General features: G+C 45.6%; 5 protein-coding genes, 1 long non-coding RNA gene, 1 other non-coding gene and 1 pseudogene across 30 annotated transcripts; 5 read left to right on the forward strand and 3 right to left on the reverse strand.

Annotated features, from left to right (window-relative positions):
- Positions 1-5,105: 5,105 nt before the first annotated feature.
- Positions 5,106-17,243, reverse strand: Tmem176b (transmembrane protein 176B). Of its 19 annotated transcripts, none has more exons than NM_001286651.1 (8): positions 12,291-12,432; positions 11,656-11,748; positions 9,467-9,657; positions 7,522-7,632; positions 7,201-7,257; positions 6,740-6,970; positions 5,802-5,921; positions 5,106-5,434 (listed from the first exon to the last, which is right to left on the reverse strand). In NM_001286651.1, exons 3-8 carry the CDS (start codon positions 9,650-9,652, stop codon positions 5,348-5,350), a joined length of 792 nt encoding a protein of 263 aa, NP_001273580.1. In that variant the 5' UTR covers positions 9,653-9,657; positions 11,656-11,748; positions 12,291-12,432; the 3' UTR covers positions 5,106-5,347. The 19 variants fall into 19 exon arrangements, 18 of the variants coding, with proteins under 18 accessions (NP_001273580.1, NP_001157681.1, NP_001157680.1 ...); NM_001164209.2 differs by having other exon boundaries at positions 9,467-9,660; XM_030255532.1 differs by lacking the exon at positions 12,291-12,432 and adding an exon at positions 12,643-12,709 and having other exon boundaries at positions 5,112-5,434; positions 9,467-9,660.
- Tmem176a (transmembrane protein 176A) lies at positions 12,778-16,659 on the forward strand. Of its 2 annotated transcripts, none has more exons than NM_025326.4 (7): positions 12,778-12,884; positions 13,499-13,696; positions 13,884-13,994; positions 15,080-15,136; positions 15,256-15,474; positions 15,963-16,073; positions 16,399-16,659. In NM_025326.4, the coding sequence occupies exons 2-7, from the start codon at positions 13,502-13,504 to the stop codon at positions 16,438-16,440; spliced, it is 735 nt and encodes a 244-aa protein (NP_079602.4). In that variant the 5' UTR covers positions 12,778-12,884; positions 13,499-13,501; the 3' UTR covers positions 16,441-16,659. The 2 variants fall into 2 exon arrangements, with proteins under 2 accessions (NP_079602.4, NP_001091741.1); NM_001098271.1 differs by lacking the exon at positions 12,778-12,884 and adding an exon at positions 12,951-13,005.
- A 14,380-nt stretch (positions 17,244-31,623) lies between the features above and the next one.
- On the forward strand, positions 31,624-37,378 carry Gm7932 (predicted gene 7932). The gene is made up of 3 exons (NM_001358003.1): positions 31,624-31,902; positions 34,118-34,206; positions 35,553-37,378. The coding sequence occupies exons 1-3, from the start codon at positions 31,651-31,653 to the stop codon at positions 35,590-35,592; spliced, it is 381 nt and encodes a 126-aa protein (NP_001344932.1). The 5' UTR covers positions 31,624-31,650; the 3' UTR covers positions 35,593-37,378.
- On the reverse strand, positions 32,752-74,358 carry Gm44764. Of its 2 annotated transcripts, none has more exons than XR_001785236.2 (3): positions 74,130-74,358; positions 34,129-34,404; positions 32,752-33,963 (listed from the first exon to the last, which is right to left on the reverse strand). It is a non-coding gene; the product is annotated as a predicted gene 44764 (long non-coding RNA). The 2 variants fall into 2 exon arrangements; XR_003956302.1 differs by lacking the exon at positions 74,130-74,358 and adding an exon at positions 50,088-50,248.
- Positions 66,550-80,483, forward strand: Aoc1 (amine oxidase, copper-containing 1). 4 transcript variants are annotated; one of them, NM_029638.2, is made up of 5 exons: positions 66,550-66,593; positions 76,483-78,071; positions 78,905-79,190; positions 79,499-79,631; positions 79,862-80,482. In NM_029638.2, exons 2-5 carry the CDS (start codon positions 76,487-76,489, stop codon positions 80,126-80,128), a joined length of 2,271 nt encoding a protein of 756 aa, NP_083914.2. In that variant the 5' UTR covers positions 66,550-66,593; positions 76,483-76,486; the 3' UTR covers positions 80,129-80,482. The 4 variants fall into 4 exon arrangements, with proteins under 4 accessions (NP_083914.2, XP_030111522.1, NP_001155094.1 ...); XM_030255662.1 differs by lacking the exon at positions 66,550-66,593 and adding an exon at positions 66,683-66,757 and having other exon boundaries at positions 79,862-80,483; NM_001161622.1 differs by lacking the exon at positions 66,550-66,593 and adding an exon at positions 76,281-76,385.
- Positions 80,484-101,190: 20,707 nt separating this feature from the next.
- Doxl1 (diamine oxidase-like protein 1) lies at positions 101,191-104,982 on the forward strand. Its single transcript, NM_001081273.2, has 4 exons — positions 101,191-102,950; positions 103,706-103,994; positions 104,303-104,435; positions 104,681-104,982. The coding sequence occupies exons 1-4, from the start codon at positions 101,363-101,365 to the stop codon at positions 104,804-104,806; spliced, it is 2,136 nt and encodes a 711-aa protein (NP_001074742.2). The 5' UTR covers positions 101,191-101,362; the 3' UTR covers positions 104,807-104,982.
- Positions 104,983-106,090: 1,108 nt separating this feature from the next.
- Gm24348 lies at positions 106,091-106,218 on the forward strand. The gene has a single exon (XR_003956634.1). It is a non-coding gene; the product is annotated as a small nucleolar RNA SNORA17 (small nucleolar RNA).
- A 4,825-nt stretch (positions 106,219-111,043) lies between these two features.
- Positions 111,044-115,346, reverse strand: Gm10242 (annotated as a pseudogene).
- Positions 115,347-124,698: the final 9,352 nt, after the last annotated feature.

The following is a 124,698-nucleotide window of genomic DNA, read 5'->3' on the forward strand; positions in this document are numbered from 1 at the left end:
CAGTGGGAAGTGAGGAGTAGAGAGAGATGAATTGAATGGTAAATCACGAAGATGTTCCAAGTGAAAACAAGGGGTTTTAGTGTCTTATTCCAGTTATGGAAGAAATGCAATGGCTTCATCTCTTAGTGACAGCAGAGCTGATGAACATAAGAAGACATAAGAGCAGAGAGCAGTTTATTTTGTGCAGCAAGTAAGGGCAGCCCCAGAAGTAATTCTCAATGCAGTGTTTTTTCCTAACAAACAAAGCAAGATGCTTTGACTGGGGAACTCACAGGTGTTTGGATAGGAAAGCCTCATTTACCATGGGGGTGGGGATGGGGGGTGGGGCACACACTCCATTCTCAGTTCAAGTTTATATGTCACACACTTGACAAATAAGCAAACAAATGGTGTGGTTGCAAACACATCTGGGTGAGTTTCGCATTATGAGTGAGGACTATTCTGGATCACCTCAAAGAAATATGTAAGTGACTCAGAGCTTTGGAATGGTCCTTGGACATTTCTCTGAAAGGCTGCAGGTTCAAGGCAAATCAGAACAGAGCACATTCCTAAAGGCATTTTGAGAGACATTTAAAGGGGCAGCAGACTTTGCCTAGTATAGCAAGTTGCTCTTAAAGTGGTTACCTAGAGACTATCTTCTTACTTCAGAAGGGAATTGTGTTTGTTAAGTTTTTCTAAAGCTTTGTTACTCTTTTGTTTTGTTTTCAGTCTCTTTTTCAGATATGAAAGTCTGTAATCTTCTCTGCAGAGTTGGAGGCAAAGAGTTATATCAGAAATACCCAAAGAGACATGCCATGAAAAGGTAATAAAGATATAGATATAAATGATAGAGATAGAGATGATATAGATATAGATAGAGATAGAGATAGAGATGATAGAGATAGAGATAGAGATGATATAGATAGAGATAGAGAGCTAGAGATAGAGACAGAGATAGAGATGATAGAGATAGAGATAGATGATATAGATATATCTTGCCACAAGGGAGTGACTTCCTGCCTTCAGCTCAGATTTCTCTCCTTTAAATATAGCTTTCCAGGTGGTTAGAAAAACCCAGATAGCAAATGCAGTGGAAAGCAGGGAAATTCCAAGGGACTTCCCAGATTGAGCAATAATAGTACATAGTACATGTGCCCATCACCCACTGCTTATAAACCAAAGCCAAAAATGTCTGTTGGATGAAGGCAAATTGCAGCAGGAACCCACAGAAGAGGCAGGAAATGAACAGAGGTCACACAGGGGTACTGCTTACTGGTTTGCTCCTTATAGCTTGCTCAGTCTGCTATCATATAAAACCAGGGCCACCTGCCCATGGGTAGCACTGACCAGAGTAGGCTTCACCCTCCCACAAAAATCATTAATCAAGAAAATGTCCCATAGATTTGCCTACAGGCCCCTCTGATGGAGGCATTTTCTTAATTGAGCTTCTCTTTTGCCAAATGACCCTGGTTTGTGTCAAGTTAACAAAAACACCAACAAGTACACCCTTTAATAGCCAATTTGTAAAAGCTGGAATCTGATCCTGAGGTTAGAGGACCCAAGAGCAGGTGGAATACACAGAAGGAAAAATGGGGAGGGGAAGAGAGGAGGACAAGGGGGGGGGGGAAGAGGAACCCTTTCCTGTTTATGCCCTGTAGATCTAGAAATGCCATTAAAGCATTATATACAAACAGGCTGGAGACAATTTGAGGACTCCACCAGGGACCCTGAGTCATCTGTGTACACAATTTTACTGCCAAGGCAAAGCTTGCTGAAGAGAGATGGATGCTGGCTTTTCCAACTAAACAAAAGTAGGAGGGGAAGTGACATATCTAGAGAGAAGAAAACCTATCCAAAGAAGTTTCTACGTTATTCACTGGGTGGAGGTGGAGGCCCACAGTAAGATAGGCATAGAGAACATGGGGGAAGAGAAACCAGTTAGGCAGGAAGCCAGCCTCTCCCAAAGTGGGAAAAAGGGTTGCTAAACTCTGAGACAGACCATTTCGTGCAAAAACCACCAAAACAAAAGGCAAACAAACTGATGTTTGTTTTCTAGAATGGAAGAGTCAAGAGCATTTCTCCGATCTCGGCTGTATAAGACTGGGGCAGAAATAGTGAAACAGAAATTGATACCACGGAGCAAAGGAGGGAAATGATGCCTTCTTTGATTTTTGACGTTGATTCAGCTTTGCCTGTTTCTTTGGACGAAGACTATTCCAAAATCTCTTGCTGAATGACAAAAAATTGGCTGGGGAGATGGCTCAGTGGTTAAGAGTGCTTACTGCTTTTTCAGAGGACCGGAGTTTGGCTCCCAACACCTACAAGGTGGGTCACAGCTACCCATAATCCAGCTTCCAGGGAATGCCATGCCCTTTTCTGACCTCTCTCTGCAGGCACCGGCACTCACACATGCATGCCTACACAAAGGAATAATTTTAAAAACAACAGCAGCAGCAGCAGCAACAACAAAACCAAGTGACCCTGTCGCATATGTGAATTCCTCCCATGAGACCATCTATGTGACATCTACAGACTGTTAGTTTGCATGTCCTCTAGCCAAAATCCTCACTGGAATCAACCCCCAACCCTTGCCAGCTACCGAGAGCTGCCATGGCCTTGGCATTCCCCCGAAGAGTTGAGTCTTCTCCCTCCCTGGTGTTGCCAAGAGCCATCCCAGCTACCCATGATGCCCAGGCCTAAGACAATCTTGAGTTACATGTACAGCCTTCCTTTTGGCCTGGAGGCTAGGTCACATGGTATGACACTAAATCGCCACCCCTGAAAGCCTCTAAGTGCATGAAACTCCCTTTGTCCTATGGAACAGAAATGTTTGTCTTTTCCTTCCGGTCCTCTTCATGCAATTATGAGATAATGTTATAAGCCTCCTAATGGCTGGAACTAAAAGGAGTTGGAGGTTATTTTCCTTCCAACTCCCCATCATTCTATATATGGCAGCTATCTCTCCTAATGCCCTTCCACTTGAAGGTCTCACCATGGCTGTCTAAGGCTATAATGCTATGACTCTCCTAATCGAGATCCTTTGAACGGTAATTTGCCTCACCTTCCTTTCTATGAACCTACAGATTTCTTCATATCTTTAACAGATGCTAGCATCAAAATATCCTGGGGTATAAACTCACATTACACCACATCTCCTGCCCCTAACAACTTCATGATTTCAAAGAGCAAGGTGTGGTTTCTACTAAGTTTTTTCTCTCCCTGACTGGAGTTTCTCCCTCCTCTTCCTCAACATGTACAGAGTCACCCCAGGTAGCACATATACAAAACTGAAGACTGGGGCACTCTTATGGGGCTGTCCTGTGGTGCACTAGAGTTGCCTACTGTAAGTGGAAACAGAAATGACAGTGTCTCAAGTGGGAGAGGCAAGGTCCTGCTTCAGAGGAGAGAGGATGCTCAGGTGGATGGGAAACCCAACAGTCCCTTCAGTGTGACAGTGTCATGACAGTTACAAAGAAAATTCCTCTGAATAGGAACATTTCATTCTGGAGGGTAGCTCATTAAGACCAAAAACGCCCTAAAGGAAGGCTTGCTAAGAATAGAAAAATAAACAACTCAAAAGTCTCAGGGAGTTCCAGAAACTTACAAGGCCCCACTCTCCCTAAAACTATATGAGCAGGGAAGATTACAGAGGAGGCTTAGGTCAGCCAAACTGCCTAGAGAAAATTCTCCACTCATCAAACTGCCTGAAAGTTATGTAGATAATTCCATGATCCCAGGTCTTACAAAGTGTCACTTATGTTAGGGTTTTAGATGATGGTGGTGCCTTTGAGCCCTCTATGTTCCTGTAAGTATCCCCTAACACACACTCCTATAAGTAACCTCAGTAAAGTCACTGGGCCATGGAAGTTGGACTTTGGTGGTATTCTTATTTTGGTCTGTTGTTACTTCCCTATCTGTGCTGAGAAGATATACATTTATGTCTCCTCAGGAATAGTACCAGGACAGATAGGCTTGCTGACTGAGACATTATCAGTTCCTTTTTCTAACATACTCCCTTCCTCTTTTTGACTTAATAAAAATATGCCTGGGATTGAGGCACTAACAATTTTCACTTGGGGCTTTTTGGCTCAAAAATGGCTGTCTTTCCCCTGAATCTCCAAACATGGTTGCATTCCGAGCCACTGGGGATTTCACATTCAACATAGATTTTGAGGGGAACATAGTTATCTTAACACATAACACCTATGACCTTCAACTCCACCACAGAGGTTGATGAAACTGTGCCCTCTCTTGGCCTCTGAGGCATCCAGGACTGCCCCTGCTATACTATGGGCTGGAATCTTCACAGGTGGAACTCTGGGCATCTATGAATGAAAACTAAGAAGTACTCCTGCCTAAGTAAGCCATAGTTTCTTGAGATTTAGCTATTGACCAGGCAACAATGCCAGTGCACACTGAGGCAGGGGAATGCTCATCACTTTGCACTGCGCCAACTAGTTAAGCACCAATAGCAATCGGAGCCCCTCCCCCAGTGTCATCTTTATAACTTCCTTGTGTTCCTTACCTCTGACAGAAACTCGACAAACACTTCACACTACTTTCTTGCCTGGCACTTCACACTCTTTGATGTCTCACCTTCTAAACAAATTATATGTCTTTAATTCCATGAGACCCAAACCTACAGGCCTGTCTATAGCAACTGACCCTTGAACATGTAGTGGGATGGGTTCTGGGAGAATCAACTTAAAAGTATGTAAGATCACCTGAAAGAAGGGCTTCTCAGTAAACATGTATATGTGGTGGGAGTGGGAGTAATTTGATTATGTTAATTGGGGGGTAAAGACCCATCCACCACTGGAGCCACCATTCCCTAGGCATGGAATCCTGAACTAAGAGAAGAGAAAGAGAGCCAAGCACTAGTATGTACACATTTACCATTCTCTGCTTCTGATTGTGGGTGTGATATGACCAGCTTCTCCAGGCTCCTGCTGCTTTTGATGCTCCCCCCGCCAACTGATGGACAGGATAATAAGATAAACCCTTTCTCCCACAAGTTGTTTTTGCCAGAGTATTTATCAGGCTCCACCACCACTCTTCTGCCCACATGACAACTCAAGAAATGGCCTTTCCTGGCTCATTGTCTGTCTCAATGCAGAGCCCACACCTTTCTGTGAGAGGGTATTATTTTCAAGTTGTTTCTCCTTTATCGGCATTGGATAAAATGACATAATATCTGTTCGTGGAAGAAAGGACATTGGCGTGAGGACAGTGGGGAGAGAGGGAGAGAAAGAGGGCTGAATAGTGGCTACATCAGAAGTAGGTGTGTGCTGCGGGGCCAGAAGAGGCCCTGGGAACAGTCGCGTCCTCCCTGGATTACTATGGACAGGGACACGTGGGTGTGGGCGGATCACAGGATAGCAGGGATCTTCTCTTTGGCCGGGGACGCAGGTGCTGGATGCCCATCAAGAAGCTTCCTCTCTGACTCTTCTTCATTCTGAAAAGACAAGAGGAGGAAGAGATTCATGAATGGAAGGTGAAGACGCCCGAGGAGGTTTCCGCACTTGAAAGCAGCAGAAGAAGGGACCGACAGGGAATGACAGCAAGGAGGAGCTCTCCGGCAGGAAAGGTGAGGGGCAGAGTAGGAGAAGTGAGGAACAGACTTCGACAAAGTGGGGAATGAGCGTGAAGGCAGCCACAGAAAGGCACAAGGTAGCAGAAGCCAGCTGGGACACAAGATGGGTTCACACTCCACAGACAGTGAGGGATGAAGGAAGATCAGGGACTTCTGAACCCATGTGTTCCTCTCCCCTCTTCACTGCGGAGACCCACATTGCCCAGCAAGCCCCTTCCCGAACACTCACCAGGGCCTGGGAGCTCCGGCCATACATACTTCGGAGACTTAGTCCCAGGGAAGCCACAGACACAACAATCTCCAGGATACAGACCACTGTGAGCATGATGCAGAACGCTAGGAACAAGTTCTAGAGGCAAGGGAAGAACAGACTCAGTCAATTGTTGGCTCCCCTGATTCACATCGCCACCTTTCCAAAGCCACACTCAGTCCAGACACTTTCCAGGAAAGCAGGTGGCATCCTCTAGTGACAAGGTGGCCACCATTTCTAATCCACTTGCTTGGCTGGTGGAAATGACACCATGCCATCGATGGACAGCCCTTCACTAGTCTGGCAGCTTCAATTCCTGCCTCTTGACAAGCTCCCAGGACATGACTGCTATACTGGGAAGCCAGAGGCACATGAAGAAGCTGCTGCAGGTTCTCAGGATGACAGCTCAGCTGAGCTCGTCATCTGCCTGCCACATGAGTGCCTCAGTGTGAGTGCCCAGCCCCAGTGAGCTCTTAGATGACCACACCCACTACCTCTCTAGGAAAACCCAGGTGTGAACTGTCTCGACTCAGCTACCCCAGAGAACTGTGAAAACTATGAACAAAGAGGCATTTAAATCTATCTTATCTGCTGTGTGTGTGTGTGTGTGTGTGTGTGTGTGTGTGTGTGTGTGAGCGTGTGCGCGCACGCATGTGTGATACCTTATGCATCCATAAGTAGATAAGCAGAATAGCCATTCAATAAAAAGGACAGAGTGGTGGCTTACAGTGGGGGCTTACAACCCCACCTTTAATTTAGGGATCGTCATGTACAAAAGTCTGAGAAATGCCCCAGCTTCAATGATAGCTTTCTAACCAAAGGCCTTGGGGTGAAGGCCAAGTTCACTGAGCTTGTTCATTCCTGCCCTCCAGGGCTCCAGTCCCTGAGAGTGAGGGTAGTGTGGGTTCTGTTCTCACCATCATCATGTTCAGGTACTCTCTGCACCTCTCTGTCTTCCAGTCTGAATCATCACTGTATCGCACTGTCCCATACCCAGGGTCCATGCTTGATTGCAAGGGGTTGCATGTGGAAAAGATCTCGACGTAGTAGGGAACACTGGTTTGCCTGATTAAGCTGTTCACACCCAGAACGGTAGCAGCTGCAGCTGTGGCAATGCAAGCCAGGAGGAGGAGACATGATACCTGGCCCTGGAAGAGAGAGGTCCAGATGCCACTCTGCTCATCAGTGGCAGAGTCACAGAATCACGGCCTCAAACCCACCCAACTCCCCCCGCCACTGTGTCAGGAAGCCCCTGCTAACCCTCCAGGAAAGACCCATTGTATCGCTAACTAAAGGATAAAAGGTAGAGAAGAGCAGGAAGAGTGGCCATTTTGGAGAGTAGAGATGGATAGGGTTGATAGAGGAAGCTGAGACTCACGGACAGTTTTCCCTGCCTCTTCTCATGGACAATAGTACCAACTCCAGCTAGAATTGCCTGGAAAGAGAAGACACCAGAAAAATAAATGGCCTCCAGTTTCCTTTTTTGGCTAGGTTTCCCATCACACTTCCACCAACAGCTCCGGGAACAGCCCAACTAAAGCAGGGTTCCAAAGGCAAGCAGCATACAAGCCGACACTTGTCACTGTGGCCTGCCCTTTCTAACCTTGCCCAGGGGAAAAAAAAGTGCTTCAGAAGGGTTCTCTCCAGCCCCCAGGCAACCACTTAGCTCCACTTAGCTCCTTGCTAGTTTCTTACTCACCACAGACCCCGACCAGAAAGCACAGCCAAAGGCGCACAGCTCAGTCCAAGGCCCGAAGTAGAGACATACTCCAAGAGCACAGCTCACAAGCCCCAGCAATATCTGGGTCACCTGCAAGACAGGAGGGGAAAAAAATCAACCCCCTTCACATCCCAGGGATAACTGCACAGCTCCAACCCAGGGGCTGGGCTTAGCTTTCCCTCTGCTTTGGCCTCCTCACAGCTCTGACTCTGGAAGGATCTGTCCTAACAGCTGCTGAGTCGCACTGGTCTGCGTTGCTCTCCACCTATCTGCCTTTCTTTACCTTTCCCTAATGTCATCGATTTCTGCCAGTTCTTACCGTTCCCATCTCCTTCTCCCTCCAGAATATCATCCTGTTAAGTTCAGCACCTCCTTCAGCATCCAATCCCAACCTAACTCCTCATATCCAAACACAATGGCAAGGGCTCTGTGTAGACAGGACATAGTGCTGAGGGGTGGGGGGCTGGGGGGTGAACATGCAGAGACATACATGAGCCCTTGGATTCCATCTAGATAAGCCTTGATGAGGTTATCCGTGCCTGTAAACCCAGCATTGGGGAAGAGGAGGTGGGGAACTCAGAAGTCCAAGGCCGTCCTTGATACATGGCTAATTTGAGGCCAGCATAGCCTATTTAAGGTCTTATGTGATGGGGAAAAAAGATGTGCCAGAGAGACCCCTTTTAGAAAAAGGTGTGGCTGCAGATAACCTACCATGAGGGACATGCCTCAGTCTTTCAAGCTTAAGGCAGGCTCTTTAAGGAATCGTCCAGTCAGTGATTAAGCAAGGTGGCACTTAAAGCCATTTCCTTGAACCATGGTGTTTCCCAACAGGCTATCCTACCATGTGATGCTCCCCACTGCTCAAGCCCATCCCGATCTTCTCATCTCAACGGTGGTGCAGCCCCAATAAACCACAGACAGCCCTAACTATGATGAGTATTCTCCTAGGAAGCCCAATTGTCACTGACACCTGTGCCCCATCTGCATGTCCTTCCGGCACCTCGGGTTCATCCATTAGATTGTACCAAACCCTACACCCCAAGGATAGCCTCTGCCTTCCAGGGCTCTCACCATCTCTAAAACTTTTGCATGTTTCTGGCCTTATTTCTTCCTTACACCCTAAACCCATCCCATCCCAAGTTGCGGGGAGGGCACTCAAAAATCTAGATTCCTGTTTCCCCTCATTGCATCTGCTCTGACACACAAGCACCGAGCCTGGATCTTCCTACCTGGGTTCCTCCTGGCTTTGAGGCAACCTGAGCCCAGTTTGTGCTCAAAACTCATGCACAGAAGCTGGTTCCGAGCTCCTCCCCCTGTCACTCACGGTTTCTGGCAAAATCAGCAGTGAGCCTCTTTCCCTCTGGTCTTTACTTTCACAGCACCAGCACTGGCATCAGCTGCGGCTGCCCTGTTCCTGGCACTCCTTTACCTTGGTGTTCTTTCCTTTCCGCATCCTGTTGCTCCCTGGCTAAGCCTGTTCCCATTAGCTCAGAGTCTTGCTCACACCCCGGATCCTCAGGTGAGATGTCCCGTGTTTATGTCACTGGATCTACTTTTAACTCTAGTCATGCTGAGAACTTCCAGGCTCAGGGGTCCTCTCCGCCTCTCCTTGAAGGGTTTGGTTAGTGTTGTCTTGCATCTGCAGCCTTTGGCCCCCATGAACTAACTCAGGGGAAGACCTGATCTCACAGCCCTGAAACTCTTCTCCTGTCACCCACTCTCTGTCGGACACAGCCCTCTCTGCGCCAAAGAGAGATAGTTATGTCTTTCCATCCGAATCCCTGCAGAGAAAATCCCAAATCCTTGCCCCAAATGCAAGGGGAGCCATGAGCTTGTGTGCTTCCCTGAGGATTCAGAACACATTCCTCTGCATCCTATCCAAGATGGGAGTCTCCACCCTCTGTGCCACCTCAGGAACTCTCACCCCTAGAGACAGCTGCCCATAGTGGATTCTGGCCTGAGGCCAGGAGAGAAACTTCTTCAGGGAGCCCACAGCTCCCAGCAGCTGCTCCAAAGCAGATTTTTGGTGGATGTGGATGCTGATGTGAGCGGACTGGGGATGTGTGGAGGCCACTTTGACTCCATTCACAGTCACTGTGCTCTGGACCATCTTTCCTGCTGGGGAAAGCAACAGAGACAGATGAAGTGCACAGTTAGGGAAGGTAAAGTGGAGTAAGGAGTGGCCAGGGGCTCAGGGTGAAGAGGATCTTCCGAGCAGTGCAGATACCTTGTCACAGTGGCCCTGATTGAAGATCCAAACCACTTGTAGAGCCTTTCACCAGGCACAGCCCTGGGCCCCCTCCCCAAAGGATTAATGGGATGCTATCGTTTGAATGTTCGGTGCTCCTAGGTGGTGCTCCCCACAGGCTCACACAGCTTGCTTGACTGCAGGTGCTTTTGGTGGGGGTGGATTGTGGAGACTTAGGAAGTGGGGACTGGCTGGAAGATGTAAGTCAATACGGTATGCCTTTGAAGAGCATCTACCCCCCATAGTCATTCCTCCCTCCTCTCTCTCCCCTCTTCCCTCTGTCTTTCTTTCCTTACCACCTTGAGGCAAGCAGCCTCTAGGACACAGTCCCTCTTCCTTTGTGTTTGCCTTGCCTGCGGCCCAGAGCAATGGCCTTATCTCAGCTCAAAACATCAAAAACAGCAATCCATGCCAACAAACCTATAAATCAACCCTCCTTCAAGTTGCTTTATTCACAGTAACATAAGGCTGCCTAACATAGCTTGGCTTGGTCTCACTCAGTGGGACGAAAAGGAACCTGAGTTTACACACACACACAGAGACACACAAAACACCAGTCTATCCAAAGCTTCCATTTGTATGACTGCATAGTACCCCTATGTGTGTGTGTGTGTCATAATATTGAAAGAGTATCCTATTGACAGGCACGCAGGTTATTTCCAACCCCTTTGTATGACAACCAGGGTGGAAAGAATAATGCATTTTAGTGGCTGTTGTCAGTGACACCCCCCCCCCCGCCCCCAGCAGATGTGGTAGCAATGACCACATAGGCGTTTCATCCAAGAATGGAGCGGCTTTCCCCCAACCTCCATGGAGTGTGCCAGCTACTTCTGCTTTCTTACCTAAGAGATATCACATTCTATTGTAGGTTTTCATTTAATGCAAACACTTGCTCCATTTTCAATGCTTATCTTGAAGTCTGACAAATGTCTATCTTCATCCAAACACAGCTACAATCAAGGCATAGGAATGTGTGTATTGTAAAAAGTTCCCTCCATGTGTGGTGGCACACACCTTTAAACACAACACCCTGGAGGCAGAGGCAGGTAGATTTCTGTGAGTTGGAGGATAGCCTGGACTACATAGCAAGTTCTGGGTCAGCCAGGTATACACAATGAGATCCTGTCTGAAAAATAAAAATAACGATTCCCCAGGACTCTCCCCACATAAAGCCTCTTCCCTGGCTCTCCAGCTTGGTTCTCTCACCGTTTCAGTGGCTGGCTGGCTATTTGTTTTGAAAGGCATTTTTTAGTTTATGCTTTTGTGAGTTCCTCCTCCTCACATGTCCTGATTTTTTTCATAGAAGTTCTTTTATATCTGAAAATTACGACCGGCAATATGCACCCCTAGTCACACACCCACATGAACAGGCATGTTTAAATTACAAACATGCAGTAATTTTAAAAAAGATGTTGATCTTTGGACTGTATATCATAATTTGGTAGATACAGAGGCAAGGACCTATGGTGCTGGTCCAGGTATTAATTTCTGAAAAACAGTTTCTACTGTGGTCTGTGGTATATATTACTTTTCTCCCACTGAATAAAACCACTGTTCCGAGTTTCCATAGGGCCTCAGGCAGGCCCATGAGGTCTTCATATTCTGCCTGATTACTTCCTCAGCGTGGCCTCCATTCTAATCAGCACAGAGCTTAACACAGCTTCCCACTGTCTCCTGTTATGGGCTTATAACAACCATTTAGCCCCTCTGATGGCTTGCCTCTGTCCAAAAGAAGTTCTGCCCAGTGGCTCTCCTGGGCAGTCTGGTTAAGCATCAGTTCTGACTGGATATTGACGGCCACTCCAGTCACTTCCCTTTGCATCCCTTCATGTTCTCCCCCACGCCACGGAGCACCTTCCACTCACCCGTGCACCTCAGAGCCGAAAGCACAGGAGTCTGACAACTTTTCAGGAGGGACGAAGAGAAACACAAATGAAGGCCTCAGGTTCACACCTTCCCTTGAGGTTCCAGGAATAAAGTCTCAGTTGTCTGGGTGCTGGCCCCCTCTAGACCCCCAGTGCTATCCCTGCCCTGGCCACCCAGAATCCCTCTGCTTCCTCTGCAGAGCAGGAACTAAAGCCCTAGGCACCAAGAAGCCTCTCACCACTTCTGGCACCGCTCCAGATAGTGGCTCTCTGATATCCCTCCTCCCAGTGTTCAGAAACAAAGAAAAAGAACACCCCGTGTCCCCACAGCTGTCCCACCTCTGCGTGGTCTCAAAGGCCCTGCTCTTAGAACGCAGGCGTGAGGCACTGATAACTATGGAAGGTAAAGCCAGACTCTGACCTCCCCAGCCTCAGCCCTGTTTCCAGAGTCACATCCTCTGTCCAACACATCCCTCCCTCCCCAGAGTCCTACAGGAAAGCAGAGATAGAAGGAAGGAGAAGCATCCTGAGCCAAGATGGAGCTTGAGGAGTAGACTTGGAGACTCTTCCAGAGAAGAAGGAACCCTATGCTTCAAAAGGGGGCTACCAAGGGGCCGTGAAGGGTCCTGTCTCACCTGCTGTCCTCTGCGATGGGTGGGGCTGGAACTGAGAGGTCTGGGAGGAGCTGGCTTAAAGCTGACCCCAGAGAGAGGAGAGCAAGAAGGGGGTGGAGGGATGGGGCCTGACATGGAGTCTCTCAGTTTGCCAGCAAGTAGCTGACAGGAAAGGGCCCCACTTGAGGGGGGTCCATCAGGAGTAGATGATCAGGCCTGCTGGAGCAGGGATACAGGTGACACAGATACACTCATACACCCAAGGTGGCACAGGCCAGCACCTGCTCAGAAAGCTCTATCCCTGACTGGGAGAGAGAGCACTGTGCAATCAAAGGATTCCACAGGAACAATCAGTGCCAACCCCAGCTCTTACCTCGCCCACCTTCTCCAGCTCTCCAGTGCCCAGTGAGGAGCTGCCTGCTGGAAAACCCCTAAAGGGGCCCTCAGTCCCAGCTGCCTGCCAGGAAGTGTTGAGGTCTGCCCATTCCCCCTCCCCTTCTGGCTCCCACCCAGGTTCTTCCTCCTGCCAGGGCTGAAGTTCTCAACTACTGCCAGCGCCTCTGTGTGAGCTCTGGCCTTCCCTGCTGCACACTTCCCCGGTCCCAGAGGAATCAGGTAAGACAGCCCACCATCACTTTAGCATAGCTCGTTTCCCAGTCCATCCAGATCCATCCAGTCTGACGCCCTGCGAGCTTGCTAGGGGAGTGGACACACTGGGGTGTGCCTCCAGGGACAGGTATGGCCTCCATCTCTACCACTCAATTCTGTGGGGACAGGGTCAGTCAGTGCTTGTCGTTCATCCAAGGAGATGGTGGCGTCTGGGTGAGGTGGTCCCTGGGACCCTGGTAGGGAAGAGATAATTGCAACAGAAGCTTATGGGGCAGTTAGAGGGGGACACTGTTTAAGGGGCTTGGCCTCTGACCTGGATTCAGAAAATGCTGGGGAGAAGAGATCCAATCAGAGGTTGGGTGAAGAGATAGGTTGTGTGCGTTCTGCTTGATCCAAACATCAGGCTCCTGAAGACCATGGCAGTGGGGCACAAAGCAAATGTGGGGTGAAGCGGGTACTCCAGCATCAGGCTTCCCTGACAGACAACCCTCCAAAAGAGCTGAAGATACAGCTCCACAGCCAGGGGCAGCCATTCTGTGTCTCTGTTAGCCCCCAACTCCAAGCCGCCTCTGAAACATCTGCCAAATATTTCTTCCTGCTTTTCCTTTTCTCCCTCACAGACGATGTCCACAGACATGGAGACTGCAGTCGTCGGCAAGGTGGACCCTGAGGCTCCACAACCCACCCACATTGATGTGCACATCCACCAGGAGTCTGCTCTGGCCAAACTTCTGCTGGCCGGATGCTCATTGCTAAGGATTCCAGCATCCGCTTCCACCCAGAGCCAGGGCAGCAGCAGAGTGCTGGTGGCCTCCTGGGTGAGAGTAGCTACGTGCTTGATGGGCCCAGGGAGGGACCCTCATTTGGGCCATATTTTCCTCTGGCCTCCTCTATACATCTGTCCTCCTAAGACATTGAGTTGATTTTGTCTGTGTGTACAGACAGTTGCAGCTAACAGGTAGCCCTGCTGCTGGAGAGCTGTGTTTCAAGTCCTCTCTCTTCCAGGTGGTGCAGACTGTGCTGGGGGCTCTGAGTGTGGTTCTGGGTGGAACCCTCTACATAGGCCATTATTTAGCCATGTATTCCGAAGGCGCCCCCTTCTGGACTGGGATCGTGGTGAGTGTGGCATCATGAAGGTCCAGGGCTGTCTGAGAGCACAGGGATGGCGGTCCCTTTGCTTCCCTTCCACCACCACCATTGATGTGGCACCCCAGAGTATGTAGCCAAACAAGACCTGAATTAAGTAAGCCAGTCTGGTGCTTGTGTACATGACAAATGATGAAATGGTCGCCTGTGCAGCTGCAGGTCAGCTTTGTCTCTTGTCCCATGCTTCTCCCAGCAGGCTGACAGAAGCTCCTTGCCATCAGTAGTCATCAACAGTTAAGGCTCTCAGGGCTTATCTACCTCTAATGCCTGCCTCAAGACAGGGAAAGCGGAGTGCATCAGGCAGGAAGCATTGTCTTCTGGCTCTCTTACTTCCTTATGCTCATCCTATGGGGATCCAGGGATGAATTTTGTCAGAAGAGTGCTATTGTATTTAACGACAGCTGGTTAGGTTGAGCTGGTTATGTCATAGGTACAAAGGACTTTCTGATAGACCCACACTTTCAGAACAGCAAAACATATGTATTGAGAGGAGAGATTAAAGTAACCATGCTAATCCATCCAATGGCAGGATTATATGGACTGGTTATAGAATAATCAAATAGGATCAGGACCCATCTGCCCACCGAACTGCGTCAGACTCCCCGTTCTTCTATCCTAGTTAGATGGACCCAACGGCTGCTAAGACAAGTGTCTGGACCCAAGGCTGCCTAAAGTCACATTCTGCATCCCCAGCTTTTCCAACAGTATGGGACTCTGACCTACAAGATCTCTGGTCCCTGGAACGTTCTTGAAGAATTTAGTGTGACTTTAAAAGAAGGTGGTTGGGATGGATAGGAAGGTTCCCACCTGACTCAACCGTGTACACTTAGGTGTCAATAAAACAGTGCCCTACAGCCTCACAACTGTGCTCCAAGCTCATTGTCCCACACAGTTACTCCACCATAGACAACAGAACATAGCAGAACATCTGAGATGCAGAGGAAATGCTCTAGGCCATGTGGCTGGCACTACAGATGGCAAACACAGAGGAAATGAGGCGGGGGATTAACAGACACTTGTCCTATACTGATTCTTTTGGTTCAATCACTCCTTAGGCTATGCTGGCTGGAGCTGTTGCCTTCCTTCACAAGAAACGGGGTGGTACCTGCTGGGTAAGTTTAGGACCAGGCAGGACCCAGGCTCTGCCTCAAGGCTATGCTAGACCTCCTGCCCCATCACACACAGGCTGGCTAAAACTGAATCTTTGAGGTCTCTCTTCTGCTCTACCTAGGCCCTGATGAGGACCCTTCTTGTGCTGGCAAGTTTCTGCACCGCTGTGGCTGCCATCGTTATTGGGTCTCGTGAGTTGAATTTTTACTGGTATTTTCTCGGAGATGATGTCTGTCAAAGAGACTCTTCATATGGATGGTCCACCATGCCTAGAACCACTCCAGTTCCCGAAGAAGCTGATAGGATTGCCTTGTGCATATACTACACAAGCATGCTAAAGGTAAGCGGCCATGGAGAAGAACAAGTACAGATAGTGGCAGGGAGACTAAGATGGCCAGTGGGAGAAGGCACTCCATCAGCAGTAGGTCCCTCTCCTCCTAGTCTTGGTGATTGTTTCTAAAGATACAGGAGTGAGTAAACAAATCAGAAACTGTTCCCACTGCTGTGGGAATCACATACTGTTGGGAAAGAAACACTATGAGCCACAAACCATGGGTGGCCCAGGGTTGCAAACATGGCAAGGGTTACCAACATGGTAAATGTGTGTCCATTCTGGAGCAATCTCTCACGTCACAGCTCAGGCTGCTGAGGAGAGTGGGAAAGGTTTCTGGTGAGTTCTACCCTCTATATCCATGACCCCTCCCCATTCCAGAAGCTGTAGACTTGGAGGTGATGGTTAGAAAGTGACCCAGATCAGGAGACAGAATGGAGAGGGGTGGGAGTGTGGCCGTCACTCCAGCACGCTTGTCTTTTGCCCTGTGTTCTCAGACCCTGCTCATGAGCCTCCAAGCTATGCTCTTGGGTATCTGGGTGCTGCTGCTCCTGGCTTCTCTCACCCCTGTATGTGTCTACATCTGGAAAAGATTTTTCACAAAGGCGGTGAGTCCCTCTGTTGGTATGTTTGGGGCAGTGGCGCTGTATAGATGAGACATGATGCTTAGGGAAGAAGGGAGTTCATTATGTGAGTCCCAGAAAGAATCATGTCTTTCTGTCCTATCCAATACAGTCTCTGTTTCCAACCAATGTTCCTATCCAAAGAAGCCAGGGAAGGCCACATCCATCCTAGACCTGTGGCGCTTTTAGTCACAGGTCCTATGTTGCTGAGACTGGTTCTAGCTGGCTCCAGAATTACCTGGCCTAGAGCACAGAACCTGTTTCCCTTTCTCTTCCTGTCACTAACATCTCACCTTGGCTTCTTCCTTAGGAAACAGAGGAGAAGAAACTGCTGGGTGCAGCTGTGATCTAGCCTTTCCTCTTGCTCCGGGCGTCCCTCCTACTGAAGCCTGAAAGAAGAATCAGGCAGGACTAAGAAGACCCTCCCCCACTAGCAGGGCCATGGCCACTGCCTGGTTCTGCCCAGCACCACAGCAGCTCTCAGCAGCACTTGCTTGTCTCTCCATCCTTCACCGTCCTATATCCCTCCTCAGGCAGCAACTTGATAATAAACTCTCCTGTTATTGCTGGCAGGTCCTTGCTTTGTCACACCAGGGAATTCACACTGTCTGGGAGGCAGAGCAGCGTGAGGACAGCAAGCCTCTGATGCTTCCCATAGCTCCTACATCCTACCCAGCTCTAGAATCTTGCAACCTGCAAACAGATGACCGGGTGTTCAGGGTGAGGGGGAAAGGGACTGTCCCCTGAATTCTGGTTTAAGAAGATGGATGTCTGGTAGTTGGATAAATAGGTTTTTAGTTTCACGTTGAGCAAAAATCAAGACATGACACCAAGATACAATCATTTCAGAAGTCTCATTGATTTATGTTGAGGATGGAGACTTGCTATGTAGCACCATCTAAACCTGAACTCATGATCCTTCTGTCTCAGCCTTCTGAGTATTGGGATTACAAATGTGTTTCACCGTCCTGGTTCTGAAAACCTATTTTTTTCCCCAAGTTAGTTAGCCAATATATTGTGAGAAAACCCCCAGATTAATTGTCTTATAAAAATATATAAAACTTTAGGACAACTTATGATTTGTATATTTTTAAATCTCCAATATTTATGCTGTCAAGAATGTAAGAACAACCTTGAAGGCCATAATGGGAGCAGGAGGATGACTCCAGAGAGCTGAGTCTGGCGGCAGCCTATATCAGGGTTCCATGAGCACCTGCACAATAGCATTCCTCCTGAAGGATCCAGAGGGCTCAGCATGTGTCTGTATTCATGGATAACCTATAACATCAAAAAGATACACCTCAGAATTGAGAGGCAGAAAGACATCCTAAGTGGGCTCTAGGGAAACACAGTGTGGCTTCTTACGTTCCCCTCTGGTGAGATGGTGAGAGACCACACAGGCTTCTACCAGAGGAACCCTTGTAAAATTCTGAGACTGGGATTTTACTGAAGGCTGACACAGGGATTCTCTCTCCCTCTCTCCCTCTCCCTCTCCCTCTCCCTCTCCCTCTCCCCCCCTCCCCCTCCCCCTCCCCCCCCCCTCTCTCTCAACAGATTGTGCTATTCAAGACTCCCAGAGTGGGAAAGCAGGCATTCTCTCAAAATCCCTTTGCTTGCATAAGCTAGGCAGTCACATACTGCAGAATTTTGTGCCTGTGCATCCAAACCCACCCAGTCAACAAAAAAGTATTCTAGCAGCCAAAATCTGAGAAGACAATCAAAGCCCTCCATGATGAACAGGGTGGTGTGGAGAAGTGGAGAAGACAACCATGGGCAAAGAAGGCTTTATACTTGAGAATGATGTTGATGCCAAGAAGCCAAAGATGCATTAGAGTGAACAGTTGCCAAATAGACAAAGTTAAATTTCAAAACCAAAAGGCTACTTCGACCTCTTCACCTCTGCTTCCCATCTCAGAATCTAAATGTGGTCACTAAATATGAAAATTAACCAGCTCGCTTACCAGCACCACTTGCAAACTCTACCACCCCCACAGCACCACCACAACGGGGGAGGAAAGAAGAGAACCAAAATTTCCAAGATCCTGCTTTTTTGTTTTTCTTAAAGTTACTTTCAAAGGGGAAATTGGTATTTCTCATTTCTGTCTTGCATGCTTGTACAGATTGCCTGCATAATGCAGGCGACCTAACCAGACTTCAGGATGTTCTCTGGTTTCCTGTCCTACATCTTTGCTGTCCTTGCCTGCAGTGTGACCATGTTTGTTAAACTCTCAAAGAAGAAAAATAAAATCTTACTTAAAAAATAAAAAGCCCTACCACAGACTGGAGAGATGGCTTAGTGGCGAAGGGTGTGGCCTGTGCTTGCCTGAGTTCGGTGGGATCACCCATGTCGGGCAGCTCACTGTTGCTCCAGCTCAGGGGGTGGGGTGGGGGTAGGAATCTCACAATGGCTGCTGGTTTCTGTGGGCATTGCATTCCTGTGCAAATACCCACATAAACACGCATAGACATAAATTTTAAAATACGACTTTTTTTCTCCTTTCTGTCTATCAAGAAGTGGGGGGTGTTTCCATCACACACTTCTGCCGCCATGATGTTCTGTCCCAGTGCCTAGCAACAGTGAAGCTATGGGCCCAAACCTTTTCCTACTTAAGAAACAAAAAGTAAAGCAATGGCAAACATAATCTTATTCTGATCATTCCAAGAACCTTCTTCTTACTTCAAAGGAGCTAGAGCAGGGTCCTCAAGTGAAGGTATAACCTCCCTTCAAGCTTCTACAACAGGCGTCAGGCAAACCTACCTAGTGGTCGGCAGGACTGACCTGGGCAGAAGGTGTGTCTTCAGAGCACAGGGACAGCAAGCAGTGAGCTGCTGGCAGAGGCTGGCATTGTTCCCCAATCTTTATCTTCTCTCTTTTACTTGTAATACGTGCCCTGGATATTGATAGTGTACATTACTTCCCAGGATAAAGACTGTGTTCACCAACTTCCTTTGATGAGTTGATTCTAGTAAGCAGATTAGGAGTTAGTCGTATGTTCACCTCCTGTGAGGCACACATAGGCAGTATCCCCTGCTCTCCTTTCTGGCCCTGGAGCAGCCACATAGGTGATTTTGCAATGGCAAGGGAAAGCATGGTCTACACAGCACATGGATTGTGCGGGGCCCAGCTAGAAGTCAGTGTGAGAGAGAAACTTGTATTCAAAGCCAGAAACCATTCTGAGCAATGCATTGTTACCTCACAGAGTGGCAGCTAAGTCCCATTGTAGACAAAAATCCATCATTAAAAACAAACAAGCAAACAAACAACTGTTGAGCTGGAGAGATGGCTCAGTGTTAAGAGCACTTGCTGCTCTTTGAGAGGACTCGGGTTTAATTTTCAGTACCTACATGTATAGAGAGATTTCAATCCAGCAATGTAGAAGTGGGGCCTTGTACTTCCTCCCAGCTCCATGCTCCTAGAAATAAGACTCAGACTCAAAATATATTTACAAATTTCTTGGCCATATAGCTAGGCTCTTCTCTGCCTAGAATCATAACTTAACCCATTTATTTTAATCTACACTCTATCACAAGCCTGGTTACTTGTGCTCAGGTACCATGTGTCTGTCTCCTCACATCTTTCCCAGATGAATTGTCCACACCTAGCTCTACCCCAGCATTCTTTCTGCCTCCTGGATGTCCCATCTTCTATTCTACCTTTTCCTACAGACTGGTTTTTACACTGACAGGTGATGAATCCATACAATATACAAGATATTCTCTCTACACAGCAACTTGGCTACTCTGGTTAGAATGCAGAAACACCCTTAGCACACGCCTTCTTAATCCCTCTGGCTGGAATACAGACATGCCTTTAGTACACATATTTATTCCCAAACAATGAAGGTAATGTTACATTGTAGATGTCTAAATGGGTGGCAGACAAAGTGACAAATCAGAGAAAGATTTGACAGAATAGGATATGCCCAACTTTCATGAGAGCAGAAAGGAAGGCAGCATAAGAAGTAGCAGTATGGAGGAGGATGGGGAGGGGGAGGGGGAGGAGGAGGAGGAGGAGGGGAGGAGAGAGAGAGAGAGAGAGAGAGAGAGAGAGAGAGAGAGAGAGAGAGAGAGAACAAGCTAGACACAGGTGAAGACAAAACAAGCCAGAGACTGAGGAGCCAAACGATTAGAACATACTGCCAAAGTTAGTATGAGGCCATGCAGAGCAATTCAGTCAAAGGCCAAGAGAGAAACCAGATTGAATCAGTCAGCTTGGAGAAAGAGCTTGAGCCAGAAGAGCTGAGTTGAACCAGCCAACAGAGTTCAGAAAGAACTAGGAAGGGTGAGCATATTCAGCAAACAGTAAGTCTCAGAGGCTGAACGAATTCTTGGCCTAGAGTAGATTGTATGGAGGGTAGAGGCTTCTAGGACTGGAGTGTAGAGGCTTCCAGGACTAGGGCTAGCTTAGCAGACAGGGGCAATAAACCTCAGAGATGACATTTATATCAGAAGAAAAGCTACATTTACATACAGAGTAGCTCACAGTTCTAAAGGACCCTCTTTTGTCTCCTGTAGTCACCAGGCATGCACTTAGTGAACACACATACACACCGGCAAACACATATAAAAATAAATAACTAAAATTTAAAACATTAAAAGTTTAGTGTCTTCCTAAGAAGGATCCACAAAGCATATCAGATACAGCGCATGGCATCTGGGTATGGGCCTTAGCAAAAGCCAATGGGAAAAAGGTAAAACCTAGAATAAACAGGTCAGCGGAAGACGTGTGACTCTTATTCCACTTGACTGGTCTCCATCACATGCATGATCCTCCTTATCTACCATCTGCATTCACTGAGGACATTCATATTGTTGCACAGACATGTCCTTCAGTCTTCTCTAGTGTGACAAATGAGAGGCCAGCCCTGATGCACAGATGCCCACATACCCTCCAGTCCCTAATGCAGCTTCAACAGCCACTTCAAGTCTGAGTTCCTAGCTCCCTAGGCCAGCACTTAACCTTGCACTGCTCTGTCTCCAGCCACAGAGGCTCCTGGGGAAGCTGAAAATGTTCTCCTACCTTTGTTTAAGAATAGTGACCTTTCTAGAGTCTCTCAGCTGTGTGCTCTTTCTCACTGCTTCAAAATCGAAGGATGTGTTGCCTTTACCTATGTAAGCCACAGCCAAAGGGAAAAGGCAGAGGGATATATACCATGGGAGTCAGCACAGTGGGTTCCTTGTTGCAGGGGTGGGAAAATGAATAGGAAAGGGAGGAGACTGACTTATGGAATCACATAGGGGTCTAGAGTCATGGCCTCCCCTTCATTCTTAACCCAGGAAATGTGTATGTGTCATTAACAAAATGTGTACATGTTTATACCCTTTTCTGCATGAATGCTATAATTGCAGTGCAAACCATACACTACAACTTCCTGTGTCCATTTAATACCAAAATTATAGAAGCAAGGACTTGTGGGGAAGTTTTTCATTGTGTCAGGTAACATATACCTGCTCAGCAGTGTCTTGTTGAGCGTTCTCCAACACAAGAACATTTCAGAGTAATGCCTGGTCACTGCCAACGGCAGAACTTCTGATAAGATAGTTTCTGATGATTGTCCTCAAACATACAAATCACTACAATATTTATAGTTGGCTTGATTATTGTCAGCTACAACAGAAGGAGAAAAGAATACTGTAAGCACCCTTGGAATTTGTGTTTTATTTCTAATGGATCATGATTTTATGAGGACTTAAAAATACAGACACTCAAACATACCTACAAAATCATAGGAAAGACTAAGCTGACTAGAATAGCAGATAGCCAAGCGAAGATTTAGCAGAGCACCAAGTGAAACATTACAATGCCAGGAGTTAGTATAAACCTTTCACCAATGACTCAGTGTTAATGGCCTCAGTCTTTTGGAAAAAGAAAACAGGCCAGTACGGCCATAATAAAATCTAGCTAATTAGACTTCAAAGCAAAATTAATCAGAAGAAGAAAAAATCAAGAGAAAATTATAATTCTAAATATAGAAGTATTCAAAATCAGTTAACATCAGCTAATCTTATAAAAGTGAACAATCTGGCTGTAAAGCTACAGACTGGCCTCATCACCATAATAATCTACGGCTTCGCATCCTTCTTGTACCAATAAACTCATCATCTTGAACCAAAGAAACTAAACCAGCAAGGAGGACACAAAACCCGTGTGTTGATCAAGGGAACAGATTCGTTGATCCAGACATAAACTCATGAAGTAGCAGCCTCCTGAATTTTGACAGAGATTGAAAAGTATATACAATGGAGAAAAGACAACATCTTTAACAAATGGTTCTGGAAAAGTCGCTATCCATACAGAGAAGAATGAAGCAAACTCCCTGGTCCACATCCTTGTACAAAAATCAACTGAAGATGTGAAGACCTTAACAGAGGATCTGAAACACTAAACCTATTAGGGGAAAACACTTCAAAATATAGGTATTGGAGAAAACCTTTTGGAAAGGGTTCCAATAGCTTGGTAAATAAAACCAAGAATCGACTGAGATTGTCTAAAATTGAAAAGCTTCTTTCACAACAAAGAAAATAGCAGAGTAATGAAACAACCTATAGAGTAGGGGAAAAGATTGCCAGATAAACATCTGGATTAATAGTTAAACTATAGCTCTCTTATTCCTTTGTCCTCTCACCTCTCTTCTCTCACTTCTCTCTCCTCTTCCCTTTCTCTTTGTCTTCTTCTCTTCTCTCTTCTCTCTCTCTCTCTCTCTCTCTCTCTCTCTCTCTCTCTCTCTCTCTCTCTCTCTCTCTCTTCCTCCTTACTACCTTCTCTCTTTCCCTTGCATTTCTATAATAAAGCTCTTAAACCATAGAGTCTCTGCTCTGCTACTTCAAGTTCCGCTGCGCACTCTGGTCAGTGTTGGGAACTTCTTCCCTCTTCCCTTTCTCCCACAACCCTGGTGGCTTTAGCAAAGTAGCTGGGGGGGGGGGGGGGCTGTCCCCAGGGGGCTGCCCCTTGACCACCCTCTGAAGAGTGGGATAGAGGAATGCCCACCCAGGGATGAGTGGATAGGGTAGGTAGCAGCCTACCCACGCCTGGCTGATCAGAGAATAGGGAAACCCTGGTGGGGTGTGGGCATCTTTTTCCCTCCGCTCTTCCCCAGGGACCCCCCCCCCCCTTTATTTTGTTCCCAACAACTGGTCGCAGAGGGATGGTTACGCCATCGGCGCGAGACAGAACCAGCTGAAGAATGCTTCGCACAGAGACCTACAGGAGATCTCCTAGTTTCCGGAGACTGTGAGTGATCGAGTTCAAAAACTTGGCCTTTTTCTTTTCTCTCTCTTTCCAAAGTGTTCCTGGCCAGCTCTGTAGCCCCTCCCCTCTAGCTCTTGGCTTTAACCTCGGCGACTAGCGGCTGGTGTGAGGTCCCCTTCCCATTCTTTGTTACAGGTTTAACTACAAGAGAGTTGGTTTTCTGACTTCTGTAGCCTTAACTTGCTCCAGGTAAGCCCAGCTGGGCAGTGATTACAGCTGCGTGGGCCGAGCCGGGCCAAACAGCGAAAACTCTCCCACTTAACCCAAAACTTTCCTTGCGTTAGGCTTTGTCTGACCAGTTGGGCAGTTCCTGTTCAAAAACTTTTGCCTCTTCCCTGAATTCTGCTGCTCCCTCCCCGCCACAAGCGCGCGGGAAAGTGCGGCCCATGCCGAGATCCGGCCCAGCGTGGCTAAGTGATGCTTCGCCGCGGCTGGCCAACACTTAACCCTTCACTCTCCAGTTAAAAAAAAAAAAAAAAAAAACGAGAGGATACCCCTCCCCCATCCAGATAAGCCAGCGAAAACTGCATTGAAGCAGTGTCATCCTACAGGAATACCTGAATCGTGCCTTTAACCAAAAAATTTTCTTGCTTCTTTTTCTAAATACTCTTTTTTCTCTCTAGTATTCATCATATATGGCCAAAAATTCTTTCAACTTATTTAAAATTTCCTTTTAGGTTCAAAACCATCCAATCTTTAATTAATAACCGGTTTTCTTTTACAGAACTGTTAACTGCCTACTCCAGTTACACAATTAACATGATATTTTCTTCTTTAGCCGTCCACAAGGGACTGGGATGTGCTCTTAAGCAAACCGTTGCAGGCATAACTTTTGCTATCCACACTATGCAGATATCCTGTGCTGGTGTTCTGCTCCTTTGTTATAATTACTCTACAGGTCTATCTCCACATGAGGCCTGCTGCCCCAGATCCACCTGAGACAGCACCATCTACTGAGACTTACAGAAGAAAGCTGCCTTCCTCCAAAAATCTCATCTGACTGAAGGCTCCCGAGACAAGTGCTGAACCCTATAGAAGACAGACCTGGGACCTTCGAGCTACAGATGGACTCTTTTTGCTAAAGCTAAATGGCTGTTGAACTTTGGGGAAAGTTATATGATAGTGAGGAAAGCATAATGTCTATCTAGATTAACTAATTGCTGTTCAAAAATAGATGGTTTTTTCCCCTCAAATTGTACTACCCATGAAACAACTGACTGATTGTACAATCTTTTGCCTTCTCAACTCAATCTCTTGCCTTCTCAACTTTTACCTTAACTCTCCTTACTACTTTGGCCTTGTTCTGCTATTTCTCTAGACTATATATTTTCTTCCGATACTTCCATCCACTCTAAATTTTCACAGTCACAACAGTGACCCCGCCCCTCGCAATTTTTTTTCTAATAAAAAAAGAGGAGGAATTGTGGGGAATGCAGGCTGGTCTCCAATGAGGTCTGAACTCCGATGGTCATAATTCACCTACATGACACGGTAGGTGTTCCCTCATGCTCCTGGAACTCCGGCCCCTGCCTAAGGTACCACCTCCCACAGCCCCCACAAGAGAAGCATGGTCAGTAGTCAAGTAAGCAATGTCCTAAGCTTCTGACCTTCAGGCTAAACTCCTCCCCAGTTACCTAGCAACAGTGAAGACTAGAAAAAGGAGTGCTCAGCCCACACCTCACTCTCTTATTCCTTTGTCCTCTCACCTCTCTTTTCTCTCACTTCTCTCTCCTCTTCCCTTTTTCTTTGTCTTCTTTCCTCTCCTCTCTCTCTCTCTCTCTCTTCCTCCCTTCTACCTTCTCTCTTTCCCCTGCATTTCTATAATAAAGCTCTTAAACCATAAAAAATAGTTAAACTATATAAATATTTAAAAGATTAAATGCCACCCCCAGAAACAGCTAGTGGAATGAACAGTCTCTCTCTCCTTGAGGGGTGGAATAAGACAGGATTCTCTGTGTCAACCTGGTTGTCCTAGAACTCACTCTGTAAACCAGGCTGGCCTTAAACTCAGAGATCTCTGCCTGTCTCTGTCTCTGCCTCCAAGTGCTGGGATTAAAGACTTGTGACATCACCGTCTGGCTGAACAGACAGTTCTCAAAAGATGCTCTATAAATGATCGGTAAATGTCAAATGTTGAATAACTTAGGCACCAGGGAAATGAAATTAAAGTATATTGAAGGGGCTAAGTGTTCTTCATTTTCAACAAGACTCATTGCTCTTGCAGAGAACCTGAATTTGGTTCCCAGCACCCACATCCATCCTTGGACTCCCAACTGTCCTTAATTCCAGCTCCAGAGAGTCTTGCTCCCTCTTCTGGCCATTTGCATATGTGCACGCAAAGCACTAATACACATAAAGTAAAATAAATCTTTTAAAAACTGCATTGAGGTTCTATCTTACCCCAGTCAAAATGGCTACCATTGAGACAAAAAAGTAACAGCAATTGTGACCAGGATATGTGTAGAAAGGGGGACACTTATTTGCCACCAGTGTGGATGTAAATTAGTTTAGCCACTATGGAGAGCAGTGTGAAAGTTCTTCAAATATGTGAAATATAATCTGATCTACCATGTGACTCAGCTGTTGCACCCTGTGTACTTACTCAAATACACAGCACATCACAGAGACACTTACCCATCCACGACATAGCTAGCTGATACAATAGCTGACAGAGGCCCAGCCACCTGGAGATAGCTGAAACAAAGGATCATATAAGATAGATACCTAAGCCACCCTAGCAATCTGACAGGAAGTCCTTGGACATGAGATCCCAAAGATGACACCTCTAAAAACGGGACATGTAGGAAGCTAAAGATCAATGAGAAATAGTCCTGGCAAGGCAACTGGAAAACACCCAGAACAGTGACCTCCATCTCCCCTTTGGTGTGTAGAAGTAATGGTTGAAAAACCCCCAATGGCAATAAAAGACACAAGCCCACGGACTGAAGGCACTCAGTGTACTTCAGATGAGACAAAGTCACAAACATATAAGCCGGCATTCAACTACACAAATATAATCAAAGGTTCAGTCACTGAAAAGTGGCCGGCCACTTATGGCAAGAGTGACCCAAAAGCTGGCAGACCCAGGAAGCCAGGGGAAATGACAAAACACTCAAGTGTTGAAAGAAGAGAGGGGCCATCCCAGAGGCAGCATCCAGTGGGACATGTGTCACTGGGGAGGGCGTGAGGTGGGTGTCTGTGGATTTTAATATGCTCTCTTGTGTTCTTCAAGCTATACTTGACTGCTAAAAGCAAGTAAGAAAGGGTATGATGCACTTTCCATGAATGGAGATGTGAGATACATGACAGATACATGGGACAGGGCACCAGACAGTGTGCTGGTAATGTCTTTACCTTCTACTGAAGAAGTCAAAAATGGATTTTAAACAGACCATAAAATGTTAAGCATGCATATTGTAATCCCTACATCAACAGCTAATGACACCTCAAAAAATAGTAAAACATAAATATGTTATACAAATTCAAATGGAGTGTTAGAAAATGATCATGTGACCTGAAAGAGAGCCGGGGGTAAGAGATGGGGGGGGGGGGACAACAAGCAGTAACAGAAACAACCAATCAAACAATTAAACAGCAGTAAACAACATAACCAAAAAAGGACACACGGAACTAACACAAACCCATCCATATAAGTAGTCTACTCATACTTAGAAGATGGACCGTCCACAGTGACTTTCTTAAGAGGCTCAACTTACATCATATCCAAGAAAATCACTTAAAATATAACAGCATAGATGCATTGTGTGCAGAAGGGTGGAAAAGAGATACTCCACAAACATTAAGAGGAAGTAGGAGTGGGTGTTTTCAAATCTACACAAATTAGGCATCAAATCGAAGAAAATGTCTAGGATTAAGCTGAGTCATTACATAATAATGAGGGGCCTCTAGGCTGGAGAGATTGCTCTGTGGTTAAAAGCTTTTACTGTTCTTCCAGAAATTCAGACCTCAGCCCATGTTAGGCAGCTCACAACTCCCTGACATCCTCACTAGCCTCCACAAGCATCTGTACATACAAGGTATACACAGAAGTGCACACACACGCACACACAAGAATAACTCTTGGGATGGAGAGATGGCTCAGAGGTTAACAACACCGGCTGCTCTTCTAGAAGACTCAAGTTCAATTCCCAGCACTCACATTGTTGGTAACAACTGTTTGTAATTCCAGTTCCAGGAGATCAGATGCCTTCTCTTGGCCTTCACAAGCACTAAGTATGCATGGGATACACAAACATATCTACAGACAAAACACCTATAGAAACAAAAATAAAATAAATGAAAAAACAAATCTTTCTAAAATGACAGGCCTGTCAAGGCTAAATTAAGCACATGTACATCCAAAAACAGAGCTTCAAAACACAGGAAGGAATGATGCATACCGCTGACGGAAGGAATGCAGTGTTAGGGTAGGAACCGGCAGTGCTCCCCTCTCAATTTCAGGCAGGATGCGAGAAGTGAGTGTGTAACTCAGTGGAGTGCTTGCCTAGAAGCTCTAACACCAAACACTCTGGAGTAATTATAGATAACAGAGTGAGTCTCCAGAAATGTAGAGGAACTGAGTCGCATCATTAATAACTGGTTCCTACTACACTCACAGAATACTCAACAGCCACAGAGTGCAATGTGTTTCTGCAGTCACTGAAAATTACCAAGACGAGTCAGCAAGATGGCTCAGTGGGTAAAGGCACTGGCAGACAAGACCTGAGCTCAATTCCTGGGCTGCACTGTGGAAGTGAAGAGCTGACTCTCAGAAGTTGTCTTCTGACCTCCACAGATATGTCCTGGCATACCCAATCCCCAGTGTATTATATTGCAAGCAATCCTGCCTCAACAAAGATGGAAGGGCAAGACCCACTCTGAAAAGTTGTTCTCTAATCTCTGCACGAAAGCTGCAAGCTGGCTATCCAGAAAGCATCCAGACCATTTTCCTGTCTGTACCTGCCATCTCATCAATGGGATGCTGGAATCACAGATGCAAGTGAGCCATTGAATCCAGTTTCTTGTGGATTCTGGAGAATCAAACTCTGAAACCTCTCATTTTTTTCCCCAATGCACAACTTGTTTTTGATTTACTTATTTTTAAAATGCAAGGCAAGTGTCAGGAGCCATTTTGCCTGCTTCTGTGAAAGCCCACCTGTCAGATAGCATCAAGTCAGGCCAGGATCTAATGTCATATTTCCTGACCTGCTGACCTATGGAATGATAAGAGGGGATACACTTGAAGCTTAAGAGGGGGTGGGGGGTTGAATGTTCTGTTAATCTTGGAGGAAGGAACAGGGAGGAATAGGGAGGCAGATATCGAATGTATAGATATCTAACGTTCATCAACCATTGTCTCTGCTGGCTTGTGACTTTGTTTCCCAAGATACTGTAAAGTATATAAAGTGTAAGAGAATTAAACTCCAGGCTGCCACAGTACTGACTGGACAGCCCTCCTGATTTCTAACCTTTGTCTCTGAGTCAGTCTTCTTTTCTGTCTTTCCTATAATCATATTCACTCTCCCCTCAGAGGACTGTTCAACTTTGTACCTACTGGTCCTGTACAGGCAAGAATGGCATGAAGAACAGGGAAGATCTGGGATTTTCTGAGACTGCAGAGAAGATGGAGGCCAATGATGGCATTGAAGCTGAGGAGCAGGCAAGGCAGGGCAGGAAACGGAAGGCGGGGCAGGCTTCTTGTCAGTGGCTCCCCAAGTCTGGAACCCTCCAGAGGCGGTAAACAAAGCAGCTTGCCAAATCCTGCCAGTAAAAGGCTATTTCCTAATAGAACAATTTGATTTACTGAATGTTTACAGTCTGGCCACAACAAAACAGATCTAGAAATACTTCGGAAGCTAAGTCCACGCCATCTTTAAAAGCTCAAAAAGGAGGTGCTGCAGCAGGCCTTGTCTCAGCCTCACTGTGTAATGCTCATCACAGAAATATGTGTTTTAAAACTCTGATGAGTTCTCAAACAGAATTAAAGGAAGGCTGAATTTAAATCCAGATCCCTAGTTCCCTCCATAGTCCTTCTCTGAACCCTTTGCTGCAAGCATCCAGATGTGACTAAACCTGCCACCTAGTGGCTATTTAAAATAAAACAAAAACCTGTTGGGGGGGGGGGGTCGTGTAATTGAAAAGCTTTTTCCAAAGTGCTCATTCCCCGACTGAGCAATTGTCTCCTAGCACTTCCTGCATGGAAGGTCCCATCAGCCTCGGAAGTTCAAGGAGGCTCAGTTGTGCTGGTCCCTGCAGATGCTGAGAATTAATGGCCTCCACCTTCCTAGTTTGCCCAGACACCTGTTCTATCTCAGTCAGCACAGAGCTGTGCCCCTGGGTCCCAAATTTAGCCATGGAGGAAGAGTTTTCCTACCACTCCACTGTCTTCCACCCTTCTCACCTCAGAATAAACAGAAAGTAGGTGCTCTAATTCTAGGTGGGCGTCACCCCTTTGCAGCTCACCCTTCCTCCCCGTGGTTCACAGAGACCCTCCTCAGCCCGGTCCTGACCTGGGCTATCAAAAGGACTCTGTTTCCCCCAAAGAAGGAGGTATAAATGATATGAATGATCTTTTTGTAAACACAGTTGCCTCCCTCCTGCCACAGGAAGCTGGGAGGACGCCGTCTCCACACCAATGGAAGCAGTATGAGCGAAAGACCAAGACCAGAATTTCTTGAGAACAGTCCTAAGTCCCCTGTACCACCAGGTCACGTTCAGCCACAAGACACAGATTTCTTAAACAGGACACAAAGCAGGACATAAAACGAAAGGCTGGGAAAAGCTCGTTGCATTGGAAACAGACATGTCTGATTCCTCAAAAAATGAACAAAGGAAGTGAAGGAGACAATCTATCCAGTGTCAGAGGCCACCTGTGAGTGCGTGATTAACAAGGGACAGGTATTCAGGCGCTTTCAAGTTGAACTGATTGAACTCGCCATTTGTAGTAGGATTGAGACGGCAAAGAACCAGCATCGCATACGAGGAGTTCATGTAATTCATTATGGATGATGATGCAACAGAAAAGGGAGCCAAAACTGAATTCTAGGTATCAGGGGAAATCCACATGGCCAATAAACACTGCAAATGTATTCAATATCAACACCCACATGGAGTCAAATTACAGCCACCATAAGGTAACATAAACCAAAGCTACCATAGTTGACAGAAGAAAAAGTCCTGTCTGGTAACACCAAGTGATGGTACGATGGGAACTGTCTCATGCCCTGGCAGGGATTGGTGTTGTCACACTGAAAAGTGACTACACATGAGTATAAAGTTGCAGCCTGCCTCTGAAGACCCCACCAACACACTCACGGACAGATTCACCAGCCCACCTGCACTAGTCGGATCATAGAGACATGGTTTGTAATATCCCCAATCCAAAACAAGCCATCAGTAAAATGGATATGTCAGAGTGAAAACCATACAGGAGCATCCATGGACAGATGGCATTGAGAAAAACCTATAAGACCCACAGACACTGCCTTCATTAAGATTCTGTTTGTCTGATGATCAAAACAGGCAAAGCCAGTCTATATCCTCTAGGCCTGCATCTGTGGAGGACAAAAGCCAGTCCAGAGCAGAGGAAAGAGGAAATGCACACAGGCCATGTGCATCAGTTGTGGATGGAGAAGAGATGGGGCATCCTAGGAACAATGAGCCGTTTCATGGCTTGCTTTGTGTATGTCCACAGGACCTTATGTCTGTGTGGTTTTCATTTACATCATTCTGTTATTAAAAAGATAATGAAAACAAAATCCCATCTGGGTCAAAAGTCTCTGGACATACTCTGAAGACAAAAGGATGGAGCTTCCACTGCAGTGGTGTAGTCCTCAAGTTGGTGTTTACAGATTGTACTCTGAATTGAACATTACAGAAAAGCCAGAAGTGGGAGTTACTTGAAAGAATGAGGCAGGAGGCTTGCCTAGACTGTGTATTTGAATTCAAGGCTAACCTAGGCAGTGTAGTGAAACCCTGTCTCAAAATAAAGATAAAACCCAGCCCTGTTTCCGGCCCCCTGGCATGTGAACAACAAGAATCACTTAGGAAAGAGGTGCTGTTCCAGTGAGCTTAAGAAATACCCAGTCGGTCCCTGCCACTGATGAGTTAGCACTTGCTATAGCCTGCACACACTAGGGCAGTAAGTATCTTGCAGGAACCCCAAACCCAACAGCAAGGTTGACAAATTCCTTGAAGCTGCACCTCGGACACAAGGCGGCGCTGTACTCCCTCATAGTGAAGTGGGCTTTACCGGGACTATGTGCTCCTATGTCTTTATTGGCTGTTACAGAATGAGTGGCTGGCAGATTGGTTATGAAAGCATGGCCCCCGACGGAGAGGGTCGAGATCCCAGGACACCTAGACTCAGCAGAGTCTCTACAGGCACCCCGCCTCTCTCCAGCGCCCCAGCTGGAGAAGGGGCCGGCACCCCCACCCCCCACCCCCGCCCACCCGCGATGCCTAAAGAGGAAGCTGCGTGGCCCCTTGCTTGCTGTGGCTGCTTCTCCCAGGTACAGGAGGCACGTGCGCTTCTGCGTTTTCCCGACAGGCGGCGCTATTCTAATGGTAAGCTCCCTTGCTTCACTGGGTTTTCTTTGGAGCCCTTGACCTTCACAGAAGTAAACACCAATGACTTGCAAGGCTCCCACCTCCCCGCCTCCTTGCCTGCCTTAGGCTGCTGCTCCCCCCTGAGTTGTCCTAGCTGGTGGCTGTCATCCCAACGTGACCCTGACTTTCATACACAGTGGGCTCCATTAGGCGATTGTAGAATAGAAACAGCTTCTTCCACACTTGATCACACTAGAGAGGGCATTGCTGGATTGCAGCCCCAGAGGACAGAATTGCTTTTGCACTCAGTACTTTCTTCAGGGGTAGTAGGGTGGATGTTTTGGGTGGTGGTGGTTATGGTTGTTGGTGGAGGTTATTTGGTTGGGTTGGGGGTGGGGGGTTGTTGTTTGGTTGTTCACTTATTTTGAGATCAGGACTCGTTCTATAACCTAGGCTGGCCTCAGATTCACAGCTAACTTCCAGCCTCAGCCTCCCAAGTGCTGGGTTACAAGTTGATCCATGACACCAGATCTCAGGGTATCACCATGATTTAGGCCCAGGCTTTCTGTCACAAGGCATAGAACATATATTCAGTTCATTGTCATGAAAAAACCAATCAGGCTATACACAAGAGACTTGGTATATGAGCCTTCTTAGAAAGATAGAAGTTTGGAGTTTGCAGATAATGGACTCATTAGACTCCTGTGGCCAATAAGCCACTAGTTTTAGTTTTCTTGTGGACACCCCCCACCCCCGAAGACATCTCTTTGTAATAAGCTGAGAACAGAAACTGTTTCTTGGGGGCCTAGTGACTGTTATTCCGGAGAAAGAATGTGACCCTACTTGCTTGGGAAAATGGGTGCCACGTTCTTGCTCATAAGTACATTGCCTTCATTCATTAGGGGGACAAAGGAATTCCTGGCAATTTTTGTTGTTTTTTCCTCTGCAGACCTACTTTCTAGCTCTACTCTGTACCTGGAAGGCTGGCCTTTAAGGACTCCATTCACGCTGGCCTTGACTTTGGGTTCATCCTGTAGGTAGCATGGCAGGCAGGTGAATAAGGTCATTGTATCAGCACCAGTGGCTTCGTCTGTGCCAGGCAGTGTCTGTCATGGCTTGGCTCTGCATAAAACATCTCTGAGCAGCTAGAGGTGAACATGGCACCAACCACTTCGAGGCCTGGGTGCTCTGCCAGCCCATGCTGATTTCTGTAACCTTCCTCGTCTTTGTAAAGTTCCATTCTGCCTGTGAGAATGCCATCTGTCCCCAGCAGGACCCTGGCCGACACATCGAGCTTTCTCCTTCACCTTTATTCTCCTTTGAATGTGGAATGGATTCCACTCCCTGTGCCCACAAGTAAACGTAACACCTAGAGCTAAGCTCGGTGACAGAGATGAGACACGACAGAGAACAACCACCGCCACCCAGCCTGGTGTCTCTAGGATGGAGGTCCACAGCCTGTGGGGACAGAGCCCAGTTGGGGAATGATCATGTGACACATTCCAGTCATAGACCGCCAGACACGAGGAAGGGAGGAATGTTTTGGGCAGCTGTGTTGAAACTAAAGAAGGCGTATGAAAAGGATTGCAGGACTGCCTGGGGTCAGACACTGTTGGGGGCCAGAGTCTGGAAATAAATGGAGAATGCAGAAAGGACATTCTGGCAAGGACAGAGTGATGGAAGGGGCAAGCGTGGGAGCAGGGAGACATAGGCCATGCACTAAAGAGTAGTGGAGTGGAAGAAATAAACACAATTCCTAGGAAACAGACCTTGTTGCTGAGCACCCTTGCAATACCAGCGTTGTTGAGAACTGGAGACAGTATTGTGAGTTCTAGGTCAGCCTAGGCCGCATTGTGAGTTCTAGGCCAGCTTGGACTACATAGTAAAACTGTCTTGAAACACCCACATCACCACCACCACCATCATCATCAACAACAGCAACAAACACCATTTGCTAGTACACTGGAAGCAGGAAGGAGAGAAGGGTGAGTCTGGAAAACCACTTCTGAATGGATGGCCATGGTGTTTTCCACAACAAGAGAGGCAATGTATTCCATTCTGTTTTCTTGGGTTGGGTGCCTGTGGAAAAGGCAAGTAAAAAACAAAATAAAACCAAACCAAAACAAACCACTCAACAATAAAAAAGACTGTTAGGAAGCTGTAGATGTAAGCCTGAGCTCATAATAGTCTAGACTCAGTGTACTCACACTGTGTATTTTCTTCCTTTTCAAAGCATTTACTTACTGTATGTGTCGGAGTGTTCTGCCTGCATAAATGTCACATATACATGTGTGGCTGGAGCCCATGGAGGTCAGAAGAGAGGTAAGGTCGCCTGGAACTAGAGTTGCAGACACTTGAGTCATCATGTAGGAGCTGTGTCCTCCAGAAGTTCAGCCAGTGCCCTTATCCACTGAGACATCTCTCCGGGGATGTCTCACAGAGTGTACACTGGTCATCTTCAGCAGAGGCATGAGCCAGGAATTTGGATGAGCTTGTCATGTGTCTGTCCTCTTCTGTGTGCTAAGAATAATGTGACCAACAGTCAAGATGCTGACCATCTCATGAGTGCTGTCAGCCCTCAGGCTCTGTGCCAGGTCCTTTATGGCTGGCCATTATGTCGGGATCTTGGACCTGACAGAATGCTCACAGCAACCCTATGAGGCTCCAGTTCTGGAAGAATTTAGTAACTTGTCCCCAGACCAACCCATCTAGAAAATGTCCTCATGGCTAAGAATCTCAAAGGTCTTGGGAACTCAAAAAAAAAAAAAAAAAAAAAACAAAACAAAAAAAAAAAAAAAAAAACTCAAGGTCTTGGGAGGTTTCTTAATTTTTCTTTAAGCAAACAGCCCAGTTACTGTCTTTTCAAAGACTTCAACTCCACCTTCAGAAAAGGTAGCCTTACCACTGAGGGTAGGATTTGCTGCTTTACCTAACTCCTATTGTCCATTTGCAGAAGTTCTGAGATCCGCCCCCCCCCCCCCCAGACTTCCCAAGGGTGAGGCTGACAGAAGGAAGCTGCTTTTGACTACATTCCAAGTGATCATCACAAAGTTCAGTGTGGGAGCGGGCATGATGGCACACTTCTGTAATCCTAGGCTCTGGGATGCAGAGTCAGGGGAATTACCAGGAGTCTGAGGCCAGCCTGGTCAACAAAGCAGGTTCCAGGCCAGGAAGGACGGTATTGCCAGACTCTGTCCACAAAACCTAAGACACACAAAAAAGACGCTGATCGCGTGCGCACACACACACACACACACACACACACACACACACACACACACACACATTTGTCCTTTTATCCTTTTGTACACATTTCAGAGCCAGGTACAAATATCTATGATCACCTGAAACAAAATATCTCCTACATATTGTTAACCAGATTTCCATACTTGTCTCGGTTCTTTTTAATGTTTTCTTTAAGGTAAGATTAACACACAATGTTAAATGTGCACATCTTGTGTATGGTGTATTCCTAATCTAGTTACTAAAGTGAATTGGTACATTTTGTCTCCCGACTTCATAATGTATCTATTCTAAGAATACATTGGGCCTGCTGGATCAGTAGTGTATCAGCAGGGCCAGCTCCTGGAGACTCCTGCAGCCACACTGACCCCTTGATTCTATAGTTCCCTGGCCTCCTGTACTTCTGACGTCTGCTCTCTTTTTAGAAGGATAACCCAGGCTGCTCTCTACGTCGCAAGAGCTTGAGGACCAGCCCAGCTGCAAAGCATCTGTCATGTCATGTTCTGTGAACTCAGATGCCATCCTGAGAGTCACCATTCATCCCAGCTCCAGCATCATTTAATGAACTTTTACAAATGTTTCCATTGGGTACCCCAAGTTCCCCTGAGGATGCAGAGTGCTTCATCACCTGTGGGGAGCACTCTCAGACCCCTTGGCAGTAAGTCACTTCTCCTACTCTACCCACCAGAGACAAACACTTGTGTCTTCACTTCCTGCTGAAAATGAATTAATAGCCCTTCAACTTTTGGCTCTGGCTTCTCCTACTTAGCAAAGCATCACTGGGATTTGTCCACACTATGTCAGTATCATCTTTTTTAAATTGCTGAGTAGTATTCAAGCTAGACAAGCCTTAGTCAACTTATCCTGCCCCCTCCTGTTGATGGCATTATGATCTTTGTTGCTGACATTGTTTATCCCTTGGCTTGTAATATCCTCCTTGTCATTGACCTGTGGACCCCACACAAAATCACACCCATAAGCCTTCCAAGACGCAGTGCGAAGGCTGGGGCTTTGAAAAACACTTTGTAATCCACTGCCACACCTCAGCTCAGGGGACTGCTCCCTCCTCCCTACTTGTTCATACTTTGACCTTTGTCCTTGACTGTTTTATGATCCTCACTTGTTTATAGATTTGACTCCTATTACTGCAGCCCACACCGCAGAGGGCAGGCACCAGGGGGTTTCACTCTGCCTTATACCTGGAGCTGCCTGGAGCAGGAGGGGCACAGGCTTGGCAAGCTGAAACCAATCCTACCTTTTCCACCATTAACATAATGATCCTCATGGGTTGTGAATAAAATGTCCCCACAAAGCTCTTGGCATGGAGCAAGTTTCTGAAACAGGGGGATAAAACTTACTTGTGGAAGACACAGAGGAGCCTGTGATAAAGTTAGTCACATGCCATGAAGCCTGGGTTTCTTTTCATTCTTATAGTACAGAAAGATTTGCTTTGTTTCAAAAACAGACATGACCTGGAGAGCCAGATAAGCAGGGAGTTCCACTTCCCATTTACCTTACTTTGCTTTTTATTGCTGTGATAAACACCAGGGCCCAAAGCAAGTAGGGCCTGAGAGGGTTTGCTTTGCCCTATGCTTTACAGCCATCATCAGAAGACAAGACAGGAACTCAAGTGGGGCAGGAACCTGGGGAGTTGAAGAAGAGGCCATGGAGGAATTCTGCTTACTCGCTTGCTTTCTGTGGTACATTCAACTTGACCTTTTATACAACCCATGATCACCTGCCCAGGAGTGGGTCCACCCCTATCAATTATTGATTAGAAAATTCCCCACAAGCTCTCCTAAGGGCCAGTGAAAAGACTAGTCAACTGAGGGTCTCTCTTCCCAGATGACTGTAGTGTGTGTCAAGCTGACACAATGTTCCAGGCTAACTGGCACAACTGCTCTCTTGACAGATTGACACAGGGACACATCATTGTTAAACTGCAACTTTTACTTTCTTGGATATTACCAGTATTTCATGGTAACACCTCGGTATAAAACATATCATAATCTTAAAAGTCCCATAGTCTTTTACATTTTAAAAGTCCATGTTCCTGCCTGGCAAGATGACTCAGGGGTTAAGAGCACTGACTGCTCTTCCAGAGGTTCTGAGTTCGATTCCCAGCAACCACATAGTGGTTTACAACCATCTGTAATGGGATCCAATGCCCTCTTCTGGTGTGTCTGAAGACAGCAACGGTATACTCACATATGTAAAATAAATAAATAAATCTTTAAATTCCTGCTCCCCTGCAAATAAAAGTCCATGTTCTCTCTTTTAAAATCCAATGTCTCTTAACTGCCACGCACACTGGGAAATGCCACACACTCCGGTCAAGTCTGCTTGACAGGCTGAAAGGTCTGCAAGCACTCAACGAGGAAAAGAGTTTCACAGAAACTCACCTCCTGGAGCTTTAGCGTTCTCATTTACTCATATACTCATACTCTATTCCCGAGTTAGTCTGGTATATGGAACTACAAGCTCTCTTTTAATATTTTATTTTAAATGCCTTTTAAGATTAAATTCTGTTATAGTTAAGTCTCCCCAAGATTCCAAGTTCCCAGAAGCCTAGCTTAGAATCCTGTAAGAATGCAGTAAGGAAGTAACCTATTCAGTAACTAATTAGGCATTACAAAAGACGGAGCCAGTAGCTCAGAACTGGTCTGCAAAATATTTACTAGGACAGCAGCAAATCTCACCCAAACAAGGGAATATCATAAAAGAGCCAGGGAATCCCACTGAGATAGAAACCTTCAGTACAGGCTGCATTACATATTAGAAGCAAGCTGGTGTATTCTCCTGACAAGTGGAGATTTTCCAGATACTTAAAAGTTACACTCATGTGGGAGTTTGGCAAGGCCTAGAAAATAGGGGGGTTGTGATGTTGCATTATTCATGAGGTCTGCAAAGAGCAGAACCCCCTGGTGCTAGCCTTCACAAGGATCAAAGGCATAGCACTAGAGTGTGAAATCCTTGCCTGTCACTAAGCTGACCCTAGGCAGGACTGCTTTATCTTTACTGTAAACATCTCCCTGGTTCCTGTAAATCCTTTTGAAGTCATTCCTTTGTTTTGTTCAGGTAACTTCAATGTACTTTGCCTGCTACCCTTTGTATTTTCTGTACTATATAAGATTGATGTTCACTTTGTGAGAATACATTCAGATTCTACACAATCTCACAAAGTGAACATCAATCTTATATAGTACAGAAAATACAAAGGGTAGCAGGTCTGTCTGTCACCTGCCGACGCCTTGTCCACCTGCCCCAGAGACTCATTCCATGCAGACAAAGGGACCCAGAGGGTCTGCGGCACTTAACTATGGATTCCTATAAAATTTAAAATAAGTAATACACGTTCTTAGTCCAAGAGGGAAGAATCAGGACACAGTTTCAATCAGATCAAACCAAAACCCAACCCCAATGGTGGATTTAGCTCAGTGTGCAACACCTAGGAATCATGCATGATCCTTTGAACTCCCAAGAGCTTGGGCAGTGCCACCTGTACAGCTCTGCCATGCGCATGCAACTTGTCTTGTATGCTCCAGAGGACTCACTCCACGCTGCCACTGTCTTTGGTGGGCATCCCGTAGCCTTATCATGTCCACACCCCACAGCCAATATGCTGGGGTCTCCATGGCAACTGAGGTCCCATTCTCACCAAAGGCAGTTTTCTTTTCAGGGACTGCATCCCTGCTACATACTGTCAGGCTCCTCTCCTTCATGACCCCTTCAACCGCAGGGTCTTCACAACAATTGAGGCTGCACTTTCACATATGGCCTCTCCTGGCATCTTACATTTTAAGTCTCAGCTGCTCTCCAGGACTCCTCCAATCCTTCGGGTTTCAGTACTGTGTGGGAGATGCTTAGACATTACCAAGTTTGGCTGCAAGCTTGAGATGCCATCTTAGCACCCTCTGAACCACAGCCTCTATGTGCCAACCCTATGGAAATCCTCCCTAGATTTCCCCTCAATGATGCTGATCTCTTATCAACCACAGAACTGTAGGCTCTCCAGCCTTTGGGATTCAAAACAGCAGCAACCCACCTCAGACTAAGCACTATGCTGATCCTCTCTCTAGTCCTAAACCCTTGAGCCTCACTATCAGCATCCCTGGCTCTTCAGTTGGTCTGACAGGGAGCTTCTTAACCCCTAAGTACATAAGCCAAGCCCCCTAATAAGTCTCTCCCCAGACCCCTCTGTCTCTGTCAAACCCTAACTGATACAGATTTGGGGAACAAGACTGGTTCTAGAGGAATACAAACTCAAGGAAACACAAACTTAATTGGTTCTTTAACCTCAGTAAACCTAAAAGTGTTGAGGACTTCACTTCTAATGCAAATGCTACCAAAAGTCCATGATGCATTTGCAAATAAATGCAAAATAAATGTCCTGGGTTCTCCTGATCTGTCTCTTATAGGATGAGAGAAAGTTGGTGACTCAACTTATGATGTTTGTGAACACTGGAAGGGAACTAAGAGTTATAGCAACACTGGCTGCTCTCAGCATCTCAGGACAAAGGAAGGAAGGATGGAAAAGAAGGACCATGAAGATTTGGATTCTGCCTCCAGCTACACGTAAACACCCTGGAAGTCTCTAGGTGTGCCTTGAGCTGAATCTTCCTTGTCATTACAAGCTGAAACTGCTGAAATCAAGTGCTTGTCCATTGTATAGTTGCTGAGTTACAGTGAACACTGAATGTGCAACCTCTGGGGGACATCTACTGTGCTGGCAAGATTATTGGTTGGGAAAAAAATGGAATTTTGCAAGTTTGGATGGGGCTTTGTGGAAGAATCTGAAGGAAGCTAGAGATGTAGTTTCTGAATTCTGATGTCCTGCTTATGAATTGAAGTGTTTTCTTTATCCCTACCTGCCCTCATACCCATGATGTGAGAAGTGAGTAGTGATCTCACATAGTGTGACCAGCCTTTCCACTTAGCTCTAGGGACCTAGGCCTGCATTGCCGTGTATACCATAACGGCCTCCCCAGGGCAGCTGCCATGTAAGATGATGCTGAGTCTCTCCAGGACCCAGACTCACCACTTCACTTTGCTTCTAGACCTATAAGCTGAAGTCCAAAAGCCTCTGAAAGTGAGGCACAAAGTCTGACTCATGAGGAGATGTATTCTGGTCCAAAGAACTTCCTGAGTTTTGTAATTTATACAAATATAAATTCAGGGAATAGACCCGTTGACTTAAATGCACGGGATACTTGTGGAAGAAACATAAATGTGGGTCTGGATAAACTTATTGATATACTTCCCCAAACAGAGAGTGTGTATTTAACAGTGTAGCTCAGGGAGTTAGGAATGAGGCAAACACCTTGACTGGTTGGCTAATATGTGGACCAAAAGGTGGCCCTTTGGGAGCAGGTTAGAAAGGTCTGATCTCCTTGAGCTAGCATAGAAAGGATTCAAAGGTATGGAGAGATTGCATTTCCATCATAGGGTAATCATTAAGTCTCTTCCAACATACTGGGAGGGTCCAGAAGATATGTGTTTGACTGATACCTTGAACAATAGGTTTGTGAACAGAGCCATAGCCCCTTGCAAAGCAATGTGAGCAGTCGTCTCTATTGACTAGACCTTACTGTAAGAACCGCTGCCTCACAGTTGGAAATGAAATGAGAATAACTTGGCCTGAAGATGATAGGGACCAAGTAGTGACACTTCAAAATATGGCTACCAAAGTAGACATCAAAGGCAAGGCAACAATCAGAGCATGCTGGGTTGGAGAGACCTCCGACCCTGAGCTGAATATTCTCTTCCTAAAAGCAAAATAGATAAGATGGCTACTGGGTTCCTGCTTGATCTGGACAAGCAGGAAACTTTCATGCCAGTTGAAAGCAGTGTATCTTAAATCATAGACACAGGATCAGTGGCACTCAATCAATCTCAGAACACTGAGAAGACAGAGAAGCTAAGTTCCCTTTAGGATGACCCACACACTAGGCATTTATACTGCTGATATCTCTCCTAGGCTTTGTCAAAGGGAGCCGTGTGGTTTTGCTACCCAGTATAACTGTGCATTGGGGTGGAGACAAAGAAATAATCAGACTCCTAGGAGAGTACAGTTCTGAACCAACACTGATTTCATAAGACCTGAAACATCCTAGAGCTCCCCAGCCAGAGTAGACTTTATGAAGGTCATGTGATCCATGAAGTTTCAGCTGAGCTCTGACTCACAGTGGGGGAGGTAAATCCATCCTGTAGTTACATCTCCAGTGATAAGATGAATAACTGGCACAGACTTTGTTAGTAATTAGCAGAATCCCCATACTGGTTGTCTGAAGAAGGGAAAGTACGGAGGATGGGCTGCTGAGGGGAAGGCCAGAGAGTTTGCAGCAGCCTCTGCATGGGAGCTGCATTCTTGACAGGGTTGTAGAGATCAGTGTCACGATCAAGGACTTAAGAACACATACGTACCACATCTCCATACTGTTCTCTATTGACTCTTACAAAGGCAGACCAGTGGATTCTGGTGTCTAGCTGTGGTAAGCTTAAGTAAGTGGCAATCACAATTGCAGCTGCTCTGCCAGATGTGGTTTCATAGCCTGAGCAGATAAACACATCCCTTGGCATTTGCTTATGCAGCTACAGATCTGGCAAGGGCCCTTTCCACTCACTCTCCCTGTCCATAAGACCCACTAGAAGCAGTTTAATTTCAGTTGACGAAGCTAAATAAAGCTTCATTGTTCAGCCCTGGGGATATAGCATCTCTCTAGCCTGAAGTCACAGTTTAGTCCACAGGGATTTGATTGCCTCTGCTTCCATGAGACGTTACTGATTTGATATATCGATGGTGTGAAGCTGACTGGGTCTGGTGAGCATGAAATGGCATCTATCCTGGGCTCATTAGAAAAGTACTTGTGTGTCTCATAAACCTGACTCAAATAGATAGCTTCTGCCTCATTGAAAATCTTCAGAGTCCAGTGGTATGGACTGTGGCAAGGGCAAGATAGCCTTCTGAAGGTGAAGGGCAAGTTGCTCCAGCTCTCCAATCTCCTGCAACCAAGAAAGAGGTAACTTGGTATCCTCTGCAGGTTGGCATGTGAGTGAAGCCTAATCACTAGTCTCCTGGGTAAACCTTGTCCCTGAACAGGGTTTAACCATCGAGGAGGTTTGGGTCACATGCTGTAAGCCAAGTGTGGTCTGTTGCTTCACGCTGATTCCCCATCCTGCTTCAGAAAAAGCCTTCAAATCACTGTCATGGTGGTGCCCCATCCTGCATAAAAGGCGTCATGAAAGGCCTGTGCAGCCCGGCATCATCCTGTCTGAGGAAACCAACCTTTCCTTGTGTACCCACCAATCACATCTTTTCACCCAATAGGTCTCCTCCCTCCCCACTAGTCTATCTTGGTTTTAATTTCTGATGAGCTAAAACCTTGGTGAGATAGAAGGGGTCCTTACAGTAGCTTCCCTGCTTCCTGGTCTGTAGGAGGCTTGGAGGTCTTTGTGTTCACAGAGAAACACTGGGGGTGGGGGTGGGGGACGTGAAATGTTAAGCACACAGGGTTGTTCTTTCAAGGGAAGAGTTTCTGGGTGCTACCCACCCAGAAAACTGGAGCAGACATGCTTATTAGCCTGATGGCCTTTGTGCTATCTGTATAGCTAGCTGTTCCCCTGCATTGGACTCCCTCCAAGACCCCGACTGTAGATTTGCTTTCCTTAGTCAATCTATAGGACCTATTACAAAAAAAATTTCTATTTGCCCACATCTGATTTGGTTTTGGCCATCTTTGTTCCTTAAGGAGATTTGTGAGTGCTTGCTATGCCTGCAGAATTGAGTTAATTATCACCAGAAGAGTTTTAACCAATTTGTGCTGTGCTTAAATATGCCTAAAATAAACCACTTGGCCTCCTGAAGTTTGAACTGACACTGCTACTGAGTCCTATAGAGCTGAACAGCCTTCTTGCCTCTCCTGGCTCACCTTTCTGTGGCCTGTTAAGGTTGCAGAGACTCCTACACTGATCAACTTTTCTCTTGCCCTCCGAGGTCTCACTACCATCTCTTGATGACCATTGCTATGGGTCACTATTTGTTTAGGGACTTTTATTTCATCAGCATGACCTTTCTTCTCAGTAACAGTTGTGGGCAAACATGTAGGTTTACCTATAAATGTAGGTAAAATTGAATAAGCTGTCCTCATATCTGTGAGAAGGTGAATCTGCTTTTCTATCATGGCCAAAGTTATGGTGGGCTTCTCAGAGGTGATGATAACATTACCTGGGGGTAATGAGAATCTCTCTGGGTCTCCCTAGTCTTTCACGCCTTCCATGGCCATCAGCGTTCTAGATGTCTCTTGTGTCCTCTTCACCAATGCCAAGTGTCCCACCTGTTTCTTGGCAGGTATGTCAGGATGTCAGTTGAGACCTGGTGCAGTCTTTCTCCAGGATCCCATCTTGCATTTAAAGCAAGCCCCTCCGGGCTTCTCTGGAGCTGCGGGCATACATGGCATTTCCAGTTATGGCTGCCATAATTTCAGCTTTCATTTTGCTCTTTGTTTTGCTCTTCCCTTCTCTCCTAACTGTTAAGGACAGTGAAGCCCAAATCTACTAGCTTTATCTAGATGGCCTGGGGTCCTATTTGTAATATTTGGAGTTTCCTTCTTATGCCAGGGGCTGACTGGGCGATGCAATCTTGCCCCATTAAGGCCCCTTGGGAGTTGTAGGGTATAATTAATCCACCTTTCCTTTCTCCAATAAGGGGCTTTATGGATTTCACTCTCATATGTGTTCATTCCTCTGTATTGCACAAACATCTCAGCTGCTTCCCTTCCACGGTCAGTTCTGTGCTGTGAGGAAGGCAGCCAGAAGCAAGATGAATGGGCAGGGAGCACCAGGGAGAATTGATAGTGACTTTTTCTAGGTGTGTCTATGAAGGTGTTTTGGAAGGGGCTGGCACATGGGTCTGTGGACTGAGTCTGGAAGAGCAGCCTGCAGAGTGGGTGAGCTCTGTCCAATCAGATGGGGGCTAGACAGGAGAAAGGAAAGTCCCTCTTGTGCTCTTCTGTGCTAGTATATCACTCCGGCATCTCCAGGGTTCTGTAATTTTCCACTGCTCACGAAAATGGCCCTTTGAAACGGTTGCTTCCTTGTGTTTCAAGATACTTTTCCTCATACTAGATATGGATCAGTGGTCTGCTGCATCGTTGACATCACTCTGCACCTGGCAGATTCTATCCCTGCGGTAAGTAGGATAAGAGGCTGGGGATAAGCGGTGGGCACACCCTGTATGTTTCAACAAGAGAAGGAAGGGGCATTCTTATGTTTCCAAAGTAGGAATTAAAGGATTCAAGAACCCTTAATTATTCATCGCCTGTCCCTGTGAGAGGCCCTGTCCTCTTCCTGGGCTGATCAGAATCACTTCCCAGCAGAGCCACTGGATTGAAGAAGAGTCTCAGGTTTAAGGAGAAGCCACCAGTGACTAGACAGTGATACTCTACCTGATTCTGACAGCTTAAAATAAGAAATGAGTCACTGTCAGTCAAGGTGTGTTCCAAGCCTGGCCCCATTCTGTCTGAAGGGCTTGATCGTAGGGATGACTTCTGATCTGACCTGATTTCCAGCCATCTCGTTGTTCATGTAGATAATGCACATATGTGGATAGTGGCCAGGAGTCAGTGTAGAATGTTTTCTATGCATTCTTCACCTTACATTTTTGAGACAGAATCTCTCATTGGACTTCGAGCTCACCTGTTTGCTAGGCTGGCTGGCCAGCAAGCTCTAGGGATACCCCATCTCTGCACCCTCAGTGCTGGGATTAGAAGAACACATCACCATGCCCAGCTAGCAGAAAGTCCTTGTGAGCACTGGGGATCTGAGCTGAGGCCCTCAACACTCAGACACAAGCACCCCCCAGGCCCTTTGCTGCAGTTTTCAGGTGTCAGTTGTTGACTGAAACATGGTTTCCTAGCAAGTCAGCTGCCTCCTGCGGCTCAAATAGAACACAAATGTCAACCATACTATCCAGCCTTGCTCTGTCTAACCCGTCCTCAGATCCAGGACTGCACCATTTTCTTCTTAGGGAAAAGACTCCTTGTTTATTGCTTCAGCAAATGGGAACCTCAAGTGGAATCAAGCTGAAAAACTTTGAACTGGAAGAGGAAGAGCTGCATCAGCAAGATGGAGGCCCAGAAGCCATGATCTGAGACTTTGGCCTCAGAGGTTTTTTTGCTGTCACTGCCTGTCTGCCTGGAGCCTCTCCTCTAGGTACCTGCTGATAATGGTCCTTCCTGGGCCCTCTGCATTTGGCCTTTTCCCCCATACCGCCACATCATCAACCCTTCTAACCTAACTACGCTCCTGTAAGAGCTGACTCCCCTGCTTCATCCAAGGCAGGGCTGTCTGTGCACTCAGTTGGCCTCAGCAGGAAATGGAAACCGGGTACCCCAGTGAATAGGACAGTGAGGTAGAACACTGAGGCAAGTGCAGCCTTTCTGGATCACTGGGACATCCACAGCTCTCCTTACCAGGACTTGTGACGGCACGTGGATCCTGTCTTAGACAAAGTAGGGGAACTTCACTACTTCACCAATAATATCAGCAATAGAATCTGCTGTGCAGACAGAGTGAGTTCAATAGCAAAATCACTCAGAGGCCTTCTTCATGAAGTGAGGAGGCCTGAGGGGAAAGAAGATGAGGAAGAAGTGTGGGGAGCGATAAGAAGAAGGTATGTGGAAGGAACATGAGGAAAGTTCGAGGAGGGAACACTGAGAGACTCATCAGCCTCAACTCAGAAGAAAGAGCAGACCCTGCTGTCGGGGTTGCTGGAGCCATCCAGGTACCAATCTTGCACTGCTCATGAAAGTGGTGTGTTGTAAGAGTCATCCTTGTGTCTTGAGATAATGTTTTTCTCATATAAGATATGAATAAGTGTCCTGTTAATTTATGGGCCTGTGGTGTCTTGTTACCCATGGTGCACTTTGTCCCTGGGACAAGAGTAGACGGTAGGAAGGGCTAGGGGCAGGGCCATTCCATGCACAGCTGGCTAGAGAAGAGGAATACACCTTCTCGTTACAGACTGTGAAGAAGGAAGGGCTCAAGAATCTGTCTGCCATCCCATGGGGTTCCCTGTCTACGCCACTCTGCCACCAGGGGTTCCTTCCTCCTTTCTTTTTCTTTGCAGTGACTGGATTTTAGAAAGGTCCAGGTATGCTTTCTTTTTTTTTTTTTTTTTTTCCATTTTTTATTAGGTATTTAGCTCATTTACATTTCCAATTCTATACCAAAAGTCCCCCATACCCACCCACCCCCACTCCCCTACCCACCCACTCCCCCTTTTTGGCCCTGCGCCTGCCCCAATCCAGGTATGCTTTCTAACAGGTCAGTTTATGACAAAAGTAACATTTGGTGGCCAAAATACTTACACTGCTGTTTGCCTTTGTGAACAGACTTCCTCAAGAGGTAAAATCTGAACCAGACATTGGTGGTGTACACCTTTAGTCCCAGCACTTGGGAGGCAGAGGCAAGTGGGTTTCTGAGTTTGAGGCCAGCCTGGTCTACAAAGTGAGTTCCAGGACAGAAACCTTGTCTTGAAAAACCAAAACCAAAACCAACAAAAAAGAGGTTAAATCTGAGTCGGGGGGTTGGGAGGTTATACTTGAATGGACATAAGCTAAGGCAGGTCAAAGGATTCCTTCTCAGAAACACTAGTGGGAGTGGGCACTGGTACTGTCACAGCTGCAGGTTACAATGCCACGGATACGGCCGGAGCCTGCCTTGCAGGGGGATTTCTTCCTGAACACAGACCCTCTGGTGTCTTTTTCTGATAGCAGCCCTGTGCAGAGCCCCTTTTAGGTTTGGTTTGTTCCCTCTGCTTCGTAGTATTACCAGTTAGGCCACTCCTTCACTGTACTTTCCCTCTGGGTGCTGAAGTCTAAGAGGTGGCCCAGACCTGGCCAGCTTCCTTCCTACCAGCCAGTCCACCAAGGCTTCTCAGTGCCCTTTGGCACTAAGTGTAAGGAGCCCGTTGGTGTCTTTTGTATTTTCATCCTGTCTGTTGTGTTGGATTTCAGAAGGGGTCGGGGTCTCACTGAGCATGTGATTTAGGTTGGATTTGTTGAGGACATTCCCTTCTCTTCAGAGAACACAACGGCTAGAGTCCAACCCCTGTGGTCCTCATGGTCCCCTGGTCAGAAGTAGGGTGACTCAATGTGAATGAAGGTGTCCTTTAAGAAGGGTTCTTATAACCCTTTGGGCTCTGGCTGACTGGGCATGGTAAAGCCTTTTCTCTCCCTTGGCTCTGGTCTCCACCTCTCAGTCATTGACTACTGGCAAAGCTAATTCCAAGTTTGAAGTGAGAGTAACAGGCTTTACTTTATAGTCTCTGTAAACTCTTGATATTGCAGACACTTTGAGCTATAAAGTGAGACCAGAAAACGGTAGCCTCTTTATGGAATCTCCCTTTTAAAAATAAAAATAAAAATTGTATGTGTTTTGCCTGCATATGTATCTGTGTACCATGTGTGTGCAGTGTCCACAGAAGCCAGTAGAGGATGTTGGGTCCTCCAGAACTGGAGTTACAAATGGTTGTTTATCACCATACGGGTTCTGGGAATTTAACCCGGGTCCTCTGAAAGGGCAGCCAGTGTTATTAACCACTGAGCCATCCTTCCAGCCCTAGTCACTTTTTTCACTACTTATTTATATACTTTGTTCTATGTCCTAGTCCTCTTTATTTGGGAATCACAGTAATCTTTAGAAGAAATTTGGTGCTTTCAGACAAAAATTTGAATGATATTAAGTCTCCTTTGGGGGCTGTCATCACACAGAGCAAAGCAGGAGGCAAATCCTTGTTCCCGGTGAGCCTGGCATTCAGCAAGTGTCGCCTGAAGCTTTTACATTTGAAGTCAAGCTTTACATCAGCCATCTGGTCCCAATTCACATCCAGTGCCACCCACTTGAACTCCCAGATGGCATCCATCTGTCCCTAAGTCCTTCAGTTCTGTCCCTTTAAGAAAGACAGGCAGATAAAGAGATGAAGGGCAAGGGCTTGCAATCTTTGGCCAGATGTCATCTGTAATTGCCACCAATTATTAACTGTGGGAGGGAAGGACTGTGGGTCAGGTGCTAAGATAATCAACAATAATATGAAAGGACTAAAAGTTGGGTGTGCGGCTCAGTGAGCCCAGGAGAAGGGACGGCAAGGCCATGGTGAGCCCGGGACAAAGGATGGCACAGCCACACAGAGCCTGAATCTTCAGATTTTACACCTCATTTCCCCCAACCACCATTTTGTTTAAACTTAAATCAAAGCCAGTGGCCTCTGCTAGGCATGGTGTAAATCAAACCTGGAATCTAAGGCAAGAGAATTGCCACAAACTCAAAACCAGCATGGCCACTCACATAGTCTAAAAGGACGGTGTGACCTTACCTTTTACTTGCCTGTTCCCTGGGCACCTCTCAAATCCTCCTCCTCCTAAGTCTCCACTGGGTCTCCTGAAGCCCCCTTCACCTCACAGTCCCAAAGTTTCTTGCTTTAGCCTCCCTCTATCGCCATTTCCTTAGCACAGTGACACAAACCTCACGAAGTGTCTTACAACATGTCCTAAGAGCCCAGCACTCTCGTCAGTTGTGTGACTCTACAGCCACATCTCCTTGCCCTTCTCCTGTTCCTCAGCCCTGTCACACCCGACACAGCTCCTTGCTGTGGAGTCTCAGAGCTCCAGCCATCCACACCAGAGCACTGGAAAGCCACTCCTGGGCTCTGCACAGGCTCATTACAATGAGGTGGGAGAAGAGGGCATGTGAGGTTGCATGTGTAAACCATGTACTTCCTGTGATTCGGAATATGAGCATAGTTGGAAATAGGGTCATTCCAGATGGATTGCTTGAAATGGAGTAGCATGGGCAATGAGCTAGTGAGTGACTGGTGCCCCTAGACTATTAATTAGAAAAGACATAGGTGCAGGACAGGGCACCAGCAAAGGCAAGGGCCAGCAAAATGCATCTATAATCCAAGAGACAGAGGATGGCTTTTTAATACTGCCAATGCTCGAAGCTGGAAAACACAGTAAGGACCCAGGTCTTGCAGAGGGAATGTGGTCCTGACAATACTCTCATTTCAGGCTTTTGGCCTCCATGGCTATAATAGTATTTTTGCTATTTTGTAGTCTGATTTTCAATACATTGTAGCAACATCCCAAGAAAGCCAACATGACAGAGTCCTAGGCTTATTCGTTCTATCCTTTCTTGTAAAATTGCTCTATGTGCTCTTAATAGTAAAATCACAAAACTTCCTTGCATGTCATAGATCTCTACATGCATGCAGAACCACTCTTTGTCTTCTCCTTTCCCCAACCCTGCCAAGGTGAGACTGGTAGTGTTCCAACTCTCACTGTCATGGACTCCAGTATGATGGCCAGCTGTCACTCATTCTGTCTTCCCTGGCATCTGTTTAGTTATGGACGTCTACTGCAGAACTGACCTCAACAATGACCTCAGAGACCCATACAAGACCCCATCTTGTGTGTGTGTGTGTGTGTGTGTGTGTGTGTGTGTGTGTGTGTGTGTATGTATGTATGTGTGTGAAGGGCAGTAGGTGATCTTAGATGTCATTCTTCAGGCACCCTCCACCTTTTGTTTGAGACAGGGTCTCATGTTGGTCTGGAACTTCTCCAAATAGGTTAAGCTGTCCCATGAGCTGCGTGGATCTGCCTGTCCCTATCTTCCATCTTACCATCACAGGGATTATAAGCACGCACCACCAGACCTGGCTTTTTATGTGGACTTGTGGGATCTAAACATAGATCTTGTGATACAGGTGTCTTAACGACTGAGCCCCCCTTCCCAACTCTTATCTTTCATATGTATGTACCTATATAGACATGTATGTATGTGTAGACTAACCTTAAAACCATCATTAAAATGAAAGCAGCCAGTCTCAAAAAAAATCATTTATGTAATTCAATTTATAGAAGACGTCTTGGCAGTTCTCAAGGGAAATCTACTTGCATACTTACAGGGCCATTCTGAGGCTTCACTCCTGGTGCATTTATTCTATGCTCCTTGTATTAGGCATTGTCATCTCTGGGAACGTTGTGCTGCTCTACCCTCAAAATTTAACAATCCATCCTGGAGGAAGACTTAAAAAGCTGGGGAAGTCAGGTGGTCCTGATGCATGCCTTTAATCCCATCACGTGGGAGGCAGAGGCAGGAGTATATCTGTGAGTTCCAGGCCAGCCTAGTCTACAGACCAAGTTTTCAGGACATAGTGAAACCCTGTGTCAAACAAACAAACAAACAAACAAACAAACAAACTTATGGAAATTTGCAAGGTTCAGGAAGCTCAGAAAGTTACAGCACTCACAAAGCAGCTTCTATGAATGAAGTTCTTGTTAGTCATCACCCATTCTTTTTTTTTTTTTAATTTAATTTAATTTTATTTTTAATTCATTTTTTAAACTCCATATTCCATTCCCTGCCCCTCCCATGCCCTCCCACCCTCCAACTGCTCCACATCCCACACCTCCTCCCCATCACACCCCATCTCCACATGGTTGCTCCCACCCTCCACCCCATCTGACCTCTAAACTCCCTGGGACCTCCGGTCTCTTGAGGGTTAGGTGCATCATCTCTGAATGAACATAGACCTGGAAGTCCTCTACTGTATGTGTGTTGGGGGCCTCAGATCAGCTGGTGTATGCTGTCTGTTTGGTGGTCCAGTGTTTGAAAGATCTTGGGGGTTCAGAATAATTAAGACTGCTGGTCCTCCTATAGAATTGATCGCTCTTCTCAAGTTCTTTCAGCCTTCCCTAATTCAACAACAGGGATCAGCTACTTCTGTCCATTGGTTGAGTGCAAATATCTGCATCTGACTCTTTCAGCTGCTTGTTGGGTTTTTGGGGGGGCAGTCATGATAGATCCCTTTTTATGAACACTCCATAGCCTCAGTAATACTGTCAGGCCTTGGGACTTCCCCTTGACCTGGATCCCACTTTGGGCGTGTCACTGAACCTTCCTTTCCTCATACTCCTCTCCATTTCTATCCCTGTAATTCTTTCAGACAGAAACAATTATGGGTCAGAGGTGTGACTGTGGGATGGCAACCACATCCTTCACTTGATTTCCTGTCTTCCTGCTGAAGATGGGCTCTATAAGTTCCCTCTCCCTACTGTCAGGCATTTTATCAAAGGTCCCTCCCTGGGAGTCCTAGGAGTCTCTCACCTCCCAGGTCTCTCATGTACTCTGGAGTGTGTGTGTGTGTGTGGGGGGTGTCCCCCCAACCTCCTATTTCCTGAGGTTGCCTGTTTACATTCTTTCTGCAGGCCCTCAGGGCTTCAGTCCTTTTCCCTCACCTAATACCAGATCAGGTTCCTCCCTCCCCATCCACTTCCCCTCCCAAGTCCCTTCCTCCCTCCCCACTTATGATTGCTTTCTTCTCTCTCCCAAGTGGGACTGAGGAGTCCTCACTTTGGACACTTCAGCTTGTTGAGCCTTTTGAATTCTGTGGACTGTATCTTGTGTATTCTGTATGGGTTTTTCTTTTTCTTTTTCTTTTTCTTTTTCTTTCTTTTTCTTTTTCTTTTTCTTTCCCTTTCCCTTCCCCTTCCCCTTCCCCTTCCCCTTCCCCTTCCCCTTCCCCTTCCTCTCTCTCTCTCTCTCTCTCTCTCTCTCTCTCTCTCTCTCTCTCTCTCTCTCTCTTTCTCTCTCTCTCTCTCTCTCTTTCTTTCTTTCTTTCTTTTTGGCTAATATACACTTATTAGTGAGTACATACTATTCGTGTCCTATTGCGTCTGAGTTACCTCACTCAGGATGATATTTTCTAGTTCCATACATTTGCCTGCAAAAGTCAGAATGTCCTCATTCTTAATAGCTGAGTAGTATTCCATTGTGTAAATGAACCACATTTTCTGTATACATTCTTCTGTCGTGGGACATCTAGGTTGTTTCTAACTTTTGGCTATCACAAATAAGGCCGCTGTGAACATAGTAGAACACATGCCCCTGTGGTATGGTGGGCCATCTTTTGGGTATATTCCCAAGAGTGGTGTAGCTAGGTCTTCAGGTAGATCTATTTCCAATTTTCTGAGGAATACCCAGATTGATTTTCAGAGTGGTTGTACCAGTTTGCAATCCCACCAACAATGGAGGAGTGTTCCTCTTTCTCCACATCCTCTCCAACATGTGTTGTCACCGGAGGTTTTGATCTTAGCTATTCTGACTGGTAGAAAGTGGAATCTCAGGGTCGTTTTGATTTGCATTTCTCTGATCACTAAGAACTTTGAACATTTCATTAGGTGTTTCTCAAACATTCGAGATTCCTCAGTTGTTTAGTTCTATACCCCATTTTTAAATTGGGTTGTTTGGGTTTTTTTGGTGGTTAGCTTCTTGAGTTCTTCATATATTTTGTATATTAGCCCTCTATTGCATGTGGGGTTAGTGAAGATTTTTTTCCCAATCTGTAGGTTGCTGATTTGTCTTACTGACTATGTCCTTTGCCTTACAGAAGCTTTCCAGTTTTATGAAGTCCCATTTATCAATTCTTGATCTTAGAGCATGAGCCATTGGAATTCTCTTTAGGAAATTTCCCCCTGTGCCAATGAGTTCAAGGCTTTTTCCCACTTTCTCTTCTATTAGATTGAGTGTATCTGGTTTTTTGTTGAGATCTTTGATCCACTTGGACTTGAGCTTTGTACAAGGTGACAAATATGGGTCTATTTTCATTCTTCTACATACAGACAGCCAGTTAGACCAGCACCATTTATTAAAGATGCTCTCTTTTTCCCATTGTATATTTTTGGCACCTTTGTCCAAAGTCAAGTGATGGTAAGTGTGTGGTTTTACTTCCGGGTCTTCAATTCTATTCCACTGATCAACATGTCTGTCTCTATACCAATACATGCAGTTTTTATCACTATTGCTCTGTAGTAAATCTTGAGGTCAGGGATGGTGATTCCCCCAGCCGTTTTCTTATTGTTAAAAATTGTTTTCACTATTCTGGGGTTTTTGCCTTTCCAGATGAATTTGAGAATTGCTCTTTCCATGTCTTTAAAGAATTGTGTTGGGATTTTGATGGGGTTTGCACTGAATCTATAGATTGCCTTTGGTAGGATGGCCATTTTTACTATGTTAATTCTTCCAATCCATGAGCATGGGAGATCTCTCCATTTTCTGAGATCTTCAATTTATTTCTTGAGAGACTTGAAGTTATTTTCATACAGGTCTTTCACTTGTTTGCTTAGAGTTACCCAAAGATATTTTATGCTATTTGTGGCTATTGTGAAGGGAATTGTGTCCCTAATTTCTTTCTCAGCTTGTTTATCCTTTGTATAAAGGAAAGCTACTGATTTATTTGAGTTAATTTTATATCTGGCCACTTTGCTGAAGTTGTTTATCAGCTGGAGAAGTTCTCTGGTAGAATTTTTGGGGTTGCTTATGTATACTATCATATCATCTGCAAATAGTGATACCTTTATTTCTTCTTTACCAATGTGTATCCCCTTGATCTCTTTTTGTTATCTTACTGTTCTAGCTAACAGTAGAGTACTATATTGAATAGATATGGGGAGAGTGGGCATCCTTGTCTTGTCCCCAATTTCAGTGGGATTGCTTCAAGTATGTCTCCATTTAATTTGATATTGGCTGTTGGTTTGCAGTAAATTGCTTTTATTATGTTTAGATATGGGCCTTGAATTCCTGATCTCTCCAATACTTTTAACATAAAGAGGTGTTGTATTTTGTCAAATGCTTTTCAGCATCTAAAAAGATGATCATGTGATTTTTTTCTTTGAGTTTGTTTATTTAGTGGTTTATGTTGATGGATTTTTGTATATTAAACCAACCTTGCATCCCTGGGATGAAGCCTACTTGATTGTGGTGAATGATGGTTTTGATGTGTTCCTGGATTTGGTTTGCAAGAATTTTATTGAGTATTTTTGCATTGATATTCCTAATCGAGATTGGTCTGAAGTTCTCTTTTTTGGTTGGGTCCTTATGTGGGTTAGGTATCAGAGTAATTGTGGCTTCATAGAATGAGTTAGGTAGTGTTCCTTCTGTTTCTATTTTATGGAATCATTTGAGGAAAATTGGTATTGTATCTTCTTTGAAGGTCTGGCAGAATTCTGCACTAAATCCATCTGGCCCTGGGCTTTTTTTGGTTGGGAGAATTTTAATGACTTCTTCTATTTCCTTGTGTGATATGGGCCTGTTTAGACAGTTTACCTGCTCTTGATTTAACTTTGGTATGTGGCATCTGTCTAGAAAACCATCCATTTCATCTAGATTTTCCAGTTTTGTTGAGTACAGGCTTTTATAGTAGGATCTCATAATTTTTTGAATTTCCTCTGTTTCTGTTATTATGTCTCCCTTTTCGTTTCTAATTTTATTAATTTGGATATTGCCTCTTGGCCCTTTAGTTAGTTTGGCTAAGAGTTTATCTATCCTTTTGATTCTTTCAAAGAACCAGCTTTTGGTTTTGCTGATTCTTTGTATTGTTTTCTTTGTTTCTATTTGGTTAATTTCGGCCCTGAGTTTAACTATTTCCTACCTTCTACTCCTCTTAAGTGAGTTTGCTTCTTTTTATTCTAGGGCTCTCAGGTGTGCTGCAAATTTTTTGTGTAAGATCTCTCCAGTTTCTTTACCAGGGCACTTAGTGCTATGAACTTTCCTTTAAGTACTGCTCTCATTGTGTCCCATAGGTTTGAGTATAACAGGTCAATATTTTTATTAAACTCCAGGAAGTCTTTAATTTCTTTCTTTATTTCTTCCTTGACCAAGTTATCACGAGTAAAGAGTTGTTCAGTTTCCATGTGTATGTGGGCTTTCTTTAGTTTTTGCTACTATTGAAGACCAGCTTTAGGCCATGGTGGTCTGATAGAATATATGGTATTATATCAATCTTCTTGTATCTGTTGAGGGTTATTTTCTGACCAATTATATGGTCGATTTTGGAGAAGGTACTATGAGGTGCTGAGAAGAACGTGTATTCTTTTCTTTTAGGGTGAAATATTCTATAGATATCTGTTAAATCCATTTGGTTTATAACCTCTCTTAGTTTCACTGTGTCTCTGTTTAATTCTGTTTCAATGACCTATCCATTGGAGGGAGGGGGTGTTGAAATCTCCCACTATTATTTTGTAGGTTCAATGTGTGTTTTGAGTTTTAGTAGTTTCTTTTATGAATTTGGGTACTCTTGCATTTGGGGCATAGATGTTCAGAATTGAGAGTTTCTCTTGGTGGATTTTCCTTTTGATAAATATGAAGTGTCCTTCTTCATAATGCTTGATAACTTTTGGTTGTAAGTCTATTTTATCCTTGGACCATTTGCTTGGAAGACTTTTTTCCATCCTTATACTCTGAGATAGTGCCTGTCTTTGTTGTTGAGGTGTGTTTCTTGTATGCAGCAAATTCTGGATCTTGTTTGAGTATCCAGTCTGTTAGCTTATGTCTTTTTATAGATGAGTTGAGTCCATTAATATTGAGAGATATTAAAGAGAGATGACTGTTGGTTTCTGATATGTTTGGTTTTGTAGGTTGTTTTATGTGCTTGTGGCTCTCTGTTTTGGACTTTGTTGTTACTTAATATCTTGTCCTTTCTTTGGTGCAGGTATCTTCCTTGTGTTGGATTTTTCCTTTCAGGATCCTCCATTAAGCTGGGTTGCTAGATAGATACTGTTTGAATTTGGTTTTGTCCTGGAATACTTTGTTTTCTCCATCTATGTTGATTGAAAGTTTTGCTGGGTATAGTAGCCTGGGCTGGCATTTGTGTTCTCTTAGAGTCTGCATGACCTCGAACGAGGCTCTTCTGGCTTTCATAGTCTTTGTTGAGAAGTCTGGTGTAATTCTGATAGGTCTACCTTTGTATGTTACTTGGCCTTTTTCCCTTGCAGCGTTTACTATTCTTTCTTTGCTCTGTGTATTTAGTGTTTTGATAATTATGTGACAAAAAGATTTTCTTTTCTGGTACCATTTATTTGGTGTTCTATACTATTCTTGTACCTTTGTGTCCATCTTTTTCTTTAGGTTGGGGAAGTTTTCTTCTATGATTTTTTGGAGACATTTTCAGGTCCTTTGAACTGAGAATCTTCATTCTCCTCTATTCTGATTATTCTTAGATTTGGTTTTTTCCTTGTGTCCTGAATTTTCTGGACGCTTTGGGATAGAGTTTTTTATGTTTTGAATCTTCTTTGACTGTTGTGTCAATCTCTTCTACTGTATCATCTACCATAATCTTCTACTGTATCTTCTACCGTATTCTCTCTTCTATCTCTTGTATTCTGTTGGAATACTTACATCTGTAATTCCTGACCTCTTTCCTAGGTTTTCCATTTCCAGGTTTGCCCCCATTTGTGGTTTTTTGTTTGTTTGTTTGTTTGTTTGTTTGTTTTTCCTGTTTCTACTTACACTTTTGTGTCTGGATTGCTTTATTCAATTCCTTCACCTATTTGCCTGTGTTTTCCTGTATTTCTTTCAGTGAGTTACTGATATCCTCCTTAAAGAACTCTATTATCTTCATGAAATAGAATTTTAAGGCAGATTCCTGATTTTCAGGTGTGTTGGTGTATTCAGGGCTTACTGTGGTGGGAGAACTGGGTTCTGATGATGCCCACGTATTTTGGCTTCTGTTGCTTATGGTCTTGCTCTTGCCTTTTGCAATCTGGATATCATTGGTGTTTGTTGGTTTGGGTGACTGTCTGGAGTCTGCCTCTTTTGTCCTTGGGTTGCTACAGATCTCCTGTTAGGCTTGTGGCCTTGGCTGTATCAGACCACCTGTGCGGCCTTCCAACTGGGGGCTCTTCACATGTTTCCCTGGCTGCAGTAGATCTTGTGGGAGGCCTTCAGACTGTTGGGTCTTCTGTGGAGCAGCAAGCTGTTGTCCAACTGCACTAAGTGCAGCTGATCTTCAACTGCTCTGAGAGCAGAGGGTCCTCCACTGCTCTGGGTGCAGAGGGTCCTCAACTGCTCAACTGCTCTGAGTACAGCGAGTCCTCTAGGATGTATCAGGATATGGAGTCTTCAAGGAAGCAGACCAACTAGGAGTCACCTGCTCTGAGTACAGCAGGTCCTCTAGGATGTATTGGGATATGGAGTCTTCAGGGGAGCAGACCAACTATGGGTCTGCCCCAGCAGCAAGGACCAGGTGAAAGCATCATTACCCATTCTTACAGTGATGCAACTGTCTTCGAGTTGCCCATGCTCCTATAAGTAACCCCTCAGCCATGTCCCTGCATGGAACTTCAATAACATCATTGATTCACCCAGGTCATGTAGGAATTGGGTGAATAAACATTTGTTCGTGCCTCCCCAGGACAATTCACACTACAGTTACTGACTGAAATGGGACTGGCAGACAGACAGACAGACAGACACACACATACACACACACACACACACACACACACACACACACACACACACACAAAAGCCTAGGAAGAGTTGTCGCATGGCCCCTGTTACTGATGGTAAGGAATGTAATGAGGACTGATGGATCCTAGAGTGAGTATCTGCAGGGACAATCCCAGTGTGGCTACCTTTCTCCTGTGGTAATGGGATAGTGTGTCTCCTTGTTGTGATGGCAGTTGCATGCTCCTCATGATGAGCAACAAGACATGCAGCAGGAGGAAGCTGTCCAACAGTGGAGCATCCTTAGGAGCATCTCTGAGAGGCGGTCTTCCTCTGTGTGATGTGGAATGACATGTCTTCTTGATGAATGAGGTTTGATGTGCAAGTAAGGGACATTCCCAAACTAACTATTAAACTAGAAAACATTATCATTCCTGAAAGTAGCACATTTGGGACAAGGCCATAATCAGGGCTGTGACAGCTGTTGTTTGGTCTTTGATGTGGATAATATGACATGCAGCCAAGGCTTGTCTGTCTTCCCAGAAAAGGGTTGCTTGTGTAAGGTAGGAATTACAAGAAAGAGCCATGATGGTGGCTTGTAAGGAAAAGAAGGAAGAGGGGGGATGGGATGGAGGTATGGGCTTGCCATTTCTTACAGCTACCAGAGTGCAAAGGAGAAAGTGTGCACATTAGACCCTGCCTCAGATCTATTTCTAGAACCATGAAACTTGGAATTTCTGGAAATAATCAGACAATGAGGAGGAAGAAAGAGAAGAGGGAAGTGGTAGAAGATACACTTCATGCCCATTAATATAGCAGGGGCATCCATAATGCAGCAAGCAGATAGGAGTGTAGATAATGGTCCCTTGTGGGAACTATGACAGGCAGGTAACGCTCTGCATCTCCCTGTAAGTAGGGAACTAAGGACCTTCTGTGACCAGGCTTATGAAGCTTTGGGACGTGTGGGTAGATAGGGTATGTCTGAGTGCTATGGAGGCAGAGAGACAGCAATTTAGATCCCCATCGCTCCTTGAGACAGAGGCTGTATCACCTGAAATAACACAGAGAACTCAATCCCTGAAGGACTGGCTCACATGGGAGACCAGGGACACTTGTCATCGCTGGGTGAACTCCTTGTGAAAAATTGGGGATTAGAAGGCAAGAAATAAAGGGCAATCATTGCTGAGGGAGGTGGCGTACAAGACACAGTATCTGGTGGCCCATTCATAGGTCTGGGTAGGAAAATGTCCACAGAAAAGCCAAGAGATGGAATTGGTTAAGCAGGGACTCTTAGAGTCACGGTTGAGTTCCAGGGTGGGTCATGATCTTTATGAGGTAAGAGAGGCTCTGGCAGATCTGAATGGTTTAGACTAAGATAAACCAGGTTCATAACATACTAGAGCAATCAAAAGGGGTTGAGAGAGGAGGTAGACAAAGAGGTCTGTCTGGCTCACTCTTGGGCAAATGCAGTAGCATTTGTATAGAGCCAGAGTTCCTAGAGAAAATATTGTCAAGAAGCCGAATTCAGTGCTTGTGAGCCTCTGGAAAACCTCGAGGCCTGGGCAATGGTTCAGTTGCAAGGAGTAAATGAGAGAGTGGAGTAGGCGAAGGAGAATAAACATATCCAAGGGGTGTGTTGTGTGCATTTCCCCTCTCCAGGAAAGTACTTTCAGGACAGAGACTGTTCCTCTATCCCAAGCACTTCCATCAGTCAGGTGTAGTTAGTGGAGAAGTGATGGCCACAGCCCTGGTCCAAAGCCTGTCATGATCAGAGTCAGTGTCAGCAGCAGTCTGGAAGCAGCAGCATCCTCTCTCATCTTCCACAGCTGAGGAGGTCAGGTGGCTCATGGGAAATAAGTGTAGGGCTGGATGAGGTAGCCTCTCATTTATGTTGTTGCTGCTCTTCTGACGAGATGACTGGCAGAGGCCATGGGATCCTTTTGTGCTATGTTGGACCTTGCTAACATTTCTGTATTAGTATCCTTGTAACCATCTGAGAACAACCAGCATTCCTTTTTTGGAATGGACAGCAGTGAGCCTTCAGAGATCCTTTCATTATATAGTGCTAACCCTTGTGGCACAGCCACATCCATTGGCAACAGCAAGAGTCACAGAGCTGGCAACGTTGCTTCACACAGTTCCAGCAAAGCTGAGTCTCTGTGTGGTGCATTCTTGGGGACTTTCTGCATTGTGACTCAATTTATATCTTTTCCTGAGAAAAATTATGTCTGAATCTTTCCTAGGAAAGATCCTAAAAGTAACTTTATCTGGCCACTGTTTGGAAGTCTTCCTTTTGCCCTGGAGATCATTAAGTGTTGACAGGCACGTAGCTAGATGAGGCTGTTACTCCACGAATCTCCTTAGGGTATCTGCCCCTGAGTAAACTCAAGCAGTATAATTGGTGCAGGGTAAACAGAGACAACTGACAAACTCTGACTGGCCAGGAGAATAGGTTACAGTGTCAAGGTCTCTTTTTATTATAGGCTTAGAGTTCTCTAAAAATGTAGTTTAAAGATAATGGGTCATACGGGGTACACTCCTGGAGGAATAAACTCAGTAAATAAGATAGATTGACTAAAATAAACTTTTTCTACTTCATAGTGTAGATGATGAAACGCATTGTAAAAGAAGTTAGGCATTAGTATTTTTTATTCATAAAAGGACTGCTTCAGATATTCTCTGTTTGTGAGGATGCTTTAAAACAGCAAACAATGTCAAACTTAAAACAGGCTTTTGTATAATAAATGGGTTTGCTTTGGAGGAGACCTTTTTAGATTCTTTAAACTGGAGTTGTAGGGCTAATCATAATAAGAATAATCTGTTCTATTTGTATTTTCTAATTGTAACTGAACTTAACCCTGGATATATAATGAAAAGTCAAACACATATTCTATGCCACTTGGCTAGTCATTAGTCAGACTTTGTTCTGTGAAACCTGTATACATAAAGACACTCCTGGTTTCTAGTCTGTCTGAGCAGCAGAAATGACCTGATTGACTGCTAGCAAGCCAGCTAGAGGTTGCCCTGACCACCATGCCTGGCTCACTCCCTCCCCTAGCTGATTCCTCATCTCCTCTACAGGCGGCTCTGTCAGCAAAGACCCTCTGACTCTCCTTTCAGGCTGGGGAGGGTCCTCTAGGAAAGCTCCCAGACATTTGAATGTCCTAGAGTTGGGAAAGCATCTGGAAAGCTTCAGTAGCAAAATTGACCAAAGGCATGAGTAGAAAGGGTCACTCCCCAAACCTCCTGAAGTGGTTGAGTAAAGATACCAGTGCCAAATGATATAAAGTTCTAGAAGAACTTTGAAAGATATGAATGGTCTTTACCATTGTAACTGTTATGGTCTAACCCCCTCTCTCTGGCCATAGCTCTTGCCATTTTGTTCCATGCCTGCCAGCTATTTCATCTTGTTGCTATAACATGCCTGCCAGTCATTGACGTAGAAAAATAACTTGACCCAGAGCAGGGTCATGTTGACCACATACCCTGTTGTGTTCTGTTTGTTCTGAGGTCTGCTAATCTTAAGAAATTCCACAAAGCTTCAGGTAGGACCCATCAAATTGAATGTCAATATGACCTGTTGAGTCTGAAATAGCTTGAATCAGAGCTGACCACTGGGCAGCACTTCCTGCACCTATGTATGCACTCATTGTGGGTTTTGTGGGGTTTTTCTCTTTATAAGCTGACAGAGAAAGATATTTGATGTTACAGTATCAGATCCAATTCCAAACTATGTCCCTGGTCTGACCAGTGCATTGAGTTGTGCATTCAATAAACCATCCCTGACTGACTGAGAGAGAAAAAAAAAGATACCAGTGCCAAGGGTAGTCTACCTCTCTAAGAATCATGCCCAGGGGAACTCCTGTGGCTCCCACACCATATATGCTATGGCCACTACTGCTGACTATATCTACTAGACCAGAGCTTTATGCTCTCTCTGCCATGGCTGGTTTTACAGTCCCAGAAGGGACTGTGCAAGTTACTGGGAAGAAAATTATTACCAACAGTTCTGCTTAACTATGGACCCTGTATGCTGTAATGCAACTTTCCTAACAATATATTCCTGCTGGTGCAGTAGTGGTACAACTCTTGTGGATACAAGCAACTGCTTAAATTGGATTTAAGACCCACTCTGCAGGAAGTAGCCACACTGGGTATGGTAATCCAGGACAAAGATCTGTAATTCGGGGTGTTGAAGGTCTCTGCTATAGCTTTATTAAACAGATGTGATGTACCTGGAAAATTGCTTTCTAAACACTTGTGTTTATCCCCAAAGATTATCATCCTTAGTCATTACAAGAAAAGATCCCCCCCCCCCAGTGGGTGGTGGTTACTGCAGATAATAGTAACCAGCCAAACTGCTGAGAATAAATGGCTATTGTCATGATGTAACGCCCAATGCTCAATGGAAGGAAATAATCAGATCTTTATATCACACCCCACCCCACCCCACCCAACCCGCAAGACACAGGTAATATGTCAGAAGGGATGAAAGGAAAGTAGGAGTTGGAGAAAGGGGTTGTGCGTTCGGGGTTGAATAGCCATTTCCTCCTAACTGAAGCATTCCATACTGGAAGGAGGAAGGACGCTCATAAAACCTAGGAAGCTAACAAAACCTGTAAGGCTCAGGAAGTTCAGAAAGTTATAGGACCCCTCCCCAGGGTTAATAAACAGGAAGCAGCTGCTGGAGCGGAAGATACTCCCTCCACTGGAGCTTCTTATGGACAGGCAGAGAGCCAGGGATGCATCTTTCATGAGTCGCCTTTGAGTTACTTATGTTCCTTCAATTAACCCCAATGAACTCACTGGTTGGCCGATCTAGACTTAAGTGGTGTGTGTTTAAACTCTAGACAGTTTAATACTGATCTTTATGTGTTTTGCTTCTTTAAAATATGCCCAGTGACTTTGTGTGCATCATTTCATGTTAATTTGGCAGCACCGCGCTCAGCCATTCAGCCTGTTTCCTCTCAGACCCTAACCTCCTCTCCTGCAGGTTTCTGCGTGGACACTTTGTGTCCACAACTGCATGGGAACCCCTGTGCCTGGCATGAACCCCAACAACCTCCAGCTCCCCATTTCTACAGCAGCTGGGATCCATGCCCACTTCTGAGCCTATCAGGATCTCTTCCACATAATTGCTTATCTGCAGGACATGCACGCAGCAACCTCACTGCCCACCCGCTGCTAACTGCATCCCAGAACTTTCATACCAACCCTGCTCGCTCTCCCACAAGCTGTCCCAGAGGTGCCTGTTTCCTACACATCTATGGCAACACATGGCATCCTCCAGCTATCTGACTTCTGGATATTTGCTTTGATCTTATTGCTGAATGCTTTGGATTTTTTCAAATGGCTACATTTACTCTTGAGCCCTTTTTGGTTTCCTTTCTTTTAAGTTGTGTTTGAGAATCTTTACCCAGGACTCCATAGAGATTGGATTGTCTGACTGATTTGCAAGCACCCTGTGTGTATTCTAGATATTGGTTCACTCATGGTTTTAAAAACGTGGTCCACTGGAGCAGTCATATACATTATTCACTCATTTAAAGAATACACACCAGCAGATTGTGATATGTGACAGATACATGCAACCATCAGCAATTTTTGAACATTGTTCTCTCCATAAAAAGGGATAACCATGCTTATCATACCTCATCCCCTCTTCATACCCCATCTCCAGCCTCATCAACCAACACACTTCTAATCTGCACTACAGATCACATCTATTCTGGAGAGGATGGCTTCTCTGGACACCTTCTATCAATAGAACCATCTAATCTATAACCCTTTTGTAAATGGCTTCTTTCATTTAACACAGTTGTAATAGACAACAATGGTGCAGCACATAACAGTGCTCTCATTCCCCTCTTTGCCATAGTTGTGTAGGAAACAGGCACCTCTGGGACAGCTTGCGGGAGAGCAAGCAGGGTTGGTACGAATGTTCTGGGATGCAGTTAGCAGCGGGTGGGCAGTGAGGTTGCTGCGTGCATGTCCTGCAGATAAGCAATTATGTGGAAGAGATCCTGACAGGCTCAGAAGTGGGCATGGATCCCAGCTGCTGTAGAGATGGGGAGCTGGAGGTTGTTGGGGCTCATGCCAGGCACAGGGGTTCCCGTGCAGTTGTGGACACAAAGTGGATGAATAACTATATCACTTATTAAGCATCCAAGTTTCTTCTGCTAATACCATTGTAAACAATTGTACACACATCTGTGCCAATGAATACTTTTACTTGAATATTTGTCTACCAGTGGGATTTCTAGGTCATATGGAAAATTTATGTTCATTCATGTTTTCCAAAGTGACTGCCTCATTTTACATTACCACAAACTGTGCATAAGGACTAAGATTTCTCTCTATCTTGCCAACACTTGTTAATGAATCTTATTTTTCTGTTCTACATATTGCATTGCTATTGTCATCATTTTATCTGATTAGGCACACAGTAATTGTAAATATTATGAAATAAAGGTGACACTTAAGTACATAGATGCAATATGTAATGATCAGTAAATGTGGCATGGCTGTCATCTCAGATGTTTGTCATTTGTATTGAGAAATTTCCATCATTAGAACCAAAAGACATTATGTTAAGTGAAATACACCAGCCACTTAAATATGGAAGTCAAAAAGTTGCTCATTGATCTCATAAGAAAAGAGACTAGAGCTGGGTGTGATGTCACATGCCTTTAATCCTAGCCCTTGGGAGGCAGAAGTAGGTGGCTCTCTGTGAGTGTGAGGCCACCCTGACCTATAGAGGAGTTCTAGGCCAGCTAGGGCTACATAGTGAGACCCTGTCTTTCCAACACCATTAGAGAGATTATTGGTGAAGAGCCTAGGAAGGGGTGAAATATAGAGAGGGGAGGACTGGTGTGTTTAAAGATTGCAGTTGGGTAAGTGGAATAACATTCCATATTTCATAGCACAGCGTGAAGTCAGTAGTTAACATCAGTAAATTATTCCCAAACAGCAGAGAGGAGTTTGAACCTGTCCTTACAATGATGTGCACGTTTCTGGTGACTGACACGGACAAGGTCTTCTCTTCAGATGAATATCTACTCAAATACTTGCCCCTTTTAAATGAAAACACACTTTGTTTTTTAATTCTGGGTATATGTGTTAGGGGAGGGCAGATTCTCATGAGTGCAGAAGCCCAAGGAGGCCAGAGGCTTCTGATTGTCTGGAGCTGGAAATCCAGGCAGCCTAGATGCTCACAAAAGCAGTGCTTTCTCTTAGCCATCAAGCCCCTCTCTAGCCCCACTTGCCCATTTCAGATAGAATTATCCATTCTTCTTCCATTGCTGCTGCCATCCTCCGTATCTGTTGTATCCACCAGGTTTTTGTGCTTTGGGCTCATTGCTAAGGCTCCCATATCAAACCAAGAGTTAAGAAGATTTACTCTCTGCCTTCTTCTAATAGTTTTATGCTCCTAACTTTATATTTAGGTTTTGATCCATTTCAAGTTCACATTGGTGTGTGTGAGGTACATGTACATGACTGTATGTGACTGTATGTAGCTGTATGTGACTCTTTCCAGCACTTATAACCTATGCAAGTATCTTCTGCCACCAACTATTTTTCTTTTCTTTTTTTTTTTTAAAGATTTATTTATTTAATATATGTAAGTACACTGTAGCTGTCTTCAGACACACCAGAAGAGGGAGTCAGATCTTGTTAGGGATGGTTGTGAGTCACCATGTGGTTGCTGGGATTTGAACTAAGGACCTTTGGAAGAGTAGTCGGGTGCTCTTACCTGCTGAGCCATCTCACCAGCCCCTATTTTTCTTTATAGAAGTAAAAGAGATTAGACTTTCCACAGTTGGGTTGTTCCTGGAACCGTCTTCTGGTCCAACCCACTTAGTTCTCCATGGAATTGTTGATCTCACAAAGGAGAATTCCCAACTCTAAAGACAGACACTTTAATTTTCACTGTAGCCAACACCGTTGTGGCAGTTATAGCTAATCCCACTCAAAGTCTCTATGTTGAGTCAACTGTGCTCTCCTTTCTTTATCTGGTTGCCAACAGATTCTGAAATGATTTGCAAATGAACCACCAGAAAGGAGAGTGACAAGGCCCACAATACTCACATAAACACAATCGTCCCATAGCCACAACTTTTGGCGTTTCCTAATACTGCCAGGATCCCAGGGTGCTGGAAAATCTGTTTTCATTAAGCTCAACTAGGAGTTTCTCTCTTCAAATGCCTCCCTCTCTGATTCCAAGTTCTCTATACACAGCAGTTCTCTTTTTCTCTGTGGGTGACTGTCCTTATCAGCCCCACTTTACCAGGGTCCGCTTCCTGTTAAGAACTGACTAGAAGCTCACTTTACTGCAAATGGAAACGATCACAGGAAGCCACAACTGGACACAATGCAGAAATCAATAGACTGTGCAAAGCTCTAACAGATACATCAACATCACAGCTCCCACATCTGTGGCTTGGGGACCATCACAGAAGAGGAGGCAGGAAGATTCTAAGAGCCAGAAAACCAGGAAGCCTGATGTAAAACAATCTCTCCTAGAAATGGCTGCATAAACAAGGCCAGAACAATTAGTAGACACTCTAATGTGGAAGGCGGAAAGTTTCACAGGGTCCCACCCTGAAACAAAGAATTATTAGTTTTATAGATAACCATAATAATTGCTGACAGAGGGAGAATTAGAGTCTATCAATTTGAGAGCTTGGATAAATGAGAGGGGTTTAAGGGAGAATACCTGGAAGGTACCAAAGGGAGGAAGGGAAGGGGCAAAATTATGTCACTCTATTTTAATTTAAAGTGTGTGTGTGTGTGTGTGTGTGTGTGTGTGTGTATCCATAAATAAATAACTGAAAAAACTGGCTAGTAAATGTCTTCATAGTGTCTGAACATGACTCTATGTTAATACATTATGATATTACACAGTATGTAACAGAGAAAGCCAAGCATAGTTCTTGCGAAAGGTGGCCACCTATTAAAGGGGAAATTACAGGGAAATGGTCCAAGGGCACTTGTACCTCAGCCAGCAGCACCCTAGCACCTGTCCAGGGAGGATCCCCATGGGCTATAGGTCCCCAGCTAGGTTGACCCATATCTCACCCTGTCCCTCCCTGTGGGGTGGGGTTCAGTATCTTTAAGAAGACTTCTTGTGTCAGTGGCCAGGAACAAAGTCTGGGAGCTGGGGAGCGACGGAGCAGAGCACACAGGTGGGTTCTGATGGAACACCAAACAGGTAGTCAGGAGAAGGAGCAAAAGCGAGGTGACAGGGTACAGTGTGAGGAGTAGGGGGCAGGATGACAGACAGGGAGGAGATCCAGGAAGCTCAAGAGCCTCGAAGGAGCTTCAGAAGGCCATCACAGGCAACTCCAGGGTGAGAGAAGAGGGCCCTGTGAGAGGGTGGCTGGCATTCCCTGCATTGGGAACTGGAAGGGTCAACCAGTGGCTACCAAGTCCTCCCTTTGCCTCTATGGCTCTGCCGAAGTTTTCTCCTCCACACTGCCCATGTGACTTCACAAGAGAGGATTCTAAATGTCTGCAGCATTGCCTTCCTACTGGCTAAAGCCGAAACACATTTGGAGATAAGAGATTATAAAGAGGGAAGCCAGGCATAGAGGGCAGGAAAACACTAGGAACACACAATACTTACATTAAGATTCCAGCCCCACCTTCTGAAAAGCTAGTAAAGATAAGTGGTTGGTGGGGGTTTGCGTGGGAGAGGAATATAAAGTGCTGGGAGAATTTGGGAGTAAGGACAACAGACTATTATTACCTAACACTGTGGTGGTGTGTTGTGTGTCATCTACATCTCCTCCCTGTTGTTAATATAAAAAAGAAAAGGCTGGGCTGAGGCATAAAATTTATTTATGCTCTATAGTTCTGCCTGAAGTCTTAGGACCTAATGAAGAAACCTGTCTCAGTGGGACTTCCTAACTTTTCTTATGGTAAACCTTATCTGGATAAAACTGCCCTTTCTGCTCTAGTAAATAAACATCTAGCAGACTAGCCCTGAGCTGTTGGCTCCATCTTTTATAACGTTAATTAGTTACTGAATAGGTAACTTCCTAGTTGAACTTTTACTGAATACCAAGTAGTCAGCTACACAGTCTTTCTAGGGCTTTGGAAAACTGGTGAAGACTGACTGTACGAATTTGAAAGGCACTTTATTATGATAACACTGAAGGAGAGTAGTGGATTTTCCTCCGCAGCCTTGGATGACAGGCGGGGAACAGAGAGGAGGGGGTGACGACTGGCTCCATAGTACAAGGCCATTTGGCTTGTTAGGGTGGGAGGCTGTGAAGGGCTTGCCCTTCTCACGGTATGGTCTCCAACCTCTCTCCCCCCTATGAATTAAGCTTAATTAAGGCCACGCTTAACTGAGGTGATCAAATGATTGTCTCATCCTTGGATGAATGGGCTTTAACCATGGCTGGGGGGATATTGACCCGATTTTTTCCCATGGTATCTTTTGGGGAGGGGAGGCAGAGCCTTAGAAAGATATTCTTGGTTGTAACTGGAACTAGATACCAACCTCTAGCTAAACCGGGTGTATCTCTCAGGGAACCCAGAAATGGTCAAGTTGGACCTTCCCCTGCAGTGAAATTTTTTGCACCCACGCTGGTGTCCATACTGTATTTGTATTATTACGAATCAGCATGCACAGTTTTGAGTACTGTGCAGCTCCCAAGGGAGAATTGTCAACCTCAGATTTAGCAAGCCCTCAACAAGAATTATGTCACTAGTAACACCACAATTTGTGGCTGTAGGCTATATGAGGAGCTGGAGGTCACTCTCCTCATCTCTGTTATTTCCACAGCCTGAGGAAGTAAGGGGACCTTGCAAAAACAGCAAGGATGGAAAACCAAAGACCAGCTAAGGGACTAAGCCTGTCTATCAGAATAAAAACCAATTTTTTTAATATTTAAATTTTTCACCTTTCTAGCCCTAGTAGCAAACCTAATCACAAATCAGACCGAAAGCCACAATACATGCTGGCACGTCTTTAGAATGAAAATAGTAGCTGCCACCTGTACGCTCTTGGGGGCTGGGATGCATGCCCGCTGCAGTCAGGCTGGAGGGTGTTGATTGACCTGCTTGAAAAAACGAGATCCAGACAATGAGAAAGTAGCAATGCAAAGCTTCTTTTGGGGAAGTCCAGGTGCTTTACTCAGTTGCAAATTAGCAAGGCTCCAGCTCAGCCTCTGGTCTCCTGTGGAAGAGCTGGCTTTGAGAGTTGCAAGAAAACAGCTTTTCTGGGAGCCTGTGTTTCCAACTGATTTTTAGGCAAAAGAGGAATTTTAGCCCTCAGAGTGATACTTACAAGAAGATTTAGGATCTGTGTTCAGCTGATGAGTTAATCTCTCAGGCAGCCATCTCGCTCCATCTTCTTCTCGTGAAAAAACACAGATTCCCCAGATTAGAACCGGATCTGGACCCTTGCATTCATTAGTTAGTGGGTCCTTCCATTTTACCAATGCATAAGAATTAGAAGTAACTGTATGCCAGTGGTGATCTGCTGTAGACTGACCTTTAATATCAGTTTACAAAAAATTTAGAACAAATAAAGCAAAGGCAAAATGTGCCTTTGGTGACCTTGGGGGAATAACTGCCCCTGTTTTGTCTTAAAAAACCAATTTTTTTTAGGTGCGATGAGGACGTTTAACTATTTCTTGTCCCATGAGGTTATAAGGAATTCCAGTTTTATGTTTGATACTGAATTCTTTACAGAATGAAATAAAATTTTTACTAGAATAGGATGGCCCATTATCTGTCTTAATAAGCTTAGGCAATCCCATGGCATTAAAGGCTTGTAGGCAATGATCAATTACGTTTTTAGAAGCCTCTCTTGTATGTAGAGAAGCAAAAAGAAATCCTGAACAAGTATCGATACAAACATGTATATATTTTAATTTTTCAAATTTCGCATAATGGGTTCTATCCATTTTCCAAATATGATTAGGCATACGATCTCTAGGATTGACTCCTAAATGTGGCACTAGAGATAATGTAATACATTTAGGACATTGTTTTACAATCATTCTCACTTGCTCCTTAGTGATCTTATGTCGGAGCCTTAAGGTATGGCTAGAGAGATGAAACCTTTCATGATCACGTTTGGCCAAAGCAACAGGATCCGAAATTAAGGCTTCTCCTATTAGAGCTCTGTCAATGCAATTATTGCCTTTAGCTAAAGGTCTAGGAAGACCAGAGTGAGATCGTATGTGGCCAATATAAAACGGATTTTTTTCAGGCAAGAATGATGTTTTGCAATTTTGAAAATAAGGATCTTGATGGCGTATTAAAGTTAAGCATACCACAGGTCTCCAATAAGGGTATTGATTGCGCAACATATAAACTGTCAGTAAAGATATTAAAAGCCTCATGTACAGACTGAAAGACCTTCAGTACTGCTGTTAATTCGGCTAACTGAGCCTAAAGGCCAGGAGTCTCTATGATAACTTGTTGATTATTAATAAGATATCTAGCTCACCCTTTAGAGGAGCCATCAGCAAAAATCAATAGAGCTGTAAGGAAGTCATTTTAGGAAATATCACATCATGTATATTTAAAAATTTTTATCAACCTATCTTGGGGGTTGTGGCTGTCTATAGTTCCGTTAAACCCTATTTGTGCAAGCAACCAATCTGTACTATGCTGTTTTAGCCAAGTGTCCTGACTTACGCTGTAAGGCTGAACAATAATATCTGGCTCTTTGCTGAAATAAGTTAATGGCTGCTTTCTTCTAGTTATAATCATCTGGGCCACTGCTTCATGATATGGCAAGATATTACATTTAGGAGAAATCCTCGAATGTATCCACATTACAGGGAATTTTTGCCATAGCAGTCCCATAGGCACATGAGTCATATTAAAAATTAACAGATGCAACGGCAAGGAGTAATCTATATAAGTGACAAATTGCTCTTCAATAGCTTTTTTCACTAGCTATAAGGCCAGAAATCCTTCTGAGGTTAGGGATCTAGGGGAAGTAGGATCAGAACTCCCTTTAAGAATATCAAATAAAGGTTTTAACTCCCCTGTAGTAAGCTTTAAATAGGGGCAAAGCCAATTAATATCACCTAACAATTTTTGAAAATCATTCAAGGTCCTTAAGTTATCTCTACGAATAACAATCTTCTGGGGAAAAACAGCTTGATCAGTGAGTCTAAAACCTAAATAATTATAAGGATCCTGAGTTTGTATCTTTTCAGAAGCTATTTGCAATCCCTTATCAGCTAAGGCTTTTTGTAAGTATAGCACAAAAGCAAATCCTGGGGGTCTTTTTTCGCCATCAAAACATCATCTGTGAAATGAATGATGTAAATCTTTGGCCATTGTTGTCTCACGGGTTGAATGGCTTGTGCCACAAACTTTTGACATAAGGTAGGACTATTAGCCATCCCCTGCAGGAGAACTATCTATTGATATCTTTTTATAAGTTCCTTAAAATTTACAGAAGGAACACTAAAAGCAAATCTTTCACAATCCTTTGGATGCAAAGGGATGGTAAAGAAACAATCTTTTAGATCTATAACAATCTTATAATATCCCTTAGGAATGGCTACTGGGGAGGGAAGCCCCGGTTGTAAAGTTCCCATAGGTACCATAGTTTCATTAACTTTTCTTAAATCTTGTAACAGTCTCCATTTACCCGATTTCTTCTTGATAATGAAAATTGGTGTATTCCAAGGAGAATGAGACTCCACCAAATGTCCGGCTTCTAACTGCTTCTGCACTAGCAAGGAAGCGGCCTCTATTTTTTTCTTTAGGTAAAGACCACTGATCTACCCACACGGGAATATCATTAAGCCATTGGATTTTTTCAGCATGGGATGCAGGCAAGATAGTGGCCGCTACTGAAAATACTTTAAACCTTTTGTGTTAGAGTGAGGTTTAGGATCCTCAAAAGTCTTAATTCCCTGTCCCTTCTTTTTTAATCCATGACCAAGCAGGGGTCCCTGCCTGAATGTTGCTTAGTCACCATCTCATTAGAACTGTACATTATAACGCCCATTTGTGACAACAGATCTCTTCCCCACAGGCAAATTTGACATTACATACGGCTGAATTTTTCCTGATTTTCTATCCCCATCTCTCCAGGTTAGCAATTTGGAACTACATTTTGGGTTGCTAGTGTACCCAATTTCTTGAAGGTGAGTTAAGGAATCAGTCAAGGGCCAGTTTGAGGGCCAGTCCTGCCCTCTTATAATCATTACATCGGCCCCAGTATCTATTAATCCTTTAAAGCTTTTTCTATCATATGTCAATTTAAGGTTAGGTCTCTGATTAGTAATGGATTGAACCCAATTTACGCCAGAGGAGTCAAAGCTACTTTGTCCTCTCTCATTTTAAAAGAATCTATACGGTGACTGACATAAAGGGATCAAAGTAAGTTGAGCAATTCTCTGACTAGCGGGTACAGTTATAACACCATGAGGGGAAGCAACTATGATTTTAATTTCTCCCTCATAATTATTATTTATAACACCTGGATAAATCTGCAGGCCTTTTACAATAGAACTGCTTTGTCCTAAAAGAAAGCCACAAGCCAGGCGTGGTGGCGCACACCTTTAATCCCAGCACTTGGGAGGCAGAGGCAGGCGGATTTCTGAGTTTGAGGCCAGCCTGGTCTACAGAGTGAGTTCCAGGACAGCCAGAGCTATACAGAGAAACCCTGTCTAGAAAAAACAAACAAACGAAAGAAAGAAAGAAAGAAAGAAAGAAAGAAAGAAAGAAAGAAAGAAAGAAAGCAAGCAAGCAAGCCACAGGTTTCTACAGGTAGCGGTCCAAAGACCGCTAGGCAGAGTTTGGACTCCCATTTTTGGGGTTAATACTGCATGGATGGTGGAATAGAGGTCCAGTCTTGTATTTCTTGGGTTTTACCTGACAAGCTTAAAAACTGATCTTTTTGGCTGGGCAGCAGATTTATAGCCCCATAAGCTGTTTTTTTCAAGTAAGTCAGGGTCTGGGGCTGACCCCTTTTTTTGTTTCCCGGCACCAGGTGGCTCAGAACCCCTGGCTTAGACCTGCACTCCCTGGCCCAATGGTGGCCCTTCTTGCATTGGGGACAAATTCCTGGGGCACGGCCTGCTTGCCCATTTTCAACACCTTTGTTCTTAGGACAATTACTTTTAAAATGATCCAAACTTTTACATTTAAAACATGCATTATTCCCTCGTTTCCGCAAGAACATAGCTTGTACGTGGGTCCCCTGCGAAATCGCGCAAGATGGCCCGATGTCTGCACAGACGGACATATCCTGCCAAATCTGTCTGTCCCTTATACGGTTGAATCGCAGCTCGGCACATTGCGTTAGCCTTTTCATAAGTCAATTGCATAACGAAAGGACTTCCCATGTCTGACTTTCCAAGGATTTTACTAGCTGAAATCAAAAACCTGTCCACAAAGTTTTGGTAAGGCTCATCAGAACTCTGCCAAATGCTAGTTAAACTTCTATCACTATCTCCCTTAACTGGCAACAGTCCCCAAGCACGGTGCACAGCCGCTTTGCTCTGCGTGTACACTGCAACGGGAAAATCAATCTGATTTGTCTGGCCCTCATATGGACCCTCTCCTAGAAGCATGTTGCTATCCCAGTCTGAATTACCAGCCTGAGCATTTAAAGCGGCAGTTTTCTTACTGGCGTCTCGCCATTCAGAATCCCAAAGCAAAAAATCTCCTCCTGACAGGGTAGCCTTACAAAGAGTCTTCCAATCTAGGGGGGTTAAGTGTGACTCCACGACTGTATCCAGTAACGCTTGAGTAAATGGGGCTGAAGGGCCATATTGCACAACAGCCATTTTTAACTCTTTTATCAACTTGAAATCCAAAGTCTGGTAATGTCTGACCCTAGTATTTTGCTGATCAACTACCTTGACCACAGGAAAGGCTAGCATATCAGATGTATTCTATCCTGTCCCACGAGCCCGCCTCACAGCTCTTTCTAGCTGCACCTGGTGAACTTTAGAAGAGTTACTCTTCCCCACTTCTGACATCCTTTTTAGCTCCCGAAGCTCATTAGTCAACTTCTGAGGCCTAATTTCAAACTCTAATTTGCTTAGTCGCGTGTCCTTATGAGTAGCACCTCCCGAGGTGGGGACCATAGGTGGAGCGGGAGAAAGCCAATTCTCATCAAAATAATGGGCAGCTCCTCTATCTGAGTGATTTTTGTTAGAAATTAGTTCATCATCAGAGTTTCCACATTTATCAATTTTAGAGTTAAGAGGACCCTTTTCTGAGAAGGCCCTCTCCGATAGGCGCTCTTTCTGAGATTTTACAAGCTCTGCCTGGGTACAATCTAACCCCGGAGAGGTAGCATCTTTGATCGAATCATTTATGAGTGCCCAGAGGCCTAAGGTGAAATTATCTGCCTGAGTGATTTTCAAGGCTTCACCAACTTTCTCCCAGGTTCTGCAATCTATTGTTTCTTCTTCCTTGAACCATGGGCAACAGCTATCTTTCTTACCAATTGTACTTCAAGAGCTACTCCCCTGGCCTGAAACAACTCTTGAAAACTACAGATGACCGCCTGATCCATAACTTTAAACCCTACCTTCTCTTGCCTGAAACAGCTCCTAAAAGCTGGAGACAACCGCCTGATTCCAGTTTCTAGTTCCGATTAATACGCCTCTGACCAAAGCAGAACCAGTGTTGGGTTAGTGCCAATTCAAGCTTAGTTCGTATCCTACTTCACCCTCAGCAACATTTTGAAAAATGAAATTTTAAGCTAGCGCTAGCATGTGTACCTATTTGTTGCTCCAGTGCCCGATATGAAGACCATTTGCTTTTCCCGTGGAGTTCCACATGGACAGTGTTCTCTCAGTGTCCTTCTGCCATTCTTCAGGTCCCTGTTTGGGCACCAAACTGTTGCGTGTCGTCCAGCGGCTCGCAAGGAAGGGGGTATGGCTGAGATGGCAGACTCAAGCTGAAAGAAAAGGAACTAGATGGATGAGAAAAAGAACGGAGCTAAGACAAACCAGGTTCTGATCAAAGCTCAATTTTACTATTCAGTGAACCGGGTTATGAAGAAGGGTAAAGGGGCCCATTCCTGCCAAATCATCCTGGAGTCCAGTTTCAGGTGATCACGTGTTTGGCTCCAGAACAGCTAGGTGGCAGGCAGCAGCAGTGGGAGTGGCAGAACAATAGGGCAGCAGGCTCCACTCTGATGCTCTCTTCTTGCTAACAGTGAAACCTGAGCAAACAGGTTTCAGGATGGGGGGGGGGGGCGCGGAGATTACAGTGGTGGGTGCCTGTCATTACACATCAGGATCCTGGACATTAATGGGGTGTTGCTGCAACTCAGTTGTTATACATGAAACACTATGGTGAGTGCTGTTAGCAGAGGATACTGGGAGAAGTGGTAGGGGACAGGGGACGAGGGATAGTGCTCTACACTTCTTGATCAAGGTACCTATGAAACTAAAAACACTCTCAAAACTGAAGTCTAGGACTGAGCAGTCCAGTTAGAGGGCCAGTGGAATGTCTAAGTAAGACTCCAAGTTCTGCCTGAACCTCCTGGTGTGGGTGGAAGACATAAAGCAGCTCGTCTGTTGAGAAATACCACTGGGAGGGGCTTCCCACTGAGGCCCAGAGGTAGCAAGGTCAGGTTAGAATCTGGCAAGATCAGAGCTCATAACAATGACAAAAGCCAACACGCATGGCTTTGGGAACTTTGCACGTAACAGGGCCTGACAGCCTCACCTCTAAGTACAAGGGAGTTCAGAGAGATGGACATTTAAGACTATTAGAATCCCAGAGACCCTGCCTTGCATGCATACACAATATTTTCCTGGTGACTTGGGGACAAGGTTGGGGGTAAAGATCCTGACTCTGTCCACCCCACAGAGGAAAGAGGAATGGCTTATTTCTGACTTGCTGCCTGGGATGACCTGACTAGGGAGTTCCTGTAGCCTTTGACGGCCAAGGAGCCACTATGCACATATGACAGTGAGGGGCCGGAGAAAGTGGGCAGGGTTGTGCTTATGCTTCCGATGTGGTCTGCGGTGTCCTCCACCCTCAGTGTGCTGTGGTCCAGACTGCATCACCAAGGGCTCAGTTTAAAGGAAAAGAGCACCCAGAGTGTTCCTGGGGGCCCAGATTTGTTCTGGACTTTTAATGTAACATCTGATTTGCTTTGGGGGACAAGCTTAGTGTGGAGCATGGTGCTGTTGTCATGTCCATTTCACAGTTGAGACCTGGGGGGAATTGAAGCAAGATAGCCAAGATCATACAAGTTGTCCTTATGATGCCATTTACCAGGATTCGAACCCAAGACAAACCCAAGAGCCTGCACTTTGAACATCTACACTAAGTCTTTAAAAGCATCCCTGAAAGGGTCCTTTATTGTGGGAGAGATGACTCAGATGATAGAACTTGCCCTGCAAGTGCAGGAACCTGCGTTTAATCCCATAACCCACATGAAATGTCAGCAGCTGTGGCCCAAGGCAGAGATAGGGAAGCCCTGGAGCTTGCAAGCTGGCAAGCCTAGTGAAGTCAGTGGTTTTCAGAGAATTTGCCTTACAGGGAAAAAAAAGTGAGGAGTGAAGAGAAGAGCACTGGAATTTGACTTCTCCCCTATGCATGTATTGATACATGGCATGGCACAGGCACATATACACGCACCCTTACACAGATACACAAACACACATACACATACGAACAACTTCATAAAAGGGGGTTCTTTTGCAATGAGCCTAACCCTCTGTTCCACCAGGATACAAGGCTTTGTAGCATTTGGGGTTCAGTTCTTGGGCTGCTGGGCTGCTGTGACTCATGTCCCTGGTTGAGGAAAACGTTCCTCTTTTGAAATAAGCTACCAGAAAGGCACAAACATGGGAATGTGTGCAGATAAGAAAGTCAGCAGGAGTATAAGAGGTAGACAGAAGAGAAGAGAAGCCAGCGGAAGCATGAACAGAGGACCAGAGAGCGTCAGGAACCATGAGTGAGGAGGACCCACAGACCCCATCCCTGCCTTCTGTGTGAATCACAGGGGACAGCCAGTGGTGAGGACATGCTGGGGCTGAGGGGAAAGCTTCTATGAGGCGCTCAGTCAGTTGAGGGTTATACTCAAGTCCTCTCCTCCCCTCTGCTGTCTTCCAGAGCCATGAGGCTGGCACAGATGAGTCTGGCCTTCGGCTGGGCAGCTGTCATATTACTTCTACAGACGGCAGACACAGCATCTGCTGTGACGACTCCTCATGACAAAGCAAGGATATTTGCAGACCTGAGCCCCCAGGAGATAAAGGCTGTGCACAGCTTCCTGATGAGCAGAAAGGAGCTGGGGCTGGAGTCATCCAAGAATCTGACTTTGGCCAAGAACTCCGTGTTTCTCATTGAGATGCTACTGCCAAAAAAGAAGAATGTGCTGAAATTTTTGGATGAAGGAAGAAAAAGTCCTGTCCGGGAAGCCAGGGCCATCATCTTCTTCGGTGCCCAGGATCACCCCAATGTCACTGAGTTTGCTGTGGGGCCCCTGCCACGGCCCTGCTATGTTCAAGCACTGTCCCCCAGGCCAGGGCACCATCTGTCCTGGTCATCAAGACCCATCTCCACAGCGGAGTATGACCTCCTCTACCACATGCTGAACAGAGCCATCACGCCTCTGCACCAGTTTTTCCTTGACACTACTGGCTTCTCATTCCTAGGCTGCGATGACCGGTTCTTGACTTTTACGGATGTAGCGCCGCGTGGTGTGGAGTCTGGTCAGCGTAGAAGCTGGCTTATCGTGCAGCGCTATGTGGAAGGCTACTTCCTGCATCCCACAGGGCTGGAGATCCTTGTAGATCATAGCAGCACAGATGTCCAGGACTGGAGAGTGGAACAGCTCTGGTATAACGGCAAGTTCTACAACAGCCCAGAGGAACTGGCTCAGAAATACGCAGTTGGAGAAGTGGAGGCAGTGGTTCTGGAGGAAGTGGTTCTCGAGGACCCACTGCCGGGTGCCACAGAGCAGCCACCACTCTTCTCTTCCTACAAGCCCCGGGGGGAATTCCACACGCCAGTCACTGTTGCAGGCCCCCACGTTGTCCAGCCCAGTGGCCCCAGATATAAGCTAGAGGGCAACGTTGTGCTCTACGGAGACTGGAGCTTCTCTTACCGGCTAAGATCCTCTTCTGGGCTGCAGATCTTTAATGTACTCTTTGGAGGTGAGCGTGTTGCCTATGAGGTCAGCGTGCAGGAGGCTGTGGCACTATATGGAGGACACACACCTGCAGGCATGCAGACTAAGTATATTGATGTTGGTTGGGGCCTGGGCAGTGTCACTCACGAGCTGGCCCCTGGTATTGACTGTCCAGAGACCGCTACTTTCCTGGATGCTTTCCACTATTATGACAGCGATGGCCCTGTCCTTTATCCACGCGCTCTGTGCCTCTTTGAGATGCCCACAGGGGTACCCCTTAGGCGCCACTTTGACTCAAACTTTAAAGGTGGCTTCAACTTCTATGCGGGTTTGAAAGGATATGTGCTGGTGCTACGGACGACATCGACAGTCTATAATTATGACTATATCTGGGATTTCATCTTCTACCCTAATGGTGTGATGGAGACCAAGATGCATGCCACTGGATATGTCCACGCAACCTTCTACACCCCTGAGGGACTGCGCCATGGCACTCGCTTACAAACCCACCTGCTTGGCAACATCCACACCCACCTGGTGCACTACCGTGTTGACCTGGACGTGGCAGGTACGATTCACTACCAGACTCTCTCTCAGTCACTCAGCTGCTTCTCATTAATAGGCTCACTCCACAGGGGATGGTCTGAGACTGTCTGAGTCACATTGGTGTTATTCTTTCTGTCTGCTTCCTAGCAATATGAAGCAGCAGGTGTCCCTGAGGTATGGGCAAGTATCTGAGGGTTACCCTGTATGTGGAGTATGCATCTCTTATTGCCTTGGGTTCAGTAGGTTGGTATATATGGAGTGAGGAAGGGGTAAGTGTCCAGGTAGATTCTGAAACCTAGTACTTTGAAATGGAGCTCAGCGCCTTCTGAGGTTGCTCGGTGTGTTTCATGGATTAATGATCTCAGCACAGAATGACATCAGAGATTTGATATCTGGTGTCAGATATCTGGTGATAGCAGAGTAATACCCCTCCCCCGAGGCCAGATAAATGGCTTCCACCCACTGGGCCTCACTTAATTTCATACTCTTAGTATACTGACAGTCCTTGGGGTTGTACAAACATGAGCATGTACAAACCATGCCCCTGTGCCATGATTCAGACCACAGAAAATGTTTCAGAGCACAGCTCTCCAGAGATCTGCAATGTATCACGTGCATGTACCACATGCCATGGCTGACCTGAGAACTGGCCTCCACCTCCCCTGGTTTCTTTTCCTTTGTGACTGCCATCACCATGGCATCCCATCACTGAGCCAGTGCCAGCTGTCAACAATGCATCTTCTCCACTGCTGGGTGTGGTCTAGGATAGACATCTTACAAACAGAAAGGTCTCTGTTCCAATATTTGAGTCTCACCCTCCGTTTCCTCTTGTGACCTCCCCCACCCCACCCCCAGGCACCAAGAACAGCTTCCGGACACTGAAGACAAAGCTGGAAAACATCACCAATCCCTGGAGCCCAAGTCACTCCCTAGTCCAGCCCACACTTGAGCAGACCCAGTACTCCCACGAGCACCAGGCTGCATTCCGCTTTGGACAGACTCTGCCCAAGTACCTGCTCTTTAGCAGCCCCCAAAAGAACCGTTGGGGCCACAGGCGGAGCTACCGCCTGCAGATCCACTCTATGGCTGAGCAGGTGCTACCACCAGGTTGGCAGGAGGAGCGGGCTGTCACTTGGGCCAGGTGAGGAGACCATTGCAGGGGCTGCCTTCAGTGATTGTGTGTGCCTGTGTGTGCTTTGTTTCTCCAGGCTCTGAGCATGTGTGTGTTTGCAGGTGTGTACTCTTCTGCACTTGGGGAGGGAGGGGTGGTGCTCACAGAACTCTTGGCCCTTGAGTGCTGACAGGCATTCTTGAAGACTCCCAGGAGACAATCATAATCATCATCTGTAGAGGCAACAACTTCAACATCTTTGGCCCCAAAGGTGCTCCCTGGAAGGGACCCAAAGGCAGCCCCGGTGCCCAGAGACACCTGGCTTCTCTTGTCTGCAGGTATCCCTTGGCTGTGACAAAGTATCGGGAATCTGAACGCTACAGCAGCAGCCTCTACAACCAGAATGACCCCTGGGATCCCCCTGTGGTTTTTGAGGAGTTCCTTCGGAACAACGAGAACATTGAAAATGAGGTACTGATCCCATCCCCACCCCTGCCCACCTCAGGCCCTGTGGTCTTAGAATTATGGCTTTTCTAGTGAATGCTAAGGTTAGGGTCATGATAGATCCACCCACCTCTCCAATGGAACTGAGAGCATCTTGGGAAGTTTTGTAAAGACATCTTTAAAGCCAAGCCCAAGTGCCCTTGGATGGTTGGTACCCATCACTGCCCTGCCCACTAAAGCCTTTGTCTCACCCGTAGGATCTGGTGGCCTGGGTGACAGTAGGCTTCCTGCACATCCCTCACTCAGAGGATGTCCCCAACACAGCCACACCTGGAAATTGTGTGGGCTTCTTGATCCGGCCATTCAACTTCTTCGAGGAGGATCCATCCCTGGCATCTAGAGACACTGTGATAGTGTGGCCCCAGGACAACGGTCTCAACCATGTTCAGCGCTGGATCCCTGAGAACAGGGACTGCTTGGTGTCTCCTCCTTTTAGCTACAATGGGACCTACAAGCCTGTGTGATGGGTCTGACCCCAGCCTCTGAAGCATATCCCCAGATTCTCACAAACACTGGAAAATCAAACACACAAACAAACAAACAAACAAAACTTCTGTTTCTACCCTGCAGGCTGCTTTTTAGCAGCATGTGAGGGCTGGCTCTACTCCTGTTTTATTACCATACCTGCCAAAGACTTCCATGACCAATGCAAAGGAAGATCACAGAATTCTCTTCAGGTGGGTTGTGGGGGTGGTGGTTAAAACATTTGAGGATTTTCTCTTCCTGTAAGGAGACTTTGGGGGAAATTGTCTCACCTCAACGATGGGCAGGAGTAAAGAAACTCATGTGAAAATCTAATAAAATGACCTTTGCCCTTTAGTCACTGGTCTATGATCTGGGGTTTATCCCATGATCTCCTTTTAAACACACACACACACACAAACACACACACACACATATGTTGATTTGTTGCAGTTTTGTCTGTAAAAAGCCCAGGGACAGCCCATGCCAATGGGCTGCTAAACCAGATCAACCTTCTCTTTGTTATAAAGGAAAAAGGCTGTACATGGCTTAGAAGAGCATTTTCAAAAGAGCTCAAAAGATAACAGGGCCATAAAAACCAGAGGGCAATCAGGTCCTGTGAACAATGACTCCCCACTCCTGCCCTGCAGGTGTGTGTGTTTGTGTGTGTGTGTGTGTGTGTGTGTGTGTGTGTGTGTGTGAGAGAGAGAGAGAGAGAGAGAGAGAGAGACAGACAGACAGACAGACAGACAGACAGACACAGACGGACAGACAGACCCAGACACAGAGAGAAAAGCAGTCACACATGGGCCATAATCATGGGGGAGGTTTGTGACAGCTCAGGTGATACAGGCTGCTCTCTATGCCTTCGGCTCAATTGTGCTATGAATCTAAATCTAAAAACAAAATTTTGTGGTTCCAGCAACATTCCACCAAGGAGCATTGGGTAGCTAATGGTTGCAGAGAGAGGAAGCAGTCATACTGATAGTGTAAACATTGGTAAGTTACACTTGCTCAAGTAAATAACCCCCAACCCATGCTCAGGAAAGCAACACAAGAAAGTCCAATGGGCTACAGAAAGAAATAATGAATGAAGATATGAAAGTAAAAGGGAATTTGTTACCAAGGAGTTTGTAGGGTAAGAGGATAATGAGGGAGATATGACCAAAGTGTCATCTATGGCTAAAATGGTGGAAGAAAAACTTTTTAACTTTCTTTAAAAGATCTATTTATTTATTTATGTGTGTGAGTACACTGTAACTGTCTTCAGACACCAGAAGAGGGCATCAGATCCCACTCCAGATGGTTGTGAGCAACCAGGTGGGTGGTGGAAATTGAACTCAGGACCTCTGGAAAAGCAGTCAGTGCTCTGAACCACTGAGCCATCCATCCAGCTCCTGAAAATTTTAAACTTTTTATGAGTAATATATTTACATCATTTCCACCATTCTCCCTTCCCCTTTCTAACCTTCTCATATGTCCTCCACCACACTTGCTCCAAATTCATGACCTTCTCTTATTTTTATTGTCACAGTCAGACAGACAGACAGACAGACAGACAGACACACCTGCTAAGCCCATTTTGTGTTGTTTATATGTACATGTGTGTAGGGCTGACCATTTGGGATTTAACAACCTGTCAGGGAGATTTTTTTTTCATGAAGAAAACTGACTCCCCCTCTCTCAGCAGCCACTAATCCCCTGTAACGCTGCATCAACTGACAGGGTCTCATTGTTCTTCCTTGGCCTCACTCACGTTGCACTGGGCTCATGCTTATGCAGGTCTTGTTTAGGCCTTATTGTTGAGATTTCAGGTTCAGTTTCCTGGCCATGTCTAGAGACCATTTCACAGCAGAGGTTTCCTGGCTTCCAACTCTTATGGCCTTCTGCTGTGATTTTCCCTGGGTCTTAGGTGTCGTCTGCTCTGCGGATGGGTCAGCTGCCGTCGGGAAGGCTACGGTCACCCGTTCTCTGCAGATCAGCTGTGGATCTCTGGGATAGTCCCCTTCTGTTTCAAAAAGAAGCTTACCTAGTGAGGGCTGAGAGCCACACTTCTCTGTGGGTATAAGGACAAACAGCGGTTCTCAACCGGTGCCTAGTGGCCATCGGAAAACATGTATTTCCAGTGCTTTTAGGAACTGAGGCTCTGCTCAGTAGCAAATTACAGTTATGAGGTATCAACAAAAAGAAATTTATGGTTTGGGGTTCCTAAGACCATCAGAAATATGTATTTTCTGATGGTTGCAACCCATGGTTGAGAACTGTTGGCTTAGAAGTCAATTAGAATTCATATTGGTTTAGGAAAGAAGAGATATGCATTCTCCTCTAGGGCCTGTGACCTCTCCAGTCATAATAGTTTACAGTACCAGGTGTGGATTCCCTCCTATTGAGTGGGCATAAGGTCTAACTAGACAGGTGTTGACTACCCCCAAGATAAAAGTGTTGGGAATGTCTTGTAATGGCCGTCATTGCTGTGGTTCACAGGCATCTCAACTAGGTGGGGCTGTTCATTGCTTTTCTTCCTTGGCAGCTTGCATAGGACCTTCTAATACTATGGAAGCCGGACCTTAGAGGTGAGACTTCCAGGCCAGCTCTAGCTCAGTCCCTCCCAGCCCTGTGTCCAAAGGGCATGGTGTCTTCAAGAATACCTTCAAGTAGTGAGAAGCATCTCTTGGATTCCTCTGATCAAAAACTGAAAAGAAGATTCCCCACGCCTTGTAAATAAGAATCTATCATCCTTCTGACAAACACGATCACTCTGTGTGGCATAACTCCATTTAATGTGTGTGTTTATTTTAAACTTTATTATTTAAAAATGTTGCAAAATATCACACACCAAAATTAACCGGATCCAGAGACCACACAGTTCAGTGAGCTTCTATACCATACAGTAGCCATTCAGAACAGAAGCTTGGAGCTTCACATTAGATTTTGTACTTTCACTATCAAATACATTTTATGAACTTATCCACTACCAAAGAACAAAAGGTACATTACAGAGCTAGAACTACAAAAGCAATTAGCTTTACATCATCTTCATTAGTTTATTACCTACATTCAATCCTTTCTCGTTCTGTTTTCTATATATTATATGGGGTCCATATGTATATTTTTTACATCTATCTATCATTTATTTATCTTTCTATGAACCTATCTATCTATGAAAACTACAATAAGTCAATTTAGTACTATCCACATTTAGCAGAATAATACTAGTAGTTTTTCCCTAGGTCCTATGACCTGTTTAACCACAGACTCTTGGCCCTGATAATGGTGTTCAGTGTGAATTCCAACTTGCAGAATGGGTCTTGAATCCAATCCAAAGTCGTTGGTTCCTCCCATGGTTTTGTGCCAGTATTGCACCGGCAGGCTGTTTTTGTTTTAGCTTGCCTTTTTTGTAATTCATTGCAAGCCATTTTTTAGTTGAAAAATCACCCAAGTCCAGTGCCCCCTGCTGGTAGAGAACACGAAGCAACATAGATCTCTGAGCCTCTCTAGACCTCTCTGAGAAGGAAAAGGGGAATGTTCTATAGGTTCCTCCACAGGGATTGCAATCTGAAGAATCTCAGGCAGTTAACCACCTATAACAGAAAAGACTTCTCAGAATCCTTCTACCTGTTCACAGGCCAAAAGAGTAAGCCAGGCCTCTGGACTTCATCCTGCCTACAGGAGTGAAGGATGCAGCTAGAGACCCAGAGGGACCTTGAGTGGAATTTTATAGCTCTCTTGTATCAGAGACAGGCACAAGGTAGCTACCCTGAGAGAATATCATAAGGAAGGGCTTCCGCTGGTTAGGCTATGGAGAAACCAGGGCCTGTGATAGTGACATCACCAGCATATGTACAAGCATTGAGACTTCTTATGGAATCTGCATGGAGCAGAGTGTATCAGGCATCACTACACCCAAATACAAAGGTGGACAGAATGATTGTCACAAAGGTCTGCCCCCATTACAAGCAAACCTGCCTGCACATATTACTGGTGGCTTAGGGATAGAATTGGGCTGCAAAACACTGGCCATGTCTTCCCTAAAAAGTAAACGAAAGAGGGTGTCTTCCTAACTCACTACCTGGGATGACCTCACTCCTACAGTTTTCACAGTCAAGGGACCCAGACTTGCTTACCCAATTGGGAAGCCAGAGAAGGCTGAGCAGGGCAGCATTCTCCCATTCCTGCTTCACAACTTAACTAAGTCCAGGAAGTCTGCAGTGGTCAGGACCTCTGATGAACTGGGGTCTAGGCTGCATCGACACCGTTACTTTAAAGACCAACATTCCTCATGTTCCTGGAAAGCTGATATTGTCTCACAGGCTTTACACTACTGTGTGCTTTCTAACCTCCCCAGCCTTCAGGATGCTCACCCTGCTGCTTTCGTCTCCATTTCGCAGTTGTCACAATGGAAGCCTAGAGAATTTAAAGGTGCCCAGGACCACATAGGTAGTCCTTAGTCCTGTGATTTCCCAGGACTTCAACCCAAGCAGCTTGACCCCAGAGCCCGCATTTTTAATATTTATGCTAAAGTTCAAAATGCATTCCCCAAATAGTAATTTATTAAACTAAAGGTAGTTTTCCTGTCATCATAGCCCTCTGACTCTCCAGGACATAAACACTTTGATTCCTTTAGCACAAAGCCTTGGGCTGCTTTGACTCATGGTCGGTTCGACAATGAATCTTCTGCAAATGATAAACCAAGAAAATGGGAAATCATGAGAATTTATCTACATAAGACATACCATAAGACATTTGTAGGTGAGGAAGTAAATAGATACACACACAGGGGCCTAGAGCAGTAGAGGTGAACGGAAACCCGCAGGTCACAGCTCTGGCTTAGAGGAGGAAGCTCACCTGATAGGCTAGCTTGGAGCATAAAGTGCCTAAGTTGTCTCTCCTCTGCTGCAATCCAGAGCCATGGGATTGGCCTGCAGGAGTCTGGGACTGGGCTGGGCAACTGGCATCCTGGTGATGCAGACAGTAGTAGCAGAGTGCCCATGTGGACCTGGATGAAAAGGTCAAGGTATTCTCATCCATGGGTGCCCACAAGCATGGGGCAGTGTGCACCTTTCTGATGAACCAGAAGAAACTGGATGTCAACATTAGCCAAGAACTTAGTGCATCTCATTGTAGTGCTGCTCCCAAGGAGAAGGGGTGCTGGACTTTCTGCACATCCCGTGCTCAGGACATCCAAGCCTGAAGAAGAGATACTGAAGCAGTCTGGCCGGTCTTCTTCTGGCCTTAGTCCTACCTTGCCCAGTCCTGGAACCCAGAGTGTTGCTTGGTGTATGATGAAAGCCAGGGTTCATAATATGACATAGCCAGATCCACTAGAAATGGCAAGAGTCTTGAAGCCAGCACAGCTCCTTCACACAGTTCCAGCAACACTGAGTGGCTTGCTGCGATTGCTGTTCTATCTCCCGCTTTTGGGTTTCGGTCTCTGTGTACTGCATTCTTGGGGACTTCCTGCATTATGATGAAATTTATGCCCTTTCCTGAGAAAAATTATGTCAGAGTCTTTTTAAGGAAAGTCCTAAAATTAACTCTATCTGGCCACTGTTTGGAAGTCTTCCTTATGCCCTGAAGCTAGTAATCATGTAGTTAGATGAGGCTATTACTCCAGGAATCTCTTTAGGGTATCCACGTCCCTGAGTGAGCTCAAGCAGTGTAATTGGTGCAGAGTAAACAGGGACAACTGACTGAACCCTGACTGGCCAGGAGAATAGGTTACAGATTCAAGGTCTGCTTTTATTATAGACTTGGAGGGCTCTGACAATGCAGTTTAAAGATAATGGGTCATATGGGGTACACTCCTGGAGGAATAAAACTCAGTAAATAAGATAGATTGACTAAAATAAACTTTTTCTACTTCATAGCGTAGATGATGAAACTGCATTGTAAAAGGAGTTAGGCATTAGTATTTGCTACTCGTAAAATGAATGGCTCAGATATTTTGTTTGTCTGACTTCAAATAGCAAACACTGCCAGCGTAAAAGCAGGCTGTCGTATAATAGATGGGGCTGCTTTGGAGAAGACGTCCTTTGGTTTCTCTAAGTTGGAGTTACAGGGATCACCATCATCATCATCTCTTCAGTTTGTATTTTCTAATTGTGACTGAACTTGTAACCCTAGAGATGTAATGAAAAGTCAAACATATATTCTGCACCACTTGGATAACCATTAGTCTGTCTTTGTTCTGTAAAACCTGTATAAAGAAGCACCTGGTTTCTGGTTAGTCAGAGCCACAAAAAAAAATGGCCTGATTGTTAACAAGTCAGAGCCACAGACGAAGCCTAATTGCTAGGTCGGCTGAGAGGTTTCCCCTGACCATGGCCGCCTGGTTCCCTCCCTCCCCTCATTGACTCTTTATCTCTTCTGTGGGCTGCCCTGTTAGGAAGCACCCTCTCCATGCTGGGGAAGCCCCCTCAGGAAGAGCCCCAGCAATGATAGATCTACCCACATCTTTAAAATACGACTGAGGACATGTCTAGAAGACAGGAGGCACATCTATAAATGCCCAAGGTCCCCTCAGGTGGCTGACACTCAGCACCCTCCTGTCCGCTGAAGTCTGTGTTCCTTCCACAGAATTCAGTGGCTTCCTGCACAACCCTGACTTTAAGGATGTCCCAAGCATAGCCTCACCTAGAACTCCATGGTTTCTTGTTTCATCCATTCAATTTTTCCCCCAGAGGCTCCCTTGATGGTTTCCAAAAATCATAGCCATGTCCAGTGCTGGATGCCTGGGGACAAGACCTGCATGACACCTCCCCATGCCAGGTACAACTTTTTGTACAATCCTATATGATAGACTCAGCACTAGCTTCTGGGGGATAGCATGAGAGTCCCACAGAGACACACTAATACTGTAGCTCCCAGAACTTTACGATGCTTCTTGGAGCTGAGGGAGACAGTGTTGTATGCTCAGCTGGGCAACTAAGGGCTTCTTTCATGTTTTCTAGTTTACTCTCCAGAGCACTCCACATCTAGGGCAAAAGAAGTCCATGAAATGCTGGATTTAACTATCTGACGTTTTCCGCTGCCTCTCCATGGAATTGTCCCACGTCAGTAGAGGGCATAAACAAGGAGCTGCTATTGGGAATTGCCAGCAAAATCTCCAATACCTCCCTTCTTTGGCTGCTGCTCCAGGATCTGAGATTTACTCCTAAAAATCTCTTTATAATAATGGTTCTCAATCTTTATAGTACTGAAACCTCTCTCATAATTCAACCATAAAATTATTTTCATTGCTACTTCATAACTGTGACTTTGCTGCTATTATGAATCATAATGTAAGTAATTTTGGAGATTGAAGTTTACCAAATTGGTAGCAATCCACAGGTTGAGAACTGCTACTTTACCAGTATGTGTGTATGTGTATACCTACTCCTTGCAGTTTTGTCTATAACAACAGAAGCCTGGAAACAACAGACTTTCTATCTGTGGGGAAGAACAGTTCAATAAAGTAGGGGACAACTGTACTGTGGTGCCTGGTAATGGATAAAGGGGCATACTTCCAGACAGCCTGGCTATAGGGGAATCCCTGCAGGACTTACCCAGTAGCAAAAGAAAATAGCACAGAGAAGCATGGATAGGGTACCAGCTTCTATGAAGCAAGAGCAGGGTCTTGAGGTCTGTCTTTGTAGAGTTTGGAGTTGGAAGACATATGGGTGCCTCTGTGACACAGGAAAAGACAAGTTTTCTATGGTGCCTTCCTTAGAAACACCGCCCTGAAGAGCTACAGAGTTGGTGCTGGGACAATGGGTCTATCAGCAATGCACTTGAATAATAAGCATGTGATCTTGAGATCAGATCCTTAATATCCATACAAAGTTGAGCATAGTTGCATCTGTAACCACGGGGCTGTTGAGACAGACAAATTTTCCCTACAGCCAGACTGTCTGGAACTCACTGGTCAGCAAGTCTAACTAAATCAGTTAGATATCCTGATTCCGTGAGAGACAGTGTCAACAAAAGGGAAACAGCTGCGTAAGGTACACAGTTTAGATCTTTGCCCTTCACATGCATGCACATGCATGTCCTACTTGGCTTCTCTATTGCTTTGAGAAACACCATCACCAAAAGAGACTTGGGGGGAGAGGGATTTATCTAGCTCACACTTCCAAGTGACAGTCTTTCGCTGAGGAAAGTCAGGACACCAGCTTTCAATCAGGAATCTGAGGCAGAAACCACGGAGGAACACAGAACACTGGCCTGCTCCCAGGCTCGTGTTCAGCTAGCTTTCATATACAATCCATAACCATCTGCCCAAGGATGGCACCTCCCACAGTGAGCTATACCCTCTCCCATCAAATAGCAAAGAAGAACATGCCCTGGGCCTGGGCTACTGGGTGGCAAGCATCTTTAATCCCAGCATTTAGAAAGCAGAGATGGGCATGGGGTGGGTACAGGGTGGCAGATCTCTGGGAGTTCCAGGTCAGTCTGGTCTGCATAGTGAATTTGAGACCAGCAAAATATACAGTGATATCCTGTCTTCACAAAGAAAAGAAGGGGGAGGGAAGGATAGAAGGGGATAGACAGAGAGACGGAGAGAAAGAAAGGGGGGAAGGGAGAGAGAGAGATAACCCTCAAGTCAATCTAGTGGAAGCAATTCCTCAGTTAAGGTTCTCTCTTCCCAGGAATCTCTTATTTATGTCAAGTTGACAAAAACTGACCAGCATACACAAGTACTCCAAATATTTTTTTTGAGTATACAAAAAATGTTATATGCCCAGACATATTCTGTACACAGAGAAAGAAAGAAACATATAAAACAAAGAAAACCATTAAAGAACTCCAGAAGCAAGAAGTTACCCAAGCTATATGGGAGTGGGCTAGAACGCCTGAAAAACTCTGGGCTGGGTGTGAAATTTTCTCCCCTTTTGATGAGGGAAACAGAAAAGCAAGCAGACAGGCAACTCCACACTGGTCCTTCAGCATGGTGACTCCCAAAATACACAAAGTTGTCATCCATTTCAGAGCCCAGACCACCAAGGGGCCAGAAGCAGGAAAGACAACCACGGAAGTCCAAGGGCAGCTAATCTCAAGGGTTCACTAAAACCAACCCCTTTCTCTATCCTACATGATGAAACGAAAGTTGTAATTCTTCGATCAACAATGTACCTGAGCTCAGGGAAAAGGAAATTAAAGACCCTGCTGTGAACACCTGTGCACGCACGGAAGTGTGTGGATGTGATGCGGGGGAGAGAACTTTTGTCACTCTGACTACTCTACATAGCTGAAGAACAGAAAGCTGCCTCTTTTCTTTGCTTCCATGGCTGACTGTGGGCTGTGTTACTGGGGTGCTCAGTGGTACTTTTTGAGTCAGAGGAGAAATGTACCAGAGCAGAGATCTGCAGATGCAAAGTGCAGATGCAAAACCAAAGAGACTGATGGGGAAGACCAAAACAAGGACCAGGACATAGGGAGAGGGACAGAAGAAAGACAGACTGCCATACATTGCTGTGTAGGGTGACAGGGTAGGGTTCCTCCAAGAGCTAGACTGTGGGGACATCATGCTGACAATCTCTCCCTGGTCTTCTTTGATGCCTGCTGCCACAGTGTCCTTCCCCAGCTCTCACATCATGTCAGAAGAGAGAGCTCTAAACTCTTCCACATCTCCCTCCTTCTGGGCAAAGCAAAAAGTTATCTGAGGATAGGTGATTGAACAGTAGGAGGTCAGAAGGACAGAACCACCAGAAACACAGCCACCTATTAGAGAATTCCAACCCCCACTTCCAGAAAGACAGGTTGACCTACAGTGGGGGAGAAGCATGACACAATGGAGGGTTTAGGGACAGGGAGAACACTCCCTGACAATGCTATGGCCAGTGCCTCTCATCACACACTTGTCATGATCCAGTGACACATGCCCAGAGTGAATCCTGGGCTATATTACCTGCTCTGGGTGGTATGGTAATGAGGTGTCCCTATGCCTTGGCCCTTAAGGCTCACTGGACTGTCTGGTTGGTGCTGATGGAAGGGGGATGGCCCTCAAGTGGGGAGGGGGCCACTCCTACTCATTTTTGCTATGAATCTAAAACTTCTCTGAAAAATGAAGTCCAACCGTGGGCCCATAAACATTCATCAAGAGAAAGATTCATAAGACGACACCCCTCCCCAGAATCTGTAGGTGGCCAACAGCTTCTGGAGAGGAAAGTCACATTTCTCAGTAGTGTAGCCAGTAGTAAGTTACCCTATCCAGTAAACACTCTCACCATATTTGTGAGATAACCCAATTAAATGTAGCATGTTACAAATATAAATAAACAAATAAAGAATGCATGAAAGTGGGAGGGACTCATTGAGAAGAAGGTGTTTGGCTGGGGAAGTAAGAGCATATAATTTTATACAGAAATAGGGAGCTGTAAAAGACAATATACATTTTTTTAAATGTTTTAATGGATTCTAAGTTGACACGAGTCTGGGTCTATCAGTACCCTGTCATGTAAAGTGTAAGAGGCTTAAGTAGCACCAATCCCTTTGAGAATTTAATCCAATAATGTCTGATGGTGGAAGGAGAGACATTTTATTCAGTGACGTAACGTCTTGCAAGTTGCCCATGCTCATACATACAACCCCATGCACTCTCTTGTAAGCAATTATAATGAAACTCACTGAGTCACATACACAAAGAAGAGATGAAAGTAGAAGGGGGATAGTTAGGCAAATGAGAGAGTCAGTGGCTGTGGGGGGACAAGAGAAGGTAACAGTGAATAAGTATGATTAAGAGCATTAGTATATGAACAAAAATAAAATGAGCCCATTGTGACATTTAATTAATACATATTAATGCAAATATTTTTAACTGGAGTCTAAGTGCTGGGTAGTTCAGTCATTGAGATCCTGGCCTTCAAGCACAAATCCATGAGGCATGGATAATGCCCAGGTTCTGAGGTCCAGTTCCTCTCACGGCCCTGATGAAGGCCTCTGCTTCCCTTTGCTAACAGCCATTTTTAAGAGAAATAATTTTAAGCCCACCCTGTGCCCTTCTGCTGAAGAACACTCAGCCAAAAAGATCTCTGAACCCCTCTCCATCTAAACAGGAATAAAAAATACTCCAGCAATCTCCTGGGGGCTTCTCACCAGGGCAAACAAATCACATCAAAGTCCTTCCACTCAGTCACAGATCCAAGGCATAAACCAAGACTCTGAACTCACATCAGCCTGCTAGAGACACAGTGACCAGTGGGTGGGACCTCAGTAGATGGAAACTTCTGGTGTCAGCAACAGGCACAAGATAGGTCCTTGGTAGAGAAGTTCAGTTAGAGAGGAGCTTCCCATGGGGATCCCAGCAGCACTGAAGTCAGGTTAGGATCTAGAGAAACCATAGCTGGTTTCAATAACAGCAGCCAACACATGGGCAAGAGCTGAGACCTCTCTGCACACATTTGAGCTTGGCAGACAGCCCCATGCCTAGATACAAGGATGGATATAGACTGGCTGTGACCAAGGTCTGCAAATAACCCTGCCTGTGTGCACAAAGAGTGTGTTACTGTATGCTTGGGGATAAAATGAAGAGATAAAGACCCCGACTATTTCTTCCCTCAAAAGCTTAGGAAGAAAGCTTGACAGCCTCACTCTCTGGAGTGACCTGACAGGGTGCTTCAGTAGCCTTCAGGGAAAGAAAGAAAGAAAGAAAGAAAGAAAGAAAGAAAGAAAGAAAGAAAGAAAGAAAGAAAGAAAGAAAGAAAGAAAGAAAGAAAGAGGGAGGGAGGGAGGGAGGGAGAGAGAGAGAGAGAAAGAGAGAAAGAAAGAGAGAAAGAAAGAGAGAAAGAAAGAGAGAAAGAAAGAAAGAAAGAAAGAAAGAGGGAGGGAGGGAGGGAGGGAGGGAGAGAGAGAGAGAGAGAGAGAGAGAGAGAGAGAGAGAGAGAGAGAAAGAAAGAGAGAAAGAAAGAGAGAAAGAAAGAGAGAAAGAAAGAGAGAAAGAAAGAGAGAAAGAAAGAAAGAAAGAAAGAAAGAAAGAAAGAAAGAAAGAAAGAAAGAAAGAAAGAAAGAAAGAAAGAAAGAAAGAAAGAACCCTGAATTTTGAGTACCCCATGTGGGGTCCCAGAAAAGGCTGGGCAGACAGGATTGTCCTCATCCTGGCTTCACAATCTAGACTCAGTCCTGCCAACGAGTAGTGCTCAGAACCTGCAATGTGTGGAGGCCCACCCTATATTGTTGGGATGTTCTTTAAAGAAAAGCCTGGCCAGTACTCCACATCATCATTATCCTGGAAGGGTAGCACTGTCCAGTATACTTTTGTTTACTGTTGTGTTGTTTCTCTTGGGAACACTTAGGAGGTCAAGGTTCTGTTGGGATTTCCATTTCACATCTGAAGCAGTGGAAGCCTTGAGCAGCATGGCCATGGTGACATTGTCGTTTATTGGAACTCGAACACAGGCAGAACTTAAGGCCAGAGCCAGCACTTTGAACGTATAAATAAATTTTTAAATGCAACTCTCTAAAGTGTATTTTGTTGCACAAAGGTAATTTTGCTGACAGTACAGCTTTCTGCCTCACCAGGGCATAGACAATTGTAACCCTTGAGGACCAAGCTTTAGGGTACTGTGATTCATGGTGGGCCTGACTGAGAAATGTTCCCCCTCTGATATAACCTCTAGTAAAGATCAAAATATGGGAAAGGTTTAGTAAGAGAGGCTGTGGAAGGTTTTCAGATGAGGGAGATCATCAGAGGATACTCCCATTGCAACCAGGACAGTGTTGGGAATCATGAGTGAAGATATCGGGACCCAAGCTCTGTCTTTAGCTGAATGGAACTGAGGAAGTTGTCAGCAACAAAATGCTGGGGCTCAGAAACAGTGCTAGAGCTTGTTTCCTGGTTCTTTCCTCTGCTGCTTTCTGGAGAGGCTGAACATGTGCAGGACTTGGCTCTGGCCTGGATGACAACATCCTTGCACTATAGAGAGCCATGGCAGAGTATCCCCACGACTTCACTTGGAATCCTGACTGGCATGGCCTACATGTTGTGGGACTTAGTGCATATAAGCTAAATGCCTTGCACAGCTTTGCAGATCCATCTCTAACACAGTGTAGCTTCCTCTGTGATACACGGGTGAGGTCACCAAATCTCTTCATTGGATTTTCCTCAACACTTCCAGCTTCTTAGCTCTGTGGCTGCCTATGCCTAATTGTCACCAACATGTCTGCCCCTAGTTTGGAATCCAGCCAGTTTTGCATCTGGTTTATCTTATACCATGAGATAGAAGTTCCTGCACCTCGTGGGTCTGGAGATCCTTTGTAACACTGTAGATTGAAGAAGCTCTGATAGAGGAATTGGCTCATAGATATGAGGATAGACAAATAGACACAATGAATCTCCAGGACCCACTGCCCAAGGGGACAGAGGCACCATTGGTCCTCTCTTACATGCCCTGTGGGATTCTCTTTGCCCATCATGTGGTTGTCCTCAGTGTAATCCATTCCCACCTTCCATGTGACAGCCTAGAGGACAGCATATCTCCTTACAGAGGCTGGAACTTCTAGCTGTTTCCTTCCTGACTGCATTTACTGAATTTGTGATTTGGGCATGAGTAAACCTCCTATGAGGTCAGTGTGCAAGATGTCTGTGGCACTGTCTCAAGGAGACAACGTGTGGACATGAGGATCACAAACATGGACATGGTCTGGTCAGTGTCACTCAGAAGTTAATCCTGGGTAACCACTGTCCAGAGAAAACCACCCTATACTCAGAGCCACCTGGCTTCTTCTCAACCAGCAGGTGACCCCTGGCAGTGACTAAGCATTATGAAGCTGAGTGGACATCTGCATCCACGAGCAGGTCAATTCTGAGGTTCTCCGTGGTCTTTGAGAGCATCTTTCAGAACAAGGGTGTGATGGTTTGCATATCCTTGGACCAGGGAGTGGCACCATCTGAAGGTGTGGCCTTGTTGGAATAGGTGTGACCTGGTTGGAATGGGTGTGTCACTGTGGGTGTGGGCATAAGATCCTCACCCTAGTTGCCTGGAAGTCAGTCTTCCACTAGCAGCCTTTGGATGAAGATCTAGAACTCTCAGCTCCTGCTGCACCATGCCTGCCTGGATACTGCCATGCTCCCACCTTGATGATAATGGACTGAACCTCTGAACCTGTAAGCCAGCCCCCAATTAAATGTTGTATTATTTTTTATAAGACTTGCCTTGGTCATGGTGTCTGTTCACAGCAGTAAAACCCTGACTAATACAGAAGTTGGTACTGGGAGTGGGGTATTGCTGTGATAGGCCTGACCATGCTTTTATTTGAAAGAATGTGGATTTTTGGACTTTGGATTTGGAAAGCAGTGGAATGCTTTGAATGGGGCTTAATTGGTCATCCTAGTAGGAATATGGAAGACTTTGTTGCTGGGAGTGATTTGAACTGTGTTGACCTGGCCCAAGAGATTTCAAAGGAGAAGAATTTCAGAATGTGGCATGAAGACTGTTTTCGTGGTATTTTGGTGAAGAATGTGGCTACTTTTTGCCCTTGTCTGAAAAGTCTGCCTGAGGCTAAGGTGAAGAGACTCAAATTAATTGCATTGTCAAAGGAAGTTTCAAAAAAGCCCAGCAGAGACTTTGTTCTCTGGTAAAGTCTTATGAAGAGAAGTTTGAACAAGCATAGCAAGCTTAGAAAGGAAAACTATAAAATATATGGTTCAAGTATTAAGGGGGTACTAGGAAGTGAAATGGAGCAAAATCTTGTGTTCTAGGAGATAACAGATTAAGGGAGTGGGACCTTGGGGCAAGATTCTACCCAGCTTAATTAGATCCAGGCATGGTGGTACACACCTTTAATCCCATGAGACAAGCATGCTGATCTCTGCATTCAAGGTCAATCTACAGAGCAAGAACCAGGATAGCCAAGCTTAGGTAGTGAAGGATTTAGAAAACATAAAGCCAGTGTTAATGTAATAGTACAAGGGGATTGTGTTCTAGATCCTGTAAGCAGCAGAACTTGGCAGCTTCAGCCATGTGGCTCCGGCTCTAGAGTTAAGAATGGAAGGAACTACTGGGAAAATTGATGCTGGTTAGCTGGAGCTAAGGAATTAGCAGTGATTAAGAAGAGACCAGTATCACTGAGGTGAAATCTTCTGGAAATTGTTTTCTGGGAGCACAAAGAAGCTGTGTTCCAGAGATACCCAAGGTTGTACCTCATGCTGTGGCTGGACTTGGTAATGTGTAAAAGTCACTCAGGTTGTACTGCTTGTGAAGGAATGAAGGGATCATGGAGAGAAGCTGAGGCTTAGCACTGTGAGAGGCCAGGGAAGGCCATTGGAGAAGGTGAAGCCTCAGCTGTGGTTGATGGCCCAAGACTGGAGGGGGTCATGCAAAGGATTTGAGGCTTGGCACCCTGAAGAGAGCCTATGAGAGGCTATTGGTGAAGCCTAGTTGGAGTGGAACACCCCAGTGTATTGGAGATGTCAGTACCATGGGATGATCACCAAGAGCAGCAGCCATAGTGGAGTGGATCAACCTGAGCTTAGAGTGCTACAGAGGGCAGAGCTGGAAAAGTGATGCCAGCCCTTAGGAGGAGTCCAAAAGATCAAGTGGAATCCCAGACACTGAAACAAGAAGCTGTAACATTGAAATTGCCTTGGAGACTCAAGGATGTTAAAGATGCCAGAGCCATGGGATACATGCTGAGGAAAGCTGCTAATAGGGAATGGAACCAGCCCAGGAGAAAGCAGTTTGTTGCAGTCAACAAAGATGAGTGGAGATCTGAAGACCACTTTGACATCAGCCATGGAGATGCAGTCTGGAGTTTTCCCAGCTGGTTTCCTGCCTTGCTTTGGGGATTACAGTTAATTAAGTTGAATGAATCTCAGAAGGGACCTTGAACTTTGGACTTTTAACATTGTTGCAACTGCTATAGACTATGAGGACTTTGAAAGTTGGACTAAATGCATTTTGCATTATGCTATGTTTAAGTATGGCCCCCATAGACTCATGTTTTTTTAACAAGTCTATGGGGACCAGGGAGTGGAATGTGATGGTTTGTATATCCTTGGACCAGGGAGTGGCACCATCTGAAGGTGTGGCCTTGTTGGAATAGGTGTGACTGGTTGGAATGGGTGTGTCACTGTGGGTGTGGGTATAAAATCCTCACCCTAGTTGCCTGGAAGTCAGTCTTCCACTAACAGCCTTTGGATGAAGACCTAGAACTCTCAGCTCCTGCTGCACCATGCCTGCCTGGATACTGCCATGCTCCCACCTTGATGATAATGGACTGTTGAACCTCTGAACCTGTAAGCCAGCCCCAATTAAATGTTGTATTATTTTTTATAAGACTTGCCTTGGTCATGGTGTCTGTTCACAGCAGTAAAACCCTGACTAATACAAAGGGCATTGAAAAAATAAAATACCAATCTATCTAGTCCCCTTTACCCACTTCCAACATCTTCAGTAGCCCATACCTAAACTGGTCCCTAAACTGCTGAATGCAAGGCAGATTCCGAGGCCATGACAGATGGACCTCTCTCTTTCCAGTAGAGGCTGAGGACATATCAGAAAGTTTAGAGGCACACTTAAAAACATCCTAAATCACAGTAACTTCCATGGCCAGTAGTTGATACTGACCTACCTTCTGAAGCCTGTGTCTCTCCCATGGTATTTGGTGGTCTGGGTGACAGAAGGGTTCCTGCTTATCCCCCACTCTGAACATATCCTCAATGTGGCTACACCTGGAAGCTCTGTGGGCTTATTGCTCTGAGGTTCAAGCTTTCCAGAGAATCTATCCATGCTCTCCAAAGACAAGCAATCCTGTGCCACATATACAGAGACCAACACTGGATCTCTGAAGACAGGGCCTGCTTGACATGTCCTTCTTTCCATTATGAGTCCTAAAATCCCGTGGGAAGAGTAATAGGCTCCTGCCTAACAGCTCCAGAGCACCACAGACAGACAACAACTCTTTCAACTTCCACCATTGTATGCAGCTTCCTAAAGTTGTGTGGGCATACGCCACAAACACAGATGGGTGCTCAAGGGCTCTCCTTGTGTTTGTCTTCTCAACCCCAATAAGACTTCCGTGGCCATAGAAAAGGAAGCCCATTGAGAAATCTCAAGAAGATGCTTGATTTCTGTAGAAGGCGGAGGTTTCTGTATCTGAGGCTTTTACTTCCTTCTCAGGGACACTGCAAGTTAATTATCCTACTTCAGTGATTGTCATGTGCAAGGAAGCTACTGAGGGGAAACCCAAAAATTACCAACACCTTCCCCCTATGGCATTGTTCTAGTGTCTAAGGTTTATCCGCATGATCCCTCTTCAAACACCAGAAACATACGGGTATGTGGATTAGCTGCAGTATCGTCTGTAACAACAGAATTCTGGAGAAAGCTTTCCATCTTGTAAGGAACAATGGTTCCATAATCAAGGGCATGACCACACTGCAGTGCCAACTGATGGAGAAGGGGATGAGCAAGGACCATCTGTGGACTGTAGGGAAAGCCCTGCCAACGTATTTAAGAGCAGAAGAAATGACAGTACGTGCGAAGTGTGCTCCTTTTCAGCTTAGAATAGGGAGACTAAAGATCCAGTTTTACAAGAATGGCAGGTATAAGGCATATACACGGCTCAAAAGGCTAAAAAGAATAGGGAAGCAGACTTTTCCTTCATGGCTCCTTCAGGAGAACATGCCTGAAGAGAACTCTAAACTGCAGATCAGTCAGTAACATGCTTTCTAGGCAAGCATGAGGACGTGCCTAGAAAGTCCAGATCCCAATGTCCAGGGAAAATCAATCACAGCAGAACGTGTCTGTGACCACAGCACTGGTGTCAGAGGGTAGAGACACTCAGATCCCTGGAGCTCCCTGGCCAACCAACATAGAAGTGCCCAGTGAGTCCAGGTTCAGAGAGAGATCCTGCCTCAAAACAGGAAGGTGGGCAATGATACAGTGTTCACCTCTAACTTCCACACACATAGGGGTGCCTACACATGCCTATGCATACACACATGAAAGCAGACTTCTACATACATCTCCCCCTCCCCCAAAAAAGAAAGATTAACAGAAAAGTTTAAAAAAGAGGGTTGCAGCTGAGAAGTTACCCAAAGTATGTGGAAATTGTTGAGAGCAACATGAACTAACAAGGTGGAACACTCCTCAGACTCTTATTCTCTGCACCTTGGCCAGTTGTGGGTCTCTGTGTTCCTCACTATCTACTACAGTTGCAGAAGCTTTCCTGACAAGCATTGAGAGACACTATAATTTGTGTACGCAACAATAAATTTTTAGGAGTCCATTTAATGCTATGTCCATTTAGCAGAATAATGGTAATAGGTTCTCCCCTAGGACCTATGACACATCTAGCCACAGGTTACCATTCCGACAGTGATTCTACCAAGTCTGAGTTGTATCCTGTGAAGCAAGACTGCATCTCCTTCCCTGAAGGCTGAGAGATGATTGCAGAGCAGGAGGTAGAGATACTGTTAGAGCCAGAAGCAGTATACAAAGGAAACAGTGAGTGTCCTCCAGACACATGGGGCAGCTGCAGTTAGGAGCTCACTGTGGTTATGACAGCAAACAAAAGTCCCGTGAAACCTCAAGACAGACTGAATTCCTACATGGAGGCAGGTGTGACGTCCCACTCTAACTCTTTCTTTGAAGAGTATTTCCACTGGCAAATCAACCACACTCCAGTGGAAGGTCACATATCCATTAATAAATATATGGGCAGCACAAATTGCACTTGATGGGGAAGAGACAGAGGACTCAACGTTGTGTGGGTACAAAGAGTATATGGATCTAGGGGAGCTAGGGATAGGAGTGGATATGGTCAAAACTCACTGTAGAAATTCTCAACAAACAAATACAAAGAAAAAGGTTAAGAGGAAACTAACAAGGTGTGTGTGTGTGTGTGTGTGTGTGTGTGTGTGTGTGTGTGTGTGTGTGTGTAATTTCCTACCTTGAGCCTGCAGACAGAAGAAAACAGAAAAGCAGACACATGGGGAGCCCGCGCTGTCCCTTTAACACTGACTCCTAAACTGCATGAACTGTCACTCATGGCAACTCTTAGCGCCAGGATGTCAGGATGTCCAATGAGGAACCAGGAGCAGAAGAAACTGGTTGAGAGGCAGCCGAGCAGAGGGTTCAATAGAACTGATCCAATCCTTTTCCTCCACACATAAAGGAGGGCCATGATTGGTGTAGATAAGCATTTTAGGATAGCAAAAAGGAGAGTGGGTTAGAAATCAGAGGGCAAGCAGCTTCTGCAGGGCACAAGTGTGTGTGCATGCATGTGTGTGTGTGTGTGTGTAACTGTTGCCACCCCTACAACACTGAGAGTAGTTTTAGGATATAAAGCTGCCCCCTCACTTCCCTCTCTATCTTGCCCAACTGTCAGATCTTGCTATGCATAAAGTTGGGGCTCAGTTTCACCAGCTTAATAAGAACAGACTCATAGATATGTCCCTATAGGGCACTGATGAGGCTGGCATGGGAGGGGTCTGACCAAGACGACAGATCACAGAGCAGGAGGCCAGCAAGTGTGAGAATCCAGAGCAAGTCACAGAAGTCATTTCAAAGCCATTCTTGGATGACAGAAGAGGACCTTGAGAGGTGGGTTCTGAGAACAAACCTGCCTCCTGTTGGGTACAAGGAAGCCTACTGGTTGCTGAGTTCTTCTTGGCCTTCATGACTCTGGCATAGTTGTGGCCCCTGCCATCTCTGCTGCCTATTTATTTCAGAAGACAGAGTTCTGAATCCTTTCTTTAACATCTTCTCCTTTGGGACAAATCAGAAAGACGTGTGGGTATAATCGACAAAATATCAGGGGACCGGACAGGAAGGACAGGACGCACCAGGCAGGATGTACAGTGTCTGCGGTAGGAGTCCAGCCCTACTCTAGAAACGTGGTGAAAGTTCAGTTGTCGGCAGAGGCTTAAGTGAAGAGGGGGTAAAGAGGAAGCTTTGGGAGTCGGGGAATGGTGAGAATGCCCCTAACACTGAGGTGGCTGATGTCTGTCATTACGCATTCTTCACTGAACTCTGACCCACATATTGGTCTTGAGATGGTAACGTGTGCATCCCTGTAGCTCTGCTGTTGTCACGTATGGAGGAGTGCAGCTGGGAAATCAATGGGACACTTGAGTACACTCCACAGTCAGATAGAGCCACTAGTCTTAGTGTCAGGTACAAGGCAGATTTCAGTGAGATGGCACCAGGAAAGTGCCTCCTTCCAGGAACCAGTAGTGTCAACTGCAAGTTAGGGTCTAGAGAAATCAGAGCTTGTGACAGTGACAGTGTCTAGCACGTGTGCAAGAGCAGAGGTCTCCCTGCGACTCTCTATACAACAGGGCCTGCCAGACAACTCCAGCCAACCCCCAGAGACAGGGCAGGACAGAATGACAGCCACCCATTTCTTCTAGCATTGCAAGCAAATGCTCCCTCCATAAGCACACAGTACTTTGCTGCAGTTTGGACAGAAAATTAGGAGGTGGAAATCCAACAAGGAAAGGGTGCGGGGCACCATGACTCACTACCTGAGGTGGGTTGACAGGGTGCTCCCAAAATCTAATGGTAAGGAGGCCCTGACTTGAGTACCACACAGGGATGCTGGGCACAGAGGAGGCTGGGCAGGACAGGACTCTTCCCATCCTGATTTCACAAACAGGCTCAGTCTACAGTATCCAGAAACTCCAGGGCATAAGGTCCAAAGGGTCCTGACTGCATCACTGAGGTAAGAGAAGCTAAATCAATAATCCCTATGTTGCTGAGAGACTAGGCGGTCCTAAACATTTTATATTTACTGTTAGCCTTGTCTCATTTTACTCTAGTGAAACAACAGGGACGGGGCCAGACAATTTAAACAACGGGCTCAAGGTCACACAAGTAGTCTTCAATGTTGTAACATCCCAGGACTCAAATGCAGTCAGCTTGAGTGCAGAGCCTATATTTGAAATCTACACTTCAAAATATATCTCTCTAAAGGTGATTTTGTTCTCGGTAGAGTCCTCTGACCCAGAAGGACACAAGTAGCCCGAGGGGACTAAGTCTTGTGTGGTATGACTTATCCTTACTGGGATAACACCAAAAGTGGAAAACGGAAAAGCTTATCTAGATAAGAAAGACTATAAGAGATTTTTCAGAGGGGGGAAATAGGAAGATGCACACACCAAGACCTACACAGTGCTGAGGTCTGTGAGCGGGAACCCAGAGACTTCAGCTGACTTCACTGGGAAGAGTGAAGAAGTCAGCTAGGAAACAGACAAGGCTGAAGGGCAAGGCACTGTGAGGAGCAAGTGTGGAGAAGGAGATACTGAAGTCTTCCCTCCTATGCTTTGTTCCAGAGCCATGGGGATGGCACAAAAGAGCCTGACACTGGGCTGGGTAACTGCCATCTTGCTGTTACAGATGGCCATTGCAGACCGCCCCAGGTGGAGCCTGAATGGCAGGCCCCGGGTATTCGCAGACCTGAGTGTTTATGAGATCAAGATTGTGCAGAACTTCCTGATGGACAAAAAGGAGCTGCAGCTGCAGCCATCTGAGACACCAACTTTGGGCAAGAACTCAGTATACCTCATAGAAATGCTGCTGCCCGATAAGGAGGATGTGCTAGATTTTCTGGACAAAGGAGAAAGGAGTCCTGTGCGGGAAGCCCGTGTCGTCATCTTCTTTGGTGCTCAGAAGCATCCTAAAGTCACTGAGTTTGCTGTTGGGCCCATGCCATTACCAATCTACATGCGAGAAATATCTCCCGGGCCTGGGCACGATCCATCCTGGGCATCTAGACCCATTTCCAAAGCAGAGTACAGCCTCATCTACCGTACGCTGACAGAGGCCACCAAGTCTCTGCATCAGTTCTTCCTTGACACCACTGACTACTCACTAAAAGAACGTGTTGAGGACTATCTGACCTTCACATATATGGCCCCTGATGACACAAAATCTGACCAGCGCTGTAGCTGGTTCATGTTGCAACGCTATATGGAAAGCCACTTCCTGCAGCCTACAGGTCTGGAGATCCTTCTGGATCATGGAAGCACAGAAGTCCAGCACTGGAAAGTGAAGCAGCTCTGGTATAACGGCAAGCTCTACAACAGCCCAGAGGAACTGGCTCAGAAATACGCAGATGGAGAAGTGAGTATACTGGTACTCACGGAGTCAGTTGACAAGGACACAAAGCAGCCCCTAGTCTTCTCTTCCTCCAATATCCCAGAGGACTTTCCCACTACCAACAGCATGGCTAGACCCAGAGTGTCTGAGCCCCATGTTTCTAGCTATAACGTAGAGGACAACACGGTGTTCTACAGAGACTGGATTTTCTCCTTCCGGCTAAGACCCTCCTCTGGTCTGCAGATCCTGAATGTGCACTTTCGGGGTGTGCGTATTGCATATGAAGTCAGTGTACAAGAGGCGGTGGCACAGTTCGGAGGACATGTATCTGCAGGCACTCAGGCCAAGTACATGGATGTGGGCTGGGGCCCTGGCAGTGCTACTCGCCAGTTAGCCGCTGGCATTGATTGTCCAGACACAGCCACCTTCCTGGAAGTCATTCATCACTATGACACCGACAGACCAGTCTCCTATCCACGAGCTCTCTGTCTCTTTGAGATGCCAGCAGAAATGCCAATTAGGCACCACTTTAACTCCAACTTTAGAGAAGACTTCAACTCCAGTGCAGGGACAAATGGACACATGCTGGTGCTACGGACAATCTCATCAGTCCTCCACTATGATTATATTTGGGACTTTGTTTTCTACACTAATGGAGCAATGAAGGCAAAAATGCAAGCCACTGGCTTGGTCCATGCCACCTACTACCAGCCTGAGGAGATGCGCTACATCTCTCAATCACACACCCATGTATTCAGCAACATTCACACCCACCTAGTACATTACCGCATTGACCTGGATGTAGCAGGTAAGATTCAGGACCACACCAACTCAGATACTCAAATACTACCCACATATGGCTTCGCTCCATGCATTGGAGCTAAAGAGTATTAGGAGATTGTTTCAGCCACCTTCTGTGCAAAAAGAAACACACGCCACTGGGAAATGGTAGTAGTGAAGAGTACCCTAGGGTTTCTCTGGTTGTGCAGTGTGCATCTTATTGGCTCTAGAGTAGAATATTGCATGGGCATAGGGAGTTCCACGGGAATTAAACGATGCTTTGGCCTAGCCCTCTGTGATGGGTTTTAGTATCGTTTGGGGGTGCTCAGTGTGTTTCTTATAAATGTCATCATAAGAAGAAAAGTGATGTTTGGCATCACATCCCATAAATGAACAAGGCCACCAGAACCAGATAGGTGGCTTCCATGCTCATTCCCACTGGGCCCTCTGGTCAAGAATACAAACAGACTGTCTGCAAGCCTGCAGAAACACGGGCTTCCTGTTCTACATGGTTAAAAATAGACACGCTGGAGCAGGCTCTCCAGAGAATGGTGGGATCACAGTAAGGATGCGACAGTTGCCAGGAATGACCCTCGAGCTGTCCTCTAGCTTCTCTGGTTTCTGGTTTGCTTGGTCTTCTAGCCCATGCTGCTAGCCCAGTGTCTGGCCCTAGCCTGGCATCTTCTTGGCAGTTGCCTATGGTTATGGCTTAGTTGGAGACCCTGGGGAAGAGGATTTTGTTTCAACAACTGATTCTTAACCTTTTCCCCCTCCTGCCTCCAGGCACCAAGAACAGATTCCAGACACTGCAGATCATTCGGAAAAACATCACCAACTCTAAGAACCTGAGACATCAGGCACTTGGAAATACCCTAAAGCAAGCAAATTACACCCAAGAGCAACAAGCAGCCTTCTACTTTGGAAAGCCGCTTCCCAATTACCTAATCTTTAGCAACCTCCATACGACCCACGGGATGGGCCACAGGAGCAGGTACCGTCTGAAGACCTACTCCAAAATCCATCAGGTGCCACTGCCAGGCTGGCAAAAGAAGCAAGGTGTCTCTTGGACCAGGTGAGTTTGGGAAATACAGCCAGGGTTTCCTCACGGTGATTATGTATTCTGTTTGGGCTTTTGTCCTGGAAGGTTCTTTTCTATGTTTGCATCTGAATATGCATCCTTGTGCACCCCAGGAGGGGGTGGAAATGCATACAGAGATCCTGCCCCTAAGAGGGCGATGGGCAATTTTCCAGACCCCTAGGGTATAAACATGCATTATGGAGAAGGACTAAATTCTCCATCCTTGACACTGGGGGTGTTACCAAAAAGAGATCAGATGCAACTCTAGTGCCCAGAGCCATTGGCTTCTTGTCTACCTGTAGGTATCCCTTGGCTGTGACCGAGTACCAAGATTCTGAGAAGTGCAGCAGCAGCATCTACAGCCAAAATAATCCTTGGGATCCCCCTGTGGTCTTCGAGGATTTTATTCAGAACAATACAAACATTGAAGATAAGGTAATGTCCTAGTACCCACTGCCTATGTCAGGTCTGTTGCCAACCACTGCCTAGACCTGCCGCTGGTTCCAGCAGTCGTAGTTACTGAGTGGTAGGCAAATCTAGTGTCGTAGCCGATGGGTCTGCCTTTTAAAAGTGGAACTGAGGACATCCCATGAAGTCTGTGGGCACGGCAAGTCAGAGTGACCTCAGGTGGCTAGTACTCAGCTCTGCCCTGTTCACTGAAGCCTTTGTCTCTCCCATAGGATTTGGTGGCCTGGGCCACAGTGGGCTTCCACAACATGCCCCGTTCTGAGGCTAGTACCAACATGACCACACCTGAGAACTCTGTGGGTTTTGTGCTCCGACCCTTCAACCTCCCTGGCTTCTAGATACAGCTACAACAACATCAGCCACTGCATCCCTGGAGACAGAGCTTGCCTGATGCTCCCTCCTTTCAACCACAATAGGACCTACAACGCTGTGTGAAGAACCGGGCCCCAGCTCCTGCTTAACAGCCCCAGATCAGCACAAGAGCAGACAATAAATCCTTCCACTTCCACCCTTAGATGTTGCTTCTTCATGGTCGGAGGTTGGGGTGCAGGGAATGGGCTCCACCCTCATGGGTGGCCATGGTTACATTCAAACTTGTCTACTGACCCCAGAAAGACATTAATGGCAAGGGCAGAGAAACCCTCTAGAATACTAGAAATCTCAGATAGGTTTTTCAACATTTGAGGTTTCCAGCTGTCTGTCAAGAAGGCTAGGGGGAAATGTTCCACCTTAATGAGAACCATACAGAGAAAGCTACTATAGGGAAACCTAAAGATTATCAGCACTCTCATCCTGTGGCCATTGTTCTACATCTAAGGTTAACCCCCATCAGCCCTCTAGAAACATAGGTAAAACATATTGCATGTTTTTTTGTTATTGTTATCTGTGACAGCAAAAGCATGGAGAAGACCAATCTCCCATCTATAAGAAAGAATAGCACAGTAAACTAGGGCTCACTCAGCCATGCTCAGGGCCAGGTGAGAAAAAACTATATGAGTGAGGACAGTCTGTGGATTGTGGGAAAACCCACAGATTAAGTGAGAAGTTAAAATGGCAGATAATAGCATGCGTGAGCGCTGTATAAGAATGTGAGGAGACTAAAACTCCATTTCCCCCAGGAATGAAAGGTAGAAGGCCTCTGGTGCCATTGAAAGCTGAAGGAACAGGGAAAGGGATGCAGCACTAACAACTCCAGGGCTGGGACTGGAATGAGGCAAGCCTGGGCACCGACATAAAGATGCACACAAGGCTGCATGTCTATCCTCCCAGCATGAGGATGCTTGGTGGAGATAGGCAGATCCCTTGAGCCTGCTGGTTCATCCATTAGAGCAGAATCAGTAAGCTAGAGGTTCAGCGAGGGACCCTGCAGAGAATGAGGGACAGCCACACCCTTCACAGGGATGTGTGCACATATGTGCATGGATACTGGCAGATTCCTATGCATGCAAACCCTCATCACACTCCTGCAAGTAACTGTAATGAAACTGACTGAGTACCTAGTGCACAGTAAAGTAGAAAGGAGCCTGTCCAGAAGAGGAATGGAGTGGGCAGGACTCACCTGTGTTTAACAGGGGAACGAGTAGAGGGTATGATTTTAAAGCATCGAGTTTATGAATGAAAACATCCTAATGAACTTACATATGTGCTAATTGAAACATTTATGAAACAGTAGGTGGCAGAGAAGAGAGAGGTTATGTCCATGCCCAGGGCTCTAACCTGAGATCATCTGAATGACTAGTAGCCTAACACTCCTAGAAATTCTCGAGATGACCACCACCAGTCCAGCACCTGGCAGGCCCAGATGGGCTCCAAGCGAGGGGAGCAAGCCAGAGATAAGAGGAAGACAGCTAGCCAGAGACTAGAAGAACTCCCAAATGGGGCCATGTGGGTGATCCAGGCAAAGAGCAAGCCCAAGATGGGGCCCTGATAGGGAGCTAACCTGAGGTGACCACCAATCCAGTGCTGCACAGGCCAGCTGGGGCAGATTATATCTGAGATGACCCCTGCCTGGTGCCATAATGCAAAGGCTGGACACAGCACTCCTGAGTCTGCTCCTGAGATGGCTCAGACACTCAGAGACCCTTGCACTCAGAGGAGCAAGTAAGTGGTAGAGAAATGGAAGAGAAGGAGAAGCAGAAGGGTGTGGGCACTAGAACTAGAGACTAGGGGGTAGTGAGGAAGAGCCTGGTGTGCATAGCCAGTGATGCCACCTAGGACCGTGGTGAGGGCCTGGCCTGTGCTGCCAGCCCCTCCCCTACTAAAGCACTTGGGAGAACAGGCCCTGCACCTCACCTGGGCAGCATGGTAGAGCTTTCCCCCTATGAGTCCGCTCCAAGGATGTGAGTCTGTCTTGAAGGTGTGAGTATGAGAGAACCAACCTTGTCTTTTGTCTGCTGTACATTGGCATGGGCTAGAGAGAGATCCTCTCTCCTTGTTTTTGGCCTTGCCACCTGTGGTGGGCAGGAGATCATGGCTCCACAAGGATCATGAGAGCAGGAGAGGAGGAGAACAGGTCCTGCACCCTGTCTGGGCATCACAGTAGAACTGACCCTGATGGCAGGGGCAAGGCTAAGCTGGTCTGAGGGTGTGAGGATGGGAGAACTGGTCTTACAACTTATCTGCTATACAGTAGCATTGTCCAGGGAAAGACACCCTCCCCCTACCTCACCCCTTGCCACCTATGGTAGGCAGGTGAGCTAGCCCCAAGGGTGTGAAAACAGGAGAACTGTCCTAGCCTCTTGCCTGCTGCAGCACTAAGGAGAGAGAGCAAGCTCTGCACCTCACTTGGGGAGCACAGTAAAGCTGACCCTGATGTTGTGGGCACAGATGAGCCATCCTTGAGGGTATTAGAACAGGAGAGCTGGCTCTGCCCTTTGTGTCTGCAGCATTGGACAGGGATGGGCAGGAGAGTTCGCCCCTGTGGTTTGGGTGCCTGAGAGCTGGTGGACTGGCCAGTTCAGATACCTTTCAGGTTTAGGTCCAGGGCTTTGAACTGGCCCACCCCAAAGTTTACTCCATTGATGAACTGCTGGAGTGCTTGAAGGGGCCAATCCTACAGACCCCAAACTACAGGATCTCCATGATACAGGGCAACAGCAGGATATCTGAGAGGAGTTCTAGTGAGGTTCCAGTACTGATAGAGCAGCAGAAGCCTGTCAGGAGTCATAGGACAAGCTAATAACTAGCAGGTGATCTTCCTGAGATGAGTCTACTTTGGGTTAATAAATAATCCACAATAATCCATAGGCAAGACCCAGGAGAAAGTCTTTTTAGAAAAAATGCCTGCTATTAATATTATGCTTTTCCTGTTATTAACAAACATATATATCAATCACTAAGTATTAGCCCAGCTAATACTTAGTGGGCAGCTTTTGGGCAGCTCTCTGCAGACTACAAAGATGTAGTGTCTCTTAGTGATGATATACAGACTTCTTAATTCTTAATAATAATCCTATAATAATTCCTAAAATTATTTCAGTATTTATTAAGCTCTTTTATGGTGGGACTGCTATTAGGTCCTTTCTGATAGTCAAATGCAATGAGGACTCTACTGGTCTCTGTCACCAGTTAATTGCTTCTACTGCTCACAGCACTTTCCAAAAGGTTGTAAAACCATTAACCAAAGGTTATAAAAAAGGGAACTTAAATTTGTTATAGGTGCTAAATATAGAAGATAAAATATTGACTGGGTTTATCTATACAAAATTTCACTAATAACTTAGTTATAGTTTTTAACTCTCCATGAACCTGTGGGGCTGTGACAGGTGATGGATGTTTAGTCAGCTAATTACTCCTAATGGATATGCATGTAAACATTCTCTGTTGTAAACTTCATATTCTACTTATGATTTAAATTTATGTGTAAATTTGTGATGAACTTTTTACCATGTGATCCTATATTCTGAAAGATGTATAAGTGCTGAGGACAAAGAGAGGAGTGAGAATTTCCCTTGCCCTGCTTAGGGTCTTTCTGCTTTTCCCTTTTTTTTCTTCGAGAGCTTTCCTAGGAAACATTTACAACTTATAAATAAACGCTAAATTCACTTTCAAGGTTGAAAGAACAGTGCAGTTTCTGCTGAGACAGAACAAAGGCTACTTTACTTAATCCGTTGTTGTTTTAGGAGGTGCTAAGTGCCAGAGACTGTAGTTTCTGGCCTCAGAGAAACACAGAAGGCAGGTCAGCTACAGCAACAAAGTAACCTAGATAAGTAGACTTGTTATTATTATACAGCAATCCTAAGCATCCATTAAGACGAAAGTCTTACCCTCCACCAACCCTCTCCCCTCCACTGATTTAAGAGGACCCCACAACAAAGAAGAAGACTATTCTGGGGTTGGATCCCAGCAGAAGCCAGAGGCCTCGTACCAGACAACGAGTTATTGCAATGAACGTTTGCAAGCAGAAAAGTATGGAATACACTGTGACTGGCTACAGCTTCCACAACAATAATTTTTTCATCTCTGTTGGGGAGGAGGTTGCAAGGGTAGTGGGTGAGTATGAGGGGAGGAGAAGATGAGTGGGACTGGGGTACATGATGTAAAATTCACAAAGAACCAATAAAAAGTTTTTTAAAACTTATAAAAAGCTGAAACCTAGGGGATGGGCAGATAGTTCAGTCATTTAAGTGCTGGCCTTGAAAACACAAGACCAGCAACAAGAGTTCCCCCAGAACTCACAAGGGCAAAAATTGGTTGCTATTCCACACTTTTAATCCAGGAGCTCAGGAGACGGACAATCTAAGGAGAACCCTGACTAGGCAGCTTTACCTCCTTGGAGACATTCAGGTCAATGAGACACCTAATCTAGAAATGGAAAAAAAAGGAAAATCCAGATGTGGTGGTATAGACCTATTATCCCAGAAATTGGAAAGCCGGAGCAAGATGGTCAGAGTTTCACTGCCATCCTCTGCAAGTGTGAGGGCAACCAGGGTTACGTGAGACACTGTCATGACAACAAACAGTAGAGAGCCCCTGGGGAACCTCTGACCTCCTTGTTCAAGCATGTAGAGGCACGGGTGCACCAGCACACATGAATACCCATGCACACATCCACAAACAAACACACAAAGTGAAGTCTACTGTGAAATAAAATAGGTCTGGCTGAAGTTAGACAATATAACAAGAGCCCTGGCCATGTCCTTCCACTGGCTCTAAGTTCCCCCAGAAGTACCTCTTCTCACCCAGAGGTATTATGCTACTCTGAAAGTACAAGCTAATGTGAGTCTCTGGATTTACTGTCAATTCCAGAGACACAAGAAAGGACCAACACATGAAGTCCCCAGGTTGGCCCATTTCCATGAAGCCAAACAAACCTGAGAGTCTAGAAATAACAAGCCAGGACAATGAGAAGGATTCTCAGACCAGCCTTGGCAGTGGTCACCAGGGCCAACAGACACCGGACAGAAGAGCTGAGGCCCCACAGCCCAGCAGCTCACAGAGGATGGGGCAGTGGCAGCATACACCTTTCACTGCCACTTAGGAGATCTCATTCTCTGCAGACTGTGCTAGGGGACAGTGACAGAGGGACAAAATCATGTCTAGGGCCAAGGCATAAAGTCTCTTGGTGGGCTATGGTTCTAACCAGCTTCCACCAGAGACACAGGTCAGATCCTGAATTTGGTACAGAGATCTGAGAGTTTTTTTTTTTTTTAATTTTTTTATTAGGTATTTTCCTCGTTTACATTTCCAATGCTATCTCAAAAGTCCCCCATACTCACCCCCCCCCCGATCCCCTACCCTCCCACTCCCCCTTTTTGGCCCTGGCGTTCCCCTGTACTGGGGCATATAAAGTTTGTAAGTCCAAAGGGCCTCTCTTTCCAGTGATGGCTGATTAGGCCATCTTTTGATACATATGCAGCTAGAGACAAGAGCTCCAGGGTACTGGTTAGTTCATATTGTTGTTCCACCTATAGGGTTGCAGTTCCCCTTAGCTCCTTGGGTACTTTCTCTAGCTCTTCCATTGGGGGCCGTGTATTCATGTGTTTATTCTGCAGTCAAGTAAATCATAACTTAAAGCCATAATATTATTAAAGAGAATTCCTGGTACAGCTGTCTAAAGTGCAACACTGACAGGTGCTCTTGCCATGATGGAACAAATACACATTTCCCTAAGGTCTGGGCAAGGCAAACAACCCTTTGAAACCAACTGCCCAACAAATAGAAGCGGGTTGCAAATAATTTCTTTTAACATTTTTCTGCAAGTGAGAGCAATCCCTCAGATGGCGAACTCAAACCCTCATTTCACCCACCTGTCTCCTGGCTTTGGTCTTCCTTCCTCAATCACACCTACATCCAAAAAGGCTTCTGGGCTTCCTGCTTAGACACCACCTGAGTCCCAGAGGCCCTGAGCGCTGCTGGCCACAAATGAGCTCGTGAGCAACTTTCATCCAGAACTCCAGGGAAATCACAGCTCAGTGCCATTTCCTTAAACAATAGTTGTAACTGTCAAACAAGCTCTGTCATCTGACAGGCCATCTGCATGCCGTAAACAAACTGAAACAGTGTATTCTTATCTTTTCCTTTGTTTGCAAAATGTTACATAGACTATCCAAGTGGAAAACCTGAAACTTGAGAATTCAAAGGGTTTGTGACACAAAGTGAACCAGTCCTCCACAGGCAAGCAAGTTTCTGGGCTGCAAGGCCATGTAGAGTCAGGCAGTAGATGGTCCCTCCCATTGTCAGAGCCATGGTGGTCTGGTAAAGCATTTGGTCCGGAAGGCCTCCTTTCAGGTGAATGGGCATGCCATCAGCCTTCTGGAAGAACTTCTGCAGCTCTGGAACTTTGTTCTTCCCAGCATAATCATATGCTGTTGCACTGGAGGTCAGTTTGGTTGGTGTAGCAAATGTGGTAGGTGGTGTTTCCATGGAAACCAGCTGTAACCCCTGCGGAGTATAGGCTTTCGAAGCCCAAGCTCTAGCCAACTTCTGCGTGGACCTGCTAAACTTATAGTACACGTTGGCTGAGGCCGTCTTTGCACTGCCGCTGCCTGTGCAACCGCCCTAGAAAAGGCGAGAGTGAAATCTTTATGTATGTAAGTACATTGTTGCTGTCTTCAGACACACCAGAAGAGGGCATCAGGTCCCGTTACAGATGGTTGTGAGACACCACGTGGATGGTGGGAATTGAACTCAGGACCTTTGGAAGAGCAGTCAGTGCTCTTAATCACTGAGCCATCTCTCCAGCCCTGAGTGGAATCTTTTAACTGGTCAAAAGGATGTACAATGAAAGCTGGGCCTCTTGTAAGTAAATAGGTTGTATTTGGACACTTGTGAATAGGGCATGTGACACAAGAAAACACTCATAAATGCAGAACCATGAAGTGTCTGTAATACTCAGGTTCTGTAGTGCAATCCCACCCACATGTCCCTGGGGAGCACCTATGCGTCCCTTTGCCTAGTTCCTCCTCTGTGCACACTGCTGGTCACATCCTGGGACGGGCCCGGTGACAGACCCCTGAGCTGTTTACTATGTCCCTATCTCCAAATTTCTTCTAAGAGCTTCCAATCTGGGGAGCCCAAGACAATTATTACCTATGACAGCAAGGTCCTCTCAGAGTCCTTTCACCCACTCACAGATCCAAGTCATAGGCCCGGCCTCTAGACCTCCACCCCTTTCTACAGAGTGAAGAGTGCAGAGACCCAAATGAACCTTTGAGTTGGACTCTGACAAAACTTTCTGGCATCAGCAACAGGAAGAAGTAGGCTGCAATCTCGGCAGGTGGGTAGCACCAAAGAACCAGAGGAGGAAATGCTGGACACTCCTTGGTGATTTCCTGTGTCTGTCCAAGCTTCACTTTTGAAGCTATTCCTCTGGGTGTTGACTTGCACATGGAAAGGAGAGGATGAGCTCATATCCCGAGCTAGTATCTCGCCAGCAAGAATTCACTTGGACAACCGGATTCTTCTACGGCAAAGCTTTATTGCTTCATCTGAAGGAAGACCCCGAACAAGGAAAATGATGCTGCTTATATACCCCTCCATGTGACGTGTCAGCTCCTGACTAGCTGCTCACTCATTACCCCACTACTATGCCCCGGGATGGGCAGTGACTTGGCACGAATTTACTCTTACACCTGCGCACATTACTTGTTTACCAGTTAGGCACAGCGGAGGCTCATGATGGTGATTGCTCATGGCTCTCCACATCTTCCCCTTTTTATTTTATTAAAATGAAAGCCACTCTTTAATGGATGAAGATAGAGGTCGAATCCCTAGTGTGCAGAAATAGGGGCCATGTACAGGATTGGCTCTTAGGCTCACAGGCTTTTACCCAGAGCAACCCTGACCTGCTCCCATGCCATTTTTCCTAGGGGAGGGACACTTGGACACTCAACCCTCATGCAAATCGACTTGTCTTCTAGGAGTGCCCAAACCTCTGAGCGACTCCTATGTGGTGCTTAGCCCAACAATCCATAAGAGTCAACGACCTACTCACTCGTCCCTGTGCAATGATTCTAGCCTCTAGGGGTGCAAGAGCTGAGTATGGCCCAGGGCGAGCTTTAATTGTTGAGTCGCTCTCATTTTCCGCAGAACTGAGGAGCGCAAGAGCAGAGAACTCAGATGCCAATTAAGTCTTAAGCATGGATAGCCATATTTCAGGGGAGGTCCCTTGTTCAATGGCTGCAAGTGCTTGAGCAATAACGACCTTGTCACGGTTTTGTTGGGTTCTGAGCTTGCAGGCCAACCAGAGCATGAACACAAGCCCACAGCAGATGGCAGCAGCAAACAAAATTACCCCCACCCATTCCTTAAAGTAAGAAAAAGCAGAGGTAAGCCAAGAGGTAAAATTGCCAACAATGATGGATGCTATTCGAGTTCCATTAAGGCTTAAAATCTGGTGTTAGATGTAAAGAATTGAGGAAACACCCGAATTCGTCAACGGCATGGTTTCAGGAACACAGAGCTCTTCAGTTTTCACTAGCGGGAGCACCTCCAGCCACAGGAACATCCATGTCCTCACAACTCCACCTGCCCTGAATTGCTCTAGTCAGCCGCTCCGGGACTGCAGCTGTTGTCGATGATCCTGAGGAAACACAAACAGACCCTCTCTCCCAAACCAATTGAGAGCGCTCCTTTCTTACCTGATTCAGTGCCTCATTGTCTCTCTGGAGTTCTACAACACTGTCAACACCGGTGGGCAATGATTTCCATGCCCTTATGGCAATCTGATTCACCTGCTCAAACACCTGCACTGGATATCCTGTCTGTTGTTGTGCAAAGCAACCTTGATCAAGCAGCATATCTCTATCCCATGCTGGATTTTGCAAATTCAATAAGGAAGGCTTTCCCGTCTAAATACTGCCCAGGTGAAAGGATGCCTTTACCAAACCTGCCCAATCGGACAGCATCATGCAGTGTCTATTCAAGGCCTCTACTTGAGCCACAATATAAGAGGCAATTAAGCCATACGTCCACACGGACTCAGCCAAATTCCTGATTACTTTGAAATCTAGAGGCTCATGATATCTCTGCCCTGCTTGGTCGGTGAAAATAGGACATCCCAGCAAGGAGAATCTAATCTCTCTCCAAATCTCCGAACAGAAGGTCCATCTATATGCGGCTGCCTGCCCCTTTAAGAGCTCCATTTGCAATCGGCCCTCAGCAGGGCTTTTTCAGCTGTACTTGACTCCCAGCCACAGTGCTTTTATCACTTTCTGCTGTGCAAATTGAGGCTGCTTTTCAAACAAATTAAAGGATGGACAGCCAGCAGGTAAAGTTTTAACCAATTATATTTTTCAACATGAAACAGAAAAATAATCATTCAAACAACAAAACAAAAACAAACATGAATTGACAGACATATGGACAATTTGGAGCACCAAAAACAGACAATAGACAGACAGGAAATAGAACTTGGTGTCTCAAAGGGACACAGATATCCTAACCAGAGCTAAGAATATCTCCATAGGAGCCAGAGAGGAAGCAGGACGTCTCCCATTTTCCTTCTGTTCCCAGGAGAGCTCTGAAATAGTTTATTTTCATTTTTCTCTTTTTTTGCTAAAAGATCCCAAACAGGGGATAACTGCTTTTCTAAAACTTATTTTCTCTCTCATAGTGAGCCACTTCCTCCTCCAAGTCTGTTTTCTCAGAGGGGCTAAGGTCCTCATCTGATTCTGAGCTACTAAGAGCTAGTCCCTTGAACTCATCTAACGGCGGGTAGAGGCTCCCTCCCCTAGGGGCCTCCCCAGCTCGATCTTTCTTCCTCTCTTCTTTTCTATCCTTCCCTCCAAACTCACCCGAGGCATGCTTTCCCGTAATTCTCTTTTCCTCGGACTCAAGGTCCGTGGAAAGGCCTATTTTCTTCTTAGGTGCACCTTGTTTCCTCTTAACTCCTAATCTCTCTCCCCGATCTGTTTCTGATAGACTGTCTTGGACTTCCTCCAGGATCTTCTGCCCCCCTTAAAAGGCCTCTAATGCTGGAGAAAGTTCAAGACAGAACGTACCTTACAGAGCTTTAGTGTCCCGTAGTTCTGAATCCGCCCCATGAACCGGGGGGGGGGGGGGGGGGGGAGGGTCCCCTTTTCAGCGCCTGGGTTTTCAGCACCACTTATCCCGAGCTAGTATCTCGCCAGCAAGAATTCACTCGGACAACCGGATTCTTCTACGGCAAAGCTTTATTGCTTCATCTGAAGGAAGACCCCGAACAAGGAAAATGGTGCTGCTTATATACCCTTCCGTGTGACGTGCCAGCTCCTGATTAGCTGCTCACTCATTACCCGACTACTACGCCCAGGATGGGCAGTGACTTGGCCTGAATTTACTCTTACACCTGCGCACATTACTTGTTTACCAGTTAGGCACAGCAGAGGCTCATGATGGTGATTGCTCACGGATCTCCACAAGCTCAGGGGCCTCCAGGCCTTGGATGCCGATGAGCATCCAGCACACTTCTAGGAGATAATCACAGTTTATTCACGGCAGCACCAACTTCCCCATCCTCAGCCCTGAGGGTGTCTCCTGAGAGTGCTCGGGCACCCTGGTTTCTTCTCTGCCTACAGGTTCTTCCCAGTGGTGACTAAGTATCATGAGTCTGAGTTGACCAATATTCAACTTAAACAACCAGAACCTTCCCTGGGATCCTGCTGTGCTCTTTGAGAACCCTGAGAATGACAACAATGGAGATGAGGTACTGACCTAGCCTCCCTCTCCACCTTTGGCTTTGTCACTAGCCTCTTTCTGGACCTGTTCGTGGACTGGAGGGTAAAGGGAAACTTCTGGGGTCATGAGAGATGGGCCTACCCCTTTTAATTGGAACAGAGGGCATCTTGGAGAGTTTGTAGAAATACATAAAAATGACCCAAGCCAGAGTATCTTGGGGGTCTGTACTCAGCACTGCCCTGCTCACTGATTTTCTGTCTTGCCCACAGGATTTGGTAGCCTGAGTGACAATGAATTTCTTGTATAAGCACCACTCTGAGAGTGTCCACAACTTAGCCACATCTGGGACTCTATGGCATACCATAATACCCACATACAATGGTCACAACTATGTTGGTCAATGGATCCCTGAGGACAGGGTCTGCCTGAGGCTCTTCCTTTAGATAACATGGAGCATACAATCCTATGTGAAGAGTCTGACCCAGCTTCTGTCTAGGAACCCCATAACCCCACAAGGACAAACAATAAACCCTTCGCTTCCACCCAAGTATGCAGCTTCTTAGCAGCAAAGGAGGGAGTGGGCCACAGGCTCGGATGTGTTTCCATGGGATCCACTGCAACATGAATTTTCATATCAGATCTCTTAAATACCTGAGGCTTTCAGCTTCCTCTCAATGTGACTATTGGAGAAATGTCCCACTTGAATGATGGGTCTACCTAAGGAAGCTGCTGTGGGAAACCTAACAAAGTACCAACACTTTAACCACTAATCTAATGTCCAGGGTTCACCCTGGGAGCTCTCTAGAAACACAGGAAAGACTATGCTAACTCATTTGTTGAGTTATTATTCTTATCTGCAACAGCAACAGTTTGTAGACAACTGCCTTCCCATTTGTATGAAGGAACAGTTCTACAAGCTAGGGCCCAGCTGTACTGTGGTGCCAGGTGATAAAGAAAGCATGGATTAGGTCACTCTGTGAAACCCTGTAAGGTATATTAAGTAAGAGAAAAGATGACAGAGAGTAATATATATAGAAAACTAACTTTTATATGAGATGAGATTGGAATAAAAAGCCATCTTTCAGGAACAGAAGGTAGAAGGCATCTAGGTGTTCTCCAGGACTTGCCATGTAAGCATGAGGACCTGAGTTCACAAACCCATCGAATACTCATGAGAAATTGTGTGATGCAGCAAATGTTTATAACTGCTCTGCTGGGAGAGAGAGTAAATAGGTGGATCCCAGGAGCTCAGTGGCCATCCCATTTGTCAGACTCAGTGAGACCCAGGTACTGTGAGAGAGCTTGTCTCAAAAATAGGGTAAGGAATAAGAAACACACCTAATATCCACCTCTGACCACCATAGAAATACACACACATATGCATGCATGCACACACACATACACATGCACACCCATACACACATACATACATGCACACACATGGATGCACACATGCACTTTCTCACACACATACATACATCACATACATATGCATACTCACAAACATGCATGCACACAGAGAGAGAGAGAGAGAGAGAGAGAGGCATCCTTTGCACACACTAAAGAGGAAAATAAAGTAAAACACAGAAGAGCTCTGGAGCTGAGAAGATGTCACCCAATGTCACCCAAGATGTGTAGAAATTGTTCTGAGCAACCTGAAAAAGCAGATATGGATGTGGGGTTTTCTACCCTGGGCCTTAATGTCAAAGAAAACAGAAAAGGGAACCTCACATTTCCTTCCAACACTGTGACTCCCTGATTATACAGAGCTGTCACCTGTGACAAGACTCACAGCCAGCACTAAAGGGGGGATTTATTTTGTGGTTTATCAGGACATGAACCTAGGAACCAAATTTTGAAAGTCTACACTAAACTTTAGAATGTGTCCCCTAAAAAGATAATGTGTTCCATCGGAAGGAAGCTCTGGTATTAGCACACCCCTCTGCCACACCAAGTCATAACCACGTTTTTAGCTCTTGAAGACCTAGCCTTAGACGGCCATGACTCATGGTACTTCTTGCTAAAAAGAGAAATTTCCAATTGAGAAAACCCAGTTGAAGAGCAAAAGGAGGGTGTGTTTGTAGGTAAGTGAGACCTAAGACTTTGAAAGGTAAAAGATTATCATCAGGTACACAAAGCAGCCTGGACAGTTTGGGGACCAGATATGGGGACTCAGGGACCCCGGTTCTGCCTTCTGCTGAAGGGAGCATAGGAAGCTTATGAAATAGGAAAATGGTGAGACACAGGGGAAAACACGCCCTGGTGCTAGCTTGAAAGGGAAAACACCAAGTCCCCCCTCCCCTCCCCTCCCCTCCCCTCTCCTCTCCTCTCCTCTCCTCTCCTCTCCTCTCCTCTCCTCTCCTCTCCTCCCTGATGCTATATTCAGAGCCTCTTGGCTGGCACAACTACAGACATCCATGACAGAGTGCCCCAAATGGACCCTGAATAGCAAGAAACTGATGTTCTAGACTGAACACCTGGAAGCTGAAAGCTGAGCACATCTTCCTGATGAACATGAAGGAGTTGAAGCTGCAGCTATCCAAGACACATCTTTGGCCAGACACTCTGTATTCCTCATTGAGAGGCTGCTTCCCAAAAAGAAGCATTGCTGAGCCCCTCAGTCGCCCAAACCACCATTCAGCTTGAGAACCTCCCAAGTCTGACATGCAATCCCACTGTAGACTTCTCAAGCCAGTTCTCTCCTGGACTCAGCATGCCAGCATGCCAACATGGACCGAATACAGTCTGAGTCAGAATGCCATGTAAGAAACCCCTGAGCCTATTGGCCACCCCAATCATCACTCTGCTCCAAGACCCCATGGATTCTGAGGCAGAGCCCTAACAGTTAGAGATCCCAGAGGCAGCCCCCTTCCCCCAGTCATCCACCCACCACTCACCTCCAGGACCTGTGGGATTTGACCTGAAACACCAGAGTGGCTTCAAACCCGAAAACCAACTGCTTGCAATCTGATAAGTTTGGATAACAGCAAACAAAATCCAACCACTCAGTTAACAAAATTAAGACCATGTGTCCATACTATGAAATGCCAGCACTAATTTACTCTAAAACCCAGATCTCAAACACAAAGCTGAATAACCAAGACAGTAATTCTGATCCAGACATTAGCATCTTCATTAAAGTTTTCCCTGAGAAAAGCAATTTTGCTGATGCACAAAACAATGACTTCAAAATAGTGATTGTAAATATGTTCAAGCAACTCAAAGAGAATATGAATAAATGTTTGAATGAAGACCACAATACACAGTTTAATAAAATAATGAAGACATTTCAAGATATTACCACAGATCTTAATAAAGAGGTAGAATCTCTGAGAAAAGCCAAAAACTTGAAAAACTAGGAAGTAAGAGTTCTGAGGGAAACCTCAACAAGGGATTGGATGGATCAAAGAGAATAGAGAATTTCAGGTCAGGAAGATAGGATAGAAGAAATCGACCACTGGAGGAAAATGTTAAATCTTAAAAGGGGGCTAAACATTGAGGAAATCTAGGACTGCATGAAAAGACCAAATAGATAAATCATTGGCATAGAAGAAGGGACTCAGGTCAAAAGCATTGAAAGAACTTTTTTTAGCAAAATCATAGAAGAAATTTCCTCAAATCCAAGGTAAGAGGTGCTAAATTGAGGTGCAAGAGGCATATATAGCATCAAGTAGACAGGACCATAAGAGAAACTTCCCATAATGCATAATAAACAGAACATTGGGAGTACAAAACAAATTATGGGTATTACAAGCTGCAGGAGAGAAAGATCAAGTTACATATAAAGGCAGATTCATAACAGTAACAAGTCTCAATAGAGACTATGAAAGCCAGAAGGATCTGTTGATGTTGTACAAGTTATAAAAGACCACAAATGTCAGCAAAAGTATCAGTCATAATTGGAAGGACAAAGAAAAACAGATATAGGGAATTTATGTCTACTGAGCCAGCTCTATGAGAAACATTAGAATGACTACTTTGGTCTGAAGAAAAGATTAAACATATCCAAGAGGACACAAAGAATAAATAATTCCAGAACAGTCAATCAAAAGAAATCTAAAAAAATACCATCCCAAAACAATAGGAGTTAAGAAACAGTGTTCAATAGAAACTCTCAATAGTAATGGTCTCAAACCCCCAAAACACAGACTGACAGATTGGATTAGAAAAGAGAAAACAGGATTTTTTTTAGAGAGAGAGAGAGAGAGAGAGAGAGAGAGAGAGAGAGAGAGAGAGAGAAACTACTAACTTTGCTTTTCAAGTTGGAGTAGGGCTTTTATTTATATGTAGCTTATAAGCTCATAGATATTTCATAAAAGATGTACCAATTTTACCATAAAGTAATGGAAGCTAGGCAGCAGAATTGGATAATGAATAATAATTCCTTAGACTAATACAGAGTCATCTTTTTTGTTGTCTCGAAGAAACACAGCTTACATCAATGACAGATTGTCTTAGGATAAAGGGGTGGAAAGAAAAGGGTATTTTAAGCAAATGGAACAAAGAAACAAGTAGATGTAGTTAATCTAATATTTTACAAATCTGTCTCAAGCCAGAATTGATCAGAAGAGCTAGAGAAAGACATTTCATACTCACTGACGGAAAAATCCCCACTGAGATGATGTTATAATTATAACATCATTTTGTGAACCAAATCAAGGGCACCAAGTTCATAAAAGAGACACTACTGTATCTAAAACCACAGACCCTACCACAGTGAGAGTGAGTGACTTCAATACCCTACTCTTGACAAAAGGCAGGTCATCCTGACAAAAAAAGAAATAAGGAAACTCTGGGGTTAAATGACATCATAAATCAAATGGATCTAAATGACACCTACAGAAAACCTCATCCAAAGACCAAAGAATACACACTCTTCTCAGCAGCCATGGAACTTTCTCTAAAATAAACCACATATTGCGACACAAAACAAGTCTCGACAAGTACAGGAAGACTGAAATAAAGCCAGGCATTCTATCAGACCACAAAGGAATAAAGCTGGATATCAGCAAGAACATTAACAGCAGAAAGTACACAGACTATTGAAAACTAAACAACACACTGCTAAGTGAAAATTGGGTCAAGGAAAAAATCAAGAGGGAATTTTTCAAATCCCTAGAATTGTATGAAAATGAAAATACAACATAACAAAATCTACAGCATACAATGAAGGCAATCCTAAGAGGGAAGTTTATAACAATAAATGCCTGCATCAAAAGGCTGATGAGATTCCGTATTCATAACTTAATGATGGGCAACCTTCACATGGCTTCCCTAAGGCACGTTTCTGCACACAAAAACTGCATGGCAACATCCACACACACCTAATGCATTACTGCATCGACCTGGATGGGGTGGGGCAGCTGATGCTCAACACAGACTTCTCCAGGCATTTAGCTGCTTCTCATTATCATCTTCATTGCACAGAGACCAGAGGGATAGGACTCTGAACAAACCAAGGTTATCGTTTCAACCTTCTACTAGGCAACATAAAACATGTGCCCCTGAGAATTGTTGGCAGCAAACTTAGCCCTAGGGTAACCCTGTATGTGGGGGTGAGAGTGTGCCCTAGCCTTGGCTTGATATGTATGTGATAAAGACTCAGTCAGTGCCTGTGAGGATAAGATCCTGCTGTCTAGCACATTAAGATACTTTCCAATAACATCTAGGATGATTGGTGTATTGCTTGAATAAATATGTCAGCTCAGAAGAATGGCATGGGTGTGATTTTGGAATCAGATCCACTAATAGAACAAGGCCACCAAGACCACATCTAATAAACTCCAGGCCTGTGGCAACATGGCTGCCCCTTCTCCAATGTTAAAAACACTCTAGCAAACACCCTAGAGTACAGCTCTCTAGCAGACAGCCAAAGTTCGCCCTAAAACATCCACAGTTGGCAGGAGTGACCCATACACTGTCCCCTATCGTTCTGTTTGGGGATCTGTTGCACCTCCCACCCACACTGCTAATGCAATCTCTGCCCAAGCAGTGCTTCTCCCTAGAAGCTGTCCACAGTGTGGTCTGCATTGGAGACATTCTGGAATAGAGAAACACTTGACTCCTGCCCTCCATTTTCCCCCATGTCTCTACAGCTTCCAGACACTGAAGAGGAGACAGACCACCACCAACCCCAGGAGCCTGAGATACCAAATCGTGCAACACACACTGGAGCAGACACAGTGTCCTAGGAACACTGGGTGGTTTTCTACTTCAAACAGATTCTGCCAAGCACCTGCTCTTTAGCAGCTCCAACGAGAGCCCTGAAGCCACTGAAGCAACTGCTGCCTAAAGATTAGTTTCAAAGCCAGGCAGATGCTGTCCTAAGGCTGGAAGGAGTCAGCTGCCACCTGGACCAGGTGGGAAGGCCCAGAGAGGAAGGATAGAATGCCTGAAGGTTCTCCTGTTATTGTATGTGTCTATATGTCCTTCCACCCTCCAGTCTTGTACATGTCCGTATGTACATCTGGTCATATGTCACCATGCACTCAAGGATGGGATGGAATCACTCATGGACATTCTGGCCCTCGGATGGCAGATTATGATGAGAAGCCTTCCAAATGCCTGGCAGTTAATCATTCCTGAGCAAGAGGCAACTTTCACATCCTTGGCCCACAGTATGTTTCATGAAAAGTGCTAACAGGCAATCCCATGCCCAGAGCCACTCGGCTTCTTCGCTTCCAAGCAGATACCACTGGCATTGGCCAAATATTAGGAATTCAATTGAGGCAGCAACAGCACCTACAACCCGAGACAATTCCTGGGATGCTTTTCTGTCCATCCTTGACTGTGATCACCAGGGCCAGGAGATACACAGAAAAAAGAGCTGAGGCTCCCATAGCTCACCAGCTCACCAGGAGATGGGGCAGGCATAATTTCACTATTGTCAAGTGATGCTCACTCTTCTACAGACTCAGTAGCAAAGTGCTGGGGGGCAGGGATGGGGGGCAGGCAGGGAGTAGGAAGTGACCATCAGGTCCAAGACAAAAAGGGTCTTTCATCTGCACCACACACACACCAAGGGTTCAGGGCTCATTATGGATGAGAGGGTAAAAAAAGTTTAAGAGCCAGTGAATGAACACAAGGACATAGTGTCTTCTGGATGCAGCAGGGCAGCTGCATAGACAAACTCAGAGTTGTGATAGTGTGCACAAGTCCTGTGCAAGCTCAAGTCAGACCAAATGCCAGCATGGAGAGGAAAGGTAAGCATGAAATTCTGCTCCTAGCTGAGAAATTATTGGCAACTGAAAGCCTCGGGGAGGGAGTTTTTGTTTGCCTTTTAATACTAATGTTGCCACTCACATGTCAGTGGTTAGGTCAGACAGGGCTGAAGGCTCACTCACCAGGAGGGAAACCATGCCTGGTGCTGGAAACCTAGCCAGCTTCCTGTGACGAGTGAGGTCATAGATGCTAGGGAAGAGTCTATTACCGCCACTCCGAAAGACCAGCATAATCCCTTACTAAATTCTAAATCTTATCAGTATCCCCAGAGACAAATGTAACTACCACCCTTCCTCTTTTTACAGCCAATGGAGACCACCACAGAACACCACAGCTAACACAATGCAGAACTCCATGGACCATGCGAAGCCCAACCCCAACAGACACAGCCGCATCACCGCTACTGAACATACAGCTCAGAGAACATGACAGAGAGAAGAGGAAGAAATATTTTAAGGCCCAAACTACCAGGAAGTCTGCTGTAAAATAGTCTCTCCTACAAATGGGGGCATAAACAAGACTAGAATAATACAATATCAATGGATGTGTTAACTTGGAAGAGGGAAAATTTGGGGGGTGGTCCCACCTCAAGACAAAGAACTATAGACACTAATAAATGCTGAGAGAAGGAGAATTAGCCTCTCTCAAGGACAAGGCCCCTTTGGTTGCCCAATGCAGAGTAGTCAGCCTTGATATATATACATGATATATATATATGTATGTATGTATATATATATATATATATATATATATATATATATATATATACATGATATATATATGTATGTGTATATATATATACATGATATGTATATATATATATGTATGTATGTATGTATGTATGTATATATATGTATGTATATATACATGATATGTTCCTGAGATGCTTTTCTGTCCATCCTTGATGATGTATATATATATCACATGTGTATTCTTTTGTTTTGAGAGAGAGGGGTGAACATCACCAAAAGTGAGTGTAGGAAATTTTCAAAACACAAATTTAAAAATAAAGACTAAAGAATAATTAAGAGGAAAGGCCCTTGCTGAAGCCAGGTCTTAATTGATTTTGAATAGGGACCGAGGTTATGAACTTGGCATGGAGAGCCAAGTGGGGAAAGTTCTCCGAAGAGAAGAATCCAGAAGGAAAATAGTCTTATATGAGTACATTGAGTGCGAGGTATGTTATGCAGAAACACCTTTGGCATCTCCAAGGCTCAGGTCCTGTGGCCCAGCTCCTTGCTGGGATCTCTGGAAAGCAACTTCGCCTCCCTTTGCTTGACTCTTACTCTGAAAGCCATTATTGGGTGAAATGCACCCAAGTATATAGTCTTGTCCCCAGTGTTAGGAGGTGAAAGACACACACCAGACAGAGCTCTGAGCCATCTCTGTGTCTGTCTCAACAAGAGAAAGAGTATTCTCCACATTTCTCCTAAGGGCTACATTCATGTAGGCAAGGTAGTTAATTCCCTATGACAGCAAAGGCTCCTCAGACTCCTTCCACCTACTCACAGCCAGGACTTAAGCAAGGCCTCAGGACCCCGCCCCCTCTGCAGCTGTGAGGACTTGAGCTAAAGACATAGAGAGATATTTGAGTGAAATTCCAACGACCAGTAGAAACCTCTAGCATCAGCCATGAGAAAGACAGCTCCTTTGTTCAGGAATGGCACCATGTGAGGCTCCTCATGGGGTCTAGAACCATCCAGTACAGTTGAGATCTGGAGAAGCCAGGACTAATGACAGTGACAGCAGTCAGCATGTGTGAAGGGCTGAGGCCTCTCAGTGACTCTGCACACTGCAGGGTCCACCACCCCGAATTCCAACCACAGCTACGAGGGTGCATAAAGAAGCAGCCATCAGGGACTCTGAGCACCGATCAACTCTACCATGCTTGCTTGCACACACAGTGCATGGC

The sequence above is a fragment of the Mus musculus genome, chromosome 6 (genome assembly GCF_000001635.26).
Source record: "Mus musculus strain C57BL/6J chromosome 6, GRCm38.p6 C57BL/6J".
Lineage (NCBI taxonomy): Eukaryota > Metazoa > Chordata > Mammalia > Rodentia > Muridae > Mus > Mus musculus.

Excerpts from the sequence above, each read along its gene's own strand:
- Doxl1 (NM_001081273.2), top strand. The coding sequence starts at position 101,363 with ATGCTTTGTTCCAGAGCCATGGGGATGGCACAAAAGAGCCTGACACTG. Across the intron at positions 102,951-103,705 it reads CATTGACCTGGATGTAGCAG|GCACCAAGAACAGATTCCAG; the intron begins GTAAGATTCAGG and ends TCCTGCCTCCAG. Across the intron at positions 104,436-104,680 it reads ATACAAACATTGAAGATAAG|GATTTGGTGGCCTGGGCCAC; the intron begins GTAATGTCCTAG and ends TCTCTCCCATAG.
- Aoc1 (NM_029638.2), top strand. The coding sequence starts at position 76,487 with ATGAGGCTGGCACAGATGAGTCTGGCCTTCGGCTGGGCAGCTGTCATA. Across the intron at positions 79,191-79,498 it reads CGGGCTGTCACTTGGGCCAG|GTATCCCTTGGCTGTGACAA; the intron begins GTGAGGAGACCA and ends TCTTGTCTGCAG. Across the intron at positions 79,632-79,861 it reads ACGAGAACATTGAAAATGAG|GATCTGGTGGCCTGGGTGAC; the intron begins GTACTGATCCCA and ends TCTCACCCGTAG.
- Gm7932 (NM_001358003.1), top strand. The coding sequence starts at position 31,651 with ATGAAAGCATGGCCCCCGACGGAGAGGGTCGAGATCCCAGGACACCTA. Across the intron at positions 31,903-34,117 it reads CAGGCGGCGCTATTCTAATG|CATTTACTTACTGTATGTGT; the intron begins GTAAGCTCCCTT and ends TCCTTTTCAAAG. Across the intron at positions 34,207-35,552 it reads CCATGGAGGTCAGAAGAGAG|AAGGATAACCCAGGCTGCTC; the intron begins GTAAGGTCGCCT and ends CTCTCTTTTTAG.
- Tmem176a (NM_025326.4), top strand. The coding sequence starts at position 13,502 with ATGTCCACAGACATGGAGACTGCAGTCGTCGGCAAGGTGGACCCTGAG. Across the intron at positions 13,697-13,883 it reads GAGTGCTGGTGGCCTCCTGG|GTGGTGCAGACTGTGCTGGG; the intron begins GTGAGAGTAGCT and ends TCTCTCTTCCAG. Across the intron at positions 13,995-15,079 it reads CCTTCTGGACTGGGATCGTG|GCTATGCTGGCTGGAGCTGT; the intron begins GTGAGTGTGGCA and ends ATCACTCCTTAG.
- Tmem176b (NM_001164208.1), bottom strand. The coding sequence starts at position 9,652 with ATGGTCCAGAGCACAGTGACTGTGAATGGAGTCAAAGTGGCCTCCACA. Across the intron at positions 7,633-9,466 it reads ATGGGCAGCTGTCTCTAGGG|GTGACCCAGATATTGCTGGG; the intron begins GTGAGAGTTCCT and ends CCTGTCTTGCAG. Across the intron at positions 6,971-7,200 it reads AGAGGCAGGGAAAACTGTCC|GGCCAGGTATCATGTCTCCT; the intron begins GTGAGTCTCAGC and ends TCTCTCTTCCAG.